The sequence below is a fragment of the Neolamprologus brichardi genome, chromosome 6 (assembly GCF_056152115.1).
Source record: "Neolamprologus brichardi isolate AB-2024 chromosome 6, ASM5615211v1, whole genome shotgun sequence".
In the NCBI taxonomy this organism is placed as follows: domain Eukaryota; kingdom Metazoa; phylum Chordata; class Actinopteri; order Cichliformes; family Cichlidae; genus Neolamprologus; species Neolamprologus brichardi.
Genome location: NC_142109.1, coordinates 2333325 through 2476312, shown reverse-complemented (window position 1 = coordinate 2476312; position 142988 = coordinate 2333325). Strand labels below are relative to the sequence as shown.

General features: G+C 39.9%; 8 protein-coding genes across 15 annotated transcripts in view; 4 read left to right on the top strand and 4 right to left on the bottom strand.

Moving 5' to 3' along the window:
• The window catches only part of LOC102780173 (hexokinase-1-like), a 19500-nt gene extending 14020 nt beyond the window's left edge, over positions 1–5480 (bottom strand). Inside the window, exons 1-3 of one of the 3 annotated variants that reach the window (XM_087841469.1) lie at positions 5274–5480; positions 5071–5168; positions 2609–2771 (exon numbers count right to left, since the gene is read on the bottom strand). In XM_087841469.1, the coding sequence (XP_087697595.1) occupies positions 2609–2771; positions 5071–5133 (226 nt within the window). In that variant the 5' untranslated portion in view covers positions 5134–5168; positions 5274–5480. Of the gene's footprint in view, positions 1–2608; positions 2772–5070 lie in introns of all 3 variants that reach the window. The other 2 variants (XM_087841468.1, XM_087841470.1) reach the window with 2 other exon arrangements.
• An 8062-nt stretch (positions 5481–13542) lies between these two features.
• myom2a (myomesin 2a) lies at positions 13543–44612 on the top strand. Of its 6 annotated transcripts, none has more exons than XM_087841466.1 (39): positions 13617–13697; positions 14570–14698; positions 15913–16002; positions 16375–16510; positions 17058–17212; positions 17358–17450; positions 19691–19779; positions 19858–19896; positions 21400–21564; positions 21666–21827; positions 23405–23546; positions 24615–24814; positions 24897–24950; positions 26538–26665; positions 27640–27823; positions 28115–28132; positions 28830–29004; positions 29813–29934; positions 30159–30176; positions 30544–30731; positions 30862–30988; positions 32258–32436; positions 32539–32653; positions 33180–33339; positions 33922–34028; positions 34150–34194; positions 34274–34410; positions 37165–37309; positions 37453–37512; positions 37620–37687; positions 37835–37948; positions 38014–38101; positions 38205–38243; positions 39651–39756; positions 40255–40418; positions 40572–40608; positions 40697–40719; positions 41111–41166; positions 43470–44612. In XM_087841466.1, exons 2-39 carry the CDS (start codon positions 14592–14594, stop codon positions 43974–43976), a joined length of 4542 nt encoding a protein of 1513 aa, XP_087697592.1. In that variant the 5' UTR covers positions 13617–13697; positions 14570–14591; the 3' UTR covers positions 43977–44612. The 6 variants fall into 6 exon arrangements, with proteins under 6 accessions (XP_087697588.1, XP_087697589.1, XP_087697590.1 ...); XM_087841465.1 differs by having other exon boundaries at positions 15910–16002; XM_087841462.1 differs by lacking the exon at positions 14570–14698 and having other exon boundaries at positions 13543–13697; positions 15910–16002.
• Positions 44613–44634: 22 nt separating this feature from the next.
• LOC102795922 (uncharacterized) lies at positions 44635–59876 on the top strand. The gene is made up of 5 exons (XM_006806135.3): positions 44635–45202; positions 45686–46170; positions 49974–50138; positions 55863–55987; positions 56957–59876. The coding sequence occupies exons 2-5, from the start codon at positions 45736–45738 to the stop codon at positions 58998–59000; spliced, it is 2769 nt and encodes a 922-aa protein (XP_006806198.2). The 5' UTR covers positions 44635–45202; positions 45686–45735; the 3' UTR covers positions 59001–59876.
• A 9088-nt stretch (positions 59877–68964) lies between these two features.
• On the bottom strand, positions 68965–73063 carry lgsn (lengsin, lens protein with glutamine synthetase domain). The gene is made up of 4 exons (XM_006806133.3): positions 72901–73063; positions 71975–72659; positions 71150–71316; positions 68965–70327 (listed from the first exon to the last, which is right to left on the bottom strand). The coding sequence occupies exons 1-4, from the start codon at positions 72940–72942 to the stop codon at positions 69134–69136; spliced, it is 2088 nt and encodes a 695-aa protein (XP_006806196.1). The 5' UTR covers positions 72943–73063; the 3' UTR covers positions 68965–69133.
• Positions 73064–79595: 6532 nt separating this feature from the next.
• ptp4a1 (protein tyrosine phosphatase 4A1) lies at positions 79596–85652 on the top strand. Its single transcript, XM_006806131.3, has 6 exons — positions 79596–79763; positions 81533–82231; positions 82826–82918; positions 83277–83407; positions 84034–84108; positions 85133–85652. The coding sequence occupies exons 2-6, from the start codon at positions 82127–82129 to the stop codon at positions 85248–85250; spliced, it is 522 nt and encodes a 173-aa protein (XP_006806194.1). The 5' UTR covers positions 79596–79763; positions 81533–82126; the 3' UTR covers positions 85251–85652.
• A 6861-nt stretch (positions 85653–92513) lies between these two features.
• On the bottom strand, positions 92514–113521 carry col9a1a (collagen, type IX, alpha 1a). Its single transcript, XM_087841461.1, has 32 exons — positions 113334–113521; positions 112616–112690; positions 112151–112189; positions 112006–112068; positions 109625–109678; positions 109431–109466; positions 109171–109194; positions 108654–108707; positions 108424–108477; positions 108227–108259; positions 107360–107416; positions 107232–107285; positions 107087–107140; positions 106925–106978; positions 105776–105829; positions 105641–105694; positions 105413–105466; positions 104955–105008; positions 104799–104852; positions 104659–104703; positions 104489–104542; positions 104220–104273; positions 102849–102902; positions 100222–100293; positions 99160–99195; positions 99012–99056; positions 98766–98798; positions 98322–98468; positions 97955–98009; positions 97583–97771; positions 95721–95798; positions 92514–93392 (listed from the first exon to the last, which is right to left on the bottom strand). Exons 1-32 carry the CDS (start codon positions 113406–113408, stop codon positions 93187–93189), a joined length of 2064 nt encoding a protein of 687 aa, XP_087697587.1. The 5' UTR covers positions 113409–113521; the 3' UTR covers positions 92514–93186.
• A 1627-nt stretch (positions 113522–115148) lies between these two features.
• hyls1 (HYLS1 centriolar and ciliogenesis associated) lies at positions 115149–127395 on the top strand. The gene is made up of 13 exons (XM_087841460.1): positions 115149–115327; positions 115723–115860; positions 116521–116640; positions 116726–116799; positions 117015–117217; positions 117865–117920; positions 118556–119380; positions 120792–120961; positions 121383–121428; positions 121510–121564; positions 122858–122939; positions 123156–123182; positions 127208–127395. The coding sequence occupies exons 2-13, from the start codon at positions 115761–115763 to the stop codon at positions 127331–127333; spliced, it is 1884 nt and encodes a 627-aa protein (XP_087697586.1). The 5' UTR covers positions 115149–115327; positions 115723–115760; the 3' UTR covers positions 127334–127395.
• Positions 127396–130237: 2842 nt separating this feature from the next.
• On the bottom strand, positions 130238–133498 carry mrpl4 (mitochondrial ribosomal protein L4). The gene is made up of 9 exons (XM_006806130.3): positions 133316–133498; positions 132980–133061; positions 132621–132792; positions 132473–132524; positions 131941–132058; positions 131632–131738; positions 130945–131054; positions 130768–130841; positions 130238–130517 (listed from the first exon to the last, which is right to left on the bottom strand). Exons 1-9 carry the CDS (start codon positions 133361–133363, stop codon positions 130372–130374), a joined length of 909 nt encoding a protein of 302 aa, XP_006806193.1. The 5' UTR covers positions 133364–133498; the 3' UTR covers positions 130238–130371.
• Positions 133499–142988: the final 9490 nt, after the last annotated feature.

Below are 142988 nucleotides of genomic sequence, written 5' to 3'. Positions count from 1 at the left end.
CCAGACGTCAACTCATAGATGGCCCAAAGACTGTACGTAGGGCTACCAGGGTCAAATGTGAGTTTTGGGTAGATTTATGTTTTGCATTTTGTTTTTTGACAGTTTTTACAAGCAAAGGGAGTAAAAATGTATTTCTTTTTTAAGAAATGTAATATAATATCCTAATTTTAATTTAGGGCAGATTAGAAATTAATGAATGTTTGATACTTTATTAAAGCTGTCACTGCTAATTCTCTCTAAGGCCATCAGTATTCCCAAGCTTGGCATGTCACCAAAAGAGAAAAGGAGCTTTACAGGCATCCACCACAAAGCACATGCTGTTAGTAGTAGCATCTACAAAAGACAATGTTTGGAATAATACTCCCCTCTTGGCCAAAAGTACAAAGATCTATATCAACATTTCTCAACAAAGACACGAGGAACACATCCTCAGGTTTATTTTCCTTACTCCCTACTCATGGTTGAAATGCTGCCTGTCCTTAGAATCAAATATATAAAGAAACCCACGAATAAAATAAAAAAAGAAAGGAAAGAAAGAAAGATAATGTCAACAAAAAGCCTCTCTGATTAAAAAATGTGAAGTTTGTTCTGAAATTAATACACACAGACCTATATGTGCAATATTACAGGTAATTACATTCATTTATTCTTCTTGAAATCTGACACTGGATAAGAACAGAACATGTGGATGTAAATTTACTATTGCTGGAATCAGAGTTGTAACCTTTAAGTTAAGAAGTTCAGCTGCCCTCCAACAAAACACTGTTGATTGATACAGTCGTGCCATGACTGCCTTGAGCTATTAATCCTTTTGACCTGACTGGAATGAGATGTGTGTCTGGGCTGGACATACAAGTGTTAGTGATTTGCCGCAGAGCATTTGCTCTTTTATAACCCATGTCGTTGTATATTCTCAGTGCTAGCATGCAAATGCGCTGATGCTGTTTCGTTTAATTAATGCAAAAATTCTTAACTAAGCTCGTCAAATCTAATCACTGATAAAAGAAGGCTTTATCTGTGGCATGGCTGGTGTCTGTAGTACTGGCAAAAAAAGAAACATAATATGGTCTACAGTTTGTAAATGATTATTATTTTTGAGAGATTTGATTCTATTTGATTCTATCTGCCATTTGATTCTAAAATACATTTTAATTATTCCCATAAATGTGTTTTAGTAATAAGATATGTCCGCTCTGTCATTACCACTGCAGTCATGCTAAATTTGAGTCATGAGTCAATAAATTCTGTTGAGGTATTTCTACGAATATCTCAGAGTGAAAACAGAATCTGTGAGATTAGGATGAAGATCCTAAGCTGGTCTGTCTACATTTGTATCTCTCATTAGCTTTTACACCAAGTCTAATCGTATTACACAGTAAAGATTACAGTCTGAGCTGTTCATTTGTGAATTTTCTTTCCAGAGAAAAAAGTCAAGACAGAGGAATGGGATTGATTTTCACTTATCCCTCTTATCACGACAACCAACCTTGCCAACATGTTTGTCACTGCTGTCATATATGGATTCAAAATGTTTATTTTATTTTTTTTGCCATCACCATAGCTTCAACTTCGCACTTTGCTTCATCCCTGTCATGTTGAAACCCTAGGCTATATATAGTGCGAGAAGGCAGGAATGTCCGGCTGCCTTGTTCTGACATCAGTCTGCGGGAAAACTAAGATATACCTGCAGTATATTTCTGCATTTTTGTTTCTGATTTTTCGGCTTGAATACAAGAATAAAACCAAAAACAGCAGAAAGACATTCAAATATTTAGTCATCAATTCTACTTTTTGAGGTTTGTTTCCCAGTAAATGATCTTTTATAATCTGTAATAATCTGACTGTCAAACTATCCTGAATATTCATTCTGTTCCTCTATTATTTTATCAGTATAGCCCCAAAATATAAGAAAAGTAACATCTTAAACTAGTTGCACGGTCTTACTAAAGGCCTTTTGCTGGTTACAGGCCAGTCCTCAGACTAGTAAAGATAAATATTTGACACAAAGATATGATTGGATTAGACGAGGATTCTGTTTCAGTTAAGTTAAATGTAACATTATGAGGTTTTCTTCTGCTTGTGCGTTACACTGAGTGATGAGGCTGTTTGGACTGTTTGGCCTCAGGCCTAAAACAATAGTAATCTATTTAGCTTGAACCCAGAGCACAAACACAAAGAGGCTTATGTGACAATTTTAACATCAGCACATTCTTCACAGTCAGACAGAAACAAACACATCCTTCAACAAGTGTGGATGAAATTTTGTCATCAGTGTGTGAATAGGAGGTATTAATGATGCTGCTTCTTCTGCATAATAGTGGAAATACTCCTTTATTTTTGAACCATTTTGATTTCTAAAATGCAGAATTATTTTTGAGCTTTCTGATATTTTTTATATTGTTAAAAATATTATTACAAATTTTTAAGCATTTTTAAGCTTTTTAACCCATGTGTTTGACTCATTAAACGAACTGCCAATGACTTTGGGCATTTGGGGGCACTGTTGGGCACTTACACAATTAATAATTAATAATAATATTTTTGAGCTGATCAGAGCACTTTTCTCAATAATCTGTGATTTCTGTGAGACTCTTAATACAGACTCTACCTGATCCATCAGGAATGGACCTGACGAACGTGGGCAGCATCTTCACGGTGGCGGTGGGGTTGGTGTCACGTTCGAGCCCATTCTCCATTTCCCTGCGGAACCTGTTCATGATGTCCTTAAGCGTCTCATCGGAGAACCGCATGGAGTACAGGTACTTATCGATCTGAAGAATAGGTGCACAGAAGAGTTGTTAGGGAAGTTTTATGCTTGCTAAACATCTGTGAGACACTAATGTTTTGCAAGCTGAGCACACATCAATTAACATGAATTAAACACATGTAAACACTGCCTACTAGTATTGTCGTGGTTTAAACACAACAATGGGGGTTTCCTGGGATGGATTTTATAATGGATTTGTGTCATTTGAATTAGTTAACGGCATGGCAGGAGTTCTATGGGCAAAAATCAACAAACAAGGAGTATCTCTAATTGTGGCAAAGAGCCTGAATTTGGACACTTGAATCCATGTACTAGTCAGTGACATAAAATTTTGATACAATTAAATTATCAACAAAACATTTTTTAATAATAGCTACATTATATGGTTATATCACAGTTAACACATCTAATGAATGAAATGCTTGTTGGGAGGATTTACAGAGGACAGTTATTGTTATTGTTATATAATCACAGTGCATGCCATGGGGCACCCCGCACGCCTGAAACCTGCTCTGTGCCACGAGACAGTCCACACATTTGTTACCCATCGAGCTACTCGTTGTTTGTCTTTATATACTTTATAAAGTAACATACTGATTTTTTTCACGGCCAATCTTCTTAACGTTATATGTAAATGCAGTTAATTCGTATAGTTATTCACTCTTAGTTTTCCTGACACTTATAATATGGCATCTATTATCAGTCTCTTTCATATGTTATTTAAGTGCATCTGTGTGAAGCCTTCTTTTGTCATGTTTTTGTATCAAGATTTTTCAGAATTCTTACGGATTTAAATTAAATTTTGTTTGTTTGCCTGATCCTTTGATTGATTGATTGAATCTTTATTTTGAACATGTTAAAAAAGTACAACAACATAGAATTAAAAGAGACAAATAAACAAAGCAAAACAAAAAGAAAACGAGCAACCACAACTACAAATAACTTTCATGTTCAAAAAGGAGCAGGAAGAAGCATGTGCTTATTTAATCCCACCCCTTTTCCACTATCTAGTAATCTATAGACTACAGAAGTACCTCCTTGCAATTACATTATATGTCATGTGTATTTTTTTTTTTAATTATTATTCTTTTTTTTCTTTTTTTTTTATATATATACATATATGTTTCTATCTATCCATACATACGTATATACACATACACACATATACACATTTTCAATAACCCCATTAACACCTCAAAGGATACACAACCTACAAATATATATATACCCATACCAACATACCCGTGCACCCGCACACACATGAAAATATTAGACAAGAACACCCTATCAAATCTCTACCTCTTCCCTGTACCCTGTAAAAATGGTTAATCAAAGAATACTGGTAACACCAAAGGTCTACACACTAAGGCTACCCAGCTACTACAACACTTAGATAACAGATAGTAAATCTAGCTGCCACTAAATTTGACTCCTTATCTTGATATGGTTACAGTGTCGGTGTCCCCTGCAGGATGTGCATGGTTTAAGAGCTTTCATCCTTTCAAGGATTGCTTTTACCCCAGTAGTTCCAGTAACCTACTTCAGCAGAGGCACGTGTTGCTACTGCACTGTGATATCACACATGACGTCGTGAGTATTTGACCCCACCCCCACTTACACGGACTGCCCTCACCCGTATCCCCCATTCCCCGGGGTTATCTTACCAGTTTGTTCAGTCACTAATTCGCTCTGAACACAGAGTCAGTTTATATGGGCAGCCAGAAGCTGTAATCAGGCTCAGATTTCACTGATGGCTAAAAAATTGAAATGTGTTTTCACGATGGACTAAAAGAGGAATGAAATTAAGAAGGCAACAGTGCAATGGGATAGAACATCTGTGAAACAGTAAAAATGAATGACTGGGGAAAAAAAAGACGCTGACAGTCGGGGACAAAATCGTGGATCTTGGAGATCTTGACTTTTGCCAACAACCTCTCATAGACACCTGTCTGCTTCAGATGCCATAGCAACCAGTGCTCCGGAAAAGCTCAGTGATGGAGGTCTGTCTGCATTTCACCACGATCAATGACCACAGCCCTGCTCAAGGACATCTGTGTCAAATACTGCTAACAAACTGAAAATGCACCATATCAATATTAAGCATCGTGCTGGCTTTCTCCTCCCGTAACTCCCAAATGGTGCATCCTCTTCTCCCAACACGATAAACCCCACAGATTCGATCCCAGCATGCAGCCACTGTTCGCCGGTGTCTGTGGGTATACGCTAGGCTGCTGTGATATAACAAAGCTCTGAAGTCTAATATTAAAGGACCACCATAACAGTTTAAAGCTGCTGTCGCTCACCTTTTTGAGTTGATCATCCTTCAACTCGGTGAAGTAGTAGGCCAGAAGCTGAGCCGCTATCATCCTGTCTGCGTGTCCTTCGGGAGCTGTCACTTACTACGAGGTGGTTTGACAGTGAAGAAGAAGGGAAAAGAAGATTGTTCAGTTTCCCCTCACGCTGAGCCCGCTTTATCCTGAAGCAGAAGCAGAAGCAGGCCTTATCTGAGCACTGTGTCAAGGCAAGGTTAAAAGGAAAAAGTCTGGTGAAACAAACGTGCAGCAGCGGCCCTGCCTGCTAGTCTGCGACAGGCACACACACATACACACACAAACACACACGCAGGCTGGGTTTGACCGTGCCTCCTCCCTCTGAGCTGCTAGCTCCCTGTTAGCTCTGAGGAGATGTAACAGCTCGGCACAGGAATGGTGGTTCTGTTTTGCCCTGCCCCCACTGAGCACTCCCATTGGCTGAACCCAGGACATGAAAGCAAAGGAAAGAGGGGGGAGCAAATCGGAGGAGGGGGCAACAGGGGAGTGCAAATGGGAGTGGGGGCACGGGAGTTGCGAGTTGAATGAGGAAGCGGCTTACGCACGATAACCGGCCACTCTCCTCCATAGACTTCCCCGAGTTTGCACGTCTCCATGTTTCCACGGCTACAGGGGGTGGACGTGCAGAGAGGCAGGGCAGCCACATGATGATGTCACTACTGCAATACACTGAGCATCAGCTGCAGGCTGAAGCACATCCCATTCATGCTGCAACATCCAAGCATCTTCTCATAGCTCCACACATGCAGCAGCACCGTTAGAGAGTGAGACTTGTGACTGATGGCTTCTTATCTCTGCAGCGCACACCCCACCCACTGCAACACGGAAGCTAGAGATATAGCTTTAAAGCTAAGTGTCATTCCTGACCTTGAGAGGACATTTCTTAATGGAAGGCAACCTGCACGCATTATGTACCTATAAATCCACGAATCAGTGTTTTTATTTAAAAAACAACAACTAAAAACAAAAAGTAACAAAGAATATAAAAAGTCAGGACGACTCATTCAAAGACAAGAAGTAAAAACATTTGTTTGCAGGTTGCAGTCACATTAATTGATATTTTGAAAATTAGTTTTATATATTTTTTTAAATCTATTCTTATATGGGCTTAAAATGTGTCCTCTTTAGCTACAGCCAGCACGTTTCGAGCCCCCACCCCTCTTTGACTGCTGATGAGGCTTCAGCATTGCTATACATAGTCAGGGACAGCTCCTCTGCCCCCCGTGGCTCTATTACGTCACCACGCTCTGCGTAAAAGGAACCATGTCTCCTGACTCAGTGACGTCTGAAGCTTGTGACGTCTTTATTATACCCCCACCCCCCCCCCACCCCCACCCCTTTAACCGTTGTGATTTAGGACTTCCCTCTTTGATTTTCCTCTAGTCTACACACAGCCCCCCTCCTCTCGTGTTCCATCTTTAGCAGCCTGCAACCAAAAGAATGGTTTCCCGGTGCCGCCTTTCCCCACTGTGAAACAGAAGCTCAGAAAGGAGAGAGGAAAAAGGGGGAGGGCTTAGTATGCATTCACTCCCCTCTGAGGAAGACTATCCGGCCTGGTGTCATGGCTGCTTCAGGGTGACCTTTCCTGGTGACCTAAATGTTGTGCTCTTTATAATGAAGTAACGCATGCTTAAGCAGGACAGTTTCTTTATGTAACCACATGTTTATTTGAATATTAAGGACTCTATTTTCCTCAACACGCGACCCTTTTAATATGTTATGCTTGACATTTTATCAGTATACTTAAACTTTGCTGTTACTGAAGTTGAGAGTTCATCATTCATCCACGAATCTATTTTGCCTGCTGCAGTATATATGTGCTTGTTGTTTGTAAAGACACACAAGATTCCTGTCTGTCAGAGGAATATCCTTTGGGAAGCTTAAATGTCCTCAGTAAATCTGTTATAGAAATAGTCCCGTTAGATTTGACTATTTCCTGCATATCAAGGAGCAAACTGGCCAGATTGTGGTGTTACAGTGAAGGTTAGCATGTTTTTCAGGTTGGCACGTTTTTTCTCTTTCAAATTTTAAAGGAAAAAAGAGAAATGAATAGAAGAGACTTGATGTAATCCAAGGTATTTGCAATTGTCCTCTTTTTTTCTTGTTAAGATGTCCTGCTTGGAACCAAGTTGGAACATCTACTGGGACCAAGACCACATATACTGAAATTTCTAGAGGTGTTTAGTTTATTATAAGTTCTCATCAAATAAAAGCAAAATAAATAAATAAAATCTCTGCAGCCTTCATGCATCATAAAGTCATTGAATCTATTGCCACTTATGTAGTCTAAATATTCTGCAGACATGAGGCATCTCAAATGTCTGAACTTCATGCTTGTCACATTATCATGCTCCAATAATCTCTTTTACTCCCAGTACAAACATGCTATGTAGTGGGGCCAGAGAGGGGAAAGAGACTGGAATCCAACAGGAGACCTAAAGTCAAAGACAATGAAACAGATAAAGAGAACTGTTATTGCGATTGTGCAAAAGAAAACAAACGCATCAGTGTGAACTCAAAAAAATGTCTCTCACATTTAGTGCATATAGTCAGTGTTAGTTAGGTTTTACTTGATGATGATGATCTTTGTAGCCTTAAACTTTATTACAAAAGGTTAAACTTGAACTAAACTACACTTTGGTTGAAAGCACACTATCATTCTGCGTGTAACTTGTCCTGCACACCACCCTCAGCCACGTGGACAAGAAACAGAGTAACTATGTGAGAATGCTGTTTGTTGATTACAGTTCAGCGTTTAACACAATAGTGCCCAGCAGACTGTTCACAAAGCTGAGGGATCTGGGACTCAACAGCCGTCTGTGTGCATGGGTGTTGGACTTCCTCACTGGCAGAACTCAGGTGGTGAGGGTGGGTAGATGCGTCTCTAACAGCATCACCATCAGCACAGGAGCACCACAGGAATGTGTCCTCTCACCACTGCTCTACTCCATCTACACTTCAGACTGTGTGGCCACCCACGGCTCCAACACCATTGTGAAGTTTGCTGACGACACAGTGGTGTTAGGTGCCATCTCCAACAACGATGAGGCGGCCTACATGGACGAAGTGAAGAATCTGGCATCATGGTGCCAGGACAACCACCTCCAGCTGAACGTCGGCAAGACCAAGGAGCTGGTGGTGGACTTCACAAGGAGTCAGCACAGAGACTACAAGCCCATTATCATCAATGGAGCTCCAGTGGAGAGGGAGCAGTCCTTCAAGTATCTTGGTGTCCACATCTCCTCAGACCTGACATGGTCTGCCCACATTCAGGTCCAGACCAAAAAGGCTAGGCAGCGCCTGTATCACCTACGACAATTGAAGAAGTTCAGGGTCTCTCCAAAGGTCCTCAGGATTTTCTATACAGGTGCTGTGGAGAGCATCCTCACACAGAACATCACATCGTGGTTTGGGAACAGCTGTGTGAAGGATCAAAAAGCTCTCCAGAGAGTGATTCGTACAGCAGAACGCTGCTGCAGGATTGCTCTCCCCCCGCTTCAGGACACCTACACCAGGAGATGCCGGACTAGAGCAGCGCAGATACTGAAGGACCCGTAACATCCAGGCAACAAACTGTTCCAACTTCTGCAATCTGGTAGAAGGTTCTGCATCATCCAGGCAAGGACAGAGAGACTCAAGAGGAGCTTCTATCCCCAAGCCATCCGGGCCCTAAACACACACCCGCCCTCTCACATCATCTATAATTGACTGAGACACCCTAACCCCCCCATTTTTGCACATGTCGAGGAGCGTCTCAGGTTACATTTCACTGTGTGTTATACTTGTATAACTATGCATGTGACAAATAAAGAACCTTGAACCTTATACTAAGTCATACTGTACAGGCTGACAGTTATACTGGGCAGGAGGATAAGTGTCCTCTGAAAATGAGTTTTGCTCTGGTGAGACATGAAGTACTTTCAATCTCATTCAGAGAGGGTAAAGAACATCCTGTGGTCTTTTCAGCTGACCTTATCACCCTCTGCAGTCTTTCTTTGTCAGCCACTGTAAAGCCGGCGGGCCACACGCTATCACACACTAATGGCGCATGACAGTCCACACTCGAGTGTAGAGCAGTAGAAGGTCACCAGCAGCTTGTCCTCCAGTTTATTCATCTTTAAAACCCTCGAAAGGTGGAGGCACTGCCGAGCCTTTTTCACCACAGATGTTGTTAACTGACCACTAAAGATCTTCAGAGATGTGTTCCTAGGAATTTAAAGGTGGCATCTAAAAATATAAAAAAGAGCTGAGGAGAAGCACCTGCAAAAAATATATAATATATAAAAATATAGTCTATATACATTACAGTATATAGTAAAAACCTTTGCACTTTATTCAGTTCTTAAGGCTGAAAGTTTTGGTGTGCTGCCTCGAATCACATTGTAATACTGCTTTGAAGGCTGAAAGTATGAGTGTGAAAAGATACTATTGCAGATGGACATCAGGTGGCAGCATTGAACAGAGAGTCACACCAAACTGAGCCCACGTCTTCACCGTTGTGGATTTCTGACTCCATCTCACTATATCCCAGCATCCTCCTTGGTCACATCAACAAAGTAGGACAAGCATGCCCTCCTTCACTATATCCATGAACTTCCTCTGTGCTCTATGTTCAACAGTCTTTGTCCAGTAATTTTACTGTCCTCCCTCAATTCAATTCAGTTCAGTTTTATTTATACAGCGCCAAAACACAACAACAGTTGCCTCAAGGTGCTTTATATTGTAATGGTGGACCCTACAATAATACATACAGGGTCATTGTTGGGTTTTTCCTTGTATGTATTATTGTAGGGTCCACCATTACAATATAAGCACTTTGGTAACAGTGGGAAGGAAAAACTCCCTTTTAACAGGAAGAAACCTCCAGCAGAACCAGGCTCAGGGAGGGGCGGGGCCATCTGCTGCAACCGGTTTGGGAAAGATGTACTCGATCTAATTCTGTCCCTCCTGGTCACACCCAATGAAAATCATAGCATATCTGTACACAGCCAATTTAGATGTATGGATTGTTTTGTAAATGATGGATCACTCACCTCTCTTAACATGACTGGTACATGAGGTACTGTCGCGGCTGGGGAAGCAGCCGTGTGATGTGTGGAAGGAGGACTCAAATGCAGCACTTATTCAGATGTGAGGGTGATTTATTAAGAATACTGAACATAAAGTGGGGATGGCAAAACAGAACTAAGGATGAACTAAACTGGGAGAAACTAAACCAAAGAGGTAGCAAACCTGAACATGGAGGGAGGACAGCAGGGAGAACACGCAGGGGATTCACGGAGAAATGCAGAGTACGCAGGGTGACATAGAGGATGAACACGGACGAGGAATAGAGGCAAACACACACTATGGCTGTATCCCAATTCAGGGTCTGCAGCCTTAAAGTACGCAGCCTCAATGATCCTCAAGGGCCGCGTACTTAAAGACCGCTAAGGCCGGAAATGCGAGGCTTGTAAAATGGGACGGTCTAGCCTCCGTTGCGCTGCCCAGGTTGCCTAGCAACCATGATACTAACAGCTGGAAACATTAAGCTCAGCTATTGAACGGCGTATATTTTAAAGTAAAGGCTTTAAAACCAAGTTAGTACAAACGTCACTAATGTCACATAACTTTACATGTGGCCAACAGTAATGTTTTAATGTTCTTCGTTATTAAACATTTGCACATAAATAAGTGACATAATATTCAGTACTTACTTAAAGTTTACTCTTCGGGCGCCCCTCATCCGCCGTTTTTTTTTCCGGCAAAATTATCCACACCCACCGCAGCGCTATGCATTCTGGGATATGTTGGGCCACGAAGTCTACACCGCCACGTCCTTGAAATTCAGGGAAACGAAGGACGCGTTTGAGGGCCGCATTTCGAGCAGCCTTCGAATTGGGACAGCCTTCGTTGCATCGGTGTGACATAATCGGCCTTAAAATGCGGCCTTTAAGGCTGCAGACCCTGAATTGGGATACAGCCTATAAATACACAGAGGGACACTGGGAATTCACACACAGGTGGGAGACACAGCTGGACCCGATTAACCTGACGAGACAGGGGAATACTAACACCAGGGACCAACAGAGGGAGCACAACCCAGAAACCCAGCATCTAAAATCCCAAAACACAAACCATCCCAAAACAGCTCACACAATAATAATGAAAATAATAACAATAAATACACCAAACACAAAATCAGTCACGGACTCAGGATCATGACAGGTACAGTCTAATGATTTGATCGCACTCTGTTCTGTGGAGGGTCTCAGTCATCCAGATAATGGTAGTCTTAAGAAAAAGAAAGGCAACGGGACTTGTGGAGAGACGCAGGCATAGGAGGTGGTCCTGAGAGTCACTGACCTACTATTGATCATATGAGTCATTGCATGAGCTAAAGTGTGGACATGATTATTGAGGTCTTTATTGTCACCGGGGGGTTAAGGGTGAAACCTCTGTGAAACCTTTTCCCAACCCATCATGTGACCTATTGAGGTACTGGGAAGGGATCTCAAGACTACATTGTAGGCAGTTGATAGCTGGTGTTGTAAGCCATCACCTCTGTCCAAAGATGGTTGTTCACAGCGGACAGAGATGGTCTCCTTTACTTTTCTTTCAAACCATCCGCCTTCTCAGTCCAAAATGTGAACATCCTCAGAAGAGTGTCCTTTAGGAGCAGTTGTACAGCATCTGCATGAGCCGTTTTTTGTCTAAGTGCGCTCAGATGTCATGCTTGGAGAAAGTTCTGAATGAGTTTCTCTGAGGAACCTTATGCAAACCTTCTCCTTTGTTGGTGTTTGACCTTCTTTCCCGTGTAACATCAAGAATGATCAATCGCACAGCTTTTGTTTCGGTTTGCATGTATGAATTGATCGTAACGTAACTGTTGTCTTTGTGTAAAGGTGGGAGATGGCTGACTTTTTTGAGTCAGTTCTTCAGGACAATTGCTAAGCTCAGTATTTCTTATATAGTCATTGTTTCTAGAAGTTACATCTTTTTTCTCTGCATTGTTCTGATTTCTTATATAGCAAACACTGCAGGTTTTAATTAAATGAGATGATGTCTGTTACAGTGTCTTTCAAATGCCCAAGGAGGACATCCAATACAGGTTTTGAGAGTTTGATGAGTTTGCATTGGTTTTTAAGAATATACTGCTATATACTGTATTGTAAAAGTGAGCAAAGATGTCAGTGAAAATATTTTAAACATAAAATCAGTATGTTTTAACAACTACAGGTCAAAGGGGAAAAATTTAAGACTTTATATCTCTTTTTAGTTCACTGTGATCTCGACTGCCATTAACTCTGTTCTATAAGATATACAATACAATACAACTTTATTTGTATAGCACATTTAAAAGACCAGTGGTACACCAAAGTGCTTTACAATAAAAACAGGAAAATTAAGACAATAAATAAAAGACTATTAACAAGGTACCACATATGTCATCAGGTTAAGGGCACTAATTATACAACAATAAAAGGGAATATAAGAACAAAGTTACTAAGAACAGGTATAGCTAAAAGATAAAGTACATAAATAAGAAATTGAACCAAACATAAAACAGGGACGCTAACTAGATGGAAAAGCGATGTTGAATAAATTAGTTTTTAAACGGGATTTAAAAGATAAAACGGAGGCTGACGCATGGATAGCGATAGGAAGGTTGTTCCACAGATTCGGTGCAACCAGGGCAAAAGCACGGTCACCCCTAGATTTAAGTCTAGATCTAGGCTGAGCCAGGAGTAATTGGGCTGAAGACCTGAGGGCTCGCCCAGAGACATATAGGCTAAGAAGATCTGCAAGATAACGAGGGGCTAAATTATTTATAATTTATAATATTTCCATGTATATTCTGTTATTTATAATAGACTTGTTTGAATAAAAATAGCTGCAGTGGCTCGTGTACAGTAAGAAGTAGAGGTATCACTGTAACCGAGGACTTGCTGTTAAAAATAGCTTGACCGTTGCCTGCAAGTGTTGAGCCAAGGAGGACAGGCTGTCTCGAGAAACCTAAAAAGGTCTCATAATGCTTTGAGCGTCAGGATCTGCCGGAAATGACTGAAAACTTCTTCCTGACTCTTGCACAGATCAATATTTTTGATGGTTAAAGGGGAGATCCTTCATACCTCATACTTTTAGAAAAAATGTTAGACTTACCGACAATAATAAGAAGAGAGGCACTCTGGTATTTCAGAGCTATTTTTCTGATTTTCAAAATGAACCTTTGTGTGGAACAATTTCTAAACCCTGTCACCATTTACTGTTTCACTGTTCCAACTCTTTCTCATCTTTAATATTCCATTTAAAAAAAAAATATATATATATATATATATATAAACGTTTCCCATATTATAAATACACGGGATAAAACTTGCCTCCAGAATAATTCATTAAACCTTGTGGTACAGGTGCACACGCTTCATCTACAAAGTGCAGAATGAGAAGGAAATTTGGGGGTAAATGCTATATATAGTTTTAAGTGCATCCATACATGGGGTGGAAGGGGAACAGCATTCCTCCAGTGAGAGGGTAATATTTTTGTTGCCATCAGCAAGTGCTTCCCAAGCGGCATCAGGCTGGTCTGCCACCTCTTTGCGCTGTTTAAATTTCTTGGGGTAAGTCTCTTTTGTTAATATTTGCTAGCTGGCGTGCTAATTTTATTTTAGAAAGAACTTTTTTCAAAATGAGCTTCACATTAGGAAGAGGATTTATCTGCTGCCAATCCTGGGGCAGGTGAAATGTGTTGCATAAATAAATGGCAGCAGATAATCCGTCTCCTGTGTGGGGGAAAAATGAAGCAGCGGTCTGTAATCTCCCTGAGCTGTACTTCCTTTCATACCAGGGTATTAAGAGGTTGCTGACCCTCTTTTCTTAATTTGCGTCAGCCAAAAAAGGACGATATTGTGCTGAAATAATTATTTATACAGAACGGAAGCACAATTAGCCTGCAGCAGAGTGTGGATATGACAGCTGGCTTAGATCTAAGTCTTGTTCCTGTACAGTCTGATCACTCTGATTTCCTGCGCAATCGCTTTAATTAAATAGTGTGAGGACTGTGCTCTTCTGGTAATCACACTGTTTCCTTCATTTCTCCAATAATGGAATAGGCAGACTGGTGAAAGCTATTCATAGCTGAGCTGTGTGAGGCTGTTAGAGGAAGCGGTTGAAGTGCTGAGCTCGAGCAAAAAGTTGGAACTGCCATGCTGTCTCGTAAATGTTTGCCTTTAAACATTGTTTAGGTCTATTAGAGATTCGGGTGTGGGTATTTTTGTCATGTGTTGTATAAATCCTACAACAGAAGAGCAGAAACTGCACCTGTTAACCTTTGCACACTGTTGATTTCAGAGATGACAGCACATCTAATACTTTAATCTTACATCACAGAATGGTTGCAGCAACAGTGGTGGTAAAGAAAATACTTGTATTGACATTTCTAACATGGCTAACACATGTTTGGTCTCCCCCTCCCACTGGTACTCTTGACCAGGACTCCTTGAAGTGTTCCAGTCATGGCTTCCAAAGTCATACCTTGGTATAAGAAGAAGCATGTGAGCCAAGTCAAAACTGATTATGCTTATCATCACACTAAACACGTTTCCAAGCAGCACACAGAAAGGTATGACAGTGACATTTACCTGCTGATTTGAGTAGCACAGCTCTTGCTGCTTTGCGACGTAGAACAAAAAACACACACGGGGGTGTTGCTGAGGAGCAGCTGCGCTAGTGGGTGTGTCTGCTTCCTAGCTGGCAGCTTATTTGTCATGTCAAATTCAAAGTTCTGCAAATTCTGATTTTCATGAACAAACCAGCCAGTCACAGAGTGGTACATGCTAACTGACTGAATACCCAGATGTTAGTTCTGTTTATCGTTTTCCACAGGAATATATTTTCATCCCTCTTTATTATAGCTTCAGTTTGTTTCTTTGTAAAACCTCAAACTATCACCAGTGATTCTAAAGCTCTTTGTCTATGTGAGCTCCAGAATCTCTGAGAGCTGAACCCAAGTCGGGATTTCAGGAAGTGCTATTGCTTCTGTTGCTCTGCAGCTTCTGCCAACAGATCTTATAGTTCAGGCCAATGACAGACATGTATGCATTTGTCTTTGTTGCTATAGCATGCTTTTTAAAAAGGTTTTCTGGCCCTTACAGCTGTGCTGTGCAGTATAGTCATACTTAACATGATATTATACATGCTGAAGATTGGCTTTTTCGTCACTAGTGGTGAGGTAATAAACTGAGCGCCTACGAGCCAAGTTCTGATCTCCCAGTGATCTGGTAGGAAACTGCAGCTGTCTGATGGCAGATGACTAATGTCACCACTTGAACTTGACCTACATCTGAGGCTACTAACTAAACACAGTTGCGTTAGTACTGAAGAAGTTTCTCTCAAAGTGTTGTTTGGTCTTTATACACAGAATGTCAATTTTCTGGTTATTTTGTAAAAATAATTTTCTGGATAAAATCATAGTTTGTTGTGCAAATGACACTAGCCACTGTCAGATTTTTCACAATAGTGGTTGTGGTATGCATGTAGAGAATAATATCCATCAATCAGTTTTCTTAACCCCAGCTAATTTTGAGAAAAAGACAAAGCACATAAACAGATTTAATCCCTCTGTGGCGTATACAATACATCAGGCAGATATGCTGGGAAGTCTTGTAACTGCATGTTTGTAACTGTTAGTTAATGTTTACTGCGAGTGTTTGTGTTTTTATGTATGTGTATGTTCAGAAGACGAACTCAGCTTAGCTGCTAAATTAAAACCTGAGACTTTTTTTATGCAGAGAACTTGCTTCCTGATTTTTAATGATGTGTTTTCCTCAACAGCAGATCAAGCTCTAAATCGGTGAGCCAGGCACAGGCCCAGGCCACGGAGGCTATGGCAGAACAAGCCTATACCGTGCCGGTGTTCCGGCAGAGGTGAGTCTGCTCTGGCTCGCAGCTATTTCAGTCGCAAGGTAACATGCAGCTACATTTTCTACTGGCTGACCCCTGTAACCACAGCACATTTCTTTAGTATAACTTGTTAATTATTCAATGATTACCGTTTAAATTATGAAACAATTGCACAGTCTTACTATCCTATAGACTCATAACACTGACTCCCTGCCCTCAAGGTTACTTTTATCCTGTGTTATGCTTGATATGCTCAATGCAACGGTTTCAGGTTGTATCATACAATTATTTTAGGGTAACAGTTCAGCTTGTAGGTAAATATGTAACAAACGTATAACTAACAATGATGCTAAAGTCAATCTTAGTCAAAGATTAATCTGATGTATGCATTGTTAGGACTTCTGGGGAGACTGAGGAGTACCAGAGAGTAAGCAAAAATGTTGGGAAAGGACTGGCTGTTATTCAGGAGGAGCTTCATAGGATGAGGATCGCTACTAAGGCCCAAGTGGAAAGTCTTGAAATTCAGAAAGAGGTTAGTAACCATCTGCTCAACAACTCGAGGTGACACTGTAGTTCCTTTGTTGGTTTGTTTTTCTGGTGTTTTATCACATATATGTGGAACAAGTTTAAAAGTCTGTGGAAATGTTATGTGTACGCTTTAATGTATCTGCCTCTGTTACAATCACTATTAAAATTATATCAATATGTAATCATGGGTACAGCAAAACAGCAGATCTAGAGTCTCTAAATGTAATCTAAATCATTCAGCTGTGCATTTCTATGAAATCTGAGCCCAATGGTCTTATTGCATCAGTGAACTGTTGGTCAAATCAGTCTCAGTCTCTTTTAAAGGAATAAACCAACTTTTTTAGGAGTTTTCACAATATGATCACTAACATCTGCTGGCCTCATGTTCCTTCCTTGGCTTTGGCAGGTTTCAGATTTGCTGTTAGCTAAGAATTGTTGACAAAGATAACATGTTGTACTAAAGTGCTCATGTAATCTCTGCCCTATAGAGATAATGCATAAAAATGTCATTTTCATAAATACATTAACTTGATGCAGTTGACTCTCTCCAGGTTAAGGGGATGATGAGAAAGAGAGTGTATCTGTTGGAGGAAATCCCCAAATTGCCAGACTTCTTGGTGGCCTTACGGCCGCATACTGTGTGGGAGAAGACTCCCGTCAAGCTGTTCTGCACCGTCGAAGGAAATCCAAGGCCCATCGTCAAATGGTCAGTATACTGCCATCGCACACAAGCGGGTTATTAAATGTGACTCCAGCTTTATGGTAATACCATTATAAGCCTTTCTGATTTGAAATATTTTAGGATTGTAGAATATCACTGTGGTGTGAAACTGATTCAGATTCATTGGCAGGTATAAAGATGGAGTGCCAGTAGATCCACTGAGTGCCCCGGGAAAGTACAAGATTGAGAATAAATATGGAGTCCATAGTTTGATTGTTAGCAGGTATGTATTATCTACAACTCTCAGCAGTTAGACATAAATGATTTTATTAAACAGAGTTTTATAACATGGACGCTGCAGCCTTTGATTTTCTTTTTACCTGAAATGAGGTAAAAAGAAAAAAGTCACGTTGTTCAGTAAATTAGAGAAGTAAAATTAAAATGAAGTTATTAATTAATTAATGTATTGGTAATGCATTAGCATCTCTGAAATATTCATACGAATTTAGTAAAGACTTCCACTATCAGTGAGCTAACTTTTTCCAGGTGCAGGTTGATTGTCCGTCTCAGAATCCTCCGACACTGTTTTGAGCCACAGTGTGGTTGTAACCAAGTGTGCTAGTTACTAGTTACTGTTGTCATTGTCATCTTTTTGTGCATGTGGCAGTCAGCATTAAACTGTAACAGTGACGTGTATCATCAATAATATATAAAAGTTATTTAAATAAAAAATGTAAAATTGTTAAAATGTAGTTATTCTGTAGACTATAGAATAAGACTGTAAATGTACAGTAATAAGGTAAAAGCCAATATGTTGTTTCCTTAGACTAACCTAAACTAATGTTAGGGCGACAGGAAGTGACATAATACAATCTTGAATATACAGTACTGTGTAAATGTCTTCAGCCACTTTATATTCCTTATAGTTTACAGAGTCAGACTTTCTTTCTTCTCCTCACTCATTTTCAGTCATACGTGACTTTAAGCTCACAATTTTTTGTTTGTTTGTTGTTCCGCTTAACACTGACCTACAAATCATTCAAGCACAAAAAAGCATCACCTAACACTATGTGTCTACACATAACAGATAAATTGCACCAACAAGATAAGGCCCAAAGAGCTATTAACTGTTGTCATATTGCTGCATGGTTGGTAATATGTCCTTAAAAAATCTGGCAAAAGTAGACAAGTGGAGGACAAAAGAAATGTCTGACATTACAAAACATCTACAGCAGTTGAAGATTATCTGAAAGTCACACCCAGTAAAAATCAATTAAAACTGTGACACAGGACCTGAGAGATCTGGCTCTACTATTCAACAAAGCCTCGGCCTAAATGGTCTAAGATGAATGGTGGCTGCCAAGAAGCCGTTCGAAAGGAAGTGAAACAGGGAGAAAAGGCTGAGGTGGTGTATAAACTGCACAAGAACTGCAATGAAAATCAGTATAACCTGCTCTGATTGGCCAATGAATCCAAATAGGACATTTTTGGTTCAAATGATCATCAGTGAGAGTCTATAGCTGTCTATAAAGCATGATGGAGGCTCTGTTATCGTTTGAGGCTGCAGTTCAACCATTTTGCCTCGTGCGCTGGCTTCCAGGCTTCCAGCTCCAGCTTTCAGGATTTCTTCTGGATTGTGTAGTTTTTCTTCCAACGGCGCAAACTGAAATTGCTCCCTGCATGGACTATATATGTTTTGGGGGTTTTGTAAACTTTTTTTCATTTTAAATTAAAAAAAATGTCCCATTAAAAGTTTAGTGTAAATATGTTTTATGGGGTTTGTTGAAAAGACAATATTTTTATATAGTCAAGCAATTTTTCTAGTTGCTGTATTATAACCAGCCTTCAAACTGAAAGGAAAGCATAGAAACAAACTGGGAAAGACTGTCACTCATGCTCAGCGTAGATGTTTACACTTACAGGACTTTTATTTTGTTAGCACATTATATCGATATCTTGACATTTTCTGAGAGTCAGCTGGAGAGTTAGAGGGGAGATTGCTAAATTGAGGGTGAGGCTGCAGCCTGCTTCTTTTCGTCATCTTCAAGACCCCTCAGCTGTTCGTGTCGGAGTGCTGACCTTTGCGTCATTCGAGCCATGAATTCCTCTGACTGCGCTCCGCTTCGCTCTGTCCCTCCCTCTCTCTGAGAATTGGAATATCTCTGGACCGTCGTTGCATTGAAGGTCACTGAGAACATCGTAGTTTATTTGCCAAACTTCTTCAGAATCAGTCATTTTCACATTCTTTATGCAAAAAGCACCAAGTGACAAGAAGGATGCATCTATGTCCAGCACAGCTGGGAAAATGGATCTTTTAAAATAGTTCAGCTCAGGCTGAAGGTCAAATTTCTTCCTTCCATTCTAAACCTGAGACTCTTCTTGAGTCTCAACACAATTGCTTGCATTTTACCTTCTATTAACCTGAATAGAAAACATGTTCTTCAAACCAAACGGCATCAAATCAAATATAAATGTTGATATACTGCAATCAGTGACGTGTTCCTACTCTGGCTGACCTTGTAGGTGTGTTGTGAGTGATACTGCTGAGTACAGTGCTGTGGCAACCAACCAGCATGGCACAGCTACCAGCAAAGCTAAAATTATTGTGAAGAGTAAGTCTCCCTCTTTCTTAAAGACATTGCTCACCTCCCATGTCTTTCTCTGTAAACATAAACGTCTTTTCTTCACAGGACCAGCTGGAGCCGGAGAGTCCTGCCACCTTGGTTTAGGTGAGAGCATAAAGGGAGTTAGTAAGACTGGGGAGTCACGCCCAGACACAAGCTCGTGGAATCATGACACTTCAAATAGCAGCGCTATGAGAGGCCTGATAAGAAGTGGAAACTGATGGCAAGCTGTTCCTGTCCCGTGACTCCCTCTGAAGAAAAACAAAACACAGATCTGTCTTTGGTTGAGCAGCAAGCGATCGAAACATTTATGTACATGTTGGGATTTAAATAATGAGCAGTCCAGAAAATACTAACCTCCACAAGATTTCATTTTGACTAAAAACACCAGACATCTCCTTTGGATTACCTTATTTAAGATTTATTGTATACATTGTTGAAATGAAAAAACTCCTTATGGACACATTTTTTAAAAATTCCAGAGAAATAACTGTGACTACAAATTGTTTCTACTTTCTTAATGTTACTGGATGTGCTGATTGTACTTGAAAGCCCTTAAACCAAGTCCACGTTTAAAGTGAAACACTCATCACACATCACTTTGTGGAAATCACAGCCTGTGGTTGCCAAAGCAAGGGACAGTGTCACAAAATTTCCTTAAAATCACTGACGTCTAAGATAGCAAATCTCAGACCTCATTTTGGCTCATGGACACGTATACTGAATTTTGATGCTTTTGAATGACAAGATCATAGAGTTATTGTCACAGTCCGGCGAGGGCAGACTGTAGGGGTTGACAAAAGGACCCAAAACGCAGACTCCAAGGAACAGGGAACAGAACTTGAAATGTTAACAAAAAGCGAGCCGCTTAACATGGCTGGTAAAAAAGGTACAAACAAAGGGCAAACTGAAGCAAAATGAACACAAACCTAAACTGGGAAATCTAAACAAACAATAAGAAAAACCTAGACAAGAAACTTGGAAGCGAAGCGAAGCGAAGCGAAGCGAAGCGAAGCATAGCATAGCGAAGCATAGCATAGCATAGCATAGCATAGCATAGCATAGCATAGCATAGCATAGCATAGCATAGCATAGGAAACATGGCGTGGACAACAGACGACCTGACAATGACACACTGAAAACAGAGGACTTAAATACACAGGAGGTGATTAGGGGAAGTGGGAACACATGGAGGAACAGCTGACTGACATGAGCCTAATGACAGGACAAGGGAAGTGAAACTAAATACAATGAACAAAGAACACACGACTCCTTCAAAATAAAACAGGAAACATGAGACAGACATGATAATACAAACTTGATAACATAAGACACGCAGCATGAAACACAAAGGGTGAGGGAAACACAAGGAGTCTAATAACCAAATGAACTTCGCTAATCTAATGAACTTAAACATAAACAACATCCAAATAAACTAAAACTTAAAACGCTGGGTTAACAGACCCAGGAACATGACAGATATATTGAAAAAAATGTCAGATTTATGTTCATAAATCCATTGTGGTTCTACATGATCATGATCTCCACATATCCACAAAATACGATTATTATCTGGTTGCTAATGATGTTGCAAATCTTGTCCTCCAGTGCCTCATCTGACTGAGATCCATCCCAGTAAGCTGGATGTCAGCCTCCTTGACCGGTTCCCAGTGTCTTTTGGTGTGGAGGGCAACTCCATCAGACTGGTGTGTACAATGGTGGTGGTCCCCGATCTCCCCAACATACCACCCATCGCCCAGTGGTACAGAGATGGTCAGACCTTCTTTCATTCTTTCATTATGTTTGTGTGTGGCACTGTCGGTTGACTGAGTTTGGTCACTTCTCATTGTGTCCTCTATCTTGTATTCTAAAAGATAAACTGCTGAAACCAAGTAAACTGGTGGAGATGTCAGTGGGTGGAGGTGCTGCCTCTCTCACGCTGCCTCACCTGGCCAAGGATGATGAGGGCCTCTACACGCTTCGGATCTTCACAAAGGACGGCACTGCTGAGCATAGCGCCTACCTGTTTGTCTCAGGTAGGACACAGTCCTAACACCACGTGATCACAGATAAGATAAGATAAGATAAGATAAGATAAGATAAGATAAGATAAGATAAGATAAGATAAAACTTTATTAATCCCTCGGGAGGGTTCCTCTGGGAAATTTGGTTTCCAAAAGCACAGCACCGACAGAAGTTACAGAGTTACAGAATATTATATATATATACACACACACACACATATATAAATACAGAGACATATATAAATAAAATATACGAAGGGGATAAATAGAATAAATAGGAATAAAAATAAAAATACAAGTGGACTTTGAAAGAACAAATCAGAAATAGCTGTTTAGAATAAAAAGAGAAATGGCAAAATTTTTAAAAAGCCATGAATGAGCAAAAGGGATAGAATAGCACAAACCTTAGAAACTTTAAACTTACCACTTATAACTTACTTTACTTAAAATACCCAACTATAATCTGGTTAATATATATGATAGTCTGATTATGTGTAGTTCATAAATAACTTGCTTTGAACTAATAATAGATACAAGAAAATGAAGATAAGTTGGTTAAAAATGAAAATACGTAACACTGTTGAACCTTCCTCTGAGGTGAGAGATTTTTGAATTTCTTTGTGGAACAGGTGAATAATGCCAGGGCTCAGAAGTCACCACGTCTGCTCTTCACACCTCAGTCACTGTTCCTTGCTCTGCTGCTTTTGGCCAGTTTGAGCCTGTAACTTTCTTTTTATTGTATGAGGTTGTTGGTCATCTGAAGCCCACAGGTTTCCCTGCTGATGTTGTTCCACCTTGATTATTTAAAGAGGTCATTTCTACTCTTCCATCTCTCCGTCTGTCCTCGATAGCAGTTTCTCGTCTGGTATTTTTCCCAAACCTTTTAAGCATGCTACAGTATTTTATCAAATTTTAGTGCTATTTCCAAGCTTTTCTTTTTCTCTGAGGTTCTGGAGAAAATTGCTTATAATCAGCTAAAAAAAAACCTTTTTAGATGAAAATAGTGACCTTGAGATTTTTTTTTAAATCTCTGCTTGGCACAGAATCTGTTTTGCCTTGGGTTGTTAATGCCATCCTCCTGGCTAAAGATTTTTAGGGGAATGCTCTGCGTGGTTTAGGTCTTACCTGGCTGAGAGAACATTTTGTGTAAGTCCTCAGCTCTGGTCTCACGTGGGGTACCACAGAGATCAATACTTGGACCTCTGCTTTTATCCTCTGCCCCTTGGCTGTACTTTTAGAAGCCTCTCCGTTGCTATGCAGATGAGACGCAGGTTTATACGCCCCTAACAAAGAAAAATAACTACACTATGCAAATGGTGGTAAATGATGTGTCTTGTGTCTTGAGCAAGTGAAAGCTTGGTTGGCAAAATGAAATGTTTCATTAGTTAGAAGTTAAATTAAGAGTTCCTAATCTTTTCTACACTCACAGCAGTACATAGATTTAAAACAGGTGTTATTGACTCCTTATTTCCTGTTACCACACATTAGGCATTGTATGCAAATAAGCGGTGGAGCCATAATAGTTGTGTCTATCACCATTCGTCTTCCATTCTTCCTCCCCAACATACCCGTGTTTCTTTTTTCCCTAGATGCTGCTCCCTCTGCACCCGGAGCCCCCGGCGCACCAATGAGCGTAAAGGCCTATGACATCAATTCGGACTATGTCCTAGTTGCCTGGAAACCCCCAAACACTGTCAACGAGAAACCCATCACTGGATACTTTGTGGATCGGTCAGTTTTAATCTTGAGAAGGCTTCCAGCTCTCTTTAAATAGACCACAGTTGGCACACTGACATGAATACAGTGGAATTATACTGCACTTAATGCCAAGGAAGTGAGTCATAGTTATTAGAGCTGCACTCCTTAGAAGATTTTCTAAATTAAATGTGTCTTTTCACACCAAATGCCAGATATGATTTGCTTATTTTCATGGTTACATAAAGTGCATATAAGACTTATTTTATTAACAGTGGAACATTGAAAATGTATTTAATAATGTTTATATTTTAAACAGATGTTTAAAGTGGGAAAATGAACCATTTTAAGAAAAACAATTTACCTTATTTTGGATTTGATGGCAGCAACACATCTTTGAAAAAACCGTTGGTGCAGGGCCATGTTTACCGCTGACTACATCCCCTCTTCTTTTAACAACCAGATGGTTACAGCGGAGGGTTGGGAGATCAATTTTGCCCTATTTTTGCCTGCTGTATGATCTTCTATGTCAGCGGTCTCCAACCTTTTTTGCGCCACGGACCGGTTTATGCCCGACAATATTTTCACGGACCGGCCTTTAAGGTGTCGCGGATAAATACAACAAAATAAAACTAGTACCGGTACCAAAAAAAGAAAATTTATTCATAACACACGTGAAAAGACCCAGGAAAACCGAGTTAACGATAAAAACGATAACAAAATAACGCTGAAAACCGATAAAAACCCTGAAAACTATACATTTCACACCTGAGCCTCAACTCTCGCGGCCCGGTACCAAACGACTCACGGACCGGTACCGGTCCGAGGCCCGGGGGTTGGGGACCGCTGTTCTATGTCATCTTTTTCATTGCATGATGCACCAAATGTTTTCAACTGGTGAAAGGTCTGGACTGCAGTTTTCTTTAAACAAAAATACTTGCAAGTGCAGCCCTTCTCATCAGTTTATTAGGATCCTTTAACTTCTCAGCTTTTCAAAATTGCCTCATAACAAATATAACATGTCATGTGAAGTACTCTCTTATAAAAAGAGATTAATTTCATGATAATGGAGAGTTTATTTGCCGTAAATGATCCATTTCATAGGTGTGAAGCTGGCACTGACACTTGGGTGCAGTGCAACGACGCCCCAGTGAAGATCTGCAAATACCCAGTACATGGCTTAAGGGTTGGCCACTCCTACTACTTCCGGGTCAGAGCCGTGAACAGCAGTGGCATCAGCAGGCCTTCACGCAAGTCAGACAAAGTGACGGCCCTGGACGCTGCAGAGAGTGAGAGACTGCAAGGTACAGATGAAGGTAAATACAAAATACAGGACAGCAGGATGCCAGCGTTTTCTGACCGATCTGTTGTCATTTCCTGCAACAGTGATTAAAATTGAAGGAAAATACGACATAGTGATAAAGGATGATGACCTGGAAGGTATAGTGGTTACACACTCGTCTGTTTTCACAGTTTTTGTTTCCCCTATCTTTAAGCCACTACCTCACAATCTCACTAAATACTAACATCTGTCACTCTTTCCAAACCCCAGCAGCACCATCGTGAGAACATTTTACATTTTATGGGGATGTTTGCTTAAAAAGGCATCTTCCCTGATCAAACTCTCACTGACGTTTGTTTGCTGTTCTGTTTTCTGTTCCACTATCAGTGAATTTTCTTTCCATTTATACCTGTTTATTGGACATGATCATTATTCCAGTAACAAATGAGTGCTGCATGATTCAATTAGTTACTATTTCAGGAATATGTTTTCATCTTAAGGTGTGGCATTTGAATTCTGACCTTTACATTCGTATTTCAACGAAGGAAACATGAGAAGGAAAAACATTTTAATGCTGATCTTAGAACTAATCTGTCATCAAGGTTTTTTTTTAAACAACACAGGGAAAACTGTTTTCCAGAGCCTTCCCAGCTTAACTTTTGTGGTGCAGTCTTTGATCTAATCGAACTTTTTCCATTCACACTTTAACTGAAACGTTTTTCTCTTTAAATTGTGTCCACTCAATATAATATACTACTTTAACAAAAACTTATAACAGATGAAAACTAATTTTATAAACTAATAGAAAATATCAAAAATATTACATATTTGTATAATATCACAATCAAGGCTATTGTAGAAGTCCCACATTTCACTGTTAACTTTAACTTTGATATGTCCTTTTAGTTCATATTTTTATGTTTTTTAATCTGAAATATGATATCAGGGGGTTTTGTCCATGTTCTGGTTTATCTAATGGCTAACTGCTGTATATGAAACTTGTAGTTAAACAAAACTAAAATATTGTGTGTTTTGTGAGCATTGAGCCACCAAACCACATACGAGGCCGTGGCAGCTCTAGTGTAGCATTTGGATATGTAATTATTGTTGAATGCTACCAAAAATAATTATTTAATCTTTAATAAAATTCCACCAATGTTATTGGTGCTGATCAGTACTTTTAGAATTTAACAAGCTTTGAGAAAAAGGCAGGACTTAGTTGTGTTTGTTTTCATCACTTATAAGTACAATTCTATGAAAATGTGTTATTGAAGTCCATATAGTGGTGAATATTTAATCTCCTCTCTGCCTTTGAAAGCAAGCTCAACAGTAACATTAGAAGCATTGTAAAAGTCACTGTAAATGGCCTGTATTTGTATAGCGCTTTACACACCCAGTCACACACTGACAGAGGCGAGGCTGCCGGACACTGGTGCCACCACCTCCAGTAGGCAACAGGTGAAGTGTCTTGCCCAAGGACACAACGGCCAAGACTGTCCAAGCCGGGGCTCGAACCGGCAACCTTCCGATTATAAGGCGAACTCCCAACTCTTGAGCCACAATCACCCAGCTTTGCACTACATTCAGTTGTCCACCCAGTCACACACACATTCACACACTGGTGATGGCAGCTACATTGTAGCCACAGATAAAAACCTGAGTACAAAAAGTGAATAATGTGGGACTTCTGCAGTGGCTGCTGTTCTGTGTACGTTATGCCTCAACACTGTTCACTCCCAATCTAGGCTACGTAACTATTCCAGATGAACCCACAGATGTGCATGCATCCGAAATTTTCAAATCGTATGTCGTGCTGAGCTGGAAGCCTCCTAGCCCCCGTGGACGAGCTCCACTGTGGTACGTCATCGAGAAGGTGTGTGCTGCTTCACTTTTGCCCATCAGTTGCTCTCAGTTTAGCCGATTTAACCTTGGTACTGTAGCTGAGGGATAAACAAGACAGTCGCATTTAAATGTCCTCTCAAGTTTTACTTAAATGGCAGCACTACACACAAATGAAGCTGTATTACGTTTGGGTTGCGTGAAACTTCAGTACCCCAAACTACATGTTTTCTTTTTTTTAATTTCACACAGAGAACTCTACACTAGCATATCTCCAGATTTCAGTTTGATACATTTTTGAACTTCTGATCTCATCTTTAGAGAAGCTTCCGTGGGTTTAAACAGGGTTTTGCTACCCAGTGTAAATATGGAACAATGGATTTACTGCAACCAGTTTACAGTCACATGACATGTTTTAATGCATATAATCGCAAGGATGTAAACATAGCTGTGAGCTTATAATATATTGCAAACAAATTCATATAGTAGCCATAGTGAATGCTTATACAAGAAGTTCAAATGTAATATAAATTTGTGTGATAGTAGCTATATATTGAGATGCTAGATTTCAAGTTGATGATAGCCTGAAATCTTATTTATTACATATTGTATCTGATGTATTGTGTTTTTATAGTATTTTTAATGCCACATATTAAGCCAGTCAAGTTGTAAACAGTCTTGCTAAAAATGTTGACATTTAAACAATATGTTTATTATATTTCCCGAAAAAGTGAGAGAATGTTTTCATCAGGTTTAGCATTGCCCGCGGTTCAGTTACATGTCAATAGCAGAATTCACACAAAGATTGATTTTATTTTTAACCCTTATGGCACACACAAACATACACTTTGTTATTTATGATTCTCATATCTTAAATTATTTAATTAATTTAATAAAAGTGAGATTTAACTTTGTAAAACACAGTATAAAAGCTGCTCTTTTTGTCTGTGCCACATCACATATGGCTATACCTTGTCATTTCCCCCCCTCCCTGACTTTCCCACACAGTGCTTAGCAGGCACTGGAGACTGGCAGCGGATCAACACAACAGTCAAACTGCACTCCCCTCGTTACCCAGTTTTTGATTTGCAAGACGGGAAAAAGTACCAGTTCCGAGTGTATTCGGTCAACATGTATGGCTCCAGCGAGGCCTCTGCGCCCTCTGAGCCCATCCAAAAGGTTGATGAAGATGGTAAGAGATCAGATAAGATCAGTGCAGACTTAAAGACACGTGATTATATATCCAGCAAAGCACAATGCACACAAAAACCTGTGAAGAAATGCTGAATCGTCAAATTTTGTAATTTATTCGAATTATAGATATTAAAGGTCCAGATGGGAAGGTCACTAAAACAACTTTTTTTTGTGTTTGTCTACCTTAAGCAAAGTGTTTTAGTGCATACATGTAAATGTGTCCACAAAAACAAATGCATGAAAAGCCCAAATACAGTTTATTTCAAAAGTGATTGACTGTGTTTTGCAGGTACTGAACTTCCAATTGGTATGTACATAAAAATATCAAACACACTTTAAAAGCACTTTTTTCACACTGCTGTAAGTTCACTCTTTCACTCTCTGGTCTGTGTGTGTTTGTTCTCACTATAAGTGATGAACTGGAGCACTTGGGGATGGCTTAGTAGGCTGTTATATTACAGGGTAACGAGAAGTTGATAAAGGAAAATGGGATTATTCTGAGCTCTCGTGCCTAAATTCAAATTAAATCCCGGAAACGCTCCTCTGTCAGTGTTCTGCTTAAACATCCTGTTCTGCAAAAAGGCATGGCAAAGCCATTCCATGGGAACTTTAAAACAAGTCCTCTGTGCTGTGTTTAATCACTGTGTTTGTGCACACAATATACAGGAACACAGCACAAATATCAAATGCATGCATGTTTTTTGAGTAGCAGTAACCTGCAGACAAGTAGGTGGAAGTCAAAGCTTCAGTGAGTATTATTTACAGCTAATTGTCATGATTTCTGTTCTGTAAGAAGGTAAATTGTTAGTAACTGATACATTATTTAGTCATTTGAATAAAAATGTTGTTTAATACAGAAAAAAATATTTACAACTGGTTTGATGTCTGAGGTCATCAGTGGTGGAATCATTCTGTCCTTTTTTCCACTTTAACACTTTCAGCTTTGTATATTTTTGGTAATTAATTAATATTACATGTATATATGTTTTTTCTTTGCCGCACAGGCGTCCCCTCTGCTCCTGGCCTTGTTGTTGCTACTAGGAACACCAAGTCATCTGTGTTTGTGCAGTGGGAGGCCCCCAAACACCTGAAACACCTCATGGGATATTACATCGACGGGCGTGTCGTTGGAGCCAAGGAGTGGTTCGCATGCAACCATAAACCCTTCAAACATACCAGGTAAGAGGGACAAAAAAGTTACACGATGGTCTTACTGTGATTCAGATGTTTCAAATGACACCAGTTTGGCAAAACACGAGTTTTTGCTTCTCAGCCTTTTGAACAAGAAGGAAAAAAAGAATTTAATGACTATAAATAAAGTGTCTCCTCTAGAGGAGTGTTACACAGGAGTGCAGTAACTCCACAGCACACAGAGAGCTCAGTCTGAGAGTCCCTGAGCAACGTCAGGTTTAATGTAAGGCAAAAGTCATGGATAAATGATGATCCATCCATCCATTCGCTTCCGCTTATCCTTTTCAGGGTCGCGGGGGGCGCTGGAGCCTATCCCAGCTGTCATAGGGCGAGACTGGCGACCTGCACAGGTCGCCAGTCTGTCGCAATGATGATGATTTCAACTATTTTCTAGCTTGTTTTATACTTTATTCTGCAGTATTTCCAATATTAGCCGACTTTCTCAAATCTGAAGATAAACTCACGATGGTTGGAAAATAGTTTCGCCAGAATAACAATATGTACGTAGAAATATCCGACGTGGGCACTGGTTTAGCTGAATAGGTGAGCAGACGACCACACGCCGTGACCAGAAGAAGCGAGCGGGCTTTGAGTCCGAGCTGTGGCCCTTTGCCGTGTGTCTTCCCCTCTCTCACTCTCTCCCCACTTTCCTGTCCATCTTTCACTGTCACTGTTCAATAAAGACAAATGCCCCCCAAAAAATAATATTTACAAAAAATAAATATATAGAAACAAGAGGAAAGACTTCAAGAGGTTTTATATGTATTTGATTTAAAAAATGAGTGTGTGCGTGCAGGTTTGTGGTGCACGGCCTGATCCCAGGGGAGACCTATGTGTTCCGTGTCCAAGCCGTCAACCTCTTCGGCCTCAGCGAGGAGTCACAGGAGTCCTCTCCCATTGCCGTGGAGCCTGCGCTCGGTAAGAGTATCATCAAGTTCATGATTGCGATTTATATGCTGCCTCTGAAAAGTTAAAACGCTCTTTGAAACTGTCGTTTTTTTCAAAGAAATGTACATTTCTTTGAAAAAATAGAGGAATACATTGGAGAATGTATAATTTAAGAGAAATGGTGTTTCTTAAGATTACCGGAGTCCTTGAACCAACGTGATGCTCAGTGTGATTCATTTCATTATTCTGTGCAGGCAAGGGGGCTGAGTATGGTATGTATTCAATAGCTGTGTTTACTTTTGCCCCCCCCCTTACTTACCCACAGCTTTCTCTTTATCCACCTTTCACTTTACATTATTGTGTTTTGATCACACAGAGGCGTATTTTTAACAGGACTCTACAAAACACTTCAAAGTCTGACAGTTACTCAGCACAAGAGTTGAAAACTTTACGATAAAACGTTGCAGTAGCTGCTCAGCGAAGCGTGAGAAAGTGCATGACAGGCTCACACGCAGCCGATCACAGTCATCGTTTCCTAGATTGATTAAAAAATGTTGAACTTTGAAAGACGTTATGTAAGACGATGTCATACAAAGTTTAAATATGAAGCTTCATTAAATGTGAAACTTTGTAATTCAGCAACTCCCAGCTCTCCCTTTGGGATCACCATGCTGAGTTCTGATGGTTCCTCCATAACTGTGGCCTGGAAGAGTCCCAAACACTGTGGTGGCTCCAAGGTTAACGCTTACTACATTGACAAGCGGGACGCTGACACTTTAGTCTGGAAGGAGGTCAACCTAAACGCTGTCACAGAAAGAATGTGCACTGTGAGTAATCAGACACAAGATTTGGATTTTCTTGTACTTGATAAAGCTAAATTTGATTAATTTACATTTACTCACTTTATTATTACTACTTTATTAATTCATGTGATGATTGTGCCACGCGTTATTTTAGGTGGAACATCTGAAGGAGGGAACTTTTTACGAGTTCAGGGTCACAGCTGGTAACATGGCTGGTGTTGGTCTACCATCTGCTGCCAGCATTCCAATGAAATGTGAAGCTTGGACCATGGAAGAGCCAGGTATGGGATTGTCCATGTGACTTTATTCTGTAGAGTTATCTCTGCATCTCACAGTGAGTATGGCAGCTGTTGTTTTGACAGAGGCAAATTCACCAAAGTGCCTGTTGAACTCCTGCAAATGTAGCTATAAAATGAGCATCCAAGGCTTTTAAAACGTATTAAAGGCAGTGTTGGTCAAGTTACTTGAATAAAGTAATCAGTAACTAATTACTGATTACTTCCCCAAAAAAGTAATCCCGTTACTTTACTGATTACTTATTTTTAAAAGTAATTAATTACTTAGTTACTTAGTTACTTTTTAAAAACACGATTTACAACCTGAATAGGTGATAAAGCGATAGATCTTTCAGCCCAATTCTGCATAATCCATCATACAAAATGTAATCAAATGGAAAAGTCCCTTTTAACTTTATGCATCAAGCAAAAAATTAATTAAATGCAACATTCTCTGACTGGAAGAAATTTGTTTAATATTTAAACCTATTTTCTGCACATTCCAGCACATAAAATATATATTTTTTGTGTGTTTACACTCAGTCTTTCAAATAGATGCAAGTAAAACACAGCAGAAAATAAATAAAGTCAAAGACTCAGCGGTCCTGTTGCTCTATTTTCACCTGTAAAGCAGGAGTGGGGTAGGCGGAGGTTTACCCTGGTGCAGGTGTGCAGCGGTCAGTGGAAGAATCCGCGAGTTTCTCTGTGAATTTCCCATTACGTCGTAGCTACTCGGTGCTTGCTCGGAAGTTTAGGGGTTTTTCCGCTGTAAAATGAAGTTTTCTTCCCACGCACAACGGACACTAATGTTTTTGTCACTTTTTATGGAATCAAACTCAAAGTAAGGTCAGTACTTCCACGCTTTAAACGCTGCACGCTCATACTCTCTCCCGCACAGGATATAAGATCCACTGTTGATCTGCACACAGCTGTTGTCACGAACGTCGCACTCACTTACGTCACTGTCATGAGACATTCTCGCAAAAAAATCACGGTTTTAGTAACGCAGTAACGCAGCGTTCCCACGGGAAAGTAACGGTAATCTAATTACCATTTTTGCAATAGTAATCCCTTACTTTACTTGTTACTTGAAAAAAGTAATCAGATTACTTTTTGATTGCCCATCTCTGATTAAAGGTTAAAAAAACATTTGAATTCAAGCCCAAAAAATAAAAATAAAAATAAAATTAAAAAAAGTTGCGTTGACTCCAGTTCAACTACAGCTCGTGCGTCGTGTGTTCTTTCTGGCACTGATGATGTTTCTGTAAATTCAAGGCCCAGCCTATGACTTGAGCTTCAGTGAGGTCAGAAGCCACTCTCTGGTCATCCTGTGGAGGGCTCCCATTTATACTGGAGCGGGTGCTGTCACTGGATACTTTGTGGACATGGCTAAGAAGGGCTCGTCAGAGTTCGTCACTGTGAATCAGGAAGCTGTGAGCCACCGTTACCTGCAGGTAGCAAATCTGGTGCATCATGCATATTCCAACAAATGGCCAACCCTCTTTCCACACCCAAGTCACACTCTCCATGTGATGATATTTCCCTGGTTTTCGTAGGTGACCGGACTGCAGGAAGGTGAAAGCTATGTGTTCAGAGTCCGTGCTGTCAATGCACACGGTGTTGGAAAACCTTCCCAGTTGTCAGAGCCGGTCTGTGCTAAAGCTATTCCAGGTGATGCAAACAAACTGAACGTGTGCAGCCAGCTCTGCACTTTATCCTTTATATTGGCAAAACATTCAGAGACATGTGAGACGACAGCATGATAATTGTCTTTTATTAAGATACTTAGACATCGTATGAGCAGACATAAAACACAAAACCACCGATAATTACAGTTAAGCATTTTTAAGTAGAGAACTTTAGCATTCATATCAAATATCAAACATAGAGGCTGTAGTGCTTTCATGTAGTTTACTTTTTTCATTTCTACAGACACATAGTACAGACTTTCTTCCTTACTTTGTAATATTTGACATATCATTGAAAAGATGCATACACACTTTGGAAGGTGAATCTCTTTGATCACTTCTCCCTGCAAACACATGCAAATTACTGCAACGCAAATTGAATTTGTTCATATCATGATTATCAGTTTAATTTATGACACTAACACAGATTATCTGACAGCTCAGTTTTATGACAGCGAGTATTTTATTTTTGTTATTACTCACTGGAGGGTTTCACGTGTAATTTGCAGGCACAAAGGAGATTGTGGCTGGTGTGGATGAGGAGACTGGAGATGTCTTCCTGTCTCTTGAGGCCTGTGAGATCTGCGAGACGTCCAAGTTTGTGTGGTCGAAGAACTACAAACCCATCGGTGACTGTCCCAGAGTGGCTGTCACAGCTAAAGGCAGAACGTAAGCTTGATCTTTAGGCTTTGACTTTGTTCTGCGTCCTTCGTTTTGTGACAGCGGGACGAATCTAATGAATCATTCAGTAAATACACCAGCGCAAACAATGAGCTACTCCCTCGGGGTCTGGACTAGTTTGCTTTGTCATCTTGCTTCGGTGAACTCAAAATGAAAACATGAAACACAGCCGGATCAAGTTTTTATGTTTCCATTCAAAAAGCTAATGGTTCATTCAAGTGTTTTCTAAAAAAGCTCATTATTGGCCACTTTTTTGCATTTTTAGCTGGCAAAAAAGTCACAGGTGATTGTATTGCCTTAGCATTTAATGGGAATTTACTGATTTAAGTTTAAAGTAAAAAATGGACCAAAATGAACCAGAATATTTTTAATAAGAGTATGAGGAAATAGTGAGGACTATACCATTAGGATATGTAACATGACACTGTAACAAACCCACTGTTTTAAATAACAGCAAATTTGAATTACAGTAACTTGTGAAAGAATTTTTATGTTTGACATCCTGTTGAATCCCAGTTGAAAACTGCTTTAAATGTCCTGACTGTAATGGATGTTACCTTTATTTCACAGGTCCAGACTTACTTTCACTAACCCTGATAAAGATGATTTGGGCAAATACTCTGTCGTCGTCACTGACACAGATGGAGTCTCTGCCAGCCATACTCTCACTGAGGATGGTCAGTCATGTCTACAAGTTGCTCTAAATGTGAAAAGCAGTCGTAAAAACATCAGATTTCATAATTCAGAGCCTCTTAGTTCTTCTCGCTCTGAATTTGTTTTCTTGAATCTTTCCTGCAGCCCTGAACACTATGTTGGAGCTCAGCTATGCCATCAGACATCCGAGTGAGTGTTTGCCTCACCATCAAACCCAGTTACATCCAGTTTGTTTCCTACTAATTTAATTTTTAAATGTCTTTTTCAGTTGTTCCTCTGAAACATGGTCTGAACTATGAGGTTCTGGAGAAAGGACACGTGCGATTCTGGTTGCAGGCAGTCAAACTTTCACCATCTGTGTCGTACAGATTCATTGTCAACGACAAAGAAGTCACGAGTGGGGAGGTAAGGAGTCGACCTTTCAGAAATGAGTGAGTGTGAATTTTAATTATGAGTGAGTTGTAAGTCTTCTCTTCTGTGTCTCTTCAGTCCTAATAGAAAAATACAATCACACATCTTGAATTCTTGATTCTGTTCATCTGGACGTAGCGTTCTCAGTGGGAGAAGCGTTTCGTCAGTCATCCCACTGTCATTTCTCCCACCGAAAATGCTACATCTGTCATGAATCGCTATGTAGCAGGCAAGAGTTGGACCCAAAATGCAGGCACTCAGGCACGAGGTTTAAACACAAAGAACTCAGCTTTATTTGCTGGCAGGAGAAAGTCATACAAGGGCAACGTAAACTCACAGTGATACACGGGGAGATCCACACAGCATGAGGGACAACGCAACGCTGACTCAGAGACACACAGGGTTTAAATACACTGGGAAGTAACGAGGGGAATGAGACACAGAAGGAGAGCACAGCTGGGAGAAATCAGAACTGATGAGACAAGGAAGCGTAACCTGAACACACTGAGATCAGACACGGACCTTCAAAATAAAATAGGAAACACACACGCAAAGACACAGACTCAGAGACGCGGGCTTAACACAGAGACCTGACTACACTAGAGGGGATACACAGGCAGGGACGATGGAAAACAGAGGGAGCACAGAATAAACACTGGGAAACCAAAACACAAACTGTCATAATTCATAATATCAAAAATAAGAGTACAAAAATCAAAAACACTGGGTCACCGACCCAGAACCATGACAACATCCAGATGAACAGAATCAACTTTTGGGGATTTTCTTACCTGAGTGATTGAACATTCCCACGCATCGAGATATTTTGAACTCTTGCTTTTAGGACATTGAATTCTTATTCATCATTAAGCATCCTCTATTTTGATTTTAGTTGTTTGGGTTTGATTGTTTAGAGTTTAGTTTATCACTTTCATGATTTTATTCTTTTAGTAATGTCTCCATGTTTAGTCTTAAGTTCTTACTATCTTTGTAATATGGTTTCTGTTAATCTTTAATATTTTTTATGTTTCTGACACTTTAGCCTTTAGCCTTCCCAGTGTCTGTGTGTATCTGGTCTGTTCTCTGTTTGGGTTACTTCATGTTTTATTTTGATAGTCATTTATGTCTCGTGTTGTATTTTGTTTCACTTCCCCTGTATTATTGTCTTTGATTGGTTTCAGCTGTTTTCTGTTACCCAGGTGTTTTCACTCATCCCTGATTGCCCTCTGTGTCTGCATGTAACTGGTAAATGGTTCTTATATAGTGCATTTCTATTGTACCCGAGCACTCGAAACACTTTCTACAGCAGCAATTCATCTATTCACACACACATTTATACATGCACTACATCTAAGTGCTTTTTCTCTGACATTCACAATTCACGCATCGAGAGCAGCTCAAGGTTCCACATCTTTGGCGTGGAGACTAGAACGGCCACGGATCGATTAGTGGATGACCTGTTCATGAGCTACAGCCGCCCTGTGTGTATTTAAAGGCTACGTCCACACCTACACGGGTATTTTTGAAAACGAAGATTTTCCGTTTTCGTTTATAAAAAAAAAAATCCCGTCCACACATAAAAGCCAAAAACGAAGGAAAACGCTGCTAGGAACATGCCAAAGCAGCAGGTGGCGCTATATTCCTATCCGTGTAGAAATGTTGGCCAATCAGAAGTCTAGAAGCCTCGGTGGGAAATAGTAAACAAAGATGGAGCATAGAAGCAGAACCGAGTCGTATGTGTGGAGGGACAGTAACTGTGTGTGTATATGTAAGCATTTAAACACTGCAGAGAGTACAAGTAACAGTAACAGTATTTTGTCTACGTCCGCCATTGTAGAAATTCATTTCACCGAAACAATAACGTGGCGCACAGTGTAACGTCAAAAAAATGCGCACACCTTTGACGCTGCGTTTTCTCCGTTTTTCTCGTCCACACGTAAATGCAAAAACGGATTTTTAGAAAATATCCACCCTGGCCGGAGTTTTTAAAAATCTCTGTTTTCAGTGACCGAAAACGCCGTTTACGTTTGGACGAAAGGTGCAAACGCATAGAAAAATCTGCGTTTTCAAAAATACCCGGGTACGTGGTACGGGCCTTAGTTTGGGTGTGTTCCTTGTCATACTTCCCTTTCTGTTTCCTGGAATGTTTCTTCTGGTTTCCTGGATTTAGTTACTTTGCATCTTGTATTATTTAACTTCAGTTTGCGTCTAAGTTGGATTTCATCGGCTAAATCAGCAGCTGGCCTTTTGTTTCATCGAGTCTACATCTGAAGTTTGCGTTTTGGACTTTCATTCTACACATTACATGACATAAATATGAAGTTGAGGACTTAAGAGTAAAATTTCTTGCATTTCTTGTTCTCCTTTTTCCCAGCTTTGGTTCACATCTTTCTTGAACTGATATGATCTCAAATAGCATTCAGTCAGAAAAAAACAACCAGACAAACACACAAACATCATTCTTGCCAAGCAGTCAGCTCAGGGTCACTTCATTTTTATTCTTTAGTTTCATTCAAAATAAAATGTTTCCAAGTAAAGTTTAGCTAAATATGTAAAGGAACCCATATGTTACTTGAACAAAGACAAGGAAACTTTGCAAATCTTTTATTATTCTAGTAGTTTCTTAAAAGCAGAACAGATAGTGTAAAGTAGTCTTTCCTTTTTTTTTTTTTACAAATGAGTGGTAAAAGTAGTTAAACACATAGAAATTCTCATAGTTTAATATTTTCATCATTTTATTCCTCTTAGGGACAGAAGATCAGTCACGATGTGGCCACTGGAATCATCCAGATGACAGTGGATCTTTTCACCAGAGCCAATGAGGGCACATATACTGTTCAGATCCATGATGGCAAGGCCAAAACCCAGAGCTCCCTGGTCCTGGTCGGAGATGGTGAGAGTTTTCCATCTCTCACATAGAAGTCCATATAACTCGTGTGGGAATACTGCTTCGGAAACTTTTATAAAAACCTCTGTTTCTCTGATTGCACCAACCAAAAGCAAGCATTTCATCTGTGTCTGTTTTTACTCATTTAGTGTTCAAAGCTGCTCTGAAGGAGGCTGAGTTTCAGAGGAAAGAGCACATTAGGAAGCAAGGTATGAATATTTTTGAACACTTTGGCACAAGTAGTAAGCAAGTTTGAGCAAGTTTGTGCGGCCTTAATTTATGTCATTCATGTGGTTCTTTGTTCTTGTCCTTGTAGGCGCACATTTCTCTGAGTATCTATATTTTACTGTCACCGAGGATTGCACTGTTATGCTCGTCTGCAAGGTAACAAAACCACGTAATTATGTAGGATTTCCTGTAACTCTGAACCACATGTCAGATGTGCTTTCCACATGTTTATTGATTCTGTTTCACTTCTTATTGCTTTGCTTTCTTGTAAAAACAAAACCCTTTAATCTTTGTACTTGTCAGGTGGCTAATGTGAAGAAGGAGTCAACTTTACACTGGTACACAGACGATGAGGAGATTGTTCCAGATACTCCCCCCAATGTCATGTCTGGATCCTGTGCTCTTCCCCTCCCAATGGTAACATCTGCACAATCCACGCTGAAAAATGTAATGCAATATGAAATAACCTTGTTTTTATTCAGTTCTCCAGAAAAGATCAAGGTGTTTACAAGGCAGTAGTCGGTGACGACAGAGGAAAGGACACATCTGTGTTTGACATTTCAGGCAAAGGTACATTTTTAGTGTTCTAATGGGTCAGCTATTACTCTTGGTATTGTCATATTAGGTTCCTGTACAGTATTCATTGTGTTGTTTTTCCCACTTTGATTTCCAGTGTTTGATGACATCATCAATGCCATCGCCCAGATTGCTGGTAGGTTGGATCAGCTAACTTACACAGCATCTCAAACTGTTAAAATGTCTTTGCTGCATAGGCCAGTATATATATATATATGTTTATATATATATATTAGGGGTGCAACGATACACAAAATTCACGGTTCGGTTCGGTTCGATACTTTGGTGTCACGGTTCGATATTTTTTCAATACAAAAAAAAATGTTCATGCCTTTTTAATTTGTCATTTATTAAAATTATAAATATATATTTTAACTCAAAAGTACAGTTTTTAAATTTAATGTTGCTGAAACAACAAAGTAATAAAAAATAAATCTATCTGATCGAGAAATCACTCATCTTTGGAAAAGAGAGTTTATTACAGAGAAATGGCTCTTTCCAAAATAAAAGCTATACTATACGCTTCTTCTGGGCTATATTCTCAGCAGCATATTAAACATATCAGGTCCCCATAAGGAGAATCATGTGCTAACAGCTGTCTAAATGACTCGGTAACGTTTGTAGCATGTGTGCTTGTTTTTGTCTGCTTCCACTTGTCTTTGCACTAGGATGATGTCAGCATAAATGTGCAGTCATATTCGTTGTGTTCCCACTATTGCTGTCAGCATTAATCTGAAATGACATTAACGCCACCACACGGAAAATCTCCGTTAACGAGCTACCGCGGATCGCCCCGTGCGTGGGGCTGGACGGCGTCAACACGTTAACAAGCTAACTGCGCTAACACACTAGTTCCCACCAATGTAATTGAGCATTGCGTGGCACATCCAACATACTGTTTTACTTTAGTCCATGACGCGCTTACCATCAGGGTCATACGTCACATGAAAACCAAAATAGTTCCAAACGCCAGATCTGAATGAGGGTGGGGGAGGTTCAATTTGCCATGTTGCAATGAGCTTAGCTTCTGTCTTGCTAGCTTGCGCTGCGCTCAGTGGATTTGCGCTCGACAGTGCAGCCTAGGCGGAGTAGTCGAACCCGAAGTTGATAAAATAAATAAAAAATTTTGTATTGTTCGATACATATGCGTACCGAACCGAAAGCACTGTATCGAACGGTTCAATATCGATACGACTATCGTTGCACCCCTAATACACATACATATATATATATATATATATATATATATATGTATATATATATACTAGAAGTGCCTTTCTTAAGAAAAGTCCAGTGGAAAAGCTGCACCAAAGTCAGCTGCAACAGTACTGCTGCAGTTTGATGCTGACAGAGCTGGAAACTGGTTCAGAAGGATAAAATACGTGTACATGTTAACCTGGAAACAATTATGAGAACCCCAGCTTTTCTCTAAATACACAAATTTACATTAAGTCTGCTTTGGCTAAGAGATGAGGCTGTGATGACCTTCTGAAGTCATTTCCCTGTTGTTGGTGCCTGTGCGTTTCTTGGTGGTTGTCTTTAGGTGCATCTGCTTCTGAGCTGGTGCTGCAGTGTACTCCAGAGGGCATCAGACTGCAGTGCTACATGAACTACTATACAGAGGAGATGAAAACCGTCTGGAAGCACAAGTACAGTTGTGAATTAAAATATTTTAGATTATTCAAATTTCTCTTTTTAGTTTATCATTTTAAGGTTTAGCTATTTTACTTTTTGAGATATTTTGTTTTACTGTTTATATGGAACAAAAGTTCACTATTCACAGACACTTATAGGCAGTCTGTGAGCTTACCCAGGCTGCTGCATGTAATACAGCATTGAATCATAACATCATAACACATTTTCTATGAAACACTTCAAACACAGATGTTTTGAGTAGTTCTGTGGGCAGCTCAGTTAGCAAAAGGAGATGTCATGCAAATGTGTCACTTGTGGGGGTTGTTTGTGTCCAACTTTGATCAGGAGTGTTTAATATTGTAGAGAAGCACTGCTAGTTTTAAAGGGGTGTAAAAGCACACAGACATTATGCCTTAGAGTCACTATATCTCACATTTGAAAGCAGCCTGTTGGTTTTTTCACTCTGTATGAGTTAATAACTAAGTTTTGAGATCCATGATGTAAACCCGCAGGGAGAGTAAGATTGCCTCCTCTGAGAAGATGAGGATTGGCGGTACAGCTGAGATGGCCTGGATGCAGATCTGTGATCCATCCGATAAGGAGAAGGGTCATTACTCCATGGAGATCTCAGATGGCGTCAAGACCCACACCCGGACTTTTGACCTCTCTGGACAAGGTAAAAACCTCCATCTGTGCCACCATTTGTTTTCATTACAGTTTTTCTCTTTTGCTGTGATTGTCTCATTTATTTGTTTATTTTGGAGTTTCTAAGATGTGAAACCTTTTGTCTTTGAAAAAATTTACTCCATTGTAATCATTTGTTTTGTAGCATATACAGATGCCTATGAGGAGTACCTAAGACTTAAGTAAGTGTTTTGATGTTACAAGTTTGTAGACATGCGGTTTTAATCATGTCCAATTTTAATCAAATCTAATTTCCTCTTCGTCTTTTAGGGCGGCTGCATTCGCTGAGAAGAGTGAGTATTTCACAACTTGTATTGAGACTGTTTGAGAGAGATTCCTCATGTATCTTTCAATAAAGGTACATTGATTAATTATTTTTTAAGCTGTTTATACTAAGCGCATATCTTACAAGGACGAAAAATTGATAATCACAAGTGCCCTCGACAGCTCTTTAAGCATTCTGAACATTTTCACAGGAATGTGTGGGCAAGGTATTTTATTCTAAAGGCAAAGTAGAAATGAATGTCTTACTCATTCTTCCTCCCCCTGAACATCTCAGACTTGATCTACTAGTGCACAATAACAACACTGCACAATAAATGTAAAAAGACAGATTGCTGTAGTTTTAAGATCTGTGATTTCTAAGTCTGGGAGTGAAAAGTGACTTTTTCTTTTTCTGTTCAGACCGTGGTAGAGTGGTTGGTGGTCTACCTGATGTGGTCACCATTATGGAGGAGAAGGTAAACATTTTCTCGGCAATCAACGTGTCTTTTCACAGAGGGAGAAAAGACACGTTGTGGAAGATGATGCTTGAGTAATGATTAAATGCAGAGTGGTGGATAAACACAGAGAGTGGAAAGAGCTGAATGACGAAAAAGCACTCAGCAGCTCAGACCTGTTACACCAGGGGTGGGCAAGTTACTAAATTACTAAAAGTAATCAGTAACTAATTACTGATTACTTCCCCCAAAAAAGTAATCCCATTACTTTACTGATTACTTATTTTCAAAAGTAATTAATTACTTAGTTACTTGGTTACTTTTTGAAAACACGATTTACAACCTGAATAGGTGATAAATAGATCTTTCAGCCCAATTCTGCATAATCCATCATACAAAATGTAATCAAATGGAAAAGTCTCTTTTTAAAACTTGTTTTATTAGTTTTAATCTTTTAACTTTATGCATCAAGCAAAAATGTAATTATATGCAACATTCTGACTGGAAGAAATTTGTTTAATATTTAAACTAGGGATGCACCGATACCGATACTGGTATCGGGTATCGGGGCCGATACTGTAAAATGTGTGTGTACTCATACTCGTAAAAGTTAACCGATACCAACTTATTTCATTAATCAGAGGGTGGCATGTCATTTCTGTTGTAGTTTTTTAGATTGGCCACTAGGGGGACATCCCACGCTAAACAGGCACAGGGTTAGGCGAGTGAGACTGGCGGCTCCAGATAAAAAAGAGAAACTGGAGGCTGCTGTAGCTAGGCTAAACAAAATGTCAGCAGTGTGGAACAGCCAACTTTAACTCAGGTTTTGGAAAAGCGATGAAAAATGTCAAGAGAAAATCCACGGGCAGTTAAAATAACAGAGACTCTGACTCATTTTATTTCTCTGGATGACCAGCCAATGCCAGTCGTGGAAAACATAGGATTGAACCGTCTTCTCAGCATACTCGAGCCGCGATATGAAATTGGACACTCTGCAATAATTTAAAAGTTTATTTTATTCTCAAACCTAATTTGTATTTATTTTATTCCAAACAGAAGTGTTTATTTATTATTCTGAAAGCTCGAGACAGTGCCAATAGTTTAGTGATATTTTGTTAAATTACAATGTGGAGACTGCAATAATTTAATAGTAGTGCTTATTTTTCACTTGAAATTGTTTTTGTGGTCATTTTTATTAAGATTTTATTTTTTATCAGCAGAGAATAAAATAAAACCTGTCTTCCAATTCATTGCATTTGTGTGTGGTAGAAGTATTGGTTTTTGTACTCAGTATCGGCAAGTACTCAGATCCAAGTATCGGTATCGTATCGGTTTGAAAAAATTGGTATCGTTGCATCCCTAATTTAAACTTATTTTCTGCACATTCCAGCACATAAAATAATTTTTTTTGTGTTTACACTCAGTCGTTCAAATATATGCAAGTAAAACACAGCAGAAAAAAAATAAAGTCAAAGACTAGCGGTCCTTTTGCTCTATTTTCACCTGTAAAGCAGGAGTGGGGTAGGCGGAGGTTTATCCTGGTGCAGGTGTGCCGCAGCGGTCAGTGGAAGAATCCGCGAGTTTCTCTGTGAATTTCCCATTACGTTGTAGCTACTCGGTGCTTGCTCGGAAGTTTAGGGGGTTTTCGCTGTAAAAAGAAGTTTTCTTCCCACGCACAGCGGACGCTAATGTTTTTGTCACTTTTTACAGAATCAAACTTAAAGTAAGGTCAGTACTTCCACGCTTTAAACGCTGCACGCTCATACTCGCTCCCGCACTGATATATTATCCACTGTTGATCTGCACACAGCTGTTGTCACGAACGTCGCACTTGCTTACACTTAAATCACAGTTTTAGTAACGCAGTAACGCAGCTTTCCTACGTTTTTGCAATAGTAATCCCTTACTTTACTCGTTACTTGAAAAAAGTAATCGGATTACAGTAACGCGTTACTGCCCATCTCTGGTTACACCATAGTCTGAGATGTACTGTTGCGTACAGTATTGACAAAACACTTCTGTGGATGGCTTTTGTTCAGATGTCATATGAACAGATGCCTCAGTTCATATTTAGTTTGCAGTTTAAGGTTCATTCTAAAAACGTTTACAAAGAAATGCCAACTTCAACTTCAAATTGTGGGTCAGAGTTAATAATAAATAAATACTATAATGTCTGACTTCATTATGTCAAGTGATTACAACAATTTTCATTAGTTTAATAAACACATGAATAAATAAATCTTTGTGTAAGAATGTAACAAACCTAAACTATGAGTCGTATTCTGTGAATATTTTGATTTGAGTTGACTGTTGGTCCTTTCTAGTCCCTGAGCCTCACCTGCACCGTGTGGGGCGAGCCTACTCCTGAGGTCACCTGGTTCAAGAACGAGCAGGAAGTCGCTTCCACTGAGCACACCAGGGTCACGTTTGACGGTGGCAAGTTTGCCAGCATCGTCATTAACAAAGTCACCCCCGAAGACTCCGGAAAGTACAGCATCAACGTACGGAACAAGTACGGTGGTGAGTTCGTGGAAATCACTGTCAGCGTCTACAGGCACGGAGAGAAGATCCCCGAGCCCAAACTGGGGCACCCCAAAGCAGCCGCCACCACGCCTGCGCAGCCAAAGTCCCCAGCTCCCCCTTCCAAGACCCCAACCCCCACCCCTTCTAAAACCCAGACCCCAGCGCCATCCATGAAGAGCCCAACTCCAGCCTCCACCCCAATCCCCAAGTCTCCAACCCCTACCCCGAAGTCTCCTACTCCACCACGGAGCGTTAAGTCTCCAACCCCACCCAGATTCATGAAGTCTCCAACTCCACCCAGGAAGTAGAATGCGGTGGTGACGCCTGAGGGGGTTAATGTTCGCTGTTAGCAACACTGATTTATAAGCATGAGTGTGAAACAATGAGCTCTTACTTTAAAGTTTATTTAGATTTAGATAACGTCAAAGTCCCACTTGGAAAACTGCTGCTTACTCTGGACTACACCTCACAGTCATGTTGGGCCATCATATGTCTTTAAAGTGGTTCATTTTAACACAAGAAAAACACTGAGAAACAGTGTCCGTGTATATTCATTACAACGTTTTAAAAGCTGCACCTTCCACTATGCAATGTCAGTGAAATGCCTGCAACAAATTGTGGATGTCAAAGGATATTTATGCTCTATTACAACTTGGGTATTAGTGACACAAAAAAGCAAGTCAGTGAACCTTCTTACAAAGAGATGAGCAGAGTTTTAGAGGACAAAATTAAAGAAAATAGTAAATATTTTAGGTTTAAGCTCCAGTTTCAGTGCTTTAATCTTAATCTTCTCTGTTACTGAGTTTCCCTACATTTAGCACTTATGTCAAAGAGTGTGATATTACACAAAACAACGCAAATAACATCAAAAACTACAAAAATAAGATCCAAGTTGTAATACACCAGTATCAAAGTGGATGAGCTGGGAGTCAGCAGGTACAGACGTGGGGTAATGTTAGCACCTGGGTGAAAATGTGCAAATACCAGGTTACTGTGTTTGTGCTCCAGCCATTCTTCTCCCAGGGTTAGTTTGTCTGTGAACACAAACATTCACCTTGTCTCTGTACCTGAGAGGCTCTTCTATCTGTGACACATCATGTCTTCCTCCCCAGTGCTTTGTGATGGCAATAAACTTTACTTCTCAACCTACTTTTGTTGTTTGTCAGTAATCACTGCTACACCTCACCCTAGAAGAGGTAACACAAATCCTTCGGCTACAGTTATGAAGCCAAAAGTAAAAATGTGCACTTGTAGCCAGACTCCAAGGGACTGCAGCCAACCTGCCTCTGAAAGCCAGGTGAGCTGAGGTGGGTGGGGTTTGTTACTGTAGCTGTCAGCCGAGCAAACAGAGCAGGTACAACAGGCTATTCGTTTGTACAGAGTTCACGAATCCACACCTTTAGCACTTACCGGCTTATGCTGGAGAGAGTACCGACACCAGGACTGACAGAAGGTTTTAACTTTTTAAGCTGGTTTAAAGTTTCTCGCCTCTGATTAATCAGGAAGACCAGGATACTTTTTTGCCAGTTATGAAGTAAGTCTCTTTGTTTATGTCGCTGAAAGTGCGTTGAATTCCTGACAATTTACAGTAGTTACTGAAGAAGTAAACACATGCCTCATATTGTTTATGTGTTTGTGCTGAACCACATGTACCTTTTTGGTTCCCTAAGAGCTTACAGGAGAAACATTTCTCGTATGACACCATGGTAATAAAATTATCTGCATGTCTACGTTTGTTTAAGACAACTAAATGCACTGAAAATAAAATAGTCTTACATTTTTCTGTGATTGGCTGGAAAAGTTTGTTCCAAAGCTCTGTAGTGTTATGTAAAAATTGTATGTTGACAGTTGTCTCATGTTTGTCCTGTTCATGTTTAATGATTAGTTAAAGATTACAAATGTTAAAGTCATACACATAATATTTTTTTTCCTAATTATCTCTTTTTTGACATTCAGCTGTAAAATGCAAGTTTAACTCCGTGAACCCTGTAACAGCATCGTGTGTGTCACATTTAAGGTAAAGAAGAAGTCTGCTGCACACAGAGACTCAGACGGGTTCTCGCATCCATGGAGTCCAATCTGTCACGCCTGTCTTCACTTGAAGAGGACGGTCCAGGTTACATTCAGCCACACTATAAAGAATCCTATCGTCTAGCCATTTATGCCCTGCTATGTGGCGGCAAAGAAGCCTATGACGAGTTCCTTCGAGCTGAGCAGATCAACCACTTCCTTTCAGAGGAAGAGACTGTGTTCATTTTGGAAAATGCAGAGTTACCGGTTGTGGAGGATGATTCAGACGGGAGACGCAGCACAGACGAAGTCAGACCCTCCACCTATTTCCCAATTGAGTCGGAAGAGGTGGTGCCAGACTTGGATTTGGGCTGGCCAGAGGTCGCCCTGGAGGGTGTAGAGACCAGCATTAGCCTGCTGTTTCACCCACCCAGACAGAACACGCCAACAATTAAAGAGGTGGTTCGGAAGCAGATTCAGGCTGCGGTGAAGGTGAGGCCTCAGCACAGAAATGCTCCTGGGCCAGTGCCAGGAAATAACGCCCCATCTATCAGGTGGAGGAATCAACAAAGACAATAGTTTATCAATAGTACAAATTCCTAGTGAAAGGTGTAGTTTTGCGTAGGCATATAAACGCATATAAATGCATATTTCTCTGCATACACAGGAGACTGCAGGGAAGGGCTAAACATACATTAACCCACACAATCAGCTGACTACACCAGTTCAAATGTTTGAAGCAGTTAACTACTATGGCAACTGAACTTTTGTTATCATGAAAATGTACACGATGGAAGTCACTCATTACTGCTTTGTGACGTGTGAGGCAGGCGAGTGGCCAGTCTGAATTCATGTAGGCTGCACTAACTTTGGCAGGTTTCAGAGAAAAAGTATTTAGCGATTGAACTGTCAGGGACCAAGCAGTAAAGCATAAAGGACACAGGTGTTTTCATTCAAAAAGGGGTTTTATTGACCCAAAAATATGAAAATATATTTAACAAAGCCAAAACTTAAACAGGCAGACAAATAAAAGAGGTCAACTCAATAGACTAAACTCAAGATAATAATTAACAACACCTCAAACAAACATAAGATAAACTGACCTGCTGAAATGACACACAGGAACTTAAATACTGGTTTAGCTAAACCAAATGACACACACAGGGGAAAACAAGATGGCTGCCATATAACCCATTAATACAAAACAATTAAACAAACATGAAACACCCCCCAGGCAATGAAGCATGTGGTGCAATCCAATTAGGCTGTCAGTGGTACTTCAGCTCTCCCAGCCCTTTGCCAGACAGGAGGAGACGCCAAACCCCAGGTAACTCAAACAAAGATGTATTACTATAACATAAAACAGAACTTTGACCTTGCAAGGTTAATATGTGTGCACGCCATATAAACATTGGAAGGTGTGATTGAAAAATAAATACATTTAATAAAGAAACAATATTGAACAATAAGTAGAATATTTTAAAGTAGTGACTGTAAATTAAACTAAGGTGAATCAACTGGTGGTGAGGTGTGGAGCTTACCATGTGTGGCATGCCATCACATCAACATTCACAGAAACATTGTTGCAGCAATGTTCTTTAAAGCGTAGCTATCATGAAGCGGTAACAGTGACGTCAACCTGGTGGAAATTTGTATTTATGCTTAAAATGCATTTCATGACTAGAAATATTACTAATATTATATTAGAGCAGCAAGTCACTGCAGTTTTCCATTTCCTATTTTTTCCCCAGGAACCTGCTTCATGAAGCTTTTTCATCTTGTACTTCCTGTGCAGTTATCTGCTGTAGAAAGAAGAGAAAATGAGTGCTGTTGCACTGCTTTTGCAATTTGTTGCTGTATTTTTAATCTAGTCTTCACATCGCTGTCTTTTAATGAGACGAATGCTCTTGTAGGATCCCGTGGAGGTCACAAACAGACACGCTGTTTTTTGCTTTTTTTACACTTCCTGGAATTTTCCTTTTTATTTAAACCTATAATATTAAACTTAATTATTACCTTTAAGTCATTTAAAAAGTGCTTATTATAATTTAGAAATAAGTAAATATAGTAATGAGTAAAGAGAAGAGCTTTTTTCTGTGCACATGTATGCAGTGTAGGAAAAACTGCTCCAATAAAGAGTGCAAACATCTGAAGATTTTACTGAATCACAGGATCTACTAAACAAAAAATGATGAGATACAACAATAAGGATGCTGTTGCTTTCAAATTAGTTAAAAGATCAGTCAAATGAGATGGAAAAAGTATCACTGTTAAACATTAATTCTTGTTGTCAACATTGTAGCAAAATACCACAGTAGGATCAGATACCTATGGCTGGATTGGTCGGCATTAAACTGATTACAGAAAAACTAATTAAACCAACTGCAAACCAACAACTGGACAGACCACTCTTTAAAAAGATAGTTTTCCTGTGATCAAGTACATGTTTAAATACTTGTTTAAATTCATATGAAAGCACTGACATATAAAATGCTGACACAAAAAATAAATCATTATACTTGCAGTAACTGTGAAAGTGACCTTTTTCGTTCTACCACATAATAGCTGGCAGAACAAATTTAGATGCTACGCATTAACCTCCTAAGACTCGAACTCTCCCACGGCATGCATTTTTGATTTCTCTTTGATATTTGGGCATATTAGGGCCCAATGAATGTAAAAACAAAGAATTACCAGATTTTTTTTTTTTACCTGATTTTTGTTTCTAAGAAAAATGAGAGCCACATATGAGGATATTCATTTAAAATTTTGGTAGAACAGTAGCAGTATAATGTCCTCGTAAGTGGATATCAGGCCCTTGTAGAGCAAAATTGAGTATTTTGGTCTAAATAACCCAAAATGTGATGTCCACATATGTGGACGCCAAGTCCTTGAAGGTTAAAGGAGAAATCTAACTCATTTCAAAATAAAAGTACCTACACATAAATATATATCATGAAATGACGTAACAGTTATGTTGAAACAGGTAAAACTTTGTCCGATATTTGATAAAAAAAAAATCTGTCTTTCCTCTTTAGCAAACCACTTGTCTAATTTACAGAATTCATAACAACAAAAACATCACAAGCAAAGGTGCTCGGTAAATCACAATATAAAAAGTGAGTCTGCTCACGAAGCTTTACTCATTCACGGTCACCTGACAAAGAAAGTACACTTGCTTTTAATTCTAATTCTTTGGGCTTGTTGTCTTCTTACTGTTAAACATTTGGTCATGTCAGTGAGATACAAACTATATCGTTTCCCCTTTTGCCACAAAATCATCATCTGGCAGCTGGTTTGAGGTGTCTGGTTTTCACCAAATGTGTGGTCCTGTGCATTATGTCCAAACATCTTCACTTTGGTCTTGTCTGTCCAGCAGACATTGTTCCCGAAGTCTTTTGGTTTGTTCAGATGCAACCTTGCAAACGTAAATGCTTCCATGTGCTTATCGGAGAGAAGAGGTTTCCTCCTGGATCCTCTCAAACATTTTGTATTTATTTAGTCTTTTTCTAACTTCACTATTATAAAGTTTGAAGTTTCTCTGAGCATTAAACAGTCTTACTTAAATTAAATTTGCTCGGATGTGCACTACAACACTGGCGACTTTTTTCCACTTGAATACTGTTTCTGACTGTATAGTGATGGAATTCCAGTTGTTTAGAAATGCTTCATAACCCACCCAGATTGATGGGGAGCAACAGTTGTTTTTGTAAGATCATTGCTGATGTCTGTCCTCCCTGGGATCGTGTTCTCACCCCCTCAATGCGCCAAAACAGCAAACTGTTCAAACATCTGCTGTTATAGAGGTACTCACATTTGCTGATGATCTTATACTAACAGAACCTGTTAATTATCCTCCACATTTCTATGGAAGCAAAAAGGATGTAAAACAAATTAGTCAGTATTCTTATGCTTTAGATACTGCTTCTGCATTTTAGCTTAATTTTTGTTAAATAAATAATGAAACTGTGCAAAATGTCACAGATTAACCAACATGAGGTTGCATTTGCCTAATTCTAAGACCTGCTAAGGACCAGATGATTTTTTTTTTATTATGGCCCAGTACATAAACTCTAAAAATAAAAGATTTTTACAGTTGGCAGTTACTTCTCTTTGCATGCATTAGAAGTAATGACATTATTTGTGTTGCATAAAAGATTATTTCAAGTTAAGGTGTTTTGCACAATGATACAGTTAATTTTGTGTGGAAAGTCATCTCTACTATACATTTTTTTGACTTAATAATTTGTATTTTCTCAAAATTGAAAACATTTCCACGTCTAATGTGCTTCCAGCTTATTGCCATTGTAATGGATGTCTTCACGGATGGCGACATTTTCAAAGAACTCATCAATGCGACACAGAGGGGAGTGGTGGTCTACATCCTTCTGGATGATTCCCACGTCAAGAGCTTCCTCAAAATGGCACACGACATGGAGATTAATATTCAAGAGCTCAAGGTGAGAAACACGGCACCTTGAAATACAAGATTTAAAGGTCGACAGTATCAGATGAGTATGTTTTATCACCATGCTGAGATATTATTGTACTTGTTGAGGCCATGAACTACAAAAAATAAAAATCATCAGGAAGAAAATGTATTATCTTCCACTAGACCTATGTGATGATCTGGATGTCACAGTGGAGACACAACAGGCCTACTCTTATGTTTTCCACTTCTGGTAAACATGCTCTTCTGCACTTCTTGCCAAATGTAATTTTCCTGTTCCCATGCATAGTATACACGTTAGCATTTTAAACAATGTTTATCTTGCAAAATATTTGAAAACCGTCGACTCCATTGTGTGGTGGCTTTAGTAGCACAGTGGCTGATAGTGAACAACAGCCACATACCAAACTAAGACAGGTAGCGTCATATAAAGCTGGGCATTTATTTAACCCTTGGAGCTCTAAGTCACAGTCAGTTCGGCAGTGAGTGTGTGAGTGTGTGTGAGGGGTGGGGGGATACTCAAAGCCATAATTGGGCCCACACACACCTGTTGACCTGTTAAACATCATCTGACATAATCTAACATTTGCATTCCTCCAGTGCTTCCCGTGAGGCTTCACAACCTTTCTTCTGTTGGCAAAAGAGCATTTAATATATTAGTTTGACATTTTCTCCACACCCTGATGGAAATGCAGTCATTTACCAACATTTCCCTGCTGTGTCTCTACCTGCCATTTTCACACAACTGCAGCAACCGCAGGACAGATCTGTCAGTGTGGCTGGATTTTCCTGTTAAACAGCATTAGATGATGTTTCCACTGTCTAAACAAAGAGTCATCAGCGTTGAACGCAGTGACGGCTTCGCGATCTCTTTGCAGCGTGCCTGGCCATTAGCAACATCAAAAAAACAGCCTGAGGAAAACTCACACAGGTTTGATCATGTAGAGTTTGACAAAGGGTGTGCGTGCTTTCATGTGTTTGTGTAAAGCTAGTAGTAATGGAAACTCAGGGAAAAGTGTTTCAATTAAGTTAACATTTAGGCTGTTTGCACCTGATGACTGAAACAACCCTGAACTCATGTTTCATGCCCTGGGTTTGAGTTTTTGAGTTTCATTTTTGAGTGTTGAAGGCCCTGATGTGTTGAGCAGTGAGACGTGGGAATCATTTAGTTTTTAAAAGATGTGGCACACAGTTCTTTCACACGGTAAAGAAGTTACATTCAGATAAATCAAAATGAACAAATATTAGATTTACTTGCAACATTTAATGTGGTGACTTTGTGCACTTTTCATTTAAGTAAAGAGTTCAAATTATGTACTTATTACTGAAATGATAATCAAAGCGCTCCTTTTTTGGAAACAGGCTAGCATCATATTCCTGTTAACAAACTAGCTAATGTAAGTTGCCAAACTTGTTAGCCCAAAACAAAACTAACACAACCAATAACACAAAAGCTGAATTACTTCCACGTAATTCTTTTAGAAGAAAGTATGTCCAGCACATGCTTGAATTATTTTTAAACTGGCAAAATCACATTCCTGTTTCTTGTGTAATGTCTTTGAAAAACAATGCATGTTCAAAGATCGTACTATCTACTACGAAACAGTGTTAACCTGAAAATCTCCTTGCAGTTAAGCTCGTAAGACTTGATGTTAGAATCCCTGATAATCAGCGCTGGTGTCCTGTGGTCAGGAGGGAGGGGTACAACCTTTATCTGCTTTGAATGCACAGATTTGAATGTTCTTGTCATGGTCCTGGGTCGGTGACACAGTGTTTTTGGTTATGTACTTTTATTTTTGATAGTTGTGTATTTTCTAGGGTTTAGTGGTGTTCCCTCTGTTTGGTGTCTTCCCTGCTTGTGCATTCCCTTCGTGTAGTAGGTCTCTGTGTTTTGTCCGCGTCTCTGAGTCTGTGTCATTATGTGTATGTGTTTCCTGTTTTACTTTGAAGGGCTCTCTCAGTGTGTTCTGTTTACGTTTCCCCTGCCTCGTCAGTTGTCATGTCTTCCAGGTGTGTTCCCCTCCTGTTTCCCAGGATTGTGTGTATTTATAGGCTGTTTCCCATTTCAGGGTCTGCAGCCTTAAAGTACGCAGCCTCAACGATCCTCAAGCGCCGCGTACTTAAAGACCGCTGAGGCCGGAAGTGCGAGGCTTGTGAAATGGGACGGTCTAGCCTCCGTCGCGCTGCCCAGGTTGCCTAGCAACCATGATACTAACAGCTGGAAACGTTTCATACAGCTTTGTTTGACAGAAATGAAGGAGAACATATTTTGTACATTTGTTTGTTTGTTTCTACATGAGCTTTGATCATCCTCTGATTAAGCTCAGCTATTGAACGGTGTATATTTTAAAGTAAAGGCTTTAAAACCAAGTTAGTACAAATGTCACTAATGTCACATGACTTTGCCGACATGTGGCCAACAGGAATGTTTTAATGTTCGTCGTTATTAAACATTTGAAGTCACACGAAGTCTACAGCGCCACATCCTTAAAATTCAGGGAAATGAAGGACGCATTTCAAGCAGCCTTCGAATTGGGACAGCCTTCGTCGCGTCGCTGTGACAGGCTGCAGACCCTGAATTGGGATACAGCCATAGTGTGTGTTACCTCGTCCTCGTTGCTGGTCCGTCTGTGTTATTCCCCTCCATTTTCCTGTGTATTCTGGCTGCATTACTCTCCCTGCATCTCCGTTTCATGTCTCAAGGTTTTAAGGTTTCAGGTTTGTTTTTGTGTAGCTTTTCCCAGTTCAGTTTACTCTTAGGTTTTGGTTTTTGTCCACCTCATCTCCGTTTGTGTCACCCTTTGGTTAATAAACCTCGCTCGCCACTTAAGCAGTCTGCATCTTGGCTCCATTTATATTCACACACGGCCTGCCTCGGCACCCCGTGACAGTTCTGCTGGAAACAGATGAGAACAGTTGAAGAAATATTGACAGACATCAGTCATGACTTACAGAGACTGTGCACCGTTTCCACAATAACAAACCCTGGATTACAAATGACATAAAAGCAATCATCAACCAGAAAAATGGAGCTTTTAGAGATGGTGACAAAGAATGGCTCAAACAGATGCAACATGAGCTGAAGAAGAGACTGAACACAGCAGAAATGTAGTAGATAAAGAAGACAGAAAGGAAGCTAGAATACAGCAACATCTGTGAGGTGTGCAAAGGAATGAATGTGTCAGGCTAAACAAAAAGAAAAGACACTTATGGGTGATGTGGAAAGAGCTGATGCGCTCAAGCAGTTCTTTAGTCCTTCAACTTTATGGTCACACTCACTCCCACTGCTTCTCCTTCACTGTAACTCCGTCTGCTCCTGCACAAGCTCCCCCTTCTCCTTTCATTTCTAATATGGCAGCTACTTCCCCTCTCACACCTGTGCCTTCATGCTCGTCTGTCACAGACAGGGGTGAGATTGGAGTTAGGAAGACTATGATAGCCCAGATGGTGTGTGTCCAAGGCTGCTCAAGGATTGTGCTGCCCAACTGTGTCAACCTCTCCACAGGATTTTTAATCTGAGTCTACTGCCAGGACTGTGGAAAACATCCTTTATTGTTCCAAAAATAAAACGTCTTGCTGAACTAAATGACTTTAGACCAGTGGCCCTTATAAAGCACATCATGAAAACCTTGGAACAGCTGATTCTGCACCAAGACAAACTTGCTTAAAACTGCAGACAGGAATCTGAACACAGGGATCTCGTAAAAGCTTTCAGCCACTGGTGTCACAAAACCTACCTCATGCTGAACACCTCTGAACACTGAGGAGTAGGGATGGGTATCGTTTAGGTTTTATCCGATACCGGTGCCAAACCGGTACTTTTGAAACGGTGCCGGTGCTTAAATGGTGCTCAAACCGGTGCTTAAAGAATGGAGAACACAAAATTGGTCCAAAAACCTCTCATGTTCAGCTGTTTGTTTGTAAAAAGATAACAATGTTAGCCTTTTCTGCAGTTATAGGGCATATATGGTATCACTCTGGGCTGGAAGCAGTGCTTAAACAATGGCAAAAACACAAACTTTGTCCAAAAACCTCTCATGTTTAACTGTTTTCCACTTTTTCTTTGGTCATTTTAGCCTTTTTGGCCAGGGTGAAGGGAGTATCTGCCATCAAACAAGAAGACAGCCGCATGTAGCTATGATGGTGTTTGCTAGTTCACCTTACATGCATTAATGTAATAACGTGGTTAGCCTACTCAACGTAAATTACACACGAACAACATTAAGCTACTCACGCAGAGAAGAACGGCTGCTGCTGCATCATCATCCTCATCATTTCTGCTACACTGGCAGGGCTAGGGGCCAGGACTCTCCTCTTCGGGTTTTTGGGGGATGTTGCTAACTCCGGGTCGATAACAGGCAACCCACCCGCAGTAGATGTGCTCGGTGTGAGGTCTCGCAGCAAGCTATCAAATACGGCGCATTTCTCGGCTTTTAAAAAAAAAACGCTATGCATCGCCAGGTGTTTCATCGGATTCGAGGAGTTACCTCCTTTGACAGTATCACAGTATCAGCTTAAAGCACTTGTTGCAGGCTGCTGAGTTTGCATCTTTTGCTGTGAAGTACAGCCAGACTTTTGACCGCTTCGCCTTGGGCATTTTTAATCTGTAGCTCTGCTCTAAAAGAACGTACGTACCTGGACCCGCCTACTATCCTCGGAAACGTAAAATGATTGGCTAGAATCTAAAGTGTATCACAGCTCAGGAAAAAAAAGCACAGAAATAAAGCACCGAAATGTGCGCTGCTTTTCGGTCTGGTTACTACCGTTTATGTCAGAACCGGTGCCATCATGGCACCGGATACCGGTACCCATCCCTACTGAGGAGGCAGCAACAGAAGGATCAGTAAATTTATTCTCATTCTTATTGTTGTCAGGGTCATCAGGTAGCCACCCTTGTTCCCTGGTGTTGGTTCTCTGATAGACCCACACATGTACTTGGATGCTCATGCTTTTGAGAAACCTGGTTGCACCAGCTACATCATTTTGTTTTGGCTGCTATGTCTGCATAATTGAGCCTTTTGAATTGTATATGCTGCCTCCCATAGTACCATTATCTCCACAGTGTACAGGTGCTTCTGCACGGTGGACCATCTGATGATGTCTGGCCTGAGAATACTTGGAGTAATCTTTGGTGGGAAAGTGACTTTCTGCAACTTGTAGCCACAGGCAGTATCCACAGTAGCTTTCACTCTTGCAGATACGATTTAGGGGGGAATTACTTTTCCAGATCTGGGTAGCTTTTTGTCCACTAATAAGTGAAATCGTGATTTAAAAGCTGCGTTTTGTATTTCCTCTTGTCTTTGCAAAACTAAATAAATAAATAAGAAATCAGGAACAAGGAAACGTTTTGTCACTGTATCGTTTGACCTGATTTAGCCTCCTTGGCTAGTTTTGCAGCCAGTGAGGATGTTTTTACCGTATCATGATGTTTACACATTCACTAAAAACGGAAAAGATCACTGATTTTATCAAAGATGAAGACATAAATCCCTTTGGTGTTGCATTACGATGAGCATCTGGTATAAAAACTCTCTGAAATTAAACACATGGAGCTGCACTGTTGTGATCTGTTGTGAATAAGCCAGAAGTAGGTTCTTCTATCATTGCATGATAATGCATTTTACAAATAGAGATTGCTTAATGCATTCTCAAATAAGCATTACATATATTACTTGTAGGTGAAATGAAATTGATTTATCTTTGGCCTTAATTCTCATTTTTATTTTTCCATCAGAATCTTTGTGTTCGGACGGTTCAGGGGCCAGAGTATCAGTGTCGCTCGGGGTTTAAGTTTCATGGAGGTTTGGAACAGAAGTTTATACTTGTGGACTGCAGGACAGTTATGTATGGAACATACAGGTGAGTCGGTGCTGTTCAAAAGTATTCTGTGATTAAATTGAAATAGAGGCCTGGCCTAGCTCTACTTGGCAGCTTTGCTAACTTTAAGTAAACCTCAAAGCAATTTCATGTAAACTCACTGTGCTACTCTGGTATTTTTAAAAATAAAAATTGGTGAACTAGGAAGAAAAAAATAGGATTAGCTGCCTTCCTTCCCCACTTAGACTGGCTTTCTTCTGGCGGGTCAAATAGCCATTGTGGCGAGAATAAGGCACGGCGGGACCACGGAGTGTCATTCAGAGCCATCTTTATTGACATCTCACCACAACACAAACCCCCAACCCCTGAGTCCTCGTGTTTTTAACTTGGCGGGCGTGATTAAGGATGCCGCGCAGGTGCGTCCGCCCTCCCTGCACGGCACTGCAGGCCACGCCCCACCACAGCCATATTAGGAATATTCTGTCTCACTTTTATCATATCGAGCAAGTATGTGTTTAGAGCAGTCTGCAGCCTGAGCTCGTGGCTCACGGAGATTAGTTACATTATTTGAAACTTTCACTACTGAAACAGTAAAAACACTGTAAGAGAGGGAAAAAAAGACAAACCCCAGAGCGAGTTCTAAGACAAACTTAACAAATCTTCCAAGTCAGCAAAACTAGTTTATCTGTTTGAGAACACACAGAGCTGAGGTAAGAACACTTGATAAATGCAGTGGCCTGTGGGCAGTTGCAGGCACCAGAAACACATAAACTTTCACATAAAGTTCAAACATCATATGATTTAAATTTTAGTCCTACGCTCTGCTACTATAGCTTTTGTGGTGTTGGACGTGTTTCCTGGTTGGCCCTTATTTCCACTGTTATGTTTCAGTTGTGGATTAAGCACATTAAAATTTAGATAATTAAGATATGCATGACTTTATTATTAATAATGTTTAAAAAAAATTGTGCATCATTATGATCTGTGCTGGTTCTCCAATTTCTTTTTCAGCTACACATGGACTTTTGAGAAAATCAACCTCAGTATGGTCCTGGTTGTCACAGGCCAACTGGTTTCCACTTATGATGAAGAGTTCAGAAGACTCTACGCTTGCTCCACAACTTCTTCAGTCTTGCTTAACGGGAGGCCACCTGTTCTGTACCTTAAAGATACTTTGGCTCTGGAGAGCCCAAACTCCAGCCAGCTTTCTCTTAATATGATTCACAGGAGATCCAGGGTGATGCATGTGGGGAGAAGTGCTCAGGACAACAGGTTCAACAATTCTGGCGCAATGACCAGAGGCTTGAGTGTCCAGGATAGGCTCCATCAGTATGACTATACTGAAATGGGGAACCTAGTGAAAGGACACAGTTATGGGGGCGAGCTGCAAAAGGTAAACTCCATGACTCGGCTAAGGATGGGAACTAAAGACATTGGAGTCCCTGGGAGAAGTGGATCTAAACCGAGGGGAGGTGGGGAGGTGCTTCTACCAAACCGGATGTCGCACCATCACCTCCGGCACCAGACACGTTACGGTGCGGACCAGAACCTGATACCATTCAACTCAGAAACATCACTCCACCGCTGGAAGATAGATTCTTATCTTAATGAGAATGAGATGCATCCAGGTGCGTCATGTGATGCGATCTTACCTGTGACATCTCCATATAGCAGTCACACAGGCTTAAATGATTATCAGTCACAGCTCCTTCACAGCAGGTCGAGAGATATTAAGTCCAGAATGGAAGAAACACGGCAAAAAAGGTTCAGTTTGCAGGACTATATCAATATCAAGCAAAGCCACGAGTCTTTGAGGTCCATGTATCTGAATGCAGAAACATCCAAACTGATGTCTTCGTTAAGAGGCCTGGATGTGAGGCAGAGTATCACAGAATCGGAGCTAGCGGCACAAGAAAGCTGCAGCCAGGAAAACAAGGAGCTCAAGAAGCGAGGTAACAAAAGAGAGCCAGTGCTCACTGATGGACATCGTTCTGCCTCTCAGCATGATGTGGTTTCAGATGGAAAAACAATGCAGACACACGATTGGCGTGAGCCTCTATCCAAGACAAGATCAGCTGCTGATTTAGACCAGAAAACGAGTGACGCACCACTCAAGCCTTCTCATTTAGAGTCCAGCAGTGTTAGCATTCAGCATCCGAGAGCAATGGAATCTTTGACCGAGGTCCCTGAAGAAAAAGACAGTTCCCACACTCACGTAGACCCAGCACTTAAAGTCAGACGTGAGATTTGCAAAGATGAGGAGGTTGTTCCTAAGAAGTCTGCAAAATCTCCAGAAAAAGAAATTCAGGATCAAGCCACAGGAAAGCATTATAGCGCGGCCAAAAGCACAGGCTCGGGTGATTCAAGGCAAGGAAAGAAATCTGAAACTTCTCTGGAAGTCTTCAATCCATCTACAGGACCTCAGCGGGCAGTGGAAGATAAGGGCAGTCACACAGAAAAAGAAACACAGCCAGAAGATGCAGCGCTGCAGAGAAAACATTCTATGAAAATGAAAGTGCCTACATCAGATGAAAAGAAAACTTCCAAAAATGAAAATAAGTCTCTCCAAAGAAGGACCTCAGGAGTAAGCCAGCCACTGAAGGCTGCCCATTCCCTGGCACCTGATGCAGTGCACACAACAAAAAGCCAGTCACTGAGCATGCCCAGTTTGCAGAGCTCCCTTACTAATCCATCAGAGACAGAAAAGACTAAATCTCCACTGTCAAGATTTTCTCCTCAGCGTCTGAGCAAAAAGAGGATGGCCCTTGCAGCAGAGCAAGACTCAAAGGGCACTCCGGGTGACGAAAGAGAGACTTTATATCAGAGACCAAAAGACAAAGCCTACAGTCGGTATGAGTTTTTGCTTAGCAACGAAAATCTACGTCTGGATAAGTCAAAGAAGAAGGCCAATTCATATTCGTCAGACAAAGAGAGAATCTCTTCCTTGCAAAGGCGCGAGTCTGCCCGTCCAGTGAATCAGACACAGAGCGGCACTGATAACAAACTGGAGCGATTCATGCAGCGAGTTGGAAATCTAATAAACAAGAACAAGTAGCGAAGGCACAGAAGAAGGCCAACATGGTCAGAAATGAAGGCAAAGTTTATGCATATTACATGTTTTGTTTATGCAGCTTTTTTTCATGCCTAGACAAACGGTTTCTTTACACCACAGCAGTATGCTCCACCTTTTTTCTTTTGTCGCCACTGATGCCAGTAACAAGGCTTGATAAATCGGGTATTTGCAGTTAAAGTCTGAGATGGATCTTACTGGGGAGGAGGAGTTAAGGCAACCAGGGAGAATCTGACAGTAGCACTTCAGGACATTCAGCAATGTTTGATTCAGTAAGCTAAATTATATCATACCATACCACCTTTATTTATAAAGCACTTTAACATAAAACCAGAGTTCACAAAGTGCTGTACATGCTAATAGCATAAGTAAAGAAAAATTAAAATGAGATAAGATAAAATAAATAACTAAAAAACTAAAATAAATTGAAACATGTTAAAACAAATTGAGTCAACCCCTCTAATCAATGCCAAAGGCTTCAGCGAATAAATATGTTTTAAGAAGACTTTTAAATTCAGAAAGAGAAGAGGCCTGCCTAACATGCAAGGGTAGATCATTCCACAACTTTGGATCAACTACAGCAAAAGCACGATCACCTTTAAATTTATACTTAGTAATTATAATGATATGGTATGTCTTATGCAAAATATATTTATTCTTTTAGTTTACCTAAAGGATCAGTCTGATGAGAGCATCTTTCATGCTATGACAACACCAACACCTCTGTTGTTGTTCAGTATTGTTGTGAAATAACTCCGTTTAAAAAAACCCACACCAGTAAGGCCCACTGTTATAACCTGTACCTGAGGTTTTCTAAACAAACATACACTGGTTTACTCTAATACAGTAATGCATACATTCATCTGCCACTGGATATATTTCTTCTTGTTTCAGAAACAGTACTGAAACAAAGGGTGGATGTAGCTCAGGAGGCAGAGCAGGTCATCCACTAGCTGAAAGGGTGGTGGTTTGATCCGTGTGTCAAAGTATCCTCAGGCAAAATACTCACCCCTAAGTTGCTCTACGATGGATTCACGGGAGGATGAATGTGTGTGAATCACAGTAGAAAAAAGTGCTTGTGTGAATGAGACGTGTTGTGTAAAAGCACTTTGAGATCTTCAGTAAATGGTAAATGGCCTGTATTTGTACAGCGCTTTTACTAGTCCCGCCTAGGGACCCCAAAGCGCTTTACACGTCCAGTCATCCACCCATTCACTCTCACATTCACACACTGGTGGAGGCAAGCTACAGTTGTAGCCACAGCTGCCCTGGGGCAGACTGACAGAGGCGAGGCTGCCATATCGCGCCATCGGCCCTTCTGGCCACCACCAGTAGGCGGTAGGTGAAGTGTCTTGCCCAAGGACACAACGACTGAGACTGTCCGAGCCGGGGCTCGAACCGGCAACCTTCCGATTACAAGGCGAACTCCCAACTCTTGAGCCACGATCGCCCTTTAGTGTAAAAAAGTGCTATATAAGAACCAGTTCATTCTCTGAAAATGTTCAGAGCTGCTGGAAATTACTGAAAACTGCTCAATTAATAAACATATTTGGGGTTTTTTGCTTCTTATATATGCAGCACGGTGGCACCGTGGTTATCACTGTTGCCGCACAGCAAGAAGGTCCTGAGTTCAATTCCACCATCAGGCCGGGGTCTTTCTGTGTGGAGTTTGCATGTTCTCCCCGTGTTTGCGTGGGTTCCCTCCGGGTACTCCGGCTTCCTCCCACAGTCCAAAGACATGCAGTTTGTGGGGATAGGTTAATTGGATAATCCAAATTGCCACTAGGTGTGAATGTGAGTGCGAATGGTTGTCTGTCCCTGTGAGTTGGCCCTGCGACAGACTGGCGACCTGTCCAGGGTGTACCCCGCCTCTCGCTCTAGGACAGCTGGGATAGGCTCCAGCGACCCTGAAAAGGATAAGCGGAAGTGAATGGACGGATGCTTCTTATATAGACATATAGATTCAAGGCTTTTGTCTATAAAATGTTTTGTGTGTTTTCATGTGTTTTCAGTCCCATTGTTACAGGTGTATAAAATCAAACACACTGTCATACAGTCTGCCTTCACAAACATGTCTGTGAACTGTATCCCCTCCTAGATATTCTGCGATCAACTGTAAGTGTTATTATTGCAAAGTGGAAGTCATTGTCAGCCATACCCACAGCGCTGATGAGTGCTGAGACCTACAGAGCGTAAAAGTTGCTAATGTTCTGCTGACTCTCTACTCTAAAACTAAAACTGCATGCCAGGAGCTCTATGGTGTGGGTTTCTATTGATAAGTAGGTGTAACGTGTAGATAGCTCACTAGCTACTTTTGTCCATATGGTGTATGAAGACTGAAATTGTGGAGCAAAGCGTTGGTGGATTTGGTGGGGGTTTTTTTGTGTAATGTGTCACAAAAAAACACCAAAAATATGTCACATGCCTTATCACTTAATGTATCACTCATGAAGCATATTGATATATAATTTTTTTTAAATATGGACGATGCTGTACATTTTCTCAGTGTATTTTGATGAGTTTAGCAACTATGTTCCAAACATGAAAGCATTCACACTGGACTTCTATCAGATATTTTATCATAAAGTGTCTGTGAACACTAAACTGCTTTCTAAGTCTCTGTGGAAGATATCTGCTGCATAGTCATCAGTGTTACTCTTCTTCACATCAGTTCTACAAAGCTTTTTAGGTTAAACAGAGACACAGTTACACGCCTACTTTATAAGCTCCCTCTACAGATCGCCATCTTGGTGTTGTTCTTCATAACGTGTTAGGTTTTGCACTTCCTGCTTTATTTTGTGAGCTGCTTGTTCCTTATGCTTTGCTTTTACTTTTGCTTCCTTGCCTCATCTCCTGCTGTCTCTGTGTGTCCTTTGTCTGTGTGCCTATTCCCTTAAACCCCAGTGATAGTAGCTCTAGTGTATTTGTTTAGGTTTCAGCAGTTTTCAGTGTTTCCCTTCAGGATTTATGATTTACTTTTTGTATTATTGCAAAAAACCAATAAACAGTTCACTTCAAATTCACTGCTGTCTACCCGAGAGTCTACATTTTGGTCCTGTGCACAACATTCAGCCTGCATATCTTACATGCCATGAAATGCACAAGACCATAACTGTAGCTATGTTTGATGATGATGATGTCATAACTTTGCAAGACAATGATGAGTGGTGGCTTTTATTAAGTCAAAGATTTAGCTGAGCAGCTGATTCACACTGAGGCCACGGAAAAAATAAGACGTCTATCAAATTGCAGCCAAGCTAGGGACCCCAAGACGGTAACATGCTTATTACACACCAGGAAACTAAATTGTTGCAATTTTCTCAACTGCTTGGGCTCCGCTCCTAAATAATAGCTGAATTTGTCAAAATAATCTGAAATTCTTCATTACTTTTTGGTTCTTCTGCACAAAATAAAGCATTTCTAATTCTTGTTTTGCAAATGTTTTAGCACAGATGGGCAAAAGGACTCTGCTTGCTGCACATGTCTTTGTCTTTAAAACACATTATCAGTTGAATAGTTTAACTCTCTAAAATATACTTTAATTTCATGTGTAATATTTGTCACATGTCAAAGAAAATCTTTACAAATTCAAAATCTCTATAATCTTTCTATGCACAATAAACTTTGAATATGTATGTTGTAAAGCATATTTTTAAAGCCTGAGCACTGGTGGATCAAAAATAAATCTATAACGCAACATTAACATGGAGGAACTGCTCATACAAACATTTTGTAGCCTGTGAAATATGCAGGGAGGATGTGTGGCAGTAAATAAAGGGAGGACAACAGAATGCATGAAGGTGCATAAAAGTGCAAAGGATTGATGTAGCATGCACGGTAGCTTTTCTTGTGTTACCTTGTAAGAGGACATCAGGCGGGAGGTCAGAGAAAATCTGTGACCAAATAGACAGTGACTCAGCCCTTCTGTGCTATTGCACTGTAGCACTCTATTGCAGACAGTGTTGGGGAGTAACGGAATACATGTACCGCCGTTACGTATTTAAAATACAAAATATGAGTAACTGTATTCCGTTACAGTTACCGTTTAAAAAGGTGGTATTTAGAATACAGTTACTTTGTTGAAATAAACGGATTACACGGTGGTACTTTCCTGTTTCATATTGTGGCGGGTCAGGACTGTTTGGGTTTTGTTTGACAGCTACGTTCTGTTGCTCCAGGCGGCAGCGTTACGGTTGCCATGGTTACAGGGTGACGCTCTCTCTCTGCGTGTTTCCTGGGTGAGAGAGGCCTTTTTGTTGTTGTTGTTGTGCTAAGCTAATAGGCAGAATGCTACAGGCATAGCTCTAAAGAATGTAGCATCATAGGCAGTGTAGTCCGTGCTGCAGGGAGAATGGACTGCCATACCCGTTATGTGTCTGTGAGCGAGGGAGGGAGAAAAAGAAAAAGTACGAGCTGTCATCGAGCAGAAACGGGAGCTGGAAGCATGTAAATATAATAATAACCACTGCAGCCAAGAAGAGTGCCTGACGAGCCCAGTTGTAAGTAAGCTATTAAGACTCGACTGTACACCGTGTTCGTGTTTTCCTCCAAAAACAATAAGTTCCGTTGGAGCAGCCTTTCAACGCCTCTCTCTCACAAGCAAAGTTGACCCAGACAACAAAGTAAAGCTATTTTTTGGCTACGACCCCGACACAGAACCCACCGTATTAGCCAGAGGTCCCTTTACTATGGTTCGGAGCCGCGGACCTTCAGTAACAGTAATAAATCACAGCAATAGTACATTCATGTAGTTGTAAACAGCATGATAATATATTAAGTAATCCAAAGTATTCAGAATATGTTACTCTCATTGAGTAACGTAGCGGAATACGTTACAGAATACATTTTGGGACATGTATTCTGTAATGGAATACATTTTAAAAGTAACCTTCCCAACACTGATTGCAGATAATAGTCCTGTTTTGGTTTGATACTTCGGGTATGGATAATGTGCATGCACATTGAAGTAATGTGTCAGTTTTCTGGTTACTGTGCTTGACTGTGATGTGTGACCACTGAAGGAAAAGTGCATTTTTCCTTTCAATTCATGCAAATTAAATCCCACTTTTGCTTTACAAATTAGAATGTAAAACTTTCCGCCCTTGAAATCAGCATTTGATAATTAGTTACTTTCAGCAAAAATCTCTGACACAACTTCACCTACTTCCAAGGTGCATGGAGAGGATGATAGAATTCCCAATGCAGGAACTCCAGCAACACTTAAGGGAAGATGAACAACTTTAATAATTGACCAACGCGCTTCGGCTTGTGGCCTTCATCGGGGTCATAGTAAAACATTGTAGAAAATTGCTTAAATACAAGACAGGAAACAGAAAAAATAATTCAAATTAACCAATCACGCATGTGTTATTTTGAGACAGGTGGGGATTATGTCTCCCCCCCATCCTCATCATTAATGATCTAGTCCAGTATTTACTTGGGCGTGACTTAACCAATTAACCAATGCCTACCTGTTATATCAGAATCAGAATCAGAATACTTTATTAATCCCAGAGGAAGTTAGGGTTACAGCAGGCGGCACGCTAATGGCGCATGCGCACTTACAAAGGAACCTTCTGACCAACTTTACACAAACATCACATTAGGGAGACATGTCAGAAAGGTAGGCTGATAGGGAAAAAACAACAAAAATACATGACATGAGGTAAGAGGAGGAGAAAAAAAAACTCCACTCAGACTGAGCTCCTAGTGGGAGAACAGTTTGATAACAGAAAAAACACCTCAGCACAAAAAGCACATGACTATCAATACACCATAGAAACACAAGACAAGCAACAGGGGCAGGTAAAGGGTAAGAGAGAGCCGGTGTAGACAGCGCATCCGGTCCTGCAGCATGTCTGTGCTGGTCCAGCCGACTTCCATCTTCCCCGGTAGGGCACAAGCATCGAAGGTGTTTGGAAAGGGAGGGGGGATCAGTGTGTGCATATCAGTGTATGTGTGTGTGTGTCAGCTGATCTATAATTAGTTACTTTGACAGACAGTAGTCGTCAGTTGTCTTCACCACCACTTCGCTGTCATTAAAGCATTTCTACACTGTCAGCCAGACAAAATAGTTTGGTTTTACACAATGTTAAGACTACTTTTGACTTTGTTGACTTTCATTTACACAATGTTTCTGACACACACACTGGGGTGAGCAAGCTTTGCATTTAACCGATGGTCTACTGCAGGGGCGATTCTAGGATCAGAGCTTTGGGGGTGCTAAGCACCCAGAGAGCTGCCCAGCCAGGCAAGATAAACCTGTCTCTGTCAGTCCCTGCATCCTTAAATATCTCCAGTTGTCCCGAGTCCTCTCTGACTGTCTCCTTGGTGCATTTAAACCCCTGTTCCTCCCTGTCCTCATCGTCTGTTGTCTTCGTCTCCGTTATCAGTCAACATAATTTTACGATCTCTGTGCAAGTCTGCAAATTTCTTTATTAAATCATAAGATTCTTAAATTCCTCAAGTTTCTCTGTGCCTGGGTCCTCGTCACAAAACATGACATCACTGTTTTGTACATTTTAACACAATTTAATCCCCACATTTGTGAAAGAAAAGCAAAACACTTTTTTGAAAAGTTTGTAACAAAACCATCAAATCTGATAAAGGTTATTTAAATGCTGCAAAAGAAGAATGGATTGGAATAAAAAAAAAATACTTATCCTAACCTTAATTACTGGGGAAGAATAATGAATGATGCTCATAGTGAGTAAAAAGTAAACTGAGTGCATTTTTTGGACAGAGATTCACTTTTAATGTGTATGTATAATACAATACAGATAAAAAACACTCCCAAAACAAATTATTACAAATAAATTATTACAAAATATTAATAAAAAACTATAAAAATTGAGGCAACTTTGCCTGTGGTAGAATGTATACAATGTATGAAAAAATCTTTACTGCAGATACTAATTTTACTAATTTAATAATACTAATTTTGTGTTGTAAGATTTATGAGTTTCATGCTTTCATAGTGGTACTTGGGAGAGCTTTACATTTTTATCAGGTGGTCCACACTGTAAAAAGTGTGAGAAACACTGATAAGTGTATGTGTGCTTTTGGAAAAAATTTAAAGATGCAGTATTTTGAAACAAGCTTAAAATATTTTTAGAATATAAACAGAGCATCTGCTTCTCTTTACAGCCACTCACTCCACCAGGGCAGTTTGGCTCTTTCTGATAGTGTGCAAATGTGATGTACGTACTGCGGCAGTCATACAGACAAGTGGACTGTCCAAAAGCTGGCCTTCCTATTACTGGCTGAGGTTTTAGAAGAGTTGTGGCTGAACCACATAAAATATATCATTAATTTTAATCTCCCGGATCAATGATAATGTTATGTTGGAATGTTGTTAAAGAGGGTCAAAATGTTTCAACCCAGTTTGTTTTGCAGATTCTGTATAGCAGCTTTAATATAGGGAGAACACAACTTCCAGATTGTATGAATAAAATCTTTTTTTTTTCTTTTTGTCAGTTTAACAGTTTCTGCCTGTCACTGTTCCCTGTCTGTTTTCTTACCTGTTTCTTCCTCACCTTGTACTTTCTCCTCACGTTCCCCTCTTTCCTCTCTCCCTCTTTGGACTGACAATCATACATAAATAGATTGTATTCAATTAGATGAAAATTTACATAAATATGAAAAAAAAAACTATTTAGATCACTAACAAAGAGTCCTCTCTCAGTGTACTTTCAACCAAAAGGCAAATAACCAAACCACATGAACATCTAATAAAAGATATACACATTGAAACACTGATCCAACATTATTCTTGATTAACGGATCATTTGATTTTACATTTTTACCTGAATGTGGCTCCTTTTTTTGAAAAAACTTCCTTATATCCATTATGAACCTGGCTGTCTCTCTGTACACAAACGCGCACACACACACACACACACACACACACACACAACAGGAGTTATAAGGTTAATGGGCATTCAGTCAGTTAGCTAGTTAGTATCCATTTCAAACAGGACAGTGGTATCAACAGCAGGCTATTGAGTTTTAGATTTTAAATAGGTTATATAAATTTCAATGGGAGCAACACGACGGCCAAATGTCGCTGATTTTACTACAGAGCAGGGCGGATTATAGGGTAGCAAACATCGTGGGAAAACACGTTTTCAACACTGCAGGTTACCTGGAGTAATGTTTTTCAGCTAAAAAGAAACATGGTCTGACTCCTACCTAACTATATTAAGAGTAACTGAAGGTTAAATGCAGCTAATATGTCCTGTTTTAAGCCAGGCACTTCCACCTCCGCTCTGCTGCGTCTCAGCCACCATCGCTCTGGCAGCAACCGCGCTAGAGCCAGAGCAGGGGAGAGTCGAGCTGGAACAAACCATTTTGGGAGGGGGGAGGGGTTATGTATACTTTTGTTGTTAAAATCTTAAGTCTCAACCAAGTACTGAATGCTTTTTATATTTTTAGTAGTGTGTCACATAAACAGCAAATATTGTCAAAAAAAGGAAGAAATCTTTGGGGGTGCTTTGATTCATTTTGGGGGTGCTGAAGCACCCCCAAAAATGGGCTAAAATCGCCCCTGGTCTACTGCTACATGTATGAGCAGTTTAAAGAGCTGCAACTTCAGTGCTAAGAGCTTCAAAAATAATGTGCCAAAGTAAGTGAGGCAGAAATATAAATGGACGCACAATGGAGAGAACTTTAGCTTTCTACAGTGAACATGGCAATGTTTTGGCAATGACCCTATACTTGACCCTGTGTTCAAGATCAAATCCTTCTAACTTGTCATGGGCTGGGTCGTGTGACCCAGTGTTTGAGTTTTATGTGTTTTTGTATCCATTTTTGATCTAGTTAATTTCTTAGTTGCTTCTGTCATCTCCCCCTGTACTCAGTCTCCTTGATTCGTGCGTCCTGTCATGTCATGTCTGTGTGGTTATGTTAAGTTCATGTCATGATTTATCTTCATGTCTTTGGGTTTCCTGTTTTATTTTGAAAGAGTCTGGTGTTCTTTGTTCACTGCATTTAGATTTACTCTCCCCCTGCTGTAATTATGTTTCATTCTAGTCAGCTGTGTCCTCATGTGTCTCCACTTCCCCTGATCACCTCATGTGTGTATTTAGTCCTCAGTCTTGCTGTGTTCAGTGTCGTATCGTCTGTGTTCTCACCTCCATGTTTTCACGGTCAGTCTTTGCAGTGATCATAATAGTCTCTGAGTCTTCTTAGTTTGTCACAGTACTAGTTTTCCCAGTTTAGTTATAGTCTAGTTTAGTCACGCTATCCCTGCTTTGTTTGTACACTTTGTCTTCAGCCATAATCTGAACTATGTGTTAATAGACCTCTCTGTATTGAATCATATCTGTTATTAATCTCTGTCTCTCTTCCACAGCATGTCTTTTATCCTGTCTTCCTTCTCTCACCCCAACCGGTCGCAGCAGATGGCCGCCCCTCCCTGAGCCTGGTTCTGCCGGAGGTTTCTTCCTGTTAAAAGGGAGTTTTTCCTTCCCACTGTCGCCAAAGTGCTTGCTCATAGGGGGTCATGTGATTGTTGGGCTTTTCTCTGTATCTATGAAGCGCCTTGAGGCGACATTTGTTGTGATTTGGCGCTATATAAATAAAATTGAATTGAATTGAATTGAATAATAAAGGCTCGCTTTCTGTTAAGTTCACTCCCGTCTACTCACTTGTGTACGCACCTGGGTCCATCACACACACCACCGCACGGCCTGTCTCTGCAGACCATGACATAACTAATATGCACTAAAAACAATTGACATTATTACCAAACCCTAAACCTATCCCTAGGTCCTGGGTTTAGGTTTGGAATGATCACCAAGGTTTAGTGCTACTATGCCATTATATTCACACCATTCAGAGTAAGAGCAGACTGCATTGTTCTTGGCATTAACAACCATTGTCCAGAGCAGTGTTTTGCTGTGTGCATACAACAACAAAATAGCACAATACTGCTGTTTATTTGGGGGGTTTAATGCCTTTATTTTGAAGTAATATCTTCTAAAATATCTAGAGTGTGTCTAATAATAATGTATCAACATTGTATAAAATAAAATCGTGTACATTCAAGCAACTGATTCACATGCTTTTAGTTGTTTGGCAGGAGGAGGTGTGTTTTGTATAAAGTAAATTCAGGGTTTCTATATGAAATACTCAAAGCACTTGTTCCTCTCATCATCCATTTCCTGGGTCTCAATCTCAAACTTCTTCATGGCAATGAAATACTGAATAAACGGCTCCCCGAGGGCACTGCGGATGACATGATCCTCCCCCAGCACCTCCAGAGCTTCGTCAAGCTTTACTGGAATGGTGAACTCCCTCTGTTGGCTAGGGGCTTTGTTAAGACTGCTTTCAACATTCAGGTTTCTTCTGATACCATCCAGTCCTGCAGCCACTGTAGCTGCAAGAACAATGTAAGGGTTGGCCATGGCTGAGCCCAGCTTGTTGTCAATGTGCGTCTCCCTCCCGCCGTGACACTTGATGTTGAAGGAGCTGCTGTTATCATTGCTGCCACAAGTGGCATACAGCAACCGCTTGGGATCTTTGATGGTTTTGGCAATGTGACTTCTGCAACCCAGGCCGGGGGACATCAAACAGCTCAGGGCAGCAGAGTGGGTCAGGAGGCCTGCCAACCATTTTCTACCAATCTCAGACACCTCGCCTGCTTTCTCTCCACTGTGGAAAAGACTCCGTCGCCCATTAGCATCCCACAGGCTATGAGAGAGCACCCCAGCATTGTATAGACCATCGTCAGTAAAAAAGCTGGCAATGTAGCTGTGTTTGCGAGCCATTTCTTTGATGCCGGTGCGGAAGGTGAAGGCGCTATCAGCGGCAGCAATCCCAAACTCTGGCCTCAGGTTGATCTCCATCTGCCCAGGGCCACTTGCAGAAGCAATGCTGTCTATGTCAGCCCCCATGCAGTACATGCTGTCCACTAGCTGCTGGAAGAAAGGCAGGTCATGGTTGCTGAGCAGGGTTGTGGCAGGAAACAGGAGTGTCTTTGGTCCAATCCGGTCCGGCGCTCCGAGTACACAACATTCATAGGTGAAGGATGAGTGCAGGGAGAAACCCAGGCTTTGGAGCTGACCGAGAAGCTGCTTGGCAATGAGGCGAGGCGAAGTGCGAAGGGGGCTTCCGGTCACGGTGCATGGGTCGCATATGACCCGTGCTGTTTGTTCAGCCCAGGGTAGGACCCTAAAAGTCGAAAGGTCAGGGATCAGAAGGACATCACTACTGAAGTTGGCGGTGTTTGCATTGTCCACTTCACTGCTTTGTGGGCTCAGGGTTAGCTCCAAATAGCTTCTTGGCATTGGTACCCCATATAGTGCTTTCTCCTGTGAGTGAAACATATGCATTAAAGCACTTCTCACCTTTCGTTAGAAGAGATAGATAGATAGATAGATAGATAGATAGATAGATGGGTAGATAGATAGATAGATAGATAGAGATAGATAGATAGATGGGTAGATAGATAGATAGATAGATAGATGGGTAGATGGATAGATGGGTAGATGGATAGATGGGTAGATAGATAGATAGATAGATAGATAGATAGATAGATAGATAGATAGATAGATAGATAGATAGATAGATAGAGATAGATAGATGGGTAGATAGATAGATAGAGATAGATAGATGGGTAGATAGATAGATAGATAGATGGGTAGATAGATGGATAGATAGATGGGTAGATGGATAGATGGGTAGATGGGTAGATAGATAGATAGATAGATAGATAGATAGATGGGTAGATGGATAGATGGGTAGATGGGTAGATAGATAGATAGATAGATAGATAGATGGGTAGATAGATGGGTAGATAGATAGATAGATAGATGGATAGATAGATGGGTAGATAGATAGATAGATAGATAGATGGGTAGATAGATAGATAGATAGATAGATAGAGATAGATAGATAGATGGGTAGATAGATGGGTAGATAGATAGATAGATGGGTAGATAGATAGATAGATAGATAGATAGATAGATAGATGGGTAGATGGGTAGATAGATGGGTAGATAGATAGATAGATAGATGGGTAGATAGATGGGTAGATAGATAGATAGATAGATAGATAGATGGGTAGATGGGTAGATAGATAGATAGATAGATAGATAGATAGATAGATAGATAGATAGATAGATGTGCATTACATGGAAGAAGCGAACAGGTACTGTCTTGGACCTTGACACCCCATGGAGGTCAGTAGCTTCAAAGCGGACGAAGTTGATATTGTCGCGTGCTATTTGTTGTTTAATTTGCTCCATGGCTGCAATGAACCTCTGGTTCCCAGAGATCTCAATAGTGTCTTTTCCGTTATCTGCGGGAAACAGTTTGAAATATTTGCAAAAACATTTAAGAATCTTTCATTTTAAATATAAAGTGTCACACTTTTGAAAGAAAAAAACACATGTTGTTTTTTTAAGTCAGAGATTTCATAATCAAGTTCAAGTAGCATCATCAGGACCACCCTAGACAAGCCACAATGATCTGGTTTAAGATAAGTTTCAAAACAGTGACAGTTTGTCCACAGGCAGCACAGTCAGGTGGATATTACAGCATAAAAAACCTCACTGTTAGTCACTGAATGTAATACAATGAGCAGAGAAAACCAAATCCCACCAAAAAAATCCTTAAGCTAGACCTCATTTATCTACTGTTGTCCCAGATTCTCTTAAATGTAGAATAATGAGAGTTTATAACAACACGAATTTGTTTATTTTGATTAAATTACCTTTAAGAAGGTTTTAAATCGTATGAACTTTCCAAAAACAAAAATGTGTCCATTTTTATATTCAACACAATGAGAAATATTCAGTATTCAGCTTTTATGAGCAAGTAATTTCTAATCATTTTCCGTGAGCAGAAAGGTATCATTCCAAGTCGAATTATTTGCCAAATATATACTTTTTCAACATAAAATTTTTCTTCCTTTCCATCAAGAACAGCGTAACTAAATCTAATCCAACTTCACCAACCTGTATGAGAACCTCCAGTCTCTCCCCAGGAGCCACCGCTCACATATGTGTGGGTCCTGACTTCAGGCTGCCTATTTGTGTTGGCACTGAACCTGAACGAGCTGGATGAATCCATGGTGGAAGGCAGCTGAATAGATGTGCTATCTCTGGATCTGGGCCCCCTTCTGGAAGCATCAGAGTGTGGTTTGAAGGTGCTGAACCCCCTGTGAGAGTTTCCATCATCCTGCCGTCCGTCCGTCCCTCCACCACTAGTGCTGCTTCCGTGGAGATACGTGTAGGGACTCCCTGGTTTCCCCTCATGTCTTTCCCGGATACTGAGCAGGGGACTGACCCTCAGGATGGTCTTCAGCTCTTCCATGGTCTGCCTTGGAACAGCCATTTTATCATAGGACAACCTGGTTTGACATGATGCCTCTGTGGTCCAGTCGTCCCCAGCGTCAGCTTCATCCACAGAGGGATCATCAACTTGCTCTGGGGGCTGGTGAGGCAGAGGGCCAATGGAGATAACTGTGGGAGTGTTGGGATTTACTGGTGTACCGACGGGACCGTGGATGATGGATGGGCCACCTCCTCTGCTATTCCAATCCATCGGAGGCACATACTTCCCAGTCACCCTGACTCCTTTCTTGCTGCCTAGACTCATCCCGGTGCCATCTATTTGGTCGTTGCTTCTATTTCGGCCTTCCTGGAAAACAAACAATGGCTCTGTCAGAATAATGGTAAGAGAAGGTCAAGTTATGCATGAAAAATATTACCAAGAAGCGTAAGCAATCAAATCTGAAATCATATTGAATGAAAAAAGATTTCTAAATTAAAAATACAATACTCCAGGTATTTTAAAAAAGTGAAGTAATATATATGAAAACCCTACAAATGGACGTTGCTCAATTAAATTCAAATCCAAAATGTAAATGTCAAGTTGTTACCTTGAAATCTTCAGAGTCATTCATTTCGTTTTTTGTACTCATGTACTGGGATTTGGATATTGATAGCCCCCCCTGTGAAAGAGCTTCACTCGCACATTAATTTTTATAGACAATTGGTACAATGATGACGGATTAGAAAATTCTTTCTGCCCCACAAAACAGCCACGAGAATCCAGCTGGAAACTGACATCAGCCGGCCACTGGTGGACACTGAAGCACTGCTGCTTTGAGCTCATTGGTTGTTTCCGAGAACAATTCAGTGGCGCTTTTGTGTCGCCGCAGAGTAAAACTGCAGAGCTCAGCAGTTCTGTGTGTGTTTCCAGAAAGATATGGGAAAAGTATTTATTCCACACAGTTATAGAGAGCAGACAATAGCAGCTGATACTGACAGTCTAAGCATTTAAGAACTGCTACAGGGCAGCGCGACACCAGCAACATAATTTTCTTAAGTACTCAATAATAAATGGTGCCACTTTCTAATGTGTTTTATATTTAAATGCGGTGCCACAATATCTAAGAGTACTATTAAAACAATTGTAAAAGTGGTACTAAATTATAATTTAAAAATAAACCATACGCCTAAATCATTACAGCCATTAATTTCAACTTACTAAAGCAGATAAAACATGTGGATCAGTTGGCTGCTACGCATTCTGGGGGTTTTCAGTGAATCACAAAACAATCTTTCTTATTTTCCATTCCACCTTTTAAGACAAAAATCTTGTCTTTAAACTGCTCAAAAATGTTCAACTTTGTACCACTTAGATCAAGTACCACCTACTGCATGTGATACACTTGTTACTGCTGATACAGCCAAGTCAAGGGATGTGTTACATTTATTTAATATATAACTTTATTGAAATATGACCAAAAAAATCATGATGAGTATGTTAAGCTTTTTTATGCAGCTGTTTTTTATCCTTTCGATATAAGTTAACCTGTCATTCCAAACAGCGGGTAGTCAAAACTGCGCCTATATATATAAGTATTTTTATTTTTTGTCATTTACATTTACATTATTATTATTTTTTATAACAGTAAAAAGTTCATGTGGAGTCTGAAATTAAAAAAATAGCAACATATTTTTTAGCTCTTTGGCAACAGCAGGAAGGAAAAACTCCCTTTTAACAGGAAGAAACCAGGCTCAGGGAGGGGCGGGGCCATCTGCTGTGACCGGTTGGGAGAGAGAAGGAAGACAGGATAAAAGACATGCTGTGGAAGAGAGACAGAGGTTAATAACAAGCATGATTCAATGCAGAGAGGTCTATTAACACACAGTGAGTGAGAAAGGTGACTGGAAAGGAAAAACTCAATGCATCATGGGAATCCCCCGGCAGCCTACATCTATTGCAGCATAACTAAGGGAGGATTCAGGGTCACCTGGTCCAGCCCTAACTATATGCTTTAGCAAAAAGGAAAGTTTTAAGCCTAATCTTAAAAGTAGAGATAGTGTCTGTCTCCTGAATCCAAACTGGAAGCTGGTTCCACAGAAGAGGGGCCTGAAAACTGAAGGCTCTGCCTCCCATTCTACTTTTAAATACTCTAGGAACAACAAGTAAGCCTGCAGAGCGGGAGCGAAGTGCTCTAATAGGGTGATATGGTACTACAAGGTCATTAAGATAAGATGGGGCCTGATTATTTAAGACCTTGTATGTGAGGAGCAGGATTTTGAATTGAATTCTGGATTTAACAGGAAGCCAATGAAGGGAAGCCAAAACAGGAGAAATCTGCTCTCTCTTTCTAGTCCCTGTCAGGACTCTTGCTGCAGCATTTTGGATTAGCTGAAGGCTTTTCAGTGAGTTTTTTGGACATCCTGATAATAATGAATTGCAGTCGTCCAGCCTGGAAGTAATAAATGCATGAACTAGTTTTTCAGCGTCACTCTGAGACAGGATATTTCTAATTTTAGAGATGTTGCGCAAATGGAAGAATGCAGTCTTACATATTTGTTTAATATGTGCGTTGAAGGACATGTCCTGGTCAAAAATGACTCCAAGGTTCGTCACAGTGTTACTGGAGGCCAAGGTAATGCCATCCAGAGTAAGAATCTGCTTAGATACCATATTTCTAAGCTTTTCAGCGCCGAGTACAATGACCTCAGTTTTATCTGAATTAAGGAGCAGAAAGTTAGCGGCCATCCAGGTCTTTATGTCTTTAAGACATTCCTGCAGTTTAACTAATTGGTGTGTGTTATCTAGCTTCATTGATAAATAAAGTTGGGTGTTATTTACATAGCAGTGAAAATGTATGCTATGTCTTCTGATGATACTGCCTAAGGCTCAGAGTCGGGCAGCTCAGCGTTGCTGAAAAACTGTACTTCAGTGCGGTTATCTAAAAATGGGGTACATCCCAGATCCGGTCCTGTCTGGACCCATGACATATTCATATATGTCATATATACCCTATTCTTTGTTTCTTCCTTTCTGGAACTCTTCCCACATATGTGGCTTTTGTTTTTTGTTTTTCTTTTGTTTTTTGTTTTTTTTTTGGGGGGGGGGGTTTGTTTTTTTGTTTTGTTTTTTTTCTGTCTGTTCGTTTGTTTCTTTATGCTGCACTGTTGTTATCGTAAACTTAAAACTAAATATATTTTTTTAAAAAGATACTGCCTAAGGGAAGCATGTATAATGTAAACAGAATTGGTCCTAGCACGGAACCCTGTGGAACCCCATAATTAACATTCTGTGTGAAGAGGACTGTTAGGTTTTGTATTGTTGATTGTCATTTATGCTTAGAAATATCTACTTATATATGCTTAGAGTTTTATAATTAGTTGTAGATTGGTAGAGGTTTGATCCTTAATAGTCTGCAAACTTGTCGTACCTTGTCTTATTGTTTTATGGTAGGATAAACGTAGCTATATCTGTTTTAGTCTAAGTGCCTTTTGTTTAGATGAACTGCTGGACTTCCAGACCAGCAGGTTTAGGGAAGTCTTTATGGGGTCATACTCTGACACCCCCCCCCCCCCCCCCCCACACACACACACACACACACACACGCACGCACAGGCAAGGTACTCTTTGTTTGTATGTAGACGTCGTATGTTAATGAACCTATGTATATTCATGTAACCTCAATAAAAGAGCGGTGTTACGGGGGAGCGGGCGAGAGCAACTGGGGTCAAGCAAAGGAATGCCGTTTGTCCGGTTCTCTCCCGTGCACGAGAAACATGAAGAACTTTGCCTACTCGTGTCTTGTTTTGCTGTGTAGCAAATTGTCCTTAACGTTCCAGCGAATAGGTTTATGCTACAAACCTATCAAGGACTTTCCATTTACATCAACAACTTAGATAGATATGATACAAACCACTGTAGAGCAGTACTTGTAATACCTACAGCACGCTCTGATCGTTGATCAGTTAAAAATCACAAATTTGATTTTAAAAAATCTACATTAATTTTGATAATTCATGTATGTTACTTTTCTCAATAATCTTTATAAGAATTCATTTTAAAACTTAAGGTATGAGTGCAGTATGTATTTTACCACAAAATATTGATGAACGAGTGACTCGATGATACCTTAATCAATGCTGGCTACGATGAAGTCATCATGATCAGGATTTTTTCAACTGTTTTTCTATTTTTTGTTACCTGCACACTTCTATTTAAAACAATGTTAGCCATGGTTCACTGTGACACATCACAATGTAGTATAATGATTAGAAGTGGAAATTTGCAATCAAACCAAAGCCTATAATATTAAACACAAACAGACACACATATTTCCAAGGGTAGAACCTTCTATTATTCTTACCATACTAATAAGCCAATTTCTTTTTAAAGTCTGAAAGGCTGTAAAAGTGGATTGAAAAATGTATGATGGAAAATATTTTTACAATTAAAATGACACAGCAGCATAAATAAATATACTGCTGGAGTCATGAATGACCCTATTCAATGGCTTAAAGGCTAGAAAGGTTCAGTTTTTTACAAGGAACTTTGCGACAATTTCAAAGGACAAAAATATGTAATTTGGTTCTAATTAAAGAGAAAATATAAAGAGAAAATATGCATTTTCTTTCCCATTTAAATATTATTATTTGCTTATTACTAACATTTTGATCCTTCATGTACATTATGTGTTATGTTTTCAGAACATGCTAAATACTGACATATTGCTGCCAGCTTCCAGTTTATTCAAGTAATTAACGGGAATCCACATCATGTATAGTTAATCAGTCTTTTAATTTACTTGCTGAAAAATAAGTCAAAACTAAAGTTATCTATAATAAGCTATATACTATGAGGGTAAATCAATAATAAATTACTTTTTAACCAATTTCATAAACCATCTTAAAAGAAGGTTTGTTCAGTATATGTTTAGTAGGGATTATTGTACCTGTTGTAGTTATTCAGTCATTCTGGTGCTCCTCTTACTCGATGCTGATGACTCAGAATTAGATCCTGATGACTTAAGATTTACTCATCAAATAGTATGACTCAGTGGCAGAGATCAGCTTCACATCCTCTCAGCATTAAGTTTAATGTACATGTTAATGATCTGGCTTTTGTTCTTAAACAGGGAATTTATAAAAGATTAAGAAATAACTACTTTGATCAAAGCTTTTGTACAGATGCATGCAAATCAAGAGTAAAGCAAAAAGAGAAGAAAATCATGTGGTTTAACATCGATGTAGACAGATTAAACTTTACCTGTGGACATTCCAAGACACCATCCAGTGAATATAAAGCAGATTTGATCAATATGACAAGGTTGGTGGTGAATCCACAATACATTTAATTCTCAATTTATTTTTCCTTGATCATTTTATTTAAAAAATTAAACAAAAGTCCTTCATATTTTTACACCGTTTTCAAATTTTTAAAGCAATAATATTATTATATTGAAATCCAAAAACTGTTTCCTAGTTGGCTTTTCAGTGAAATCCAAAGTACTGTGATGTGTGGGAAAAATGTAACCCATGAAAGTGAAAAAGAAGGCAACATCTTCATAAACTTAAAGGAGTCTAGTTGCCTTCTTTTAATTTCTTAAAACTACCACTGGATCACTAGAAATTCTACTCATAAAAATCTTGAATCTTAAAAAGAAGGTGACTGGACTACTTTTAGGTTTTTTGAAGACTTTCACCTCACACCTAACAGGCTTCTTGAGGTCTAAACATATCCAACATACCTATGATGAACCATATCAGAGAGAAAGGGCAGCCCTGGCTGAGTCCAACGACCACAAGTTGAGTCTGAGCTATTGGTGGCAATGCAAACCAATCACTATAGTTGTATAGAGTGTGAATAGGCCAAGTATCCCATGCTCCAGAAGGACTTCCCATTAGGGCACTTTGAGGGATGTAGTCAAATACCTTCTCCGTGTACGCCATTATAACGTATTGATTATGTTGTCAGCAGTGGCTGTTTCTTTGCACGTTGAACTCCCACAGGATTTGAGCTATTGTGTTTTGGGGGGTTTTTTTTGCATCCTTGCTGAGTGTTCCATTGGATTTTGGAACTTTTAACCAATGCTTGTAATAGATGTTCCTGTAGACTATCACATAGATTTAACTTAACAGAACATTTAATACAGCTGCCATAAGGCAAGAGGCAGGGTACACCGATGCAGGGATAACACAGAGAGACAGACATCCATCAGCACTCATATTCATTTCTACGGACAATTTAGAATCCACAGTTAACCTAACCCCTCTGACTGCATGTCTCGAGATTGTGGGAGGAAGGCAGAGTACCCAATGAGAACCTACACAGACATGGGGAGAACATGCAAACTCCACACAAAAAGGCCCAGATGTTGGATTGAAAACCAAGAATTTCTTTGTTGTGAAGAAACAGTGCTATCCACGGTCCCACCTTGCTGCCCCTTTTCTATCTAAGATTTATACACAGTCACACTCCGATGAACACATAGTGAGCTACTCTGGGTTCAATAACTTGCCTAGTATCTGGAATAGTAGCAGACTGGAGCAGCCAGAGATCAAACCAACAACCTTCCAATTAGTAGATGACCTGTTCTACCACCCTGTAAATATGATGGTTGATTTGAACCCAGGACCTTCTTATTGTGAGCCAAAAGAGCTAACCACTGCACCATGGTGCTATCCCATTTGTGATTCAAAGCACAGTAAAAAAGCTTTAAAACTATTTAAAACTAAAAAATTATTTGGGAATTTTCCTTTCCATTTCAAGTTATGAAATGTATCTACACAAAGGTCTGTTCACATGAAGTCAAAAGAACCACACATGTATAATTCTATGGTGTCGTGATTTCTGGCATCCTCTGAAGGACGAATTAGGCCACAGTCACCAACTGACCTTTGCAGCCTGAAGACAGAGAGATGTCTGGACATAACACTACACATTTTCAGGGTGGGGTTTCACGAGACCAGTCAAGCTAAAGGCAAAAGGAAAGCAAGACAAAGGGTTAAGGAAGTTCGGTTTAGCTTCGAAATAAAGCTCTGTAAACAAGTGAACGGGACATGATTCGTGAGCATTCATCGAGATATTTACACATTGGGACGTTTTAAACATTTCATTATTTAAGATTTTGAATATTTTTGTTGTATGCTCACATAGTGTATATTTCTACAAAAGTATACATTTAATTCAGCTACCAGAAACCTTTAGTAAAAACTAAAGGTACATAACTTACAACTAAAGGTGTATATTTAATACTGAACAGTGTTTTATAGTGAAAGTCCTGACAGGAAATGACGTTAGTATCTCGGGCTCTCGCGCTCTCTCTCTCCAGCTCTTTCCCGGCAGATCAGGAGACTTCGGCTCCGCTCGGAGAAACAGCACAGGACTTTATGGTGGAAAACCGTTTCATAGTTTTACCTTTTTCTAGGGACCGGCTGTATGATTAAGCTACAATCTTCAATGAGTAAGCATATCCCAGTAAGTAACCTGTTTTTCGTGGCTGCCATTTTGTTTCTCGGTTTCGTCTCCTAGGCTCCTCTTGTAAATCAGTACGTTACGGTGAACTGTTACCAGCTGGCCTTCACGTTGCTTCGATGAAATCACGGCCTGCTCGATAAAAACCTAGTTCAATATTTCCACAGTGCTATTGCCTAACGTTGACTTTCTCATTTAACTGTAACGAAAATTCACAGAACATGGATTTGGCCGTGTTATTTGAGTGCAATCTTAGAGCTGCCTGATGATCGTCACGATTAGGAAGCGGCTGACGGATGCGCAGCTCGGGCTGGTCCCGGCTCTTCACTCGGAGTTTTTGCCGTCTAAAATCGACGCATATTTATTTGAAATAAACGAAACATGTAAATGACGTGTTGTTAGTGGTTTGCGAGACTGGCTACCTGCCCGGTGTCTGTGTCGGGCGTCTTTTTGTCACCTCAGAGCAACGTGCAGTCAGTCACAGCTCCCGACGGCGCCTATAGGCCTCTAATGTTATATGATGGCGCCCGGTCGATCCTCACACAAAGGACACTTTACAGCCTTGTAATGCAATGCAGAGGCATGTCTGCTATTTAAGCCACTTCTGCTTTGCTTCACGTCTCTCTTATATTTACAAATCACTGTCCTTTTAATCAGGCAGTGGCTTTTAAGTGCTTGGTAATATTTCTAAGTAAATGCTCCTTTTCGGCCGGAAAACAGCAGATTAACAAAGCATGCTTGACCGGCTTAGATTTTACTATTTCTACAATAAGCTGAAGAAAACCTTTCCAGTAAGCCAGCGCTCAGGTATCGAGCTTCTGTGAGGAGTAAAGGGCAGAAGCATTAGGGAGGAAATGGCAGAGAAAGCATTTGTGAGTCAGATTTCTGACGATCATAACAGCGTGTATGTTAAAGCCCCGCTGAAGGCCCCACGGAGAGCTCAGCCTTCGCACACAGACACGACCTGGATGTCAGAAATGACACGTTATGTATTTATTTCTGTTGTACAGCGGCAGCACTGCACTGATTTTATGTACTGGCAGGAACAGTTTGCTCTGCTGTGTTAATCATCGTGTTATCTGAAACACCACTTTCTCTGCATGGGAATCAAACCCCAGACACTCCCGTGTCTTTAGTCTCCAAACAATGTTAATGTGGCTGCTGACATACTTGAGTGTGAAACTTGGCATAATTAAAAAGAGTAGCTCAGAAAGGCTGCGGTTTGTTTCAGGGTAGCTAATGTAAAGAAAATTACACTGTGGGATTCGATTACTGTCATTACACCCTAAATCTGTGTTTCTAGCCAGACTCTGCTGTTGTCTGAAGGTAATTCTAAAATTCAAATGAGGACATTTGTTTTATTCTTTTAAAAATAAATGGATCACGACTTTACTGAAAATCTCTCACTTGTTTCACGGCTGCTTTGTCTATACTTTGGCCCTGTGCTTCCCTATGATATAATCCCTTTGTCTTTTACTCTGATGGAGTGGTATGTTTGACGAGGGGCTTATGGATATGTGTTGGGGATTAGAGTTGTCACAATATCAGGTTTTCCATTTCATGATTATTGTGCCTTAGGAAAAAAGAAAAGAGGCACAGTTTCCATATAGAATGTGAATAAAAACTGTTTCCCAGTAAAAGTTTGTCTTTTTGGCAAATTAATTGAACTACACTGCGAACGGTTGCCTGTGCTTTTTGTGTTCTTTAAAGGTGTTTTTTAAAAAATAAAAATTAAGCTTTTCTTCCCTCCTGCCCCCCTCTGTGTCCTGCAGCAGTTCTGTGGTGTTCTGGGTCACACATTTATGGAGTTTCTGAAGGGCAGTGGGGACTACTGCCAGGCTCAGCACGCTGCCTATGCAGACGAGTGAACAGCCAAACTCGCCATCGATCCGACGCACTTGAGCCACAGGAGGGACCCCGGAAAGTTGGCAGGACCGGGACTCCTCCCAGAACCAGCGATAACTCGGCCTGGATGGGGTAACTCCACCTGCTGCACACTGCCCTCGTCGGCTTCCGCCTGGCCAGAATCAAGGTGGAACCAGCCTTGGTTTTTTTTTTCTTCCTTTTCTTTTGTTTTATTCCAAAGGAGAGGGTTTGAGTTACTTCTCCAATTGTCCGCCCTTCCCGGCTGCCAACTTCCCAAATTTGCCTGTTACTGTTCTTTTTGGGGGGGTTGTTTTTATTTTGTTTTGACACTTAGCCTTGCCAACCTCGAAGAAGACTGGAGGATTTTTTTCTTTCGGAGTTCCTCAAAACTTGTTGGACATTTGTTTGACATTCCCTCCGAGTTTAACTGTTTACATTAGTGTTTACTCTGTGGAAGACATTTTAGTTTTGTTATACATTTTTTTTCTCGCATTGTCACGATGGCTCGAATGAACAGACCAGCCCCTGTGGAGATTACCTACAAAAACATGCGGTTCCTCATTACCCACAATCCCACCAACGCCACCCTGAACAAGTTCATAGAGGTGAGCCAAAATTGTGGTCAAGTGTTTACATATTACAGAGTGTATATTACTCGAAGCACGTAACCGGTGATTACATGTCGAGAAATATTTTGAAAACGACCACAGTTTAAAATCTTTCCTGAAAATGTTTCAGCCAATGAAAGCAAGGACTACAGAATCGTTTTAGATTACAGGAATTGACGTATGTAGGTGTATTACTGTCAGTGTGCTTTAGAGGGTTGGGCAATCGGACAAAATTGGTGACTAAAATCAATTGATTCCTTTAACAGTTGGCTTTTTTTTCCCTTCCTTTAAAAGGGAAATACACACAAGAACAGATTAGCCGCTTATGTCAACCAAAGGCAGTGGGGATGTCACTAAAATAGTCATAGTCGAAGCTATCTAGCTTAACTTATCAACTCTGTAGTCAAGCGAATGATCTAACAACTGATGATATGACGAATATCACTGACATGAGCTAGTGTTTGCATACATCAGCAACTTCACTTCTTTTTGTTGGAATTTTAACGCGTCGTCCAACCTTAGTATCCCGAGGTAGCTTTAACAGTCTTGTTTGCCTCTTTCGCTCATAAATCCTGTGACATGTGATTACAGGAGTTGAAAAAATATGGAGTCACCACGGTTGTGAGAGTTTGTGAGGCCACCTATGATGCCACCCTGGTGGTGAAAGAGGGAATCCAGGTTCTGGTGAGTTCACGCTTCTGACTTCATCGTGACTCCTAATGTTTCAAATTAAAACAAATGTGTTTTTTTTTTTCATTGCTCTGGGTTTTTTCCCCCAGTATACCAGGCTATTGTTTTGTTTTTTTATTCTGGTTTTTATTGTGTAACAGATTTAGTTTAGTTTTTTTTTTTTGGGGGGGGGGGGGGTCCCTCTAAGTGAAGGTTCAGATTGTGCAGGAAGACAAGCTCCGCAGGTGTTCTTGCTGCTGCAACAACATTTTTCTTTCCCCGCAGCTCAGCCTTCTCACTTCTTTTGTTTTGGTTTCCAAGGAACGGAGGCCACTGACATCATTTCCTTTTTTCTTCTCTCTTCTTTCTGCAGGATTGGCCGTTCGACGATGGAGCTCCTCCCTCCAATCAGATCGTGGATGATTGGCTGAACCTGCTGAAGCTGAAGTTCAGGGAGGAGCCCGGCTGCTGCATCGCTGTGCACTGTGTAGCAGGGCTGGGGAGGTAAGCAGTCACTGACACAAAGATTCAAGTTGTTATATTTTACGTATGATATCTGTTAGTGAAATGTGGCTCTTGCTTCTGTTTGTATTCTGATACAGAAGCAGTCGGTGCCAAAACAGTTATTTGATGATCCCTATTTTCTCATTGTTTTTATATTGCACATAAGCTTTTATTTTAGGGGATTTTCTCTAACAAAAAAGTTTGAATCCATTAAATAATGTTTCCCCCATTATCTGACTTTTAAATGATTAATCCACCAATCCAAAGGATAACTGCAGAACTACAACCTGAGCTATCATAGTGAAAACTATCATATAGGAATAACATCCCTGTTATCAGTTGTGGTTTGAAAAACAAACCAAGAAGATCTTAAGCAGAGACGCAGTCATTTGCATTTTCTTTGATCCTGCTGTACATGACTCACAGTTTCACCCACATTTTGTCCCAAGCGTGTTTCCTCAGTACAGACAACCTGCCAGGTCCTGTCTCTGTCCTGTTTGCTTTAATCTGATCTATGAGGAAGCCATGTTTGTTTGTTTTGTTTTTGTAATTGGAGCAAAACACTATTTTGCATGTTAGTTTTAACTAACATTCCTGGTACCGTCTGTTCCCTTTCTTTTCCACAGAGCTCCTGTTCTGGTGGCACTCGCTTTGATTGAATGTGGGATGAAGTATGAAGATGCTGTCCAGTTCATTCGACAGTAAGTAAAAATCATTTGGCAGGAAATGATTAAAGAAGCTACTTTTTTTTTTTGATGAGTTGAGGTTTTTTATTATAAAACCATTAAAATATCTGATAGTTCATTACATTTGTAAGGCTCTCTGGTGGACAGACTTTGGCATTAACTTTGAGAAAATCCTTGATTTTTGTCTTGCAGTAACCTGATACTTAAATACTGATACGTAAAGCAGGGAGGCCTGAGTCATATCTATAAATAGCAGAGATGTCAGAGAGTGAGATAAGGATGATTCAGTAGGTGTGCTTTAAAGTATGTGTCATCACTTGAAATATTTATAGAGCACTTGGCAGTCAGCTTTTTCTTTTTTTCCAAAGAGTAATCAATAAAATGAGGGAAAGCTCAGCAATTTGTGGCTGTAATTGAAAATGTTTACATATTATTAATATGGATAAAATCCTCTTTTTTTTTCTTTTTAAATCAACAGTTAAGAATAGGACTTTCAGTTTATTTTAAAATCCTCAACAAGCCAAAGAATCGTTTTCATGCTGAATGTAAAAATCATACATTTTGCCATGAATCTTCATATAGAACAGAGTTAGTTGACTATTTCTGTAAATGTAATAGTACTGGGCAGCCACTTTGCTCTTTTCCAACCCAGCATTTATATTCTTGCACTCTATCACAGTACCTTGTTATTCAGAGTACTGGTCCTTAATACAGCATTTTAATTCCTTTCCTTTTCCCTTTAACCAATCATCTGATTGGTTGCCCCTCACACACAGAAGGTTAGAACAGTTAGTGGGTGGAGCTTCTTTGCTTACAGTCACAGATCTGTGGCTGAGCTTTCCTCTCTAACATCAGAAAAGCCATCATAGAAAAGCCTGTAAGTAGGGTTCACAAAAGCTGAGCGTTTGACTCACAGGGGTTAGACTGCTTATATGCACACTGACATGAATTATTTAAACTTTGGGCATGTTTAATATACTACAATATCCATGGTAGCAATATATATTATGGATTTACAAATTTCTACACTTGCTTTCAGGAAGCGCAGAGGAGCATTCAACAGCAAGCAGCTGATCTACCTGGAGAAATATCGTCCAAAGATGCGCCTGCGTTTCAAAGATTCTAACGGCCATCGCAATAACTGCTGCATCCAATAGAGCCAAACATTGAGCCACGCCAACCCCTCCCCAACCTACCCTCCAACACAGAAGAGTTTAATTAAACCTTGCTAGCTTATAACCTGGCAGGCTTCCTTTTTTTTCTTTCTTTCTTTTTGTTTTTCTTCATTGTGTTGAAGTATTTTAATTTGGAAAACCATGCTTGGTAAATGAAATTTCCCCCTCCCCTTCTAGTTTCAAAATTAAATGTCAAAAAAAATGAAAAACAAGAGTTGTGTGAACAGAGTTTTTTCTTCATGTGCCCAGAAAAAAAAAATAGGAAGAGTCGTGTATCATTGTAAGATGTTGGATTAACTGTTTTCTGCAAATGCATCCCAAAGATTTGGATTGGCCCGTGCATTCACATTGCCTGAAAATGTGTTCAAAAAAAAAAAAAAGAAATGTTTTCTTGATGTGAACAATTATGTGTACCCTGTTCAATTTTAGGATTCAGTTTCAAGACTGACTAGAAAGAGGTATGCCTTTCTTCAAATCAGATGGATCATCCATAAATGCCTTACAATCGGAAGTGGAACAAAGGCAATCGAGCGGGAGTCGGCTCCTGTTGGCATTTGGAAAAGGTGTTTCATTTTTCTACTTGGAACAAAAAAAAACCCTAAACTGTTGCCTTTGTCTTGTGCAGGAAGTCTTACACACACTTATGCCCTTTCAGTAACTATTTTTTATTATAAATGCTTAACTGTTGCAATATTTGTCAATTGAAAGTCTAGGAACTTTTTAGTCTTTATCAGACCTTCTGTTTACTTATTAACTGCCATGTTAAAATAAAAATGTGATCTTTTTCATTTTTCCTTTTTTTTTTCTTTTGGTTTATTTTTGTTTAGTTTTGTTTGTGTGTGTGCGCTTCAAACTGGACTTCCAACATCTGCAATATTTTGTATGCCTTTTTATTTGATGTCCATAACTTAAGACTTGGATACTTGATGATTTTATGTATTTGAAAATGTGTACTATTATTATTAGGTTGGCTATTTATACTATCAATGGATGTGTGATTTAGTACAGTGAGCAAAAAAGTTTTACCTGTTCACCAACTTGTGAGAGTACATTAAATGATACACTGAAAAAAAGATGTTGGTCTTTTTTTCCCCATTTTCTCAAGAGAAGAAAAATGCAGGAGGGGTTTGAGCAAAATAGGACTGATAAATACTTCTTAACCCTTTAAGACCTACCATAGAACCAAGTCCGCCAGAGCTTATATTATATTTTTACATGCTGTGGAGCCATTTTTGGGAGCATTTCAAGTTGCTATACATCAAAACAACCATTATAGCCCAGATTTTAATAATATGTCTGCATTAAGTGCATAGTAATTACATAAATTGCAAAAAAGTGCAATAAACTACGAAAAAATTGAAACTCGTTTTTGCTTTTTTAACATATATTTCTAGCTAGAGAAATTTAAGAGGCTTATCCCTCAAAACTGTAAATACAAAAAAGTTGCACAAAATAGTTTCCCACCACAGGAAATTTATTTTGAGTGTCTTCATAGCCCCACAGGGGCTTTTGAAATACACCAATTTTTATATACTGCAGGAAAAACGAAAATAAATATTATACGGCAAATTTGCAAAAAAGCAGCATCTGCATCAAAATAAACTATTTCCAGCAGTGCAATATGAGTCCTAAGCATCAAACAGCAGTCAAACGCGCTGTCTATTCCAACGTAGGAAGTGTTATGAACAGCTGATCGGATCGGCAAAGACCTCATGTCCAATCAACTGAATTTACCACAGGTGGATTCCAGTCAAGTTGTAGAAACATCTGCCAAAGATCCGTGGAAACTATTTACACTGGCCACTTTGTTAATTATACCTTGCTGCAAGCGCTTTCTATGCAGTTTTTGCAAAGCTATATGTGGAAGGAAACTGTGACCTAGAACAAGCTGATGGCATAAGATGTAAGTACAACTCCTCCGGTTTCATATGCAAAAAAATTTATTGCGCTAGCTTACGTGGTTGCAGAGCTACCGGGATTTAAAAATAGTTACGCAAAACAGAGCGTGCCGCTCTGACCGGCTTTAAAGGGTTAATAAAAAAATGTTGCAGATGTAGCGCTAAAAGACTTTATTGAAAAAGGCATGGTATTTAGCTGTTTGTTTGAATAGCGGCTCTTTCTCAAACCTTTCATCGTAAAACATCTGCATTTTTAGCATTTACATCACCAATAGTCCAGTAAACCAGTTTACATTTTAATCATTGCAAAGACTCAAATTTAGCTAATTTGTAGCCCAATAGGAGTTGACAGTTACATTTGTTTCAGTTTCTATAGTCTCTGAAATAAAATATTCAGTCCCATGATTAATTCAACGCCCTGCTAGGGCCGTAACACTGGGTGACTGGCTCCAAGATGAGTCCTGTTGGTTCAAACTTCTTCCATTTACTGACGATGGAGGCCATCGTGCTCATTTGGACCTTCAGTGCTTCAGGAATTTTTCGGTATCCTCCAAATATCTGAACCACAATGCAATCCTTACCTGCCCTAATTCTGACACAGGTCAAACAAGATGCTGAAAACATTCAGCGGAAACTTTGATTCATATTGGTGTGATGAACATCTTTATATATAGAGTCTTCAAAATAGCCACCTTTTGCTTTGATTACTGCTTTGCACACTCTTGACGTTCTCTCGATGAGCTTCATGAGGTCGTCACCTGAAATGGTTTTCCAACAGTCTTGAAGGAGTTCCCAGAGATGCTGAGCACTTGTTGGCCCCTTCGCCTTCACTCTGCGTCCATTTCTTCCAAAATCGTCTGGATTGGGTTTGGGTCAGGTGACTGTGGAGACCAGGCCATCTGACGCAGCGCCACCATCACTCTCCTTCTCCCTTCCTTACACAGCCTGGAGGTGTGTTTGGGGTCATTGTGCTGATGAAAAATAAATGATGGTCAAACTAAACACAAACAGGATTGGATGGGATGTCGCTGCAGGATGTTGTGGTAGCCATGCTGGTTCAGTGTGCCTTCAGTTTGAATAAATCCCCAACAGTGTCACCATCACACCACCTCAGCCATGCTCCACAGTGAGAACCATGCATGTAGAGACCATCCATTCACCTTTTCTGCATCGCACAAAGACACGGCAGGTCGACCAAAGACCTCAAATTGGACTCATCAGACCAAAGCACAGACTTCCACTGGTCTAATGTCCACTCCTTGTGTTTTTTATCCCAAACAAATCTCTTCTGCTTGTTGTTTTTCCTCAGTAGTGGTTTCTTAGCAGTTATTTGACCATAAAGGCCTGATTCACACAGTCTGCTCTGTGCAGTTGATGTAGAGATGTGTCTGCTACTGGAACTCTGTGTGGCATTTATCTGGGCTCTGATCTGAGGGGATGTTAACTTGCAATTTCTGAGGCTGGTGACTCGGATGAACTTATCCTCAGTAGCATGTGAGCCAGCTTTGACAGAGCGCTCGATGGTTTTTGCAACTGCACATTCAAAGTTTTAGCAGTTTTACCTACTGACTGACATTCAGTTCTTATAGTAATGATGGACTGTTGTTTCTCTTTAACTAGCTGATTTGTTCTTGCCATAATGTGAATTTTAAGAGTGGGGTTAGGAGGCAAGAAACTCAACAAATGAACCCTGACAAGGGTTTGCAGCACTGTCAACAAAGCGAAGGGTGGCTACTTTCAGGAATCTAAAATATAGGACATATTTAGAGTTATTTATCATTTTGTCTTTGCTACATAAATCCAGATATATATTACATTTATATCTGGATTTATGCACCATATATTCAATGTCTTCAGTTTCTATCTACAGTGTAGAAAGTAGTAAAAATAAAGAAAAAACACAAAATGAGAAGGTGTGTCCAAACTTTTGACTGATAGTGTAGATCATTACAGCCTGAAATATTAATGCATGGTAGGATGAATCCATGTCTTCATATTGTTTATGTTAAATTCTGTGACCCATCTGAATGTCACAGTAAAATTCAGCACTCATCAGACCAGGCAACATGATTCTGATCTTTTATTCTTCAGTTTGGGGGAGTCCACATGAATTTTAGCCTCAGTTTCCTGTTCTTGGCTGACACGCGTGGCACTCAACGTGATCTTCTGTTGCTGGAGCCCATCTGCTTCAATATTTACAAAAACTTGGCTGTAACATTCGAGTTAGTGTCTTACTATTAGTTCAATGCAGTCGGGCCCAATCTCCCCTGACCTCTGACACCAACAAGGCATTTCTATTCATGGAACTGCTGATTACTGGATATTTTTCTTTTTAGACAATTGTCTGAATGCTTCTGTGGGAAAATCCCAGTACATCAGCAGTTTCTGAATTAATTAGGGCAGCCTGTCTGGCACCAACAACCATTACACATGAAAGTCACTCGAATCACCCGTTTTCTTCATTCTGATGCGCCGTTTGAACGTCAGCAGGTTGTCTACATGCCTAAATGCAATGAGTTGCTGCCATTTAAGTGGCTGATTAGATATTTTTGTCAAAGCTTTGAAAATGTAACGGTCCACTACAACCTCTGGTGTACGTTTTGGAATAACTTTGAGAAAGGGTATTCAAAAAGGGGGAGGACACAGTGAATTTCAAGTATACGCAGTATACAGAGATGGGCAGTAACGTGTAATCTGATTACTTTTTTCAAGTAATGAGTAAAGTAGGGGATTACTATTGCAAAACAGTAATTAGATTGCAGTTACTTTCCCGTAAGCATGTTGCATTACTGTGTTACTGAACCGTGATTTTGTTTGTGAGAGTGTCTCATGACAGTGCCGTGGCAACAGACGTGTGTAGATCAATGGATAATATGGAGTGTGGGAGAGAGTCCATCCATGCTGCATTTAAAGTTTGGAAGTACTGACATTACTTTGAGTTTGACTCCGTAAAAAGTGACACAAACATTAGCGTTCGCTGTTCACACAGCGTGTGGGAAGAAAACTTCTTTCTACAGCAAAAAATTTAACTTCAAATCTGAGCGAGCACCGAGCTGCCACGAGAATGTAAAATTCTAAAAGAAACCCCCAAATCCTCTCACTGACATGACCTCTGCAGCACCGTGCAAACCTCCACCTGTCTGTGAAGGTTCTCAGTCATCCAGGTCATCGTAGTCAAAGGAGCTTGCAAAGAAAAGCGTCTGGACTTCTTTAAGTTACTTGAAGACGTTTCACCTCTCATCCGAGAGGCTTCTTCAGTTCTAAGGTCAAATGGTGGAGAGTCCCAGATATAAACCTAGTGGGAGTATCCCCCCACAGAGGGACAAAGGGACCCCCTGATGATCCTCTAATCGCCTGAGCCAAGGTGTGAAACTGGGTGTGGGTCCCAATCAGCCAGAGTTTCGGGTGAGTTCATTGTGAAACCTGGCCCCACCTTATCATGCGAATTCCTGAGGTCAGATGGCCCAGGATGTGAGTGGGCGTTAAGGCGTCTGGGAAGGGATCTCAAAACTGGATTATAGATGGCAGACAGTTGGTGTCGTAAACCACCGCCTCTGTTCAAAGATGGTTGCTCACAGTGGACATAGATGCTTCTTTCACTCCTCTTTCAAACCATCTGTCCTCTCTGTCCAAAATGTGAACATTGGCATCCTCGAAAGAGTGTCCTTTATCCTTAAGATGCAGATGGACAGCTGAATCTTGTCCTGTGGAGGTGGCTCTTCTGTGTTGTGCCATGCGCTTGTGAAGTGGCTGTTTGGTCTCTCCAATGTAGAGGTCTGGGCATTCCTCGCTGCACTGTACAGCATACACCACATTGTTAAGTCTGTGTTTTGGCTTTTTGTCTTTCGGGTGAACCAGTTTTTGTCTGAGTGTGTTGCTGGGTCTGAAGTACACCGGGATGTCATGCTTGGAGAAAACTCTCCTGAGTTTCTCTGATACACCGGCTACATAGGGGATGACAATGTTGTTGCGTCTGTCCTTCTTATCCTCCCTCGCTGGTGTCTGATCTTCTTTTCTGTGCCTCTTTGCTGACTTTAAGAACGCCCATTTAGGATAGCCGCACGTTTTGAGTGCTTCCTTTACATGTGTGTGTTCCTTCTTTTTCCCTTCAGGCTTAGAGGGAACATGTTCTGCCCGGTGGTGTAGGGTCCTGATTACTCCAAGTTTGTGTTCCAGAGGGTGATGGGAGTCAAACAGGAGGTACTGGTCCGTGTGTGTGGGCTTCCGGTAAACTTTGATGTTGAGGTTGCCATTCTCTTCAATGTGCACAGCGCAGTCCAGGAAAGGCAAACAGTCGTCCTTTGTGTCTTCCCTGGTGAACTTGATGTTTTTATCCACAGCGTTGATGTGCGCAGTGAAGGATTCCACTTCTTGTGTCTTGATTTTGACCCAGGTGTCGTCTACATATCTGTACCAGTGGCTGGGTACTCCACCTGCCCCACTCCTGCTAAACAGATGACAATAGCTTTAAGAGCGACAGGACTTGGTGCCACTGAGTCTTTGATTTAATTTATTTATTTTTGCTGCGCTTTACTTGCATCTATTTGAAAGAGTGTAAACACAGAACATTATTTTATTTTGTATGCTGGAATATGCAGAAAATAGGTTTAAATGTTAAACAAACGTCTTCAAGTCAGAGAATATTGCATATAATTTAATTTTTGCTTGATGCATAAAGTTAAAAGATTAAAACTAATCAAACAAGTTTTAAAAAGAGACTTTCAATTTTATATGCAAAAAAACAGATTTGGGTCTATTGCTTTATTACATATTCAGGTTGTGTATCATCTTTTTAATAAGTAACTAAGTAATAAAGTAACTGATTACTTTTGGAAATAAGTAATCAGCAAAGTAATAGGATTACTTTTTGGAGAAGTAATCAGTAATTAGTAACTAATTACTTTTTTCAAGTAACTTGACCAACACTGGCAGTGAACACAACTGTTTATATTCGGGTTAGGTCGAAGGATTAAAGAAAATTAAAACCTACCAAAATAGTTTGGTTTGCACTGGTTTCAGTAATTGAAGATAAAAGTAAAATAAAAAATTAGGTGAAAGCTTTGCAGAGACTTTTCCACCTAAAATTTTAATGAAATATTTTAAATATTTACAGTGAGGAAACAGGATGCAATATCAATGACACTGTAAAAGCACTCATTTTAGTAAGCATGGTTAAGCGCGTCTTCATGAGATCGGCTTTCTGATACGTTTGAATCCTTTTGTCTGAATTTGGTGTGTTTTAAAGTAACAAACAGCTTTGAGTTTTTCATCGTAGTGATTCAAGTTTACGTTTTGTTTTAAGTGCACTTCATTTTTATTTACTTGTTCATACAAAACATGCCAGGGGTTATCAAAATGTTTTTATTTCCCTCCTTTGTACAACTTGAAGATGTCACGTCGAACTTTGATATAATAAATAAGAAGTCATATAAAACTGCCAGAGAGGTTTTCAAACATGGCCAACCTCTAATCAAAACCACACAGAGACAGAAATGATCAAACATTCGCCTACATTAAGAGCAAAAAGCACAAGTGGGGATTTAAGTGGACAACCAACAAAGATACTCACAAACTAATGTATGTTTTTCACCAGTATAATTTGCATATTGACACATTTACATAAACACACAGAAAATATTGCCGTGTTGTTTGAATCGAGAAGGGGCCAGAAGGTTTGCAGAGGGAGCTTTTAATTCCTCAAAAATAAACCCTCCTTTTACTTTTACAGTACAGAGATGGCAAAGTTGAGGTAAAAATATTTTTTTTGTCATATAAAGGAGTTTCAAAAGCTGATGGGTGTTTTTCAGTGTCCACCCTAATATGACTTTATAACCACAAAGATGGCTTAAAAATAAATCTAGTTCCAAATCAGCTGACTACATTTAAAAACACAACAACACACTCACACACACACACACACACACACCAAGCTTCAAAACTCAAATGGACACATTTTCTACAGAGTTCTAGTTTCTCCTCCACTCTGTCAGCTTTCCGCCCAATGCAGCTGTGGTCCCTCCTCACATCTCAGTGGGACCTTTCATGCTGGAGTCCTTTGCCGAAACCGGTGATGCCACCATGGGAAGGATGCACTGCGACGGCTCACAGTAACTGTTCAAACCAGGAGGACCAGGAGGTCCGGGAACACCAGCTGTACCAGCAACTCCACGAGGTCCCCTCTCTCCGTCACGACCGTCTCTGCCGTAAGCTGGTCGACCAGGATTGCCTGCAAACAGAATGACAGAGGATCGGAAGTTAAACATCCACGTTTTTCTGTAATCATCCTATAGACTACATTGATGCAGCCCCTGGACCTGACTCTTTACACTGCACTGTGATATTGCTATGCCCACCTTCTTTCTATGACTGGCTGTCAATAAATTCACTCTATTTTACAAGATTGTGGGTTTAGTTGTGTTTACTAAGCACTAATTTACAAATTTTTGCAATACAGTCCAGGAAGATTATCCATAAACATTTAGTTAGCATGTCAAACGTAATGATTGCACAAGAGCAGTGCAAAGAAAAACACAAAATATGAGGAAATATAAATATATTCAAAAGTTTCCCATGGTCAGTTTGCATTTGCACTATGTGGAAAACCTTAGGCCAAGTATCCAGTAGTAGTCAAGTGCTGTGAATTTTTGCAGCTTCTCATTACACTTAAAATGTGTCATGTTTGGCACTGCAGGCATTAAAACTCATGTATCAGATGAATATCAACAAGTTACTAGGCCCTGGGCATCTAGAAAGTTCTAAACATGATGTGTTAAAGCACTTCTGTAATAATTAACATCATTATTTGCAGAGTAAAGTACACGACTACAAAAATGAAATGAACAATTTTTAATCACTATAACAATCAAGTCAGTTAAACTTGTGGTCATTGATCTGGTCAGTTTAGCAGCAGAGGGGGTTGTCTGTCAATAAGCTTCAGCTGCTTTTGTGTTTGTGAAATTAACAACAGGGGAACTAGAGGGGCAACAATGAAACAACCACCAAAACAGGAATGGTTTTGAAGGTGCAGGACACTGGCATTTCTTTTCTTCATTTGTTTTGCATACAGCTAGGGGCACTGTCACTATGCTAATGGAGCCCAGTTGGCATTTGGCATACACTACCAGATTTGGCAGATCTGCTGGTGTCCTGTGCTTTTCACAGATAAAAGTAGGTTCACGCTGAGCACACGTGAGAGAGATGAAAGGATCTGGAGAAGGTGTGGAAAACATTATTCTCCCTGTAACATCATTCAGCATGGTTTGGTCTGAAAAGGCACACACACCCTATAGAGCAGCGGTCTCCAACCTTTTTTGCGCCACGGACTGGTTTATGCCTGACAATATTTTCATGGACCGGCCTTTAAGGTGTCGCGGATAAATACAACAAAATAAAACTAGTACCGGTACCGAAAAAAAGAAGATTTATTCATAACACACATGAAAAGACCCAGGAAAACCGAGTTAACGATAAACACGATAACAAAATAACGCTGAAAACCGATAAAAACCCTGAAAACTATACATTTCACACCTGAGCCTCAACTCTCGCGGCCCGGTACCAAACGACTCACGGACCAGTAACGGTCCGAGGCCCGGGGGTTGGGGACCGCTGCTATAGAGGCTAGGCAACAGCACCCTTGGACCAACTGTCGGACCCTATGCTGGTGCAGCGGGTCCTGAGTTCCTCCTGATGTATGACAATGCCCAACCTCATCTGACAAAACTTTGCAGGAAATTTCTGGGGAATGAACAAAGTGATACCATTGACTGACTACACGCTCACCTGACCTAAAGCCAATAGAACATCTTTGGGACGTCATGTTTTGATCTGACACCACAATGTTATATAGAGAATGTCCAGGAGCTCAGTGATGCCCTTCTTCTCATCTGGGAGAAGATCCCCAGGACATCGTCTATCAGGCCTGCGTGGCGTGCACAGCAGGCATGCACATGGGAGTCGTACAAACTACTGATTACTATTTTGAGTTGTTCAAATAAAATTTACGCAAAATGGTCCAGCCTGCCACATCATTTTTACACTTTTTTTCTTCTGCACTCATTCCTTTAACACATTACCCAGTTTATATCAGTATAAATGTCCAGCATGATTTTTTTCCCCATTAAGATCTGATGTGTTTTCAAAGTCTTCCTTTGAACAGTTGTTTTGAGAAGTGTACTTATTCTCATAAATATAAACTATTTAACTGTTTTTTATTTAATGTGCACCCTTTCTTTGAATTGCAGAGCTTTCCATCCCTCTAATTAAAAAACAATTTTTGCAATGACTGAATGCAGCATTCACGGTGTTAAAATTATAATATTATTAACCTATAAGACTTTATGCACTCGGGAGGACAGAAAAGGATGTTTTTGCTGTTAATTAATATAAAAGGTTTTATGTAATTGAGCTCAGATCTGTTTTGTTTTTTTTTTGTCCAACATTATTGTTCATCCAAACGTCATTTTTCTTTTGGACAATATTACATAATATTCACTATCTGATGCTTGACTGAGACATTTAGTTCATTTATTCTATGAACAGCTATCTCAATTACCTGGTAAACCAGGTCCACCTGGTTCTCCTTTGGGTCCTGTCGTTATGGGTCCCCTGTCCCCTTTATCACCCTGGTCACCTGTGGGGAGGAAAAGTAATTATCACCAATGGGAAACACATAATTAAAGTTACTATATTTAGCTGTGTTTAGCACGAGGTTCAAACTCAGGCTTCACACCACATCTGGTCCCTCATTCAGATGATTTATCCCTGAGGAGCTACGGGTCAAAACAACATGAATATAAATGACTGTCAGTTAATTTCGATAATCCCACAGGCTTGCAGCTTACACATGAGTCGTTTGCTTTTATTTGTCTGATTCAGTAATAGTAATCCTCCTGATAAGCTCCAGATTTCCTCTGTCTAAATTACAAATACATCATAGCTGTGTATCTCAATAACTAGAGTTAAGCATGAAAGATTTAATTTTGAGTTTGCATGTGATTCCATGTTTGGTTTAACCTCGCCTGTTTTCATATATATGCACCTGAAATGCACACCTCTGCCAGTGGTTTCCCATTATTTTTGAACCGATCTACAGGTGGCAGTAATGCACCAAGAAACTCAGTGATGCACCAAAAAAAGGCAGAGAATAAGAAATGTGCTATTATATAGGGCTGGGTATCGTCACTGATTTCTAGAATCGATTTGATTCTGATTCACAAGGTCCCGAATCGATTCGATCCACGATTCGATTCAATTCGATTGATTCGATTCAATTCGATTTGAATCTGGGAAATTTTGACAGTCAGAAATATTATAATTCAGATCAGTACATTTACATATTTTTGTATCTATAAAAAGGAAGCTGACACTCGCAAGACTTTATCAAAGGTGTGAGCATCACAGCAGAGGCCTTTGTGTCAAAGTAGCTGAGGATAAAACACAGAGAAACATGAAGGTGATTTTCCTGGCCTGGGATTTTATAAAAATATTCTGCAGTACATCAAAAACGAAAGAAAACCATTAATGAACATATGAACGTTACCTCTGACATTCCAGCGGTTTTATTAGAGACATGGCTAGGCATTTTGCATTTTGCATAATTTTAAAAAGTTTAAATGTGTTCAGTATTGAACGGCAGAAATTAGGTTTTCTTTTCAGAAGTATGTAAACGGGAAAAAAACAGCGGCCGACAGCGCTGTAAACAACGGGAGACTTGTGAGTAACCAGCAAGCGAATAATGAAGAATACAGTACAGAGAGAGAGAGAGAGCTGTGCATGAAATGTGGTGGAAGCAAAACAGGAAAAGTCAGAGGGAATTCATGACAATTTTTATGTGAAGCATAGTTTGGATCTTCTTTTGCTGCTGGTTCAGTCAGTTTTATTTTTATTGTTTGAAGAGAGATAAAACTAACAGCTTTAGAATCGGTGCAAAAAGGGCGTGAACACAAAGCATGGAGCTGCCGACAGATCAGAATCGGCGAGCTGTCGGCTTTCAGCCCCGACCATGTCCGTGCTGTCGGGTGAGAAAGGCGACATCTCACTGATTCTGATCCACGGGTCCCGCTGTGTGTTTACGTCTTTGTGCAGAATCCGTGTTCCTGCTCTCATTTACTGTTTTAGCTGTTTGGTGGTTGTTGAAATTTTGTGAGGTTTCACCTGAGATTCTGGCATTTCAGGCAAAATAAATTTATATTAAAAAAATCGATTCAGGATTTTAATGAATCGATTTCACGTTATCCAAGCCAGAATCGATTTTAATCGATAAATCGATTATAAAAACCCACCCTACTATTATATGCTTGTTAGCAGTGACTTATCACCAACTGAAGTCAGACAGTTTTGCACTCTTTGTGCTCACTGGACTTGCACATTAGTTGCGCTACTCCAACAATCTTCAACTGCCAATATAAAGCTCACCCTTAGGTCCTTTGATTCCCATCAGTCCAGGTGGCCCTTTCAGACCAGGCAGACCTCTTGATCCGGTGTGACCTGGGAAACCATTCTCTCCTGTTGGGCCTGGAGGTCCAGGTGGGCCTGGAGGACCGGGCATCCCACCAATACCTGACTCAGGCCTGGTCAAGCTAGCTGCTAGCTGGGCAAACTGATCTGTGACACAGGAGAATTTTCTTTTTTAATTTTCTGTGTTAATCAGTGGATATATAGATGTAAAATAACAAACATTTTGTGTTTGCCACAGATTGGTGTGAAAAGCTCTTTTATCCAAATGACTGTAAAGCACACTGTCTTCAGTAACTACACCTAGTGGTAACCAGCCGATAGAAAGCTTACCTTGCATTACCCTCATGCAGACTTGTTTGATGTGTGTATCTGTTGGTGATTTTCCCTGAACAAACAGATCGTTGATAGCGATGAGTGATGGTTACTGAGGAAATTCTGGTGTTCTCAAGTGTTTCTTGAGAAGATTGGATATTTATAGTCTCATTAAACATTCTACAAAAATACTGAACAAGTATTTTCCATTGAATACTAATAACAAACACTGGATGTGTCATATTCCCTTTCTCCAACAATCCATTTATTGAAAATTCAAAATAACAAGCATTGTGTTTCAGTTGAGCGAACATGCTGTTCAATAATCGACCATGATTCAACAGAGAGTTGTAACAGAACAGTACAGAGATAAAAAATTTCTCACCGCTGGCCCCTGTATTCCCGGCAGGCCAGGCACCCCCATGTCCCCCTGCATGCCACGGGGTCCTGGTTGGCCCAACTTGCCCTCTTTCCCTGGCAGTCCTCGGCTGCCCTCAGGTCCTTTATTTCCCGTCTCTCCTGGTGGGCCTAACTACAAAACATAGCAGCAAACAGATGACTTCAACAGAAAAAAGGGAAGAGAAGTGGGAATCTGTGGAGTAAGATGGAAAACACTGGACAGAATAATACAGGTGTGTAAATTTTTGATCAATCTAAAAATTTAGGTGGGTTCTCATTTTTAAGAACGTATAAACCATAATCGTCAGCGAATATTTCACTTTACGCGTAAGGAAGCTAGCATATATGAAAGTTTACCTTTTTGAACTAAGTTATGGGAAAAAAATCTCCAATATTTAAGGATAGGATACACTTGGTTAGATGAACATACCGATCCTTTCTCTCCAGATTCTCCTGGTTCACCCTGAAAAAAGAAAGCAGGCGTAAATAAGATACGTATCATATTTTATTATTCTGCAAAGCTGTGTCACTTTGTCACAAAGGAGCATTCCCCACAACAGATTTTGCAAACTCAAGTGATTCTTGACACTGTTAACAACTACATCCTTCTTAATGGCATCACTGCGAGCATGTCTGTTTTCCTACTTCTTGGTACTTTCGGTAGTCGATAACTCACCACATCTCCTCTCTCTCCTGCTGTTCCCTCAGCTCCTGGAAGCCCCTAAAAATATTAAAATGTGCAGATTTTTAGCTCAAATCCCACTCTGTGATTTGTCTAATAATAATGATAATGATATTACAGTTTAATTAATAAATAAAAATACCTGGTCTCCCTTTGGACCATCAAGACCGACTGCACCCTGAGAAAAACAAAAAAAGCAAGATAATTATTTTCGGTAGTTTGATAGTATTAACTGGAAATAAATAAATTTTGTGCGCCAATACCCACAATAATTCCAATTTGCTAATCTAGATCTGATCCAGACTTCATTTATCTGATTGAAGCTGCCTGAGTCAAAAAAAGATATGATTTAAATGGACGTGCATCAGGACAGTGTGGGACATTGGATCAATTATTTATTAGTCTAAGGAGCTTGGAAAGAAAAGCGTCTGGACTTTTTGTCTGGATCAGTTATTTATTATTTTTACAATTTTCGATGAATTTTTAATAGAATTGTAATTTTAGTGTGGTAACCCATTCTGACAAATGTATTTGGAAAGCTAATCTGAAGCCATCTATCAGTTGTATGTGCAGTATTTCCTGACTGGGGCCTGATACTGGTCGTCTGCAGAGTCACAACAACACTCCATCAGCCTTTTTTCAACTCAGGGGTAAAAACACACAATTGTTCCTGCTATAAAGTTTTATACAAAACTTCATCCAATTCACCTACTTAGTTCCAGTTACACCAGAAAGCCTGCAAACAATAGAATTAAGGATTTGTCTGGGAAGGTTCTCAGTGATCCAGGTCATCGTAGTCTAAGGAGCTTGGAAAGAAACGTGTCTGGACTTCTTTAGGTTTCCGTGGAGACGTTTCACCTCACATCCGAGAAGCTTCTTCAGGTCTAAGAGCAATTGGTGGAGAGTCCCAGATTTTAAGCCCTATGGGAGTGTCCCCCAAGAGGGTCATGGTCCCCTATTGATCTCCTACCTAATCACACGAGCCAAGGTGTGAAAATGGGTGTGGGTCACAATCAGCCAAGGTTTCGGGTGGTTAATACACACTGTAAACATTTGCTATGTTTACAGTGTGTATTAGCACTTCGTATACTCTCCACCCCACCCCACCCCCGCAAGTGATCAGCTGATCTAACTTCCTCATGCAGGTCTGAACACGATTTTAAATCAGATCTGTTTTTGTCTTGTTTCATTTTGTGTCTCTTACCCTGTCTCCTTTCTGACCACGGAAACCAGCAGGGCCAGGGAGTCCGGGTAGGCCTGGATTTCCTTTGCTCCCCTATTTTTTTTTTTTTTTAAAATAGCCACACAGAGAAATAACCTGCTTTTAACATATAATACACACACACACACATTGAGAATCACAACACAGAACACACTGTGTGAAGCCTAGAGCAGGTACCATACCACCCCCGACTTAATCTAACCATATCTACAGAGAAAAAAAACATTTCCAGCTTTACATCATTCTGAACCACAGGCTGGACCCACCGGCACCCCAAGCATCCACCCTCCCTTGGATGTGTTAGGGGATAACGTGGGGATGTGGGCATTCCTGGGGAACAGAGATTTCTTTCAGGGTTTCTCAGGTTATTTTCCTGCCCTGAATCCCCCCTGAGCTGCAGAAAAAATAAAAGTCTGTAACACAAGAGACCATTCATGCCCACTCACCAGTGGATTAGAGACTTAACTGCAGGGACAGGCGTTCATAAAGACCTTCAGCGCTTAATTAAAAGCACAAAAACATGACTCTGCTTTCCTGCAATGAATATCTGAGCAGATACAAGGTTTTTCTTTACCGGATTATTCTCGTGTCGAATAATACTTTCAGGATGGATTGTATTTGTGAACACTGTGTCTGCTTGGCTTTCAGTTTCGAGGCGCTCATTTCTTACTGATTTTTGCTCTCCCAGTGACAAGCAAAAAAGACCAGCGTGTACTTTTCTCAAGGCCCATCAGACCTTGGAAATTATTGCGTTCTACTTTTTTATTAATTTTTTTGCCTGTTTGAAGTTATCGTTATCTGAACATTTCCTCTCTGTACAGCGTCTCCTGTTTCTTTTCCCACAACAGCACAATTATAATCTTGTTGTTTTTCACTCAGGCGGACTCGGGTCTAACAAAAAGCATTGCTTTTAACCCAGATTTGTTGATTTGTCTGTCTGCCAGCAGGAGATCTCAGGAACTGTGCATTTATATGACTGTAAAAAGAAACAATTAAATACAATTTTTCTACCCTTTCATGATCTAAATCAGAGTTTTCTTTTCCCACTAATTAATTAATATAAATAAATTCTTCTGTGGACATTCAGCTCAGATCCTTAAATCGTGTTGATGTGTCAGTATATTATGCAATACAGTTAAACTCTGCCAGCATAATAAAAGTATGGATACCTGTTGATGTCCTTTTTACATGTATTATTAAAGCCTTTCCAGTCTATACAACCCTTATGTTTTCCATCAATATTAGAACCAAAACAATATGTCAGCAGCTGCAGCTTATTGCAGATATATTGAGACATTTTATGTCTGGCTACTGTATTTTGACACTCCAGAATGTTTTCAGATTGTTACTTTTTGTTCAAATCTTGTGACAAAACAAAACAAAAGAGAGAAAATGAAAATATATAATGTATATATATATATATATATATATATATATATATATATATATATATATATATATGTGTGTGTGTGTGTATCGAGCGCAGATCCACTGAGCGCTCAACACAGACAGCACCGTCAGAAGGAAAGTTGATAAAATAAATTAAAAATGTTGTATTGTTCGATACACATGCGTACCGAACCGAAAGCACTGTATCGAACGGTTCAATGTCGATACGAGTATCGTTGCACCCCTAATATATATATATATATTAGGGGTGTAACGGTGCAGTGGTGTGCAGTGGTGTGCAGTGGTAAGGCAGCCCTGGATTGTCAACATAAGACTTTCACTTCATGTAGCTCAGGGTTTTGTGTTGAGACAACACTGAGAAGTGGACTATACGTAGGTTAAAACTATATTTCTATCATCTGTCTAATGTTTATTTACTATGGATGAACTTCTGATGCCTTTCACCTAAAAAATATTTGTACAAAATTTCAAGTTAGTTGTGATTTTGGGCGGCTCACATGAAAAATCGACTATATTTTGTTGTGAGTCGCCTAATTTTGGAGATATCCGCAGTAAAGATATCCTAATACATCTGAAAAAATCTACAGCAGAATGTCTTTATAGAAACCAAAATCTACAAATCTGTTTGTGAGCTCTTTGGACTGTTTTTTTTCCCTGTCTGAATCCACCAACCCAAAGGAGCATTAGCAGGAAGCTAATGCTACAGCTCAGTTTTCATGAAGTCAGACGGTTGCTTTCTTGTGTTCAGTGATGTTCACTAAGAGATAAAATAGTTTTCACTCCAAAAAATCTAGATGAATAACTAGCGCTACGTGCAAAAAAAGTATATGTACCATCAAGATTTCTGATGATTTCCCGGTATTGTTACATATATCTCAGATTTTGGACTAAGCTAAAAGCCTTTACTTAGAGTGTGACTGTTGCACTGGGAACTACTGTAAATGAATGCAACAAAGATCACGGAAGTTACAGTAAAACCAGGACTGGCCAGAACCTCAGCAAGCAAGCAATATTGATTTTTAGCACATTTCCCAGACAGGACTCTTTGCAGAAAATAAAATCTCAAACAAAATTTTTGAATATCGTACATTTAAGAAGAATCTTACTTGTGTTACTGTGTTAAATTCTTTTTCTCCCATATTTTTTTTATCAAAACATAATGTCCCCAAGAGAAAAGACGGCTTTCCCTCAGGTCTTACCCTGGCTCCTAATAATCCCGGGGGCCCATCGGGTCCTGTTTCTCCTCGTCCACCCTAAAACACAGAAGAGCTATGGTCACATCTGGAAATACAGACAGAAGTGAGTCAAAATAAAAAGACATTTTCATGCAGTTTGGTAACTTGTCATGTTTGATATACTGTATGTGATGATATTTTTAGGTCAACTGTCCTGTAGCTATTACAGGGAATCTTTTATATCCTTATCGTTTACAGCTCATTATTTTTATAGTTGAACGAGTCACCGTATATAAACATCCTTATTTATCAAATATCCCAGTCAATCCTCTGGGTTTGACTGGGATATTTGATTTTTTTCTAATTGGCTGGCTCTCCTAAAGGTTGTGTGTCTGAGATGACTTCATTAGGAATATGCTCTCACTTAAATTTGAAGCCTGAGCTTTTGGCTAACAGATGGTACACTCTCCTTCTGATTATAAATCTATAAATGCATTTCTTCTCTACACGACTGTTTGCTCTCAATTTCTCTTTCAATAAATATCGTTTAATCAAATTTGAGGCAGCGGACTTTGCATCTGTTTGTGTATGTTCTGAATGGAGACCAGCATAGGTGCACTGTTTTCCCTCTCATCTCATTTATCATCCTGCTGAAGTTACTGTTAAGATAAGATAAGATAAGATAAGATAAGATAAGATAACCTTTATTAGTCCCACACGTGGGAAATTTGTGAAGAAAGTGGACAGTGCAAAAGTTATATAGCAAAAATTAGAATACAATATGAATGATATACTGTGCACAACTGTACAGAATAGAATAGAATGAAATAAAATACTATATACAGTAGAATAAAATAGAATAAAATATACAATAGGATAAAAATAGAATACAAATTCTATATACAACTGAGTAAAAATACAACTTTGTCAGAAAAGAGTATTGCACTTATTCTTATTGCACATGTGTGTGTTTGATCAGCTGCCTCTTATCTCTTTAATCTTACCCTACTGAGGAAGATGAACAGTTACTTACATCATGGAGTTTCCTTTACTCTGTAACAGTTAGCTTCCTCTGCTCATATTGATCAGATTTACAGAGGCTATAATACTAAAGCTTCTAGCATTAAATAACAAGGTTCAACCAATTTCTTTAGAAGTGTTTGCACCGTGCCCTGCAAGTAGGCCATGTAGGCAAAGCTAACAGGTGACTGCTTGTGGCTGTTGTGTTTCGCCCACAGGAAGCTGGAAGTCAGGACTTAGGTGAGAAAAATATTAGATATTGGGGCATCATGAAGGGCTGGAAGCAAACGGGAGGGGATCTTCCGGTTTACGGAGGGAAAACAACTATTTTGGAGGTTGAAGTGAAAACCAAGTACATGAATTTCAGAGACTTACTGGTCCTCCTCTGAGCCCAATGGGTCCCACCTCTCCTTGATCACCACGTTCACCCTAGTGAACAAGATATCAGACAAGATAATCATCAGAGCTCCAAAAGGCAAGAATTTTTGTCATCTACTCATAGTAAAGGTTATCTGACTAATCCATTAGTTGGTACCTTTAACCCGGTGAGGTGCAGTAGTTTAATGTGCTTTTACATGCGTCTATTGAGACTTTTGCTTAACAATTTAATGAACCTGATGCATCTCGCCTTGCTTCAAACTTACTTGTTTCCCTGGAGACCCCATCAGACCAACAACTCCTGGATCACCTGCGTTACCCTGGTGACACAGAGAGACAAACAGAACATCATTGGCTCATCTTACTGTGGAACTTCTGTCTTTTTGCAGACATACTTTTGTTTTTCACGAGGTGTTGGTACAAGCATTGATCATACCTTTGCACCTCCGTGTCCTTTTTGACCATAAGCTCCCGGCAAACCCTACATGAAGAAAATTGTAATAAGTGAAAATATCAAGTCAGTCAAGAGTCAAGAAAAGATGTTAATAAGGAATCAGGCTGTCAGACGTCACTTACAGGAAGTCCCTGTGGGCCAGCATCACCTGGAGCCCCATTTTTTCCTGGAAGACCCTAAAAATAAAAACAGTTGAACTGCTAAACACCTTTATTGTTATTGTATTATTGTTGCTAAAAGTAATTCCTTATTAATTAGATATTAATTAAAACAGTTACCTTGGACCCAGGCAGTCCAGGAATTCCTTCACGACCATCTGGACCAGGAAGGCCCTGTTGGCAAGATAAGAGGGATCTCATTACAAAGCTTATTTCATACAGATACATTTAAATCAAAGTTCCACAGTAAGAAAAAGAGGAACATGTTATATTTGGTAGAGAAGGAATATGTGTAGAGATAAAGCTATTTAAACCCAATACGGTCAGCCATGATAGCTAAACAGTACAATAAGAGCGTTATTGCGATTAAATTCTGAATTCTAGCAAGACAAAGACGCAGGAAAACACGTCCGTAGAATACAGGTGGGAAAGGAGGATAACAATATGAATTCAACAGACAATGGTCGGATGGTTTTAGAAGTACAAAAAAAACAGAAAAGCAGGTCAGCAAGAACACATAGAAGAAACGATTCATTGACTGATTGATTCTAGCATGTATACGACATATCTGTGCTCACAGGGTCTCCTTTTGGCCCAGGAACTCCTCTGATTCCTGGTGGACCTCGGTCCCCCTATGAAATAACAAACTGCAATTAACTGCAAACAAATTCACATGATGACAGGCCTAAGTTCATTTCATGCTAAGTTCATACTGGGTGATGTATTTCAACTGGAAACGGAGAGTTAAAAGAAAACTTGGGCTGATGCTAAATTTCTTTCTTTTTTTTTTATATTTGTGATCTTACCAGCACTCCTTTTGGGCCGTTCTCACCAATGGGTCCTCTCTGGCCTGGATCCCCCTAAAAATGGTCAGTTTTCATCAGGATTTTATCCAAGTAGCACAGAGGACCGTGCAGAGATAATAGTAAGCTTCCACTCACCGGAGCTCCCTGGATTCCACGAGGGCCTATGCCACCCGGGTTTCCACGAGGTCCCTGTTTATAGTAACGGAAAAATGGACATAAGTCAAATTAAGTTAATGCATTTTTTTTCTATTAAAAGTATACATGATTCACTTTCCAGTGCACGTCTTAGATCAGGAAATGACTACGTTTTGGGTCTTTTAGGCTGTATTGGATAGAGACCGTGTAGAAAGACAGGAAAGTGGGGAAAGACTGCAGCAAAGGGCCGGGGGTTGGATGTGAACCCAGGGCTACTGCTTTCCTGGAGTCATGACCATATGACTCCAGTTTTAACCAAGTTACACTGGCTCCCTGTGAAATTTCGCATTGATTTTAAAATTCTTTTATTCACTTATAAAATCTTAAATAACACTGCCCCTAGCTATTTAACAGATCTTCTTCATTTGTATAATCCTATAAAAGCACTAAGATCTTCTAACCAGATGCTCTTAATGCAACCTAAGTCTAGGTTGAAAACCAGAGGCGACCGTGCCTTTGCTATTGCAGCTCCTAGACTGTGGAACAACCTCCCTATTGCCATTCGCTCTTCTGAGACTGTTCAGTCTTTTAAATCTCGTTTAAAGACCCATCTTTTTACTCTGGCTTTGATGTAAGATAGTTTGATTATCATTTGGTTGGTTTCTATGTTTGTCTCGTCTTGCGTTGTATTTGTCTTATTTTATTTTTTATTTTATTTTTTATTTTTAATTTGTGAAGCACTTTGATCAAAACTGTTGTTTTTAAATGTGCTATATAAATAAATTTTGATTGAATTTTTTTTTTTTTGATTGATTCCATCCATATGGCATATGAGTGCCTGTATATCCCACTGAGCTAAATCAACACCATTACTGAGCTTTATTAATAATGTTTTTTGGGAGAACATGCACTCTCCTCACAGAAACTCAGGGCCTTTTCTCTTGAGGCAGCAGTGCTAACCACTGTGCTGCCCCTTTTCATATAATAGTTTGTAAATATGTCTACAATAAGCAACTTGCACAAACTTCCTTAGGGGTTTTTTTTTTTTACATTGGACTGTCCCTTAATATATGCCCCGTTGGCTCAAACTATACTGTTTATGTTTACAAATACAATCCATGAAACTGTATGCAGTGTGCGTCCTCTCACCCTGTCACCTTTAGAGCCCATTATTCCTGGGAGGCCTCTTGATCCAGCTGGGCCCTAGAATTACTCAGCAGATAGAGGAGTGTTAATATGTTTGACTGCATGGAGCAATTTCTGTATGCATTCGGATTTTTAGGGTCACAAGAGAATGATGAAATAGTTTACTGGTAGTCCTTGAGATCCAACTTCACCAGCCAGTCCCTGTTCACCCTCATCTCCCTGAGAAATGAACGTCCCAGAAATGTCACGATTTGATATCAATGCTTAACTTTTTCATGTAGCGAAAACTAAGATGTTAGCATAAGGTTACCTTGTGTCCTTGTCTTCCCGGCTCACCTGATTCACCTTTAACCCCTTTGTGACCCTGTAAAAAGAAACTAATTGTTAGAAGTTATCAACAAAAAGCTAATTAAATATGCTAATAATTGATCAACTTACTTTCATGCCTGGGAGGCCAGAATATCCAGTAATACCTAAGGGGCAGGCAGTGGGACACTGGAAAATACAACAGCCTATTTGAGGTCATGGAAACGCCCTGCCACCAGGGGGCTCCACTGACAGCTAAAACAACGCTGTAATCTCACAGTCAAGATAATCAGCTTTTAAGATAAGATAATACTTTATTCTAGATTTGGGAAGTTCTTTTATTTACGGAGCCCCGCAGGGGACATGGGAGAAAAAAAAATTAAGACGGACTTTTGCGAGATCTCGCAAAACTAACTCGGGATCTCGCAAAAGTTTTGCGAGATCCCGAGTTGTAATATTACTCTCTGTAGTTGTAATATTACTCTTTCTGGGTCACAAAATACACTTTTAAGATATTCTGAGGCGTGAATGTAGTTGTGTAAATGTCAGATACCTGCTCGGTTTACAAGACATCACATATTTGCAAAAGTGCTCCGACGTTTTCGGAGATCTGACACACACTAGCTCGAAGCTAACGGGAGGTCGAGACGTACTACAGCCGGGAGGAACACCGCTTTCCCGGCACATCGTGCCTCGACCTCCCGGTCGGCTTCGAGCTGGTGGCCTCCGAAGAATGCGGCTAAAACTTTTGCGAGATCTTGCAAAAGTTTTTGTCTTAATTTTTTTTTCTCCCATGTCCCCTGCGGGGCTCCGTATTTATTACAAAAGTTACGATAAGAATATTAATAATATTTTGAAATTAACAAAGGAATGATAATTTTGCCGCTAATCACATCATTAAGTCTATTCATGTTCTGTTCTTAGTACGTTTCCCTGGTCTGTAAGCCAAATGTAAAATTGTGGTTTTACAAACAAATAGTTGCAGGTTTATCTACTTACCAGGTCTTTGCCTTCATAGACAGCCGGAGGCCCCTAGAAAAAAGTGTCTGAGCTTAAATCATCTTATTTTTATTTTCAATACAGACCTCATCTATACATTAAAATAAATTAAATTAATACCACATCATTAACCTTTATTATCTTTATATTTCCTGATGATGTTCATTAGCAGTGTACACAGAAACTGGGATACTTACTCTTGGACCACGAGGACCAGGAAGACCAACTTGACCTCTTCTCCCTCTTGCTCCCTGCAGCAGATAGATGTGTTTTTATTAATCAGTTGTGTAGTCACCAGCAGGACATGTTTTGTGATGATTGTTGACTTTGTTTGTACTGAAGGTTTTGGCTCCTTCAAAGATAAAAACTTTTTATTCTACAAAAGCTAAGAAATTGTATTTAGGCAATTTATGATTTATATACTCACAGGGGGTCCTACTTTTCCCAGTTCCCCTGGTAGCCCATCGGAACCAGGAATACCCTGTTAAAAAATACAGCAAAATAGCATAAACTGTTGTAAATGAGCTCTATTTCCACCTGTGCAACACTGAGCAGTTTTTAACAGAAGAACTGATCAATTCTAACAAAAACACGCCAAAATATTAGCCACAATAATAATTTAAACGCTCCCATTTGTGGAAATGACATTAACAAGACGATCAGATATTTATTATTTATCAAATGAAGCCTTGCTTCAAAAAACACTGAACATTCAAATTTGTTTTTAGTAGAAGTTAGATCTTTTCACCATACTCTGCCCAAAGAATAATATCGTATAAGAGCCCTGGAACTACAGAACAGCCTGTAAATATGTTACAAAGTAACCAGTAACCACTCAGCTGCTGGTAACCACAAATTGGCAACCACTGATTTGTTTGTTCGTTTGTTTAATGTACATACTTATGCAAACCTGAAAAGGACTTAGAAATCAGCAGTGTACTCACATCAAGTCCACCAGGTCCTGCGCCCTGTGGGAGACAAGTCCTAAATTACAATGTGTCAAACTGAGAGTAAGAAATAATTACAAATTTGCAAAAATTCTGGCTGGCTTTATTAGTTTTAGTCAAATTGTCTCAATGCACTTTTTAAAACTTGGTTGTACAAGATATAATAGGTAATAACTAAAATGAGGAAAGAGGTAAAATTTGCATTGAAAAGAAGGTAATATATATAAAGCAATACATATTTGAATATCTGTACTTACAGGCTCTCCAAGGGGCCCACGTGCTCCAGATTCCCCCTGAAAACCAGCAAGAACAGAAATGTTATTTCACACCAGGACAGAGTACAGTATACTTGCAGATACGTGGTGCTACTCTATGCTGTAGTGTGAAAAAACTGATATAGAGATCTGAGCAACATGACTAACAGAGAAATATGTTGAGACAATAAACTTACTTTTGAGCCTTTTGGGCCCACGAGGCCTCGATCCCCAGGAGGTCCCACAGGTCCCTGTGGACATGAAACAAAGTACATTCAAATCTTGGCAATAATGATATTTTAAATATATATTGCACTCTAGCTGCCATACCATTTTTTTCTTTTCCTATTGTTGTTTGGTTTGATTTCTGTGAGTGTGTGTGTATGTGTGTGTCTCACAGTATAGGACTGAGGTCAGAGAATTTATAGGTGGACTTGTGTAATAATAATAATAATAATAATGGATTGCATTTATATAGCGCTTTTTGAGACCCTCAAAAAGCGCTTTACAATTCCACTATTCATTCACTCTCACATTCACACACTGGTGGAGGAGAGCTACAGTTATAGCCACAGCTGCCCTGGGGCAGACTGACAGAAGCGAGGCTGCCATATCGCGCCATCAGCCCCTCTGGCCACCACCAGTAGGCAGTGGGTGAAGTGTCTTGCCCATGGACAACGACCGAGACTGGCCGAGCTGGGGCTCGAACCGGCAACCTTCCGATCACAAGACGAACTGACAACTCCTGAGCCACGATGTAAAGTGAAATTGTAACTTTCTGTATCCAATAATATACACTTTACTTTTTCTTATACACTTTACAAAAGCTCTGGCTCGTGTCATATCAGGCACCAAGACGTTAACAGCAGATCCCTTAAATGCTGGATGTTGTAGCCTATGTGAATCACATTTGTTTTTCCAGTACATCCCATAGTTGCTCGCTCAGGCTAAAGTCCAGTCAACCCTGTGAATCCTCTTATGTTCCTAAGACTATTCTTGGAGAATTGTTCCAATATGTCAGGATGCATTATTATCCTGAAATAGGCCAATGATGTGCTTTGAAGTGATGGGTTTAGATTGCAGTAATGATTAGGTTAGTATCAAAGTAACATTCACATGAAAGACAGGACCTAAGGTAGCGCTGCAGATTGAGCATACAACACAGCATGCTGTGATGCCCTTTGTGTCCTGGCAACTTGTCACTCTGCATGCAACAAAGGGTGCTCAAGTAGGGATTGGACAAGGGTTTGCCTCACTTAGAAGCCCAGAATAAATAATGAGCTGACCAAAGCAGGAGACAGATACCACTGATGTCAAAAACTCATCACACTTCATGAAGGCAGCAAAGAGCGGATTACCTTTAGTTAGAGCTATAATGAAAAGATCAGGGGGATGGCACCCTGAGATGAACTGCGAGAAGCAGACGATAAATAACATTGACAAAAAGAGAAAAGAAATGTTAAATATATGTGTAAGCCATTCATGAGATATACAATCAAGATACAAGTTCCTTGGGGATAGCATAAGGGCTCTGATCATAGTGGCACAAGAACCACCGATAAGCACAAAGGCAGAAAGCTATCACAGCCATCAGAAGCCATGTTGCAGGTTGGTCAAAGATGGCACCGAGACAGTCCAGCTCAGAGTAGCAGGAGCCTGGAGACTGACAAGTACCACAGGCTGAAGGAACAGCTAGAAAACATGAGGGATGATTGCTCCAGATTATGACACATGAGCCTGAAATAGGTCTGATATCGGGTTGAAGGTTTTTACATTCTTTAGCTCCTCCGCTGACTGCCTTCCTTATTAACAACATTCAAAACACTCCCCACTTGGTCAAAGGCAAAGGTTAAGAAATAAAATGTGTCAACACATTCAGTCTGTGACAAAAGGTTCCTTCTGTCTCGAAGCTGAAGGTCAAAATCTCAGCAAATTTCCATTTAGTTTGTTATTAAAGTCTATATTCTGCTTCTATAAGTAAAGGAAATTGGTGTAACTTTTGTTTTTAATTAATCACAGAGTGGTTGTGCAGGCTTGCTAAAAGAATTCAGTACATATAAAACTCTGAGTCCGTCAGTGTGTTCTCTGTACCAGCACCACATAGAGGACAGCAAACACACTGTGACCATTCTGCACCATCTTTCCCAGCGTACAGCCTTCAGTCAGCCATCTCTGGGCAGCTGAGTTCACTGAACTCCTTGAGTAGTGCACAAAAAGACCCCTGTTTCTGTCAGTACGCTATTTGAGACTCAACCCTAAATAAACAGATTGATTTATTCAAGGGACCTTTCTTTTTCCTCTACACCTTTGCTCAGCTGGGGCCAATACAAACTGCTCCTACAGCAGCAGATCTGAATGTCTTAAGTCATGTGGCTCAGATCTTACGGACACTTAATACATTATCGCATTGGAGAATTTAAGACCTACTGGATCAGGTTAGCTGGTGAATTCAGAACTTAATAAAGTCTTTTATTTGGGTTTGGACTATAGACACCACACGGCGAATGATTAAGCTATAAAACATGACTGCTGGACAAACACTTTACCAGTTTGTGTGTTGACATGTTGTCTTACTTACATCTGCCCCTGGGATGCCTGGAGCTCCAGGAGTCCCATCTTTGCCATTCTCCCCGTCAGGTCCCTGAAAGCAGAAGATTCAGCATTACTGATTTTATTAATCTTAGACTTCTGCGTTTGAGAAGAGAAACCAAAAACTGACTCACTGGTGCACCAGTCACTGTAGAGTCTTCTCCTCTGTCGCCCTGAAGACACATGAAGGAGATGATCCAATGAAAACTAAACATTCATCATACATATAACTTTTTGTTTCATTGTCATTTATAAGGTGATCGATAAATGGCTCAATGCAATCATGACACCATCAAATGATTTCATTAAATGTGGATTTGAAAGGCCAGCATCCAAATGAAAAGGCAGACTTTCAGTGCATAATGTACGGCACACTTTAGATTAAGATGATCAACTTTCTCTTTTTCTGTAGGGCAGTTCTTCTGAAAAAGGTCAACAAGCCCTGCATAAATACAACTATACCATGATTTAGACAGAGAGACAGACAGAGCTTTGTTATTGTCGGAGAACATCAGCTACTGTTTGGTTTCACTGTTCACTGAGCTGATTAATCCTGGAATAAAATTCAGTACAAAAGAAGAACCAAAAAGCAGACTCACATCAATACCGTCCACTCCGGGCACTCCAGCTATCCCGGGTGGCCCTGGAGGGCCTCTGGGACCGACTGGGCCTCTCTGTAAAACAAACACAGAAATCACTTTTTACTTTTTTTTTTAACTGAAATCCATCTCCAAATACCAAGCAGTGCTGCTGCTGCTGCTGGTGTGAAGGTAAGCTCACACAGAGTCCCATTGTCTGCGTGATGTGAGTGGCTAGGTCACAGAACCAGGTTTCCTATTATTCCACCTAAGTAACCGCATGTGCTCAGATTACTGCTGCCCTCTGGACTTCACTGGTGCCAGTTGCGATCACTGGGATGAACTGACTTTAGAAAAACCTAATCAAAAACACTGAAATCCTTCATTTAATCATCAACACAGCATGTTAAAGTACAGTAGACTTAAAGTACCGTGCATTTTGCAGTAACTGCTTAGGGTAGTTACGTTTCCACCACAGAAAGCTTTTTACATGTCTAAAGTTAGAGCACAGAGTTAAAGAAGAATATTTAACTCATAATGAGATTACTTAACGTGCTACACAAGTATATGAAATACTGTAAAAACTACAGTTAGGAACCGTAAAGTGTGCTCCTTTCTGAGTCGTAAATACCTATAAAATATACCACATCAGCTCTGCCACATGAACACATAGGACATTAGGACTTTAAAAACGTTTGCAGTTCAGAAAAGAGAAAAAAAACCTACGCTTATCTCTCACCTGAGCGGAGCAAATAAACACAATTTGCAGTAAAAGCACCAAGAAAGATTCCCGACAGATTCTTGGCGGAGCCATGATCTTCCTACGGTCCGAGGAAGACACTGAAAGTCCCTTTTTTCCAGATCAGATGGGGCTCTCAGACAGTCCACCTGTCAGCGTCCCCCCTGACTGAAACCCCACCGCCTGTTGGAAGGGGAGGATGTTAGAAAGTCCTGATTATTTCTGAGAGGCTGAGGCCAGCCGGAGGAGGAGGGGTTCCCTGCACACACAGGGTGGGACGTACTTCCCTTTACTTGTAAAGGTTAAGCTGAATGTTTAATACACACACAAACTAACTGTGACATTACTTTGGTTCTTATCAGTAAATTGCTACATAAAACATAACAGCATTCTGTAAAGAAAGATGCTTTCATTCCACTTTTAATAGCAAAGATTTCAAAACTCAAGGTTTACCTTTTAGTCTTCTGTGGGGCCTTCAACATCAACTTATGGTCCAACTCTGCTAACAGAAGCCCTAAATGAACTAGGGTGGTATAGCTTTACATGATAGAGGTGGGGGCCTTTACATGTTTGTGCCCAACTACACCACTGGTATTGTACTTCAATTTATTTTTCAATTCAATTTTATTCATACAGCGCCAACAACAGTCACGTCAAAGTACTTTATATCGTAAGGTAAACCCTACAATAATATATAAAGAGAAAAACTCAACAATCATAGGACCCCCTTTGAGAAAGCACAACAGTGGGAAGGAAAAACTCCCTTTTAACAGGAAGAAACCTCTGGAAGAACCAGGCTCAGGGAGGGGCGGGGCCATCTGCCACAACTGGTTGGGGTGAGAGAAGGAAGACAGGATAAAGACATGCTGTGGAAGAGAGACAGAGATTAATAACAAGTATGATTCAATGCTGAGAGGGTGTATTATGACATAGTGAGTGAGAAAGGTAACTGAAGAAGAAACACTCAATGCATTTACTTAATGTATTCACTCACTTACTGAATGTCATCCATATTCACTTACTGTTTATTAAGTCCTCTTTTTGCACAGTCAAGGAACTTTTCATTTCACTACGTGTTGTTCTCGTATAACTATGCATGTGACAAATAAAGAATCTTCAATCTTGACTCTTGAAATGGAAGAAAGCAGCCCTTCATATTTGTTTAATATGTGCATTTAAGATGGAATGTCTCAGATTTCAATCCACTAACTAACCATTAATTAGTGGGGTTAGGTTAACTGGTGATTCTAATTTCTCCATAGGTGTACATGTGAGTGCATATGGCTGTCTGTCTCTGTGTTTGCCCTGCGACAGACTGACGTTCTGTACAGGAAGCAGGAAACTGCCTCTCACCCTATAGCACTTGGGATATGCTCCAGTAGCCCTGCAACCCTCATAAAGATAAGCATAAGAAAATGGCTCAATGGACGGATGGTAAATGTTCAGTTCTAATGTCAATCCATCATGTTTCTTTAATTACATCATCTAAAGAAATAATTTTCAATATATTACAATTATATTAGTATACTATGTTACTGATGTACAAATGTCTTTGCTTAATATTTGATGAAAACGTCAACATTGATAAACTAGATTGAATATCCAATTTTAACTAAAAACTACAGCAATATACTACCTCAAAATCAGTTCCTCATTTACTTTAAGATATTTTTAAAGCAACTTTAACATTTTCCTCTCACAGTGTTACACGCACCGTTTTTTTTTTATTATCGTCGTTGTACTTTTCCAGTCCAGTTGGAGGTGGTAATGTGTCGACTCGTCAATCGCTAAATAGTACAACGAAGAAGAAAAAGACCGGATGTTTATGTCAATGACGTTAGCAGGCGTCATTTTCAAAGCTCTTTACGGCCGTTGTCTTGGTGCTGAGTGTTTAACTCTGTACAAACAATAAAGCGCAACTACTACTTCGATAAACTACACCGGTAACATTAGCAGGATGGGTTCACGCTAACACCTAACCGGCTTGTGTGAAGGTGAGAACGGACGAGTTAAAATGAGTTAACATCGTTTCTCTTTATGTCTGGTTGGGAACGGCTAGCCAAGCTTGCTAACAGCTGTTATAAAATCCGTTTTGAATTGTTGTTAGGACAGTAGGAAATCAACGCAGATGTTAGACTTATTTATTTACTCTTGGTGTATTTGATATTTGTTATAGAGTATCTACAGACTGTTTGTTAAAATTGCAACTGAGCTAGTAATCATACCAAAAGTGTGTCTCATTGTCCAACACTGTGATAAAAGTGTGCGTAAAACGTGTTTAAAAAGCTTTACATGTATCAAAAGAACATTTTGTTTATGACATAACATCTTGCATCCTGCATATCTGGTTTTGTCTTTGTGTTTGATATAGATTTTTTTTTTCATGCAGGACTGTTTTCATATTAGTGACTGGAAGCTGGAAATATTATGGACAACCTGGATTTCTCAGAGGAGGAAATTCAAGAACAGTTAGCCCTCCTTGGCTACAAAAACATACCAAAGCACAGGCTGCGTGAATTTAAACAAGGTTAAACATATATCTACCAACCCTTCTTAAACCTCCCAACTCACATTGCCATATTGTTTTGCAGTTTAATATATTTATTGTGCACTGATTATTTACATTTTTAATTCTAAGAATTGATCTCTTGTTTTTCTTAATTTTCTGTAATATACTCATTAAACATAAAAGTTTCAAATAATGAGCTCAGTAATTTTCTGTCATATATTAAACATAATCAAAGTTTCAAAAAATGAGCTCAGTAAGTATTCTCTGCGAGTAAAAAGCTCAGACTTTAGGAGTTTCAAAGAGTTGTTTTTTGGGGGAGGGGGTGTAACTTGTCTTAGATAATGGATTTCCCTTATGCGGTTATGTCAGGAGCACAACTCTAGTTATGGGCACATGTGTTGTTCAAACCATCAGTTTCTGAGGCGCAGTTAATCAGAGGAAAGTTAGCCTAAAGAGAGATGAAATTAAACAGTTGTTTCATACTATAGATGAACTGAGGGGCTGCACAGAAGCACAGTATAACATAGTTAAGGATTATTTTGAACTGTGAATCATGCAGAGCTACTCTGGTAGAGTGTAATAATAGAAATAGATGTGGAAATGACAGACATTACAGGAAATGATTGCAGACATGCTAATCAGTAAATATTGAGGGAAAACTGTCATTTTTGTGATTAGATCTGGATGAGCTGGTTCGACGAGGGGAGTGGAAAGGCCTTTCCTCATCAAATGAGATAAATGCCAAATCTCAGGCACCTACACCTCAGCCAAGTCCCCCTGCCTATACCAAAGAAAAGGGTCAGAGCACTCACTTTGTGATTTTGAGTATTTCACTTTTATAACACTTAATAACATCTAACTTGAGCTCTGTTTTTCTCCACAGTTAGTCCACACTGCTTTAAAGGCACTAGTGAAGCATTCTTCCTACATGCAGGCAGTACAGACCATGCCAGAAAGGTAAGCATTAATGACTCCTAACATACAAGATATGTTTTTATATTATATTCATTTATTCTTGCATTCATTGCTCTACTGAGCCAGATGCTGTTAATGTGTTGCCACATAAAATCATGTCATGAGTGGCACTTCTTTGATTGGACAACAAACATAGTCTTAATTGTAGTGGTGTCAGGCATGTGCAATAAATTAAAAGCATGTAATGTCACACCCAGACGCTCATCAACTGTTATAACGGAGACTATGACTCGTACGCTCAACACTCGGTGGCCCAGAAGCTCAAGCTCCCTCCAGGTGCTCCAAGCAGGCTTCAGGTGGAGCAGGATCTTGAGGATACCATCCACTCACCACTGACAGATAGCTACACATCTACCCCAGACACCCAGGGGAGACACTTCATCAAGAGGAAAGTTCTGAGGTAGTTTTAGGAATCGTGTGCTAATTTTTTCATTTGTTTGTCCAGAGTTAATTTTAGTTTTATTTGTCTTTCCAACTAGCAGCAGCTGGATTTTCTTTGGTATTAATAAAAAAAAAAGCTCGTAAAGAGTAGGATTTCATGCATTTCTAGGAAACAGCTTTCCAGATACAATTTTGTTCTGATTACCAAAGAACAAGTTTGTTTGTTTATTTTTGTTTGTTTTTTTCATGTTATTCTGCTCTGTAACCACTAATGGCTTACAAGTGAAAGAGTCTATGGGTTTATGGGCCTATGTGCTTACTGTCTGGATTAGTCTGTTTTACTTTTTTACAGTTTATTTAAACTGTAAACTTTATTTACAGTTTAGCCCAAGATTTTAAATAAATATGAAATAAAACCCGTGTTTTTCATCATCTCTGACGCCGATCTCCAATTTATATCGCAGGTCGATATTCAAATTTAAGTTGTTTTTTTTTTATCATTGACATATTCTTCTCTTTTTATATCATTTCTTCATTGGCTAACACTAACAGGGAATTTGTGGCACATCTGGAACAAGTCAACTTATTGTGGAGAGATGACTTGTTCCAGATGTGCCAAATGGAGAAGGTCTTCAACTCTAATTATGCTTCCCCCCCCCCCCTCAGGAAACACAAAGGACAGCCACTTGTCTGTGATGAATCAGTCTACAGTGAAGACTCAGGTAACAAAAACTAATGGACAAAGATCTGTAATATCTTCTGATCATCTGCTTTAAGGTTTATTGTTCTAAAATAATAAGTAATAATGTTTGATTTTATGTTTTCACAAAGCTGTAATGTACAATTGATGTGTACTATTAATCAAACTGAGATTTTTTTAGGTAGCTTTACTATAACTAGATTAGAATAAAAAAAAAAATAGGTAAACTGAAGTGCAGAAATAATTTCAAGAAGAAAATGAAAGAATAAATTGACTGAGTACTGCTGAAGATTTCCAGTTTGTATTTATGGATCACAACAAGTTTTATCCGAAGTTTCATGTTTACAGTTGAACCCTGGCCTTCATTGTCTCACAATAAGAAACAACTATTGAAACAAGCAGCACTAAAGAGTAAACGCAGCAGTGTAATTCCTTTTGGTCAGCAGCAGTGGGCGCTGTTCCAGTGAGAAGAAGCTTTTGAGGCTTCAGCTAATCCTCTTAGCTACTTCCTTAAGTCCTGTGCCTTCTCAGATCACACACTCCATACACCTCAGTTGTAGTGCAAACTCAACATGTACAAAATGTGCAGCACTCAGTCAGACGAAGAGAGTGAAGATGACAAGAATTCCCTTTCCTCCTCATTTTGGTCTGATGGAGATGAGGAGAAAGAAGAAGAAGAGGATGAGATTGAGCGAATGATTGACTCTAAACCAGCCACCGATGCAGAAGATTTACTTCAGGGGGCTTCAGAGGAGCTAAAGAGTGGGTTGAACAACCAGAGCAACTTCAGCAAGGAAAGTTTGGATAAGACAAGTAACAATGAGGAGGAGGAAGAAGAAAGGTGTAGTAGCAGTCCAGATAGTCTCGCACCAAGTCTGATGACCTCTGGCTACGGGACCTACAAACCAGAGGGGCAGGAGGGAGCAGAGTACAGAGATGACCACACCATAACAGAGTTTGATCAGGATAGTCGGGGGGATCTGTCTGAGATGAGAGAGGACGAAGAGGACAGTCGGTCACTCAGCAGCTTTGGCGACTTTATTGAACCTACACATAAGCCAGACTTCAATGAAGTGTCTGTGTTAGAGGTCAGCAAGAATTTTGATAATGTGGCGTGCTGTAGAGAAATCATCCACATCACAGAAGTGCATTCGGAACAGAAGAAAAAGCAGGCAGGTGAGGAGGAGTGCGATCTACATGCGGCATCTGAAAAGAAAGCACCAAAAGAACAACATCGCACTGTTCAGGCTGAAGACATGTTCCTGCTGGACGAGAAGCAAAAACAAGAAATAGAGGTGCACGACCTTCATGGGTTCAATGATGTCAAGAAAGACGTCGGAGGAAACGTGGAGTGTGAAGATCCAGACGAGTCTTCGAGCAACAAAGACATCAAGTTTATTGACTCCAGAGTGAACATTAGCTCGGCCATGATGTATGGCAACATGTGTGCAGAGTGGGACGGAAACCTCAGACAGGACAGGGGTAAATGTTTTCCAGCTTCTAAATCAGCACATCATGATACTTGTTACTGTAAGGAGTTGTTGTTGTTTTTTTGCTGCTTGGTCAGAGGCTCAGAAATGATTCAATTCAATTCAATTTCTTTATTGTCCCACAAGGGGAAATTAGTTTAGCAGCAGGATAAAAATAAACAGAACAATACTATAAAATAGTAATAACAATAATAATGATAGAACGTTCAAGGACAATTATTTGCCAGACAAGACGCAGTAGGGATAAAAGAGACCTGGAGTCTTTTAGTCCTCCTCGGAGGTACTCTAAAACGGCGGCCAGAAGGCAACAACTCAAACTCACTGTGAAGTGGATGGTTCACACAATTAATAATAGAATGAGCCTTTCTAAGCACATTTCTATTGTAAATGGCCAAAAGTCCATCTTGCCAGCGCCCTGAAATTTTGCTAGCAGTTTTTACCTGAAGTCCCAACCAATTCTTATTCTTCACCGTCAGGTTACCAAACCAGGCAGCGATACAAAAAGACATCACAGATTCAATAAAACTTCTATAAAACAAGGACAACATCTCAGATGAGACATTAAAAGATCTCATTTTCCTTAAAAAGAACAGTCTTTGTTGAACTTTTTTAGTAGTGGCGTCAGCATGAGATTCTGATGAGCTACATGTTTTTGGGCATTTAGCCATAAAAAGGTCGGCTTTGAATAATAAATTACATCCCAGTTTGGACATTTAAAAAAGGTTATTGAATTTATATTCAGAAAAATAAATCCATGTTGTATGAAAACAATTTTTCAAAGAGTTACATTTCTTGATATAAGATCTCCATTTTTAATGCAGGTATTAAATTCCAACATCACATTAATTGTAAATTAACTTCTCAATTAGTGTTGATATGAAAAGTTTAAAAGGTGGGCTGGTTGTGCTTTCCCTTATTTTCTAACATGCATATGTACTATTACAAAATAAATACTTCTGTGAAACAGGTCCAGTGTTTTAAATAATGAGGTGTGCATGTGTGTTAGTAATCGATGTGAGACTTAATCTTCTCACTGATCTAAATGCTCATTTTAAGGCCGTTTTTTCAGCCCTTTGAGGGGCAGCCAATCAGGAGAATGTTGTCTTGGAGCCGCTTATAGGAAGAGGAACTAAAATGTCATCCTGTCAGACAGTAGATGAACCTTGAAGCAGAACCAAGGCTCACTATCAAATTAAAAAGAATTATTTTGAACTGTGGCAAAAATATTGAGCTGAATATTTAATATTTTAATATTTCTACATGTATAAACACAGACTTTGCTACTCTCTTCAAAATTGCCAAGAATCAAAACATGGAGTTGGAAATAAGCAAACTATGTCTCTTTTAAAGTAGCTGAGAGTGAAGTGTTGGGTTTGCTGATGGTTAGTGATTTGTGTTTGCAGGTACAGCGAGCTGTCTGGAAGAAAGACTGGCTCAACTTCATTTAGCCACATCACCTGAGCAGGAGTCACCTGAGTCAGACAATGAAGACCTGGACGATCAGAGCGACACTCAGACCTCTGAGAGTGAAAGAGTGTCTTTAAGCGCTTTTGAATCGTACATGAAAAGCATGGTGGGTAATGTAGTCTCTTAAGATTTAAGAAATTTAATAGAGTTCAAAGTGTGTCTTCTGTCCTATCTTGCTCCTCTTCTGCCAACTGGTGGGGGGAGATAGCTGCCCTTCCCTTAGCCTGGTTCTGCCAGATGTTTCATCCTGTTAAAAGGATTTTTTTCCTTCCCACTGTCACCAAGTGCTTGCTCATAAAGGGGTCATTTGATTGTTGCTGTTCTCTCTCTATGGGTTTTACCCTGTTGTAGGGTCTTAGTTTACAATACAAAGTGCCTTGAGGAGACTGATGTTGCGATTTTATGCGATATTATATCTATAGATATATTATATTAATAAAACTAACACATTTTTTTCTGTTAATAACCGTTGAAGATGTAATGTCTTGTTTTTTTCTTCTGTTTGTGTTTCTTTGCGGGGGAAGCAGACTCGAACTAAGAGTGATGTTGATATAAGGCCCAAACCAAAGTCCTGTAAGCTGGCAATAAAGCACAATATAAAGATTTTTCTTTCTCTGAACTTTGGATAATTTCTCACATGGATTTTCATTTCAGTCATCCGGCCAGTGATGAGTCAACAGACCATAAAGAAGACCGACCCAGTAGCCAAGTAAGTTACAAAATGCAGTGGTTAAAAATCAAAAGGACTGCCACTTCTGTTTGAGACTCACACCTGAAATAATGTGGAATTATGAGTCTAGAGGCTCCTGATAGGTTTCTTAATAGATTTATTTTCCATTAGAAGACTCATGTGCAGCACCTTAATGCTTCCATACAGCCCTTCAGTACTTCCTATAACTTGTGTTAGTGTAAGTTAGGCAGTAATTATGCCAAATAAAGGACAGTAATTTTAACCCTTTAAAACCGGTCAGAGCGGGCACAGTTTTGCGCAACTACTTTTAAATCCTTGTAGAACTGCAACCACGTGAGCTAGCGCAATAATTTTTTTTTTGCATATGAAACCAGAGGAGTTGTACTTACATATTATGCCATCAGCTTTTCCTAGGTCACGGTTTCCTTCCACATATAGCTTTGCAAAAACTGCATAAAAAGCGCTTGCAGCAACAAAAACATAATATTCCAGAAACACGCTTTGCCGATCCGATCAGCTGTTTGTAACACTTCGTACGTTAGAATAGACGTCAGCGTGAACTATCGCATGCCCGCCATTACCTGCCCGAAACCGGAAGTGACGTCATTTTCGCGGAAATGTAGTGTTTTACCATCGGGGCCTCATGAGCCTATACTAGTGTTTTTAAAAGTTATCTTTGACTTTATGACTTTCTGTGTCGTTTCTGGGATGCTTAGGACTCATATTGCACTGCTGGAAATAGTTTATTTTGATGCATATGCTGCTTTTTTGCAAATTTGCATTATAATATTTATTTTCGTTTTTCCTGCAGTATATAAAAATTGGTGTATTTCAAAAATAAAACCATGAAGACACTCAAAAAAATTTCCTGTGGTGGGAAACTATTTTGTACAACTTTTTTGTATTTACAGTTTTGAGGGATAAGCCTCTTAAATTTCTCTAACTAGAAATATGTTTAAAAAACAAAAACGATTTTCAATTTTTCTGTAGTTTATTGCACTTTCTTGCAATTTATGTAATTTCTATGCACTTAATGCATACATATTATTAAAATTTGGGCTATAATGGTTGTATTGATGTATAGCAACTTGAAGGCTCTACAGCATGTAAAAATATAACATAAGCTCTGGCGGGCTTGGTTCTATGGTAGGTCTTAAAGGGTTAATTGATTACCCTCATGTTGTATAACAGTTCTGTAACATTCTGTTTGTACTTCCTTAATACAGCAGCAGTCTGGAAGAATCACACCCATCAGGTTCACATTGATGTGATGGTTACATGTTTGCTCACTGGGTTTTCTTATGTCTGCAGGTATTTCCAGTACAAGCAGCTCTGGGAGATGTTCAAACTTTCAGGAGAGAAGGACAGGAGGGCGCTGCGCTCAGAGATTAAGGTAGAAAATATAACTTCAATAGGCAAGTGTTAGCACTCCTCACATAGATGTTCAACCATCTTTGTTTTCATACTTGTGGGATGAGACATGAAGTTATTACACCGTCGCTTTTCTCAGTAATAGAATGATCTGACTTATAAACTTCCTGTTTTGTTTCATTGTCCTGGGCAGCAATGTTTATTGGAAGTACTTATGAGTGTATGTTTTTCTTTTCAGCAACGGCTCACATATCAGCCTCCACCAGTAAGTATTTCTCCAGATTTTTTTTTCTATTTCTCATTTGTCCTTTTGTACACAAGTTGTGTGAATACAAACTTTGGATAATCTCTCTCAAAACATAAAATATATGGTATACCATACCATAAAATAAATTATGGTTAAAAAAAATTATAATAATAATAATACATTTTATTTAAAAAAAATAGCGCCTTTCAAAGCACCCAAGGACACTGTACAACAGATAAAAACACAAAAACTGGAAATATACACAATAATAAGAATAACAGATAAAAGTTAAGAGCATACAGAGGTTTAAACATAAGCAATTTTAAACAGATGTGTTTTGAGGGTGGACTTAAAAAGAGGGAATGAAGTAATATTTCTGAGGTCAGGGGGTAAGGAATTCCAAAGTCGAGGGGCAGAGCAACTAAAAGCCCCGCCCCCCCATTGTAATCAGACGAGCGGAAGGAACAGAGAGAGAAAGAGAAGATGAAGATCTGAGGCACCGGGATGGGAAGTTCATCTGTACTAAATCAGAGAGAGAGAATGAATAGCCTTAAATGTATAAAGGATTATTTTAAAATGGATGCGAAATTTAACCGGGAGCCAGTGAAGCTGCTTCAGGATTGGGGAGATGTGGTGGGTAGAGGAAGTCCTAGTAATAATACGGGCAGCAGAGTTCTGGACACGTTGGAGCTTGTTAATGGATTTTTGTGTAAGGCCAAATAATAGTGAGTTACAGTAATCAATTCGAGAGATAATGAGATTATGGACGAGAATGGCAGTGGCATGAGGAGTGAGGAAAGGGCGGGGGCGATTGATGTTACGGAGTTGAAAATATGCTGCACGTGTGACATTATTAATATGTGAATTAAAGGATAATGTGCTATCGAGAATGACACCCAAGCTTTTCACAGAGGGAGAGATAGGGACCAGCGAATTATTGATGGTGAGAGAGAAATTGTTAATTCTGGATAGCAATCGTTTAGTGCCGACCAGGAGAAGTTCTGATTTATTGCTGTTGAGTTTAAGAAAGTTGGAGGAGAACCAGTAATTGAGTTCAGCTAAGCAGAGGGTGAGGGAGGGTGGAGGAAGAGTAGAATCAGGTTTGGTAGAGAGGTAAATCTGGGTGTCATCGGCATAGCAGTGGAACCGAATGTTATATTTACGAAAAATTTGTCCGAGTGGAAGAAGCTAAATGATGAAAAGAAGGGGCCCGAGGACAGATCCCTGGGGCACCCCAGTAGATAGAGGAGAAGGCTGAGAAGTGAAGGATTTTAATTGAATGAACTGAGTGTGGTCAGACAGGTATGATTTGAACCAGGCTAATGGAGTATGAGAGAGACCAATAGAAGCTAATCTGCTAAGAAGAATGGGATGAGAGATGGTGTCAAAGGCTGCACTCACATCAAGGAGAATAAGGATGGAGAGGAGACCAGAATCAGCTGCCATAAGAAGATCGTTTGTTATTTTTATAAGAGCAGTTTCGGTGCTATGCAGAGGACGGAAACCAGACTGGAACAGTTCGTAAAGGTTATTATCAGTTAGGTGTAGATGGACTTGTGAAGCAACAATTTTTTCAAGAATTTTTGAGAGGAATGGTAGATTGGAGATAGGACTGAAATTATTAAAGTTATTGGGATCTAGACCTGTTTTTTTCAGGATTGGGGTAATGGCGGCAACTTTGAAAGAAGCAGGAACAGTTCCAGTGGTGAGTGAAGAGTGAATAATAGCAGATATGAGGGGAAGGAGAGGGGGTAAACAGGCTTTGACAAGGACAGTGGGGATAGGATCAAGCTGGCAGGTAGAAGGCTTTGATGTGTGGATGAGATCAGCAATATCAATTAAAGACGGAAGCTGAAAAACAGAGAGGAAGTGAGAAGGGGGTGGAGTTAAGACAGAGGAGCTGCATTAGGGACCAAGTCAAGGTGTATTTTATGAATTTTTTCAGTGAAGAATAGCATTAGAGCGTCGCAGAAGTTAGATGAATAGAGATGAGCGGGCAGAGAATCAGGTGGCCTGTTAAAGGAGTTGAATAATGAGAATAGGGTCTTGGTGGGTTGACTGATACATTCCTGATAAAACAGAACATGGTTATTAAACATATCCTTATGAATAGTAAGGCCAGTTTTCTTATAAAGACATTCAAGCTGTCGGCCTTTAGCTTTCAATAGTCGGAGTTCAGGTGTGTACCGGGGTGCAGAGCGAGAAAAGAGTACAGTTCTGGTTTTTTGTGGAGCAAGAGAATTGAAAATACTACTGAGGCTGTGATTATAATAAAATACTAGATCGTCTTGAATAGCCAAATTGTTAAGAGACAAGCAGCTAGAGAGAGCAGAAGAAAGGATATCCAGATTTATATTCTTGATATTCCGGAAAGAAATAATACGAGGATTGTTAATTATAGAGAAAGTCATGTGAACATTAAAGGAGAGAAGTAGATGATCCGAAATTAGCAGCTCGTCAGCTGTGCAGTTGGAGGGGGTAAGTCCAGAACAACAGATTAGGTCCAAAGTATGGCCCTTAGTGTGGGTAGGGAAGTTTATGTATTGTTTAAGGCTGAAGCTATCAAAGCAGGATAAAAGGTCCTTGGTAAGAGGATGATCGCAGTTATCCACGTGGACGTTGAAGTCACCCAGCAATATTATATTAGGGGAAACAGTAGCTAGGTTGGTCAGCAGATCAGCAAACTCACTTATAAAAACAGAATTAAATTTTGGGGGGCGGTAAATGACAGCTATAACAGTTGGAGCAGGTCCTGAAAGTTGACAAACAACAGATTCAAAGGAGCTGTAGGTAGGGACAGACAGCGGCGAGACTTTCCAGTTCTCGTGATAAATTACAGCGAGGCCACCACCACGGCCGGACTCACGAGGTTGGCAGGTGTAAACAAACCCCGGGGGGGTGGAGTCATTGAGTTGCGAAAAGTCATTGGGCTGTTGCCATGTCTCAGTCAAGCAGAAAAAGTCAAACTTACGGTTTGTTAGGAGATCCTGGATGAGATGTCCTTTGTTCGTAAGCGAACGGATATTAAGCAGGCGGATATTAAGTTGACGGAAGTACTGTCGGACTGGATGAGAGTGTTGGCCGACCTGGGCAGGTTAGCCAAATCATTGTGGTCAACAGACCTGCCGGGGTTCCGTTGAGAGCAACCAGAGGTGGACCAGAAGGACTGAATTGGCTTGGAATTATCCTGATGGAAATACCGACGGGAGCCCCGATGTACGTACTTTCGGCGAGGGAGGAAGGCAATGTCCATGTGGAGATGAAGAGCAGCCAGCGGATGACATAAAGATCCAGACCCACACAGACAGTGCATAGATCCTGAGAGGCCACATCACGGACAGGAACAACTAGACGGTGACACCGGTGGGCCGTAGAGACAGGAACAGGACAGGAATCCGGTAGTGATGAGTAGCGGCAGCAAGTCGCGCCAGCGTTCACTCAACCGGAAGGTTAAAATGTATCAGAGGTAAAATAAAAATAAATGAAAAACATGAAATGGGAAGGTGTGTCCAACCTTTTGACTGGTAGTGTACATCTATCTCATGGACGAATTTCTAAGAAATGAAAATAAGTCCCAAGTGCAATGACCTGCAGCTCTTTATTTCAGATTTTGTCTGAAACAAAAGTTTATTGTTTTATGTTCGTCCTTTAAAATCTTAACCCTCTGTGGTTGGATCTTATCTTTGGATCTTTACACATTCTGCAAATATTTTCCAAGAACACAATGGGCAGCTGTTTATAGGAGAGTGTGGATGTTCTGAGACGTGAGGTATATAAAGGTAGCACTGTGTTCAGAGTAAGATTACTATTTGAATCTCTTTGACCACGTGTAACAAACACAACAGTCAAATGCCAAACAGAGCTAAAATTTCCTTTAACTTGATGTGTAAATAACTGAGATCAAAAATCTATACAAAACGTCTCTCAACTGTTTAAGTGGCTTACATTTCTGAGCCTGCTGTTCATAGATCACAGTTAGAGACTCAGAACATCCGAAAGTGATCAGCTTTAGTGGTTAAACAGTTTATCCCTCGTCTTTGCAGCCTAAACCTCGGAGAGTTTACGTACCCAACACCTACATCGTGCCAACAGAGAAGAAACGGTCAGCGCTTCGCTGGAAGATCAGGAATGATTTGGCCAGTGGTCTCCTTCCATACAAATGTAGCTAATGATTACACTCTGCATGTTGTTTTTACATATTTCTATTAAACTTTTGCATTTTTTTTATCATTGCATTGGAGTTATTTATTATTGACTTTCTTGTTACAAAAAATAAAAACAAAGAAAATGTGACTCACTTAACTCAGTTAATATGTTACAGTCACTCTTTAAGGAAGGTCAGAGTAGGGTAGTTTAAACGGGTAGAGAGGCGTGTAACGTTCATCGTGCCAGAAACTTAACCGTTTCCAAAGTGAGGACGATGGCTTCATGTTTCAGCATGCTGTGGACTTTCAGACCTGAGAGAGAGAATATGACAAACTGTGTGAGTTTTAAAGAAGAGATTTGTTACATATAACACTTAAAACCCTGAGCTTTTTAAGAACTGTTTAATTAAACTGGCATGTCAGGGGTCCATAGACACAGAGCTGCAAAGACTTCAATGCATGAAATATTGTTTGAAAGGAGGAACAGAAATAATACATTTTACCATCAATTAATCCAGACCTTCCCAAAGTGTGGGTGCCTCCTAGGGGGGGCGCAGAGCCATTGCAGGGGGGGCGCGGCATGAAAAGGGGAAAAACAACAAAAACAACGCTTGGACACTGCTGGCACGGGGCGCCTACACAAACGCAAAGCAGGAGATGAAGCATCGCTGAATATGTTTCCAAACCAACTTCATTCTAAGCCAAAGACTAGAAAATATGGTGAAGCAAATCTTCCCTTTGGTTTCACCTGCACAAGTGCCGAGGTAGGTCTCCCTGCAGGATTGGTCTTTCCTTTGTCGGGAGCAGCGCTGGGCTCTCCAAATCACAGACAAACAGTATCCCACATTCTTCTTGTTGTAATGACTAACTACTCCTGACATTTTGGAGATGTTAGCTCTTTATACAGTAAAGTTACAGCGGGATATAAATAATATCAGGCTGATCCTGCCACGATTTGTTCCCCCTGTCTAAATCACGGACAAACTATCCCACAGTTGTTTATGTTTTTAAACCCACTTTGCACAGAGACTTTTTTTTTTTGAAAAATGTATTGATAGCAATGTTGAATATTATTACACAGGAAAAAAACAACTACACGTAAAATAATCACACCGTGACGCCTCTGCCTTTGTAAATAGAGGGACAGTAACTGCGTGTTTATATGTAAGCGTGTAAAACCTGAAGATAGACAAAATACTGTTAATCTGTTTATCTGCTATTGTGCAATTCCTCTCATGTAAGCAATAACGTGGTGCACAGCTCACGTGAAAAAAGGCACATACCATAAACGTTGCGTGAAAAACTCTGTATTCCTCGTCCACACGTAAATGCAAAAAATGAGTTTTAAAAAATCTCCGTTTTCGGTGATTCAAAACGCCGTTTTCGTGTGGACGACACAGCTGCGTTTTCAAAAATACCCGTGTAGGTGCGGACGTAGCGTAAAAGTTTATTTTCTTACTACCTACAGATTACTTGTATTTGCTTAATTGTTTACTAAATGTTTGAGGTGTGAAATAACCGCAATTGAGCAAAATATGGGTGTGTGAGGTTGGAGGATGTGTTAGTGCGTGCGTGTGTGCGCGCGAGGGGGGGGGGGGGGGGGGCGCGAACATTTTTCTGTAAAACAAAGGGGGGCCCAGCGAAAAAAGTTTGGGAACCACTGAATTAATCTGTTAAAACTGAGTTAAGAGAGAGACAAAAGTCACTGGAGTACATTGGAGTACTGCCTTTTCGTCTCTGATGCCACGTGACAGGTTTGCCCTTGCTGTTCTTAGGCTCTCCTAATCCCTGGCTCTGAAGGCTGCATATCATAAATTAAAAAAACAAAGACGGTGTGTCAAAACTTTTGACTGGTAGTGTACATCTATCTTATGAATTAATTTGTAAGAAATTAAAATATGTCCCCAGTGCAATGACCTGCAGCTCTTTATTTCAGATTTTGTCTGAAACAAGAGTTAATTGTTTTATGTCCGTCCTCTGTGGTTGGATCTTACCTTTGGATCTTTACACATTCTGCAAATATTTTCCAAGAACACAATGAGCAGCTGTTTATAGGGGAATGTGGTCTAATGCAGTACAGTTGTTATTATTATCACTTGTCACATCCTGTTTATGAAAGTTAAAAAAATAACATTCATATAAGAAATAAAATTGTCTTGTGTCAACTGTATATGGTGTTAAATAGGCATATACCAGCGGTCCCCAACGCCTGGGCCACTGGGCCCGAGAGTTGAGGCTCGGGAGTGAAATGTATGGTTTTCAGGGCTTTTATCATTAACTCTCTTTCCCTGGGTCTTTACCGGTGTTGTAATTGTGTGTCTTATTTTGAAAGAACTATTTACGCATTACCATAGCGACCAGTGAGCATTAAGGGGCAGAGAGGAGGATGTTACTCTCAATGTTATTGGTGCCTTTCAGGAGGATGTTGCTAATAAAGTTACACAATTACACAGCAAATTCGCGTTTATTATTATATTTACAAAATAACCACAGTTTTTGTCTTGGTCATATCATTCTATTTTGTTGTATTAACTGCGACACCTTAAAGGCCTGCCCGTGAAAATATTGTCTGACATTAAACTGGTCCGTGGCACAAAAAAGATTGGGGAACGCTGGCCTATACTACTGTACTTTAATGTTGGTCATAAGGGTGGTACTTAAAGAGCCATATATTTTATGAGGTGGTACTCATAGTGAAAAGTTTGAGAACCACTGGCATAGATCACAGTTCATGTCTCAAAACCTTCCAAACCTGATCAGCTTTAGTGGTTAAACAGTTTACCCCTCGTCTTTGCAGCATAAACCTCAGAGAGTTTACGTGCCTAACGCCCACATCGTGCCAACAGAGAAGAAACGGTCAGCTCTTCGCTGGAAGATCGGGAATGATTTGGCCAGTGGTCTCCTTCTATACAAATTCAGCTAATGATTACACTCTGCATGTTGTTTTTACATACTTTTATTAAACTTTTGTATTTTTTATTATTCAAGTTATGACTCTCTTGTTACAAACAATAAAAACAAAGATAATGTGACTTATGTTAATACATTACAGGTAATCTGTTTTAAGGAAAGTCAGAGTAGGGTAGTTTAAACGGGTAGAGAGGCGTGTAACGCTCATCGTGCCAGAGCAGCTTATCCTCAAGAAACTTAACAGTTTCCAAAGTGAGGACGATGGCTTCATGTTTCAGCATGCTGTGGACATTCAGACCTGAGAGAGAAAATATGACAAACTGTGTGAGTTTTATATAACAGATTTGTTACATATAACCTTTAAAACCCTGAGCATTTTAAGAACTATTTAATTTACTGGCATGTTAGAGGTCCATAGACACAGTGCTGCAAAGACTTCAATGCATGAAATATTGTTTGAAAGCATGAACAAAAATAATACATTTTACCATCAATTAATCTGTTAAAACTGAGTTAAGAGAGACAAAAATCACTGAGTGTGAACTCACCTATTGCTGGAATGACGTTCACTGTCTTCAAGTTTGCCGTGGCCTGAAGGATGTTTTCAGAAAAGTCTTCACCTCTGAAAGCAGAAACATAAACGTGAGCACTGAGCAACAGTGGTGGAGATTCAAACAGATTTAAAAGTTGATCATTTGTACAGAAGTGCTGCTAAAGATACTCACACATCCACTATTAACACAGACTCTCCCCAGTGTCTGTGTCTGATGAGGTCAAGCAGGTACTGAGAGTCTGGTGTGGGGATGTTCAGGGAGTCCACAATGTGAAGATCATCCTGTGTCAGCAAGCAGTTCAAAAGGGGGGAAAGTATTCAGCTGTCAAGAAATATTACGGATACGTAATAATGTAGTTAAAGTCATCATGTATCCTATTCTCACATTTGTTATGTGCTCTAATTATAGTGTCACAGATAAAGAAAGGATTTTCTTTCTTTCTTTTGAACACTTACAAGTTCGTCAGTGTCACCGATCTGCTACAAACCAAATACTCTCAAGAAATGATATGAGAACATAAAGGGTGAAGAAATTCTCCATTTAAAACAAGTGGATTTATCTCCTCCCCTCTTTAAGCCAACTTTCTTCTAAGTGGCTAACCACTGCAAACAAAAGGTCTGAACAATAGGTGGGTGCGGCTTCTGTATTCACATGTGTGAGATATCTGTACGGGTTATCGCCTCTGTGACATCATAACAACAGCAATAAGCGCTTGAGATAAGTGACAAAAACAGCTGCTTGTGGACACCGTCATATGTCACTGCATGTTTTTACAACTCTTATTACAGATGTTATGAGCCTCTAACATCACTAGCATCTGTATTTGCTCTTCAGGTGAAACAAAGGGGTTTCTCTTACCTGAGCCATCTTGGAGCTCAGCGCCACTTTGAGTCCTTGCACTCTGACTTTCATGGGTAACATGTAGTAGTAACTGGTGGGACCTCTGGGTCCATGAGACACTCCACCTGAATGAAACAGAACCAGTGAGACCATACTGGCCTCCAGCATGTGAATCCTTCCAGATCAACTCCACTGAAGGGTGATCATGTTTCTGGGAGTCATGACACAGAGACGAGCACACGCTGGACTATAAAACAGATGTTCATTCAACAGCAGACAGGGAAAAAATGAAAACAGAAGTTTTACAATAAGATCAAAAAGAGGCACCTCCTCTCCATATGGGTGATCGGATGCTTCCATGCCGAGCTCGTCCACTTCCCTTCTGTTTCCAGGGTTTCCTGCCTCCACCGCTGACCTCTGACCTGACTTTAGTGTGGGCGTGACTCTGAGATGTGAAGACAGCCATTAGTCTACTTATCATTTTCTTTATCAGCCGCAATAAAGCTCAAACTTTTCTACATTTGATCGTCTTCCTCTGTCATATATGCACTGTTACGTATTGCTAATGTGGTCATTTCAAACACAGAGCTCAGTCTGAGCTGAAGTTTCTCCTGCCTGCTGTTCAAAACACTTCTTTGCAAGCAACAGCCAATCAGAAGAAGTTCTAATTTTACTGTAGTCTACTCTCCACGGATGTGAACTGTAAAAGTATCAAATTAAATTTAAATGTAATAGCATAATCTTAGCTCAATGTAGCAACACATGATGAATAAAATGTTCCTAAGCTTAAAGTGCTTGATTATGTGATATATATTACAAAAAACTCAAATGCAATTGACATTTTTAAATAGTAACTTACAATCCTTTTGTAATTTCTCTGCCATGTTTCAACACTGTGTAGAATATCAAGCCTGAGGAATGACAACAAAGATTAACTTGCACATTTCAGTAGGTGCTGTGAAATGTGTAGAATTGAATGGAAAGACTGTCAATAGTAGCTTGGTTACCTCGGAGGAACTGCAAACACATCAGGGTGAAGTTGAGCCACACCCAACGGCTCGCTGTCCTGTCTCTCCAGAGACTCCACCCAGGCCTGCACAGGGGTCAAGTGAGCAGGAACTGCAGCATCACACTTCCTCAGAGGAGGCAGAGAGGAGTCTGCAGGAGGTGGTGGACGCTCTGCAGGAGGGTATAAAGCAGCAGTCAGTGAGGAAGATTTTCATGTATCCCACCCACAATGATATCAGTGTTATCAGGAAAATCACAATATTTGGCTTTTGGAGGACAAACAATAACACAGAATAAATCTGATTTAAAATCCATTTTCAAACATTACATTTATCTATCAAGTACACAAGCTTCATACTTAATCTGTCAGGATCCACGAGGTTGGTGGGCAGCAGTAAGTTTGGAGGCAGAGCGCTCTCATTAGAGAACGAGGAAGCGAACTGAGGAGGGAGAGAAAAACTTGAGGATGAACAAAAAACACTAAAAACAAAGACAAACGGGTATAATATTAATCTTATACACACACTCAGATATAATGCTGCACTGTAGACGCTTTTTTCTATATCTAAAGAAATTAAATAACAGAAAAATGGCTTCAGATTATTATTGCTACCATTTGGACAGAACGCTGTTATCTGCCTTTGGGTGATGTGAGGATACAGAGCGCGGTTGAGGTATGTTTTTCGTCACTCACCCTTTTAGCGACTCCTCTGCCACGAAATATGAACGAAAATCGAAGCATTTCGGCTATTTTTTGTTTGTTTTACAAGCTTACACTGTTAAACTGCTCTTAAATAATTTGAAAACAACATGATAAGGGGGATGACAGGCTGCATCAAAGGTCGAGGACGCTTTTCCGTGTCGCGTGCTTGTGGCGCGTCTTGATGACATCACTCAAGTAAAGCGGCACCATCTATTGGTTGGACGCAATAACTGTAGACTGTTTTCTACAGTCATTGGTTGGACGTGGTTAAAGTGACAAAAAAACTTTTTTTTTCACCATCCAACTTCAAAACAAAGAAAAACGTTAGACAATAACTGATAATCGATCAACATCTCCAGACAAAACAAACAAGAAAATAATTTAAAAAGACAATACTTCTGTCTTTTTTTAATTTTATAGATACACTAAAAAGTTTCAGAACACCCCATTTTTTTTCAGCTAATTGGAAATTATGCAGTTTAGTGTCTCATAGCACTCTGAAATGAAAGCAAACAATTGGAGTTACAGAAAAATAAAGAAATCATGGAAACAATTTATATAGCAAATGTATTCCTAACTTTTGAGTCATCAAAGTAGCCACCTTTGGCAAAAATAACAGATGAACACACCCTTTGCATTCTTTCAACAATAGAAATGAAATATTCTTGAGAGAGTTCTTCCCATATCTGTTGCAGAAGTTTCCATAAATGTGTGGCACCTATAGGTTGCTTTGTTTTCACTCTTCGGTCCAGTTCATCCTAAACCTGGGGTTTAGCTCTGGAGACTGTGCTGGCCACTTCATGGTTTCATACCATCTTGTTCTTTTTTCCTGGTGTAGTTCTGGAATAGCTTGGACTTGTATTTTGGGTCATTATCTAGCTGTAGGATGAACCCCTGACCAACTAGGCAGGCCCATACCAAAGGGTATCGCATGGCTCAGCAGAATGCTGTGGTAGTGGTTTTGGTTCATGGGGCCTCTCACTCTGTATAAGTCACTAACCCTGGATCCAGCAAAACAGCTACAGACCATCACACTTCCTCCTCCTGTTTTTTTTTTCTTCTTTTTTTTCTTTTTGGCCTTTTTCAGCTTTATTTGATAGACACAGTGAAGAAAGAATAGGGAAGCAAGGAAAGAGAGAAGACATGCAGCAAAGGTCCACGGGTCAGATTCAAAATCAGGCCAGCTGCTGTCAGATGCATGGCATGTGGTCGCCCGCTCAACACACTGAGCTAAACTGGCGCCCACTTCGACCTCCACAGTTGAAAGTTGATGCCACACACTGTGGAAGCATCCTTGAAACTGAGACTTGTTTACTACGACCACTATTAAGCTGTGGTTGAGCTTGAGTTTTCCTGTGAGCCATGGAAGCTGTTATTTCTCAGAAACCTCTGATTCAGTTGTGGCTTTGGGTCTGCCAGACCTCTTCCTGTCAGAGTTTGCCCCAGGTTCTGAGTGCCTTTTGATGGTGAAGGAAATTGTACTCACTGACACCTTGACTTTCTTTCTTTCTGTTTTTGTTTTTTGGCAGTAGAGAAGTATTCTGTCGACTCTGTTTTCAAGATAACATTCCACTTGTTCCAAAACAAAATAGGTTTCTTGAAATCACGACAAAGTAGGTTTACCAGGATTCCTGCTTAATTATGCTGTGCGACTGGTTAGAGTTGATCCAGTTTGGCAAGCAGTTCAGTTTACACAATAACAGGAGAAAAATCACAATAGCAGGAGCTTTTTATTGTAAGGTAAAGATCCAACAGACCCTACATACTGTGCAAAGTAGGAGATAAAGTTAGAAAATATAACTTCAATGTTGGCACTCCTCGCACAGATGTTCAGCCATCTTTGTTTTCATTGTAGTGGGATGAGACAGTCAGTTTCTAAGTGATAGAATCATCTGAGTTATAAACTTCCTGTTTTTCATTGTACTGGGCAGCAATGTTTGGTGGAAGAACTTATGACTGTATGTATTTTTTCAGGAATGGCTTGCATACGAGCCTCCACCAGTAAGTATTTCTCCAGATTTTTTTTCCATTAGTCATTTGTCCTTCGGTATTGACACAGTCAAACTATCTCAACTGGGTTTAGGTCAGGTGACTGTGGAGGCCAGGCCATCTGACGGAGCACTCCATCACTCTCCTTCTTGGTCAAATAGTCCTTAAACACACTTCCAGCCTCGAAGTGTGTTTGGGGTCATTGTGCTGTTGAAAAATAAATGAGTTTTCCAGCAACCATTTACAAAAGACCAACAGCTAGCCATTTTAGGAGTATTACCAAATGGTTTAGCAGGAAACAATAAAAAGTATCTTTTAAGAATCTTGCTTACAGCAGCACTAAAGTGTATTACTATTAAATGGCTGAATCTTGACCCACCTTCATATAGTATGTGGATTGATAAAGTAAGAGAAATTTACCAGATGGAGGACATAACATATGCTCTGCGGATTCAGAGAGAATTGTTTACTGAGCGTTGGCGACCCATACATGCTTTACTGTTTCAATAATTTAGCATAGGTCTGTTTCGTTTTGTTCATTTATGGCTAGATTTGTCACATGTTATTTAATATTACATAAAGTTTTTGTTTTGTTTTCTTTTTGTTTTTGTTGTTGTCTGTTTGTTTGTTTGCTTGCTTGGGTTTTGTTTTGCTTTCCAGTTTTGTTTTGTGCTTCCTAATTGCAGTTCTTATTTTAATCTACATTTCTGCATTGCGGTTCCTGTAACTGTCCTACTTGTGAACATTGACAATGTTGTAAATTATAATAAAAATTGAGTTAAAAAAAATAAAAAATAAATGAGTAAGTCTTTTCCCAGATATTTTTTTTCCATTAGTCGTTTGTCCTACCAAATGGTTTGTCTTTATTTTCATGATTATTTACATTGTCTCAATGAAAGAATCAAAACTATGAATGAACACATGGAACTATGTAGTAAACGAAAAACGTATTTATATTATAGAGTCTTCAAAATAGCCACCCTTTGCTTTGATTACTGCTTTCCACACTCTTGGCATTCTCTCGATGAGCTTCATGGGGTCGTCACCTGAAATGGTTTTCCAACAGTCTTGAAGGAGTTCCCAGAGATGCTGAGCACTTGTTTGCCCTTTTGCCTTCACTCTGCTGTCCATCTCTTCCAAAACTGACTTTGTGAACAAGGCACCATGGCAACCATTTCAGGTGACTACATTTTTAGTTAAAAGATCAGAGAGGTATGACGGAGCTAATCAATTTAGAGACCATAACATCTTAAAATCAATTCTATAATGTACTGGACAGGCCGTTCTCACTCCCGAGGCGTAACATGCCGACGTTTTGTCACGTCCCGGGGCTTCCTGTGGAACGGGAAAGGAGACCTTCGGCGTTCTTATGGTACGCGGCGGGTAATGGCTGAAATCCAGTGCAATGACGCTCCCGCGGTAATAGACGTTCCAGCCCTGTATTCCAGCCCTAAACCTAACCTTATCCCTAGCCCTAACCATAACCTTTTTCCTGACCTTAACCAAGAGTTTAATTATGTTAAATAGCGTGTTTCTAAGCGATTTGAAGAAAAAGAGCGAAAATGTGTCGATTGAGTCCATACGGTTCTCATATTTCCTCATTTTTTCCGAGGTCGTTATTCAGGAACGTGGTGGGTAGCCGAAAACGTAATATGTTGACGATTTGTCACCTAGCGTAAAATGTTAGGCTTTGGGAGTGAGAACGTGTTGTACTGGAAGCCAGTTTAAATGAGCCAAGACTGGGGAAATATTGCCATGTTTATGTGTTCCTGTCAAGAGTCGGGAACAAGCTGAACAAGCTGAAGACGAGAGAGCAGAGCCTAGCTGATACCAAAATAAAGACTATTACAGTAGTCAAGCCTGGATGAAATAAATGCATGGATCACTTTCTCAAACAAGGGCCCTGAGCTGGAAGAAGCTTGCTTTTACAGTAGAATTTATTTGTTTCTCAAATGAAAAACTGCCATCAAAGAACACTCCCAGATTTTTTGCAAAGGGAATTCTGGACTTTTCCAGAGGGCCAAGGTCACCCTTAAAAATAAAAGAGGGTCAGAAGGTCCAAATAGTACAATCTCATTTAGATTCAAAACATTTAATGCAAACCATGGTTTAATGTCATCAAGGCAGTCTAGTAAAACTTTTATAGAGTTTGTAAAATCCTTTTTAAGAGGAAAGTAGATTTGAGAATTATTGGCATAACAGTGGAATGAGATTCCATATTTTCTGAAAATAGAGCCTAATGGGAGCATGTAAAGGGAAAAAAGTACTAGGCCCAGGATAGATCCTTGAGGGACCCCACATGGAAGGGGGTGGATGTGGATGAAGAGCCACCAAAACTGACAGAAAATTTTCTATCAGTTAAATAGGATCTAAACCATTCAAGTGCTGTTATTTTAATACCCACACACTCTCCAGTCTTGATAAGAGAATCACATGATCCACTGACTCAAATGCCGCACTCAGATCTAAAAACACTAATATGGCAGCATTACCAGAGTCAGAAATTAATAAAAGCACAGTTTCAGTGCTATGTAGCGCTTTGAAACCAGGTGGAAATGTTTCTGAGATGTCATTAACTTCCAGAAAAACCTGGAGCTGAGGGAAGACAATTTTTCCAGGATTTTGGACATGAAGGGGAGTTTAGTGATTAGTCTAAAATTTGAGAGAAGTGTTGTATCAATATTTGTTTTGGGGTTTTTTGAGAAATGGGTGCACTACGGCATGCGTAAGATTAGCCAGGATGGTTCCCATTAGAAGAGAGGTATTAATAATGGTTAAAACATTAGGTCCAATAATGTCAAAGACTTCTTTGTGAAAAGGCGAAAGGGGGTAATGTTAAGGTGAAACACAGGAGGCTTAAGACGGGAGACTATTTCAGCCAGAGTACACAGAGAAACAGGCTCAAAGTGATCAAACACAACTGAGGAAATAGGGGGAACAGAGGGATCATAAGCTGGAGGAGTGATGTGAGACCTGATAGTAGCAACCTTATCGACAAAAAAACGTAAAAGGTTTTCACAGGTGGCTGGAGACCCTGGTAAGTGTGTGGTGGGTGGAGGGTTGATTGCAAAATTAGTGGTCTTGAATAAGACACGGGGCCCGTAGCTGTTATTAGAGATGATATCTGACAAATACTTTCTTTTTTACAGGGCTTCCCTTAACATATCAAAGGAAATCTGGAGTTTATATTTTTTCCATTTTCTTTCAGAGTGACATTGTTTAACCCGGGATCAGTTTTAGGTCTAGCACACTAAGTTTTTTTAAAAGGAGTAACAAATCAAGCACATTTGAACAAGCAGCATTGAACAAAGTGAGCAGATGATCAGCATGTGGCTTAAGGAAGTAATTGTCCAAGGAAGGGGCACCAATATTCTGATAAACAGCAGAGAAATGTCTAGCAGTAGCAGGAGCGATGATGTGGAAATCACGCACAGGCAAAAGAGGTTTAACTGGAGGACATGGTGCCGAAATGTGGATTATAACAGGCATGTGATTAGAAAAGTTGAGCTTGCAAATTTGAATGTCACATAGCTGCAGACCACAAGATAAAACTAGAGCCAAAGTATGTCCACGCTCATGGGTGAGCAAGATTAAAACAGTCAATAAGATTCAGGAAGTCTTTCATAAGAGGCTTTTGGTAGCAGCAAACATGAATATTCAACGCTTCGCTAGAAGAGCAGGAATGATTTGGCCAGTGGTCTCATTCCATACAAATTCAGCTAATGATTACACTCTGCATGCTGTTTTTACATACTTTTATTAAACTTTTCAATTTTTTATCATTCAAGTTATGTATTATTGACTTTCTTGTTACAAAAAATAAAAACAAAGAAAATGTGACTCACTTAAGTCAGTTAGTACATTACAGGTCATTTATTTTAAGGAAAGTCAGAGTAGGTTAGTTTAAACGGGTAGAGAGGCGTGTAACGCTCATCGCGCCACTTAACCGGTTCCAAAGTGAGGACGATGGCTTCATGTTTCAGCATGCTGTGGACATTCACACCTGAGAGAGAAAATATGACAAACAAACTGTGTGAGTTTTACAGAAGAGATTTGTTACATATAACACTTAAAACCCTGAGCTTTTTAAGAACATTTCCCCTTCTAGAAGTGCATGCTTAAATGAAGATGAATGAAGATGAATAAAGGTTTTGTGAAAATGACTACAGAGTTCCGGTGCTGTCTCTGGATGCCCGAGGAATAAAAAGAACCGGGGTGAAACTGATTTCGCAACACAGGTCGAAGTTTTCTCTTCACGATTGAAACTGAGACTTGCTCACTACGAACACTATTAAGTTGTTCTTTCAGCTTGAGTTGTGCCATTGATCATGCAAGCTGTTAATTCTTAGAAACCTTTGATTCAGTTGTAGCTTTGGGTCTGACAGACCTCTTCCTGTCAGAGTTTACACCACTTTCTGAGTGCCTTTTGATGTTACAGGAAACTGTACTTACTGACACCTTGACTTTCTTTGAAATTTCTCTGTAGGAAACACCTACATTTTTAAGTGTTATGATGGTCTGTCTCTCTTCCATTGTTAATTAACTTTTTCTTGTCATTTTTACAGCAACATTACTTTCTGCAGCACAATACAGTATAAACAACTTGAATCGCAATAAATAACAGGAAAATTTGTTCTAAAACTTTTGACCGGTAATGTATAAATTCATTGTTAGTATCTGTTTTTGTTTTTTGGAAGTAGAGAAGTGTTCTGTTGATTCTTGCCTGTTTTTAAGGCCAGATTGTTCCGAAACAATATAGGTGTCATCAAAACATGACATAATAGGTTTATTGAGATTCCTGCTTAAGTTTGCTGTGAGACTGTTTAGAGTTGATCTAAGTTGGCAAGAAGTTCAGTTTACACAATACAGGAAACACATCACAATAACAGGAGCTTTTTATTGTAAGGTAAAGATCAAACAGACCCTACATTTACATTAAATATCTAATAGTGTTTTACATGATGAAGATAATATGTTGGAAATATACTTTAAATTTTCTCAATGAACACACAAACACGCAAAGATGTTTTTCACACTTGAGTAACCTTGAATTGCTGCCTATATATCAGTGCTGCAGCTACAGTACTGTGCAAAGTACTGCTCCTGCTAGGAAAATACTACTTTACGGGGACAGTGATTTATTGGAAGATGTGCTAACATGGAAAAACTGTTTGTACAGTTCTAAGAAACTCGAAAGTCCGAATTTGTTATGAGCAACTTTGCTTATATATAACACTTTGCTTATTCTGACTTTCAGTGTATTGAAGAATAACATTATTCTTCAATACACATTATTCTTCTTGTAATTTCTTTAAAGTATTCTTCAGGCCTAGTTCCCCAGGCTTCCTCACGGACATTCAAAGTTCTTGTTTAGTTGCTGGCTGCCTTTTATTCCATCTCTGTCAAGATGATCCGGCACTACTTCAGTCATTTTGAGGCTGAAATGAAGCCCCAAACCATGACAGTCTCCACCTAGCATTAAAGACAGCTGTGAGCAGTCTGTTGTACCGCTTTCATCCATGCATATTACCAGTTTAGATTAGAGATAGATTAGATTAAACTTTATTAATCCCTCGGGTGGGTTCCTCCGGGAAATTCAGTTTCCAGCAGCACAGCACCGACAGAAGTTGCATGTTATAGATACAATAAATGGGAATGAGAGTACGGATATAAGCAGAAATATACCATACATACACATATACACATATATAAATACAGAATATATAATATGGATAAATAGGATTGCACATTTGAGTGAGTCTATCCAGTTGTTAAGTCTGACGTCACTAGCCGTGTCTGGGCCTAAACTCGGCTGCAGGTCTTTCATCTTTAATAAAATGATCAGCGTTCTGCTCTACCAGGTGTAACAATTGAGTTTAACATCCAGGCATCCATGAAAACGGAATTAATGACATTTAACGGAGTTAGAAGTTAGCAGGAAGTTAGCTCGCTAGCTTAATATAGCATATCCTGACTGCGGGGTTTTGGAAACAAATTGAAACGTACAGCTCTGTTATCACTTCCAACATAAATGAAGACAGAAAACTAAACAGCAGTGACGTTTGTAGGGTTACTGAAGTTTGGCTAGCTGGTATATAATGATGTGCTACGTGACCGCTAGCGACACAGCTATGTTAGCATAATATAAACAAGCTAACTTTTTTTCCACTCGATAAAAGTTAACGTGAGTGTTCTCGGTGGTCAGAAACAAATGTAATCGCATGGCAGGATGCTGTAAAAGGACTAAACTTCAGCCAGGAGAACAACTGAGATAATCCATCCACAATATGAGGTTAGTCATTCATATACTGCTGCATGGGCTGGGCTGTAGTTACATCCTAAGGTTTTAAAAACTGAGCTTAAATAAATGATTAGTGGTAATAAAAGCCGAGGGAGGTCAACAGTGATCACTGACTGTTTTAGGAGCTTTTTGAGATTAAATAGCAGAAGATACAAGACATTAAACATGTTAACAACACAAAAGCCATATTAAACGCAGACTACTTTAGGCCCGGAAGTAGGATTCGTCACGTCATCACTTAACAACCGGATTGCACAGTGATTATTGCACAGTCTAAGAAAAAATAGAATAAGAAATATAGAAAAGAAGAAATGTAGAAATAAGAAATATAGAAAATAAGAAAAAATACTGCAACTATTGCACAGTGAAAAAAAGCACTACAGCTCAGCTGTTCCCGCCCTCCTTTGTCCTCCTGTCTCCCCTCCCTCTCCCCTCCAGAGAGGAGTTAAACAGTTTGATGGCGTGTGGGACAAAGGAGTTTTTAAGTCTGTTGGTTCTTGACTTTGGGAGAAGCAACCTGTTGCTGAATAGGCTCCTCTGATTATTTACGACAGTGTGCAGAGGATGCCCAGCATTGTCCATAATGTCCAGCAGTTTCTTTAGTGTCCTTTTCTCTGCCACTGTCACCAGAGTGTCCAGCTTCATGCCGACCACAGAGTTAGCCTTCCTGATCAGTTTTTCCAGCCTGGATGAGTCCTTCTCTGCTGTGCTGCTCACCACAGCATAGAAAAGTACTCCTGCAACCACCGACTAGTAAAACATCCTCAGGAGCTTCCTGCAGATGTTAAAAGGCCTCAGTCTCCTGAGGAAGTACAGTCTGCTTTGGCCTTTTTTATACAGGTGCTGCATGTTGCATGACCAGTCCAATTTGTTGCCCACCCACAGCCCGAGGTACTTGTATGTGTTGACCACCTCCTCTCCCTCTATCTGAACTGGGTGGACCTGGTCTGGACCTCCCGAAGCCCATAACCAGTTCCTTGGTCTTTGAGGTGTTGAGTTGCAGGTGGTTTGTGTGACTCCATGTGACAAATTTCCTCACCAGACTCCTGTACTCCTCTACCTGATCATTGGTTTGAACTAATTCACTCTGTAAGACCTTTTGTCACTAAGGATGATTTTAAGATACTGTTCACCATTCTTGTTTTGTACAGTATTGTAACAACATGAATTCTTTAATATGAAAGAATGATCTTAGTTCCATAATTACTCTAAAATATTGGAAGCAAAAATTTGGTTGAAATAAGAATTGTTTTTAATAAACTCCAGTATATACACATGTATAATAGACACAATGAACATCCACAAGAACCAGAATGATAATATATATACACAACTTTTTAATACTGTACAATTCAACTGATAGTATTTAAAAAT

Bases quoted from the DNA above. Each gene is read 5' to 3' on its own strand.
- myom2a (XM_087841462.1), top strand. From the start codon at position 13,543: ATGCTATATATAGTTTTAAGTGCATCCATACATGGGGTGGAAGGGGAA. The intron at 13,698-15,909 runs GTAAGTCTCTTT...TTTCCTCAACAG, and splicing joins CGCTGTTTAAATTTCTTGGG to CAGATCAAGCTCTAAATCGG. The intron at 40,419-40,571 runs GTAAAAACCTCC...TTTGTTTTGTAG, and splicing joins TTTTGACCTCTCTGGACAAG to CATATACAGATGCCTATGAG.
- LOC102795922 (XM_006806135.3), top strand. From the start codon at position 45,736: ATGGAGTCCAATCTGTCACGCCTGTCTTCACTTGAAGAGGACGGTCCA. The intron at 46,171-49,973 runs GTGAGGCCTCAG...ATGTGCTTCCAG, and splicing joins AGATTCAGGCTGCGGTGAAG to CTTATTGCCATTGTAATGGA. The intron at 55,988-56,956 runs GTGAGTCGGTGC...TTTCTTTTTCAG, and splicing joins GTTATGTATGGAACATACAG to CTACACATGGACTTTTGAGA.
- lgsn (XM_006806133.3), bottom strand. From the start codon at position 72,942: ATGAGTACAAAAAACGAAATGAATGACTCTGAAGATTTCAAG. The intron at 72,660-72,900 runs GTAACAACTTGA...TTTGTTTTCCAG, and splicing joins ATGACTCTGAAGATTTCAAG to GAAGGCCGAAATAGAAGCAA. The intron at 70,328-71,149 runs GTAATGCACATC...TTTCACTCACAG, and splicing joins TACCTGTTCGCTTCTTCCAT to GAGAAAGCACTATATGGGGT.
- ptp4a1 (XM_006806131.3), top strand. From the start codon at position 82,127: ATGGCTCGAATGAACAGACCAGCCCCTGTGGAGATTACCTACAAAAAC. The intron at 82,919-83,276 runs GTGAGTTCACGC...TTCTTTCTGCAG, and splicing joins AAGAGGGAATCCAGGTTCTG to GATTGGCCGTTCGACGATGG. The intron at 84,109-85,132 runs GTAAGTAAAAAT...ACTTGCTTTCAG, and splicing joins GCTGTCCAGTTCATTCGACA to GAAGCGCAGAGGAGCATTCA.
- col9a1a (XM_087841461.1), bottom strand. From the start codon at position 113,408: ATGGCTCCGCCAAGAATCTGTCGGGAATCTTTCTTGGTGCTTTTACTG. The intron at 107,417-108,226 runs GTAAGTAGATAA...TGTATTTTCCAG, and splicing joins TCTATGAAGGCAAAGACCTG to TGTCCCACTGCCTGCCCCTT. The intron at 93,393-95,720 runs GTAATTGAGATA...TTCTGTTTGCAG, and splicing joins AGGTGGACCTGGTTTACCAG to GCAATCCTGGTCGACCAGCT.
- hyls1 (XM_087841460.1), top strand. From the start codon at position 115,761: ATGGACAACCTGGATTTCTCAGAGGAGGAAATTCAAGAACAGTTAGCC. The intron at 116,800-117,014 runs GTAAGCATTAAT...TGTCACACCCAG, and splicing joins GTACAGACCATGCCAGAAAG to ACGCTCATCAACTGTTATAA. The intron at 121,565-122,857 runs GTAAGTTACAAA...TTATGTCTGCAG, and splicing joins AAGACCGACCCAGTAGCCAA to GTATTTCCAGTACAAGCAGC.
- mrpl4 (XM_006806130.3), bottom strand. From the start codon at position 133,363: ATGCTTCGATTTTCGTTCATATTTCGTGGCAGAGGAGTCGCTAAAAGG. The intron at 130,842-130,944 runs GTGAGTATCTTT...TTCTGCTTTCAG, and splicing joins TCTGTGTTAATAGTGGATGT to AGGTGAAGACTTTTCTGAAA. The intron at 130,518-130,767 runs GTGAGTTCACAC...TTTCTCTCTCAG, and splicing joins GAACGTCATTCCAGCAATAG to GTCTGAATGTCCACAGCATG.